At 40.7% G+C, this 143,541-nt stretch overlaps 8 protein-coding genes, 1 long non-coding RNA gene and 2 pseudogenes across 11 annotated transcripts; 8 read left to right on the top strand and 3 right to left on the bottom strand.

Moving 5' to 3' along the window:
* Positions 1-207: 207 nt before the first annotated feature.
* On the top strand, positions 208-1,697 carry LOC148102749 (uncharacterized; annotated as a pseudogene).
* Positions 1,698-6,582: 4,885 nt separating this feature from the next.
* On the top strand, positions 6,583-8,504 carry LOC148102750 (uncharacterized). Its single transcript, XM_087841298.1, has 4 exons — positions 6,583-6,820; positions 6,959-7,210; positions 7,787-7,876; positions 8,047-8,504. The coding sequence occupies exons 1-4, from the start codon at positions 6,691-6,693 to the stop codon at positions 8,304-8,306; spliced, it is 732 nt and encodes a 243-aa protein (XP_087697424.1). The 5' UTR covers positions 6,583-6,690; the 3' UTR covers positions 8,307-8,504.
* Positions 8,505-17,373: 8,869 nt separating this feature from the next.
* On the top strand, positions 17,374-19,382 carry LOC148102751 (uncharacterized). Its single transcript, XR_015719075.1, has 4 exons — positions 17,374-17,583; positions 18,264-18,472; positions 18,636-18,816; positions 19,177-19,382. It is a non-coding gene; the product is annotated as an uncharacterized LOC148102751 (long non-coding RNA).
* Positions 19,383-34,712: 15,330 nt separating this feature from the next.
* On the top strand, positions 34,713-37,723 carry endou (endonuclease, polyU-specific). The gene is made up of 7 exons (XM_006807563.2): positions 34,713-34,819; positions 36,216-36,375; positions 36,461-36,666; positions 36,776-36,889; positions 36,981-37,087; positions 37,171-37,313; positions 37,393-37,723. The coding sequence occupies exons 1-7, from the start codon at positions 34,771-34,773 to the stop codon at positions 37,505-37,507; spliced, it is 894 nt and encodes a 297-aa protein (XP_006807626.1). The 5' UTR covers positions 34,713-34,770; the 3' UTR covers positions 37,508-37,723.
* Positions 37,724-41,568: 3,845 nt separating this feature from the next.
* LOC102787726 (neurogenic differentiation factor 4-like) lies at positions 41,569-45,357 on the top strand. The gene is made up of 2 exons (XM_006807564.3): positions 41,569-41,707; positions 43,598-45,357. The coding sequence occupies exon 2, from the start codon at positions 43,604-43,606 to the stop codon at positions 44,591-44,593; it is 990 nt and encodes a 329-aa protein (XP_006807627.1). The 5' UTR covers positions 41,569-41,707; positions 43,598-43,603; the 3' UTR covers positions 44,594-45,357.
* Positions 45,358-52,560: 7,203 nt separating this feature from the next.
* LOC102788025 (zinc finger protein 385A-like) lies at positions 52,561-80,421 on the top strand. 2 transcript variants are annotated; one of them, XM_035915203.2, is made up of 8 exons: positions 52,561-53,036; positions 68,026-68,171; positions 72,011-72,121; positions 77,036-77,216; positions 77,397-77,726; positions 78,200-78,387; positions 78,478-78,564; positions 78,679-80,421. In XM_035915203.2, the coding sequence occupies exons 1-8, from the start codon at positions 53,024-53,026 to the stop codon at positions 78,910-78,912; spliced, it is 1,290 nt and encodes a 429-aa protein (XP_035771096.1). In that variant the 5' UTR covers positions 52,561-53,023; the 3' UTR covers positions 78,913-80,421. The 2 variants fall into 2 exon arrangements, with proteins under 2 accessions (XP_035771096.1, XP_006807628.1); XM_006807565.3 differs by lacking the exon at positions 52,561-53,036 and adding an exon at positions 56,649-57,058.
* Positions 80,422-80,838: 417 nt separating this feature from the next.
* LOC102797027 (G protein-coupled receptor 84-like) lies at positions 80,839-82,034 on the top strand (annotated as a pseudogene).
* An 11,197-nt stretch (positions 82,035-93,231) lies between these two features.
* LOC102788305 (G protein-coupled receptor 84-like) lies at positions 93,232-94,495 on the top strand. The gene has a single exon (XM_006807566.3). It carries the CDS (start codon positions 93,232-93,234, stop codon positions 94,453-94,455), a length of 1,224 nt encoding a protein of 407 aa, XP_006807629.2. The 3' UTR covers positions 94,456-94,495.
* Positions 94,496-97,798: 3,303 nt separating this feature from the next.
* On the bottom strand, positions 97,799-107,500 carry stat2 (signal transducer and activator of transcription 2). Of its 2 annotated transcripts, none has more exons than XM_006807568.2 (24): positions 107,321-107,500; positions 106,998-107,129; positions 106,766-106,910; positions 106,296-106,391; positions 105,611-105,703; positions 105,445-105,523; positions 105,206-105,285; positions 104,960-105,111; positions 104,691-104,849; positions 104,502-104,591; positions 103,690-103,749; positions 103,532-103,552; positions 103,342-103,435; positions 103,043-103,090; positions 102,863-102,946; positions 102,610-102,708; positions 102,351-102,486; positions 102,105-102,157; positions 101,822-101,907; positions 101,077-101,213; positions 100,776-100,964; positions 100,639-100,693; positions 100,361-100,452; positions 97,799-98,607 (listed from the first exon to the last, which is right to left on the bottom strand). In XM_006807568.2, the coding sequence occupies exons 2-24, from the start codon at positions 107,126-107,128 to the stop codon at positions 98,378-98,380; spliced, it is 2,409 nt and encodes an 802-aa protein (XP_006807631.1). In that variant the 5' UTR covers position 107,129; positions 107,321-107,500; the 3' UTR covers positions 97,799-98,377. The 2 variants fall into 2 exon arrangements, with proteins under 2 accessions (XP_006807631.1, XP_006807630.1); XM_006807567.2 differs by having other exon boundaries at positions 105,206-105,288.
* A 2,343-nt stretch (positions 107,501-109,843) lies between these two features.
* Positions 109,844-112,537, bottom strand: apof (apolipoprotein F). Its single transcript, XM_006807569.3, has 2 exons — positions 112,389-112,537; positions 109,844-111,821 (listed from the first exon to the last, which is right to left on the bottom strand). The coding sequence occupies exon 2, from the start codon at positions 111,783-111,785 to the stop codon at positions 110,505-110,507; it is 1,281 nt and encodes a 426-aa protein (XP_006807632.1). The 5' UTR covers positions 111,786-111,821; positions 112,389-112,537; the 3' UTR covers positions 109,844-110,504.
* An 11,058-nt stretch (positions 112,538-123,595) lies between these two features.
* c1galt1lb (core 1 synthase, glycoprotein-N-acetylgalactosamine 3-beta-galactosyltransferase 1, like b) lies at positions 123,596-131,326 on the bottom strand. Its single transcript, XM_006807570.3, has 4 exons — positions 130,828-131,326; positions 130,434-130,704; positions 127,239-127,903; positions 123,596-126,357 (listed from the first exon to the last, which is right to left on the bottom strand). Exons 2-4 carry the CDS (start codon positions 130,657-130,659, stop codon positions 126,058-126,060), a joined length of 1,191 nt encoding a protein of 396 aa, XP_006807633.1. The 5' UTR covers positions 130,660-130,704; positions 130,828-131,326; the 3' UTR covers positions 123,596-126,057.
* Positions 131,327-143,541: the final 12,215 nt, after the last annotated feature.

Raw genomic sequence — 143,541 nt, forward strand, 5'->3', positions numbered from 1 at the left:
GGTCCTAAATAGTTACCACACGGCTTGCAGACCGTGACAGTACAAACCAGCCAACATGGACCCTGCGGCACTCGATCCGTCCGAGGAGCTCCAGGATGACATCAGCTACAACGTGGAAATTCTCCTCGGGCTGTGGCTGGAGAACCCTCCGTACGAGCTTCGCCGCACCGTTGAAAAGCGGCTACAACGGCTCTTTTCCGGCCTCCCATGGCTTTTGAAATCACTTCCTCCGACCATGCAGGCTTTTCTCCAGCACACACCTCACCTTCTCTCAGCCGCTCCTGCCTCGCTGCCCGACTCGTCGGATGTGATCCTGCCCGGCCCGTTGGAGCCGTCTGCGGGGAGGAAACGCCAATCGCGCCGCCGGCGCGCCACCCCACAGCCGGACGTTCACACTTCTAATTCGCCGGCTGTGGTGAGTGGGGACTCTTTTCCGTTTTTGGACTGTGTGACTGTTCATTCAGGGGCTGTGTTCTGTGCGGCAGATGATGGTGTGAACAGCTTGTCGCCTGCCCAGCAGCCACTGTCAGCTCAGTTAGCCGCCCAGCAGCCACTGTCAGCTCAGTTAGCCGCCCAGCAGCCACTGTCAGCTCAGTCTCCGGTGCCTCCAGTGTCACCTGTAGTTCACGCTCCAGCGCCTCCGGTGTCACCTGTGGTTCAGGCCCCAGCGCCTCCGGTGTCACCTGTGGTTCAGGCCCCTGCGCCTCCGGTGTCACCGGTAGTTCAGGCCCCAGTAGTACCAGTTTCACTCATTCACTCCATGCAGGGAGAAAGTCTTATTTCGACTCAGGGTGTTTTTCATGGTTTAGCTGCCATTGGCACAGTTTGCCGCTCCAGGGCTTCCCCAGAGGCTAGGTCTCAGTCCCCAGCTGATTCTGGACCCCTGAAGTTTAAGCAGCCACCTGAGAACTGCACCATGTCAGCGTTGCCTGGGCAGAGCCAGTGCTCAGTGCATTGCCAGTCGCCTTTGTGTCAGCTAGTAGCCTCCATGACTGCTGGCTTAGTGATGGCTTCAGCTGGAGGGTCCGAAGGACCGCTCCGGCCTTTGTCTCCTGTCTCCGCTGGAGGGTCCGAGGGACCGCCCCGGCCTTTGTCTCCTGTCTCCGCTGGGGGGTCCGAGGGACCGCCCCAGCCTTTGTCTCCTGTCTCCGCTGGAGGGTCCGAGGGACCGCCCCGGCCTTTGTCTCCCGTCTCCGCTGGAGGGTCCGAGGGACCGCCCCGGCCTTTGTCTCCTGTCTCCGCTGGAGGGTCCGAGGGACCCGTCCAGCCTGCAGCGCCTCCGGCTTCCACGCCGCCTCCGGCTTCCACGCCGCCGCCTGCAGCGCTTCCGCCTCCGGCTTCCACGCCGCCGCCTGCAGCGCTTCCGCCTCCGGCTCCCACGCCGCCTGCAGCCTCATCTTCCACGCCGCCTGCAGCCTCATCATCCACGCCGCCTGCAGCCTCATTGCCCTCGTCTGGTCCAGCTGCAGCCTCATCGCCCTCGTCTGGTCCAGCCTCATCTGGGGCTGCAGCTAACCGGCCACTTTCCTGGCCACTGGCCGGGCCCTTTCGCCGTCTTGAGCGGCCCCCAGACTCCCTTTGCCTGAGTCGCCACTGTTGCCTTCCACAAGGTCGGCCCCCTGAACCGCGTCCACGTCGGCGCCGCTGCCTTCCGCGCGGCCGGCCTCCGGACCCCCGTCGCCTGGGTCGTCGCCTGAACTGCTTCCACGTCGCCGCCGTGGCCTTCCTCGCGGCCGGCCCCCGGACCCCCTTCGTCTGAGTCGCCGCCGTTGCCTTCCGCACGGTCGGCCTCCGGACCCCCGTCACCTGGGTCGCCGCCGTTGCCGTCTGCACGGTCGGCCCCCTGTACTGTTTGGACTCCTGTGCTGTCAGCCCCCTGGCCGGCCCCCTGAACTCTTTTGTTTTGGACTGTTTTCTTGGGCTCCGGTGTATTCTTTTTTTGGTGCTGGCTCGTGTTTTGTTTTTTTTTTTTGTTTTTTTTGTTGTCCCTCTTGTGCGCCTGTTTTGTTTTGCTCCGGGCCCTCCGTCCTGGGCCCCCGCCGCCCGCCCTGGTCGGGTTGTTTTCTGTTTTTTGGTGGTTTTGTTTTCGTGTTGGGCTGTCTGGTGCCAGCCTTTGAGGGGGGGGGGGGTTACTGTCATGATCCTGGGTCCTTTTGACCCAGTGTTTTGTGTTTTCTATTAGTGATTTTGGTTCTGTTGTTCCTCCTGTTTAGTGTATTCTGTTCTGCCCATCTATTCAATTCAATTTTATTTATATAGCGCCAAATCACAACAAATATCGCCTCAAGGCGCTTCATAGATACAGAGAAAAGCCCAACAATCATATGACCCCCTATGAGCAAGCACTTTGGCGACAGTGGGAAGGAAAAACTCCCTTTTAACAGGAAGAAACCTCCGGCAGAACCAGGCTCAGGGAGGGGCGGCCATCTGCTGCGACCGGTTGGGGTGAGAGAAGGAAGACAGGATAAAAGACATGCTGTGGAAGAGAGACAGTGATTAATAACAGATATGATTCAATACAGAGAGGTCTGTTAATACATAGTGAGTGAAAAATGTGACTGGAAAGGAAAAACTCAATGCATCATGGGAATCCCCCGGCAGCATACATCTATTGCAGCATAACTAAGGGAGGATTCAGGGTCACCTGGTCCAGCCCTAACTATATGCTTTAGCAAAAAGGAAAGTTTTAAGCCTAATCTTAAAAGTAGAGATAGTGTCTGTCTCCCGAATCCAAACTGGAAGCTGGTTCCACAGAAGAGGGGCCTGAAAACTGAAGGCTCTCCCTCCCATTCTACTTTTAAATACTCTAGGAACAACAAGTAGGCCTGCAGAGCGAGAGCGAAGTGCTCTAATAGGGTAATATGGTACTACAAGGTCATTAAGATAAGATGGGGCCTGATTATTTAAGACCTTGTATGTGAGGGGCAGGATTTTGAATTCAATTCTGGATTTAACAGGAATATTCCTGTGTTAAGTCCGCGTTTCCTAGTCTGTGTCTTTGTGTGTTTGTGTTTCCTGTTTTATTGTGAAGGTCTGCGTCTTATGTGAGTGTTTTTAAGTTTGCCTCCCTAGTCTCGTCACGTTAATCGCTCCCAGCTGTGTCCCCCACCTGTGTGTAATCTCCCTGTGTTCTCTGAGTGTTTTTAAGTCGTGTCTTCTGTCTTAGTCGTTGCTGGTTCGTCTGTATTGTTTCCCCTCGGTCTCCCTGCGTTTCTCCATCCATCTCTCTGTGTATATTTTCCCCGGACCTCCCTGCATCTTTGTTCTGGTTTGTTTTGTTAGTTTGCCCAGTTTAGGTTTTCTGTTACAGCTTCACCCGCGCCATTTCTGTTGTATTTTCTTTTGTAAATAAATACTCACCTGCACCAGAGCTGCCGCTTCCGGGTCCTAAATAGTTACCACACGGCTTGCCCCGGGAGACCGTGACAGGCGTTGTTATGTTCATGTTGTGTCTACTGTGCCTTTCTGTTCCATGTTTCAGGTCCCTATGTTCTGTCTCCCCAGTCTGTTAAGTTTACATGTCTTGAGTTCCGTCAGTGTGTTTCCTGTTTTACTTTCACAGTCTGTCCTATGTTAATGTTTCTAGTTTTGCTTCCCTTGTCTCGTCCTGCCTAATTACTCCCAGCTGTGCTCTCCTCCTGTGGCTCATTCCCCCTCGTTATCCCTCAGTGTATTTAAGCCCCATGTTTCTCTTTGTAAGTGTTGCGTCCTCCCTCATAGCTGTGTGATTTTTCCCTCTGGCGCCTTGTGCTTTAGTATTCCTGGTTTAGTTTTGTATTGTTTTTCGTGTCCCACTCCACGCCAGCAATAAAGCTGAGTTTACTTTTTGTCTCTGCGAGTTTGCGTTTGGGTCCTACTCTTGCCTGCACACAGCCGTATTGTGACACTATGGTACAATGTACACAATGTATGAAAATATCTTTACTGCAGATACTACTATGGCTCTGCAGATTTTTTTCTTTTATTTTAACCTATGTTGCCTCACCTTGAGGTTGGCAAATCAGTTTTGGTGAACTATCTCAAGCAGTTTAACAGTTTCTGTTGTGCCTGTCACTATTCCCTGTCTGTTTTCTTGCCTGGTTCTTCCTGACCTTGTACTTTCTACTCACGTTCCCCTCTTTCCTCCTCTCTCCCTCTTTGGACTGACAATCATACACAAATAGATTGTATTCAATTAGATGAAAAAATTACATTAATATGAAAAAAATATATTATTAAGATCGCTAATAAAAAAAAGTCCTCTTACAGTTTACTTTCAACCAAAAGGCAAATAACCAAACCACATGAACATCTAATAAAAGATATAAATATTGAAACACTGATCCAACATTATCCTTTATTGACGGATCATTTGTTCTTACACTTTTACCTGAATGTTGTTCCTGGGTTTAATATCGGCACATGCACATATGACAAAATAACCAACTTCTCTCATTCCATTTCAAACAGGACAGTGGCAACAACAGTAGGCTACGGACAAGTTTTAGATTTTAAATAGGCTGCATAAATTTCAGTGGGAGCAACAGGACGGTCAAATGTTGCTGATTTTACTACAGAGCAGGACTGATTGTAGGGTAGCAAACATCGTCGGAAAACACGTTTTCAACACTGCAGGTTACCTGGGTGTAATGTTTCTCAGCTAAAAGGAAACATGGTCTGACTCCTACCTAAATATATAAAGAGCAACTGAAGGTTAAATGCAGTTAACATGTCCTGTTTTAAGCCAGGCACTTACACCTCCGCTCCGCTGCATCTAAGCTACCTTCGCTCTGGCAGCAAGGGGCTAGAGCCAGAGTAGGGGAGAGGCGTGTGACAGCAAAGAAATGATTGCTCAAATATAAGTTACCTTACTTTTTCTATGAAGTTTATATGTTTGTAAAAAATAAAGTAAATCATCTGCTCTAAACAGGTTTAAATAGATTCAAGTTTCCTTATATAATTGTCTTGAAAACATGTTTTTGGGGTGTTTTGCAAAACTGTGAGTTTCCTCAGTTACCCACTTTTTCACTTCACTTAAAAAAACTTGCAGATCTGGCATATTGATCTCAGGTTTGATAGCGTATCTGTGGACAGTCAGCTTAAAGAAGAATTTGCAAAGTTCATTGTATTTATTTAAGATAATTTTTGACAGTCACAGCTGTGGCACATAAATTATTTTTATAAGACATTTATCACAGACTATAGACTGACAGGACTACAAGAAACACCTTTTAGTTATTGTTCCTTTTTAGTCGTCTAAAAAAATGTTAATATAAAAGCATAGGTTTATCTGTTTTAAAGACACAGATAATTTAAGACACAATTACACAAGTATATTTCAAGAAGACATTGTAAGCAAACATTTAGGGGCTGTCGTTTCACATGTTGCTCCTCCTATCAAGCGTTAGAGTCACCTTCCAGGTTTCCAGGTCACTTACTCAGTATATGTACTTGGACTGTACAATACATTACATTACAATACATTAAAAATCTTTATTTCTAGACATATAGCACTGACTGGAGTTCATAATTTGAAGCATTAAAAGTCGGATTCTGTAACAAAAAAATAAATGATTGTGATTGTTGATTTCTTGCTAGTTATTAACTTTTACCATTGCATTTACCATCATTGCAGCTTCTGATGATTTCTTTGATTTTAATATTTGTCCAGAGCTTCATCTATAATAACTGTAAGGTTAACAGTACTCTTGTCTGAATTATCTCTGTGTTTATGTGTGTGTGAGGGAAGACTCTCTAACAGAGTCCCAAAAGTCCAACACATGTTATCCTGTTTTTAGAGACATAATTTGTGCAGCATATACAGAATCTAACCAAACATTAAAGGATTATTCAGGCTTCTAATCTCTCTAATTTATTGTGTTTTACAATGATGGACATGGTCGTCCATACAGAAGATAATCAGTATTAAGACATCAGTCACAGCTGAATTTCTTTTTAATCTTGCATTAGTCCCACTTGTCCAGCAGATGTCCTTGTTATGTCTTCTGCACATCTTGCTTGTTTGTACGTCTCAACCATGCTTTGACCAGATCTCTACAGCCTTAAACAACAAATAATAGTAATAAAATAATATCTAAACCACAGAGAGGAGTATACACTAGAGCAGGAGTGTCGAACTCCAGACCTTGAGGGCCGGTGTCCTGCAAGTTTTAAATATCACCCTGGGTCAACACACCTGAAACAAATGATTAGTTCATTATCAGGCTTCTGGAGAACTTCAAGACATGTTGGCTGTATCCCAATTCAGGGTCTGCAGCCTTAAAGTACGCAGCCTTAGCGGTCCACAAGTGCCGCGTACTCAAAGACCACTAACGGTGTGTTCACACCGAACGCGATGGACGCGAATAGAGCGTCAGGTTTACATGTAAAGTCAATGGAAAAGCGCGATGACGCGCGATTGCGGGTCCCGCGAAAATTCGGAAGCAGATTTGCGTCGCGAAAACGCCAAAACGCGTGAAACGCGCGTCAGTGTAGCGCGTCTGGCGCGTTTGACTCGCGAATAAAACCACGCGCGTCAGTTTTTGTGTTGCATTTTGTGCATACGCGCGTTCCGCGTCTACCGCTCAAGTTGGAAAAATCTGAACTCCAGCGTCAAATCGCGCCGCGACAACCAATCAGGAGCCTGGTGACGTGGCTCTGACCTAGGTCAAAGGGGCAGATCCAGCCAAAGCCCTTCATTCTTCATTCAGTATGGAGGAAAAGCTTATCAGTGCCGTGGCTAATCACCCGGAGCTATACGATGCTAGCTACTACTTTTACCGAGACAGGAATAAAAAGGACCTAGCTTGGAGACACATAAGTGAGGAGATCGGGCAACCTGGTAAGTTCATTCCTTCTTTTTAATTTTCAGACTGACCCGATGAACCCGCGCAAAAGCTAGCAAGCCCGCCTACTGTCCCGCTATTTTCCCACTGATGTACAAATACCTTTCCGCTAACAAGATAATGCGTTTATTCAGAGGACATCTGCAGGAGAAAGTGGAAGAGCCTCAGGGACACGTATAATAAGGAGAAGAAGGCAGAGAAGGAGAAGAGGAGTGGGTCTGCAGCAGGATCGGGGAGAAAATGGAAGTTCTTCGCGGTCATGGGGTTTCTGGACCCCTTCCTCACCCCGCGGGAGACTAGCGGAAATATGGTGCGGACCGTGGAGAACTTCTCCCCCGAGGACCAGGGACAGCCCGAAGAGGCAGCAGGGGAGTGTCAGTCAGAAGGTATGTTTACATTGAGTTAATGTAGGCAGTTAATTTATGCGTGTTGTCATACAGGAACATATTTTGTTTATTAATAAACAGTATACAGTAGTCCCGCTGTTCATCCGTCACTGCCTCGCCTTTTCGTTGATTTTTTTTATTGCACCGTACAGCTTTCAACAATGCGCATTGCATTCTGCAGCCCAAATGACAAATCTCCTCCGTGTTGTGTCTCCTGCGCTTGCCAAACTTATCATGTTTGGTTTTGATAACCATCATGTCCAATAGAAAAAAACAGCACAAAAACACTCATAACTATGACCCTCATTCGGAAATACACACCTGCACCGGGAGCAAAAAAGGCGCACAAAAGTGGCGCCGCAGACGGAGAAAAAGCGCGGCATAATACTTTTACGTTTTAAAATCGACAAAGGTTTTCACTTTGAGAATCAACTTGTGAGAACTGTGACTACTGTTCATGTGCTGCAATAAATGAGAGACCACTGTATATAATAATAAGTATATAAGTATATAATAATATAATATTCTCTATGACTATTGTCTTCAACCTGTTAACATTTAATATTGTCTTCATAGAGTCAAGTAATCATGCAGCAGAGTCCTCCCCTGTCTCTTCTCCTGGCTCTCCAGTCCCTGGTCCCTCAGCTCCTGCTGCTGCACCCACAGGTATGAACATCAAGCACTGACAGCTTTTTACTCGCTTGAATTCCCTTGTGATCACCTTTACTAAATATCTACAACCAATCTGTTTATATCCTGTTTTTTTCAATTTTGAAAATGAAAATCTAGTAGCAGCCTTCTCATTACTTTGTGTTGTTTTGTGCTGTGTTTTACAGGCCCACAGAGGAGGACAGCTCGAAGGCGGGCGAGGGACGGGTCCCAGGACGGTCCATCGGCGGTGGAGCTGGCCATCCTGGAGTCCCTAAAGAGGCCACGCCCGTCTCCAACTGAACATTTCCTCCTCGGCCTTGTTCCTGCTCTGGAGAGCATGCCGCCTCAGACACGAGAATTCGTGAAATTTCAAATTTATAAATTAGTTTTTGAAAACAGCACAGCTGTGTTAAATTTGGAAACATTGGACCCTAATGATCAGTAGTTTTCTGATGAGGCAGCAGCTCTCCAGGGCAGAAACAATGTTCTTATTTTTCTCCTCCTCCTCCCTGAGGCTCTTCCACTCCAAGCTGGGTCCTTTTTATTCCTGTCTCTCTGTAAATAGTTAAATTTCATATATTTATGATAAATGTTTTTGTTAATGAATTTATATTTTTTCAAATAAACATTTATAATGACAAAATGTCTCTGTTCTACTACACAGCAAATATTGGCACCCGACTTGACACAAGTAGAATTTATTTCATATTATACTAATGACAAAACATACTAATACAGTGGGATGCAAAAGTTTGGGCAACATTGTGAAAAGTAATTATTTTCTTGTACAAATCATTGGTTGTCACAATAAAAATAGTCAGTTAAATATATCATATAGGAGACACACAGTGATATTTGAGAAGTGAAATGCAGTTTACAGAAAGTGTGCAATAAGTGTTTAAATCAAGCAGGTGCATAAATTGGCGACACAAAAAAAGAGAAATGAAATAAATATTTAGTGTATATCAATGTGTGTGTCTCCTATATGATATATTTAACTGACATTTTTCATTGTAACAGCGATTCATACAGGAAAATAATGACTATTAATAAGGTTGCCCAAACTGTTGCACCACACTGTATATAGGAACATAGTGAAGACAAGTTACTTAAGAGAGTAAAAAGAGGTTAGTTTATTTTGGAGTAGAGCTCCATTTATTAAGAAAAATTTAAAAAGACAGGAACACTCTTTAGAGGTTTGTGGGTGGCTCTTAAAAGAGCCGTTGTGGGGAAGTCACTCGGACTTCAAACAGGCTACTCCTTTGGTTGCCAAGACACAGCTCCCTCCACCGAGAAGTGAGCCATGAATTTCTCCCTCACCAGGACAGCCTCTCTGGAGGAGTTGTTTGCTGGCAAGGAACCTGGACAAAATTGTTTAAAATGAGTATTATGTGTACTGCAGTTACAAAATACATTATTGAAATTACAAAATTACAAATTACAAAACATAAATCTTACATAAAACATTTTGTAATTATAAGGATAATTACATGATATATATTAGATATAATCTAAAACAGTCTGCGGGGATTATATACAAATATTCAACTATCCCAGAATTAAACCAGGTCTAAATAAAAAGGAGTGAGTATCACTACAAAGGTTAACTCAGTGGTCCTAATGCTACAGTTTGATATCAGCAAACACCGAGCGCATACATTGATATGACACCACAGCCATGCTATCATTGCAAACACTGATAACAGCATAAATCGAATTAAATCGGGACTTGATGAGACCTTCTGAGTATCACTAGAAATATTATAAACAGTCGTCTCTGTACCACAGTTTGCTATCAGTAAAAACCGAGAGCATTCACTGTTAGCATAGCACATCCACGTTAGCAGTGTATAAATGGATAGTTTAGCATATATTAGCACAGGTATCAATAAAGGACTACCATATTAAATACTTTTACTAACCTCAGGCAGATGGACAGGCGCTCTGCAGGTGGGATTGAGCGCCTGTAGTTGGTGTCTAGGCGGGCGATTCTGGGACCGACGCGGGAAAGCAGGTCCTCAAACTGGCCGAGTGAAAGACGGTGATATCGCTGAAATCGGCCGTCATCCAGGCGCAGCTCCTGGAGCAAATGGTGAAACTCACCAAACTGCTCACGCCTCTGGAGGACCTGATGGACCCAGGTACGGCGAGGACGTCTTGTACGCCGCTGCTCTGCTCTCCACAGTATATAGAGAAGGGAGACTCTCTCTTCAAGCGCTAACTCGACAGCTGCCATCTTGCAAAGATACCGGTCTGGCACAACTTCCTCCCACATCCCTCCCACATTTCCGGTTCACGCGCGTCAAAATATAATATTTTGACGCGCGATGGATTTTTCTTGGACACGCGTTGAGGCGCGAATGTGCACGCGTCAAATTAGGGGCGTTTGGGGCGTTTTTGTTCGCGTCCATCGCGTTCGGTGTGAACACACCGTAAGGCCGGAAGTGAGAGGCTTGTGAAATGGGACGTCTAGCCTCCGTTACTAGGCAACCCGATTGCTAGGCAACCCGGTTGCTAGGCGGTTGCTAGGCTAGGCGGTTGCCAGGCAACCCGGTCGCTAGGCAACGTTTCATACAGCTTTGTTTGACAGAAATGAAGGACAAAATCTTTTGTTCATTTGTGACTGTGAAATCATGATTATTGGGCTTCACTTCTGTACTGAACAGTCATTTAATGAATAACTGGCTTGGTTCAGAATTAATTGTGCGTGCGTACACTGTAAACCCGAATGTTCAAAGTAATTAAATAGATTAAGTAGTGTATACTCAAAGTCTTTAAAAAGTTCTGTTAACTTAAATATGTCAAGTTCGTGTAACATGTTCTTCTTTTTGAGTAAACGAAACTAATAATTTTTGATTGAATTGAACTATTTCTATATTAAGTAAGCATCACTTAAAATCATAACTTAAGCACAACGTAACACAGTTAAGTTAGGACATATAAGAATGGTAAAGTTCTGTTATTTTTGTTGTTTCAAGTAGGTAGGATTTAATAATAAACTTAATTTATGTAGCACATGCTAAAATACAATGATGCTTTTTAATTGTTCATCAGTTTATGCCTTTGGATCTCTCTGTTCCAGCTTCAAGAATTAAGACCGAGTCAAGGAAGAGAACTGGGGATGTGATAAAGATACCAGGTAATTCATTTTGTTTGTGAATTCTTCTACCAATCACCGCTCTCGCTCTCTCTCGAGTTGTCTTAAAAACCCCTAAAAAACCAAACTTTCCCCAAGGAAAGGATCCTTCAAGCCTTGACCAGTTGAGGCAAGCAATTGTTGAAGAAGTCAAGAAGGCTGAGAAGAACCTGCCCCTCATTAGAAAGTTGATGGAGACCACATTTCCCCTGCGCAGACAAACCATAGTGATGTCCTGCCCGCCACTGAAGGAGCTCTTGGACCTCTGGCCTGCTCTAAAAATGGAGTCTGAGGTAATATGGATCAGCTCTCTTTAAAATGAAAATTGTAATTCTTACTCATGTGGCAGCTTTTTGCTGCTTTATAAAGGTGTGCGAGATTCTTCAAATTGAACTGTATTGTCCTTCTGCTGTAGTTGTATGCAGAGTTTCAGCGGATTACAAATCAGAACCTGCCCAATACATTCTACGCTGGACTTGACCGCCATCTTCCTCGACTGATGACCTATTAGTCCACTTTGTGTTTGCTATTTGTCTGACTGTATTAAAGGTGTGAACAGGTTATTTGTGGACATATGTTCTGATTTGACTGTTGTTGTTGTTGTTGTTGAGTAAACTCACCAGTATATACAATTCTGTTTTTATCTGGCAATAGGAAATACATGATATCCACACCAAGCACACTACCGTTCTCCACGCCCTTCCTGTCTATCTGCGTGAGGTTGTCTCTGGATTTTTCAGAACCTGCACTGTGAGTGTCCTTAAGTATCTAACAGATACTACTGTGTATATAAACAGTGCATCAAAGTACAAACATGTATTTGGATGCACTGTTTGGACTTACCTTTGTTTAGTCTACCCATACGGTTTCCATGTGTGGTCTTTTCTGTCTCCTCACTACGAATGAACTGAATTGGTGTTTTGTTGAAAGTGATAAGATGTTTAGTAAAACATTTTCCTATGTATTTCCTTTAGCTTAGTTTAAGTCTATCTCACACCACTTGATTCTCTGGTGAATTAGCTGATTTATGTGTGCAGAACATGGATCTTCTGTTTTTCACCTCTTACAGTGAGACCCAGGTCTCCCTTGTAAAAGAGGTATTGGATCTCAACGGGAGTTGGTAAAATGAGAAATTATATGTCGTTTGTTGTATTTCTTGGGTTAGATTGTGATTAGTATCTCTTTTTCATTCATTCAGGACGAATCTGATGAGTTGGAGCTTGATGGTGTTGAAGTGGCCCTCTTCACTGTCATCAGTGACCATGACACGACAAGTCCAGTTCACTACCAACCTGTGAAAATCTCTGTCGTCACTGAAAGTGATGCCATGGTCAGTCTCCCCAGATTTGGTGAAGCCTTCCTGGTAATGTTTGGACTGATCTATGCACTTCACCTCAGCTACCTCAAAGCCCTGACCAACACTTTAGAATTTACTCAAAAGATTTTACTTGGTCTAGAAAGTGGTAAACTGTCACCCAGGTTACAGACCCTCAAGAATGACTTGGTTATGTAGGAACTCATCTGAAAGAAGGATGCAGGGTGAAGCATTATAAAAGGCTAGTTCAAAGTTCTCTCCTTTTATCTAAATAATGCCTCAAAACGTTATTGCATTACTCTACAGGTGTTCAGCCAATAGGTCCAAACTATACAACGTGCCTTTGTTCTCATTAACATAATGCAAAGCAACACTAATGTTTTGTATTTGTATGTTTTAATGTTTTTCGTAATACTATTTCTAAAACATTGTGGGCTGCGCAAGATGACCCAAATTTCACTGTTTGATACTGGTTAATGTAAAACAAATAGCATTGTAATTCACTCAAATTGCTGCCCTGTTGCCTTATTCAGATATTAGCCAGAGAGCCAAAAGCACATTTTGATATTATTTATTATTATTTGGCATTATTTTTTATTACTGACAGTCTGACTAAACAATTTTTGGTCTACTTATTTTAATTTATAAATGCTTTTGTTAATTATTTTTAATTTATTTAATATTTTTTTAAAAAATGTATTTAATTTCAACATAATGTGCTAAAAGGGAGCAGGCAAGATACTGTTCAATGGCAGATGTTTATGACTTTTGCATATTAAGTTACCGATACTCAGTGTAATTGAGGCAATCAATTGCCTCAAAAATTTTAAGTTTTGGGTCACATGTTTTTAAGTATCAAGTAATCAACATATTTGACTAACGTGTACTTAAAATAATGACAACACAAACTAATAAACATTTGAGTGTTGTTAACATAAAAAATGTTGTGGTTGTGTATTTATTTTTTATAAGTTCTGTGAACTTATTCCTTTGAATTTGTAAACTTGAAACTTTCAGTCATATTAACTGCAAATATTTGAGTTGACCATTCTCAAAAGATACAAGTACCATGTAATCCAAACTTTTGTGTTCTGGAAAAATTTGACTTTTGAGTTGATCAACTTTAAAAAAAAATTTTGAGTTCTGGTAACTTATTCGGGTTTACAGTGTACTCAAAGACTACTAAGGCCGGAAGTGAGAGGCTTGTGAAATGGGACGTCTAGGCTCCGTTGCTAGGCAACCCGATTGCTAGGCAACCCGATTGCTAGGCAACCCGGTTGCTATGCGGTTGCTAGGCAACCTGGTTGCTAGCGGTTGCTAGGCAACCTGGTTGCTAGGCGGTTGCTAGGCTAGGCGGTTGCCAGGCAACCCGGTCGCTAGGCAACCCGGTTGCTAGGCAACGTTTCATACAGCTTTGTTTGACAGAAATGAAGGACAAAATCTTTTGTTCATTTGTGACTGTGAAATCATGATTATTGGGCTTCACTTCTGTACTGAACAGTCATTTAATGAATAACTGGCTTGGTTCAGAATTAATTGTGCGTGTGTCAAAAAAAATCAACACACTGCTTCAGAAGCACTGTGTCGAAGCTTGATTCGTTTGGCCAGAGTCACGTGATCAGTGACGTCCGAAGCTTCATTTAGAACCTAACTGCTTCGGTGTCTGATTCACTGGTTTATAAGGAAGTGAATCATTTGCGGGATTTGTGGAGTGTTTTGATGGTGACAGATAGCAAACCACTGATATTTATACTGAGAGATTTGGAGCGAGCGAGGAATAGAAGAGTTTCTGTCATGTGGGAGTATTTTGAGTTGATTTTGGTCAATCGGGTAGGTTTTCCAGCTTTGTGTTCTTGTTGTTTGCCTTTGTATTTTGCGTGTTTAATTTATCTGAAAATGGGAAAAACTTAAAATGTCAAAAATCTGCTTTTTAAAATATAAATATAATTAAATAACTTTAGAAAGACTCCCATTTGACTCTTTACATTTAATGTTATAAAAAATATTTTTTATTTTTTAAATAATCTTAAACTGTTAGTCTGCAAAATGTGCAGCAATTTAATTTATTTATCCTCTTTAGCTGATAGTTTGTGAGGCCCAGGTAGACTGTATAACTGCATCTCTACCAGTTTTTCTGCACTCCAGGCTCTTCTGTTCCATGTGAGGGGATTTTCCTTAAGGCAGGAGAAATTATCTCCATGAAAAGAAACAGGTTCGGCCATCGCACAGTGGAACAAATTTTCTTCTTAAATAAAGGTTTAAAAGGGTTACCTTAAATGCATCATGTTGTAATTTGCAAGTTCATAAGCATTTTCAAGCATAGGCCTGACCTGTCTCCCCATTGGGATGTTTGTGTATTGTATGTACAGTCGGCAAGGTCTGTCATCTCGGTTGTGGGCAAAAGACCTGCAACTGACAAATAAAGGCTATCTCATCATCTCATTTTCCCTTTCCAGTTCACAATCAATTCTACCCCCAGGTCAAAAATATGTATAGGAAAATTTCCCTAATATAATATTATTTATAAATATACCCCTCCGGCAATTAACTGAAGTACATGGAGGCGGGACCTCACAGCAGAAGCATACTCCATAATGTGTTGTACCAGGGGCGATTCTAGGATCAGAGCTTTGGGGGGGCTGAGCACCCAGAGAGCTGCCCAGCCAGGCAAGATGGCTTTACTCGTCACGATGAGACTTCTTCCCTGTCTCTGTCAGTCCCTGCATCCTTAAATGTCTCCAGTTGTCCCTAGTTCCCTCTGACTGTCTCCTTGGTGCATTTATGATGAATGATGATCATAGTGAGTAAGAAGTAAACTGAGCGCATTTCTTGGACAGAGATTCACTTTTAATGTGTATGTATAATACAATACAGATATATAAAAATACACTCCAAAAATAGAGTCCTTGAAATGTACAAATCTAGAAAATATTGATAAAAAATTATAAAAATGGAGGCAACTTTGCCTATGTGTCATGATTCTGGGTCTTTTGACCCAGCGTTTTAAGTTTGAGTTTATTTTGTTCATTAGGTTATCTAAGTTCATTTGTTTATTAGATTGCCCTTGTGTGTCCAACCCCTGTTAAGTCTCCCTTGTCCTTCATGTGCTTCATGTCTGTGTTTCTTATGTTGTTATGTTTGCGTTTCATTATGTTTCCCATTTTATTTTGAAAGAGGTCCTGTGTTCCTGCTTTTTTTTTTACTCTTCCCCCGTGGCGTTGTTATGTTCATGTTGTGTCTACTGTGCCTTTCTGTTCCATGTTTCAGGTCCCTACGTTTTGTCTCCCCAGTCTGTTAAGTTTACATGTCTTGAGTTCCGTCAGTGTGTTTCCTGTTTTACTTTCACACCACTCCACGCCAGCAATAAAGCTGAGTTTACTTTTTGTCTCTGCGAGTTTGCGTTTGGGTCCTACTCTTGCCTGCACACAGCCGTATTGTGACACTATGGTACAATGTACACAATGTATGAAAAGATCTTTACTGCAGATACTACTATGGCTCTGCAGATTTTTTTCTTTTATTTTAACCTATTTTTGTTTGACAGCTACGTTCTGTTGTTCCAGGTGGCAGCATTACGGTTGCCATGGTTACATGGTGACGCTTTCTCTCTGCGTGTTTCCTGGGTGAGAGAGGACTTTTTGTTGTTGTTGTGCTAAGCTAATAGGCAGAATGCTACAGGTATAGCTCTAAAGAATGTAGCATCATAGGCAGTGTAGTCCGTGCTGCAGGGAGAATGGACTGCCCTACACGTTATGTGTCTGTGAGCGAGGGAGGGAGAAAAAGGAAAAGTACAAGCTGTCATCGAGCAAAAACGGGAGCTGGAAGCATGTAAATATAATAACCACTGCAGCCAAGAAGAGTGCCTGACGAGCCCAGTTGTAAGTAAGCTATTAAGACTTGACTGTACACCGTGTTCGTGTTTTCCTCCAAAAACAATAAGTTCCGTTGGAGCAGCCTTTAAACGCCTCTCTCTGTCTCTCGCTAGCAAAGTTGACCCAGACAACAAAGTAAAGCTAGTTTTCGGCTACGAGCCCGACACAGAACCCACCATATTAGCCAGAGGTCCCTTTACTACGGTTTGGAGCCGCGGACCTTCAGTAACAGTAATAAATCACAGCAATAGTACATTCATGTAGTTGTAAACAGCATGATAATATATTAAGTAGAGATGGACCGATCCGATATTAGGTATCAGTCCGATACTGACCCAAATTCCTGGATCGGATATCGGCGAGAAATAAAAAATGTAATCCGATCCATTAAATATCAAAAAAGCACCTCACAAAACTTGCTACAAGGCGTAACCCGGCTCATAACCGTAGCACTTGCAGCAGTGTGCATCACGTGATAGAGCGGTTGCGTGCTACCAAACCAGCATTTCATCTCCGAGGAAGTTTTCCCAGAGAGAAGTAAAGCAAGTGTGTAAGTTCATCTCTGAATGTTTGTAAAGCATTCCCGCGTTAAGATTAACAACCAATATATAGAGGGACTGCCTCTCTCTCTCTCTCTCTTTCTCTCCTGCTCCTACTTCAAACGTGAAACTGATCAATGATCAGCTGATCGGCTTTTCTGTCGCGAGTCCGTCTCTCTTGTTTGTTTTTGGCCCACTTTGTACCAGAAAGAGGAAACCAGCAGCTAAACAACAGCAGCACGTTTAAGCTTGATAATCTGCTGTTAGAATTTATTTAATATTACTTTCTACACCAGGATCGTTTTCTACGCAGCTGACGGCTGGTAACTGTGCAGGGGCGGATCTAGCAAAGTTTAGCCAGGGGGGCCGATAGGGCATGAACAGGGAAAAGGGGGCACAAAGACATACTTTTCTTTCTTATTCTCATTTAAAATGTCTAGCTTTTAATAAATAATTATCTGACTCTTACACCCAAAGTTTTAATCTGATGTAAAAAATATATATAAGTCCATTACTATATATAGTAACTGTTAATTCTAATATACCCTAGTAAGCTATAGTACCCCAGATAGCAAGGAAACATTGAACAGATGTTGATTTTCCATCTGAACCATCAGAATCGTCAGGGTTGAAATGTCAACACAAATCCAATGTTGAAACAACACTGAAATACTGATGAAACCGCTTACAGCTGCTACCACTTGGACTATTCCATAGCCCCCCCTCTCACAGTGGTACATCCCTTCAGGTAACCATTGTCTTGTACAGTAGAGCGGGACATTAGATTTACTCTCAGCGGAATTGACCGGAGAAGGCATCAGTTCATGCACTGCACTGGCCTGCACCACGATTAATATAAGGTAAGAATGAATGACTTTTGTTCTATTCGTTATTTCCACGGTTGCATTTGAATAACAGTAAAAAAACAAACAAACTTGTTAATGTAAAGTTTCGGACAAAATGTGGGAGCCCGAAATTGTGTCTACTTTCATCTTACAATCCGGCAACAAATAAACTGCACTGCGAACAAAGTCAACAAAGAAAACATTTTCGTTTCATACTTTTCCGTTATATTCTCTTACAAAGCTAGCTAGCTAGCTGTAACGCTTCGAGGGTTCCTTTGTTCTTGCCGTCGCCTCGGCGCTTGACCCAGACTTTCGCTCTGTAGTTGCTTTTTAGCATAGTACTACAAAAAATTGTAAATCTGTGATATATGATTGATAAACGTAAAGGTAACTGTATAAATGTGTTCAATGACTTTGTTACTTTTAATGATTGGAGAGCACCCGCTTCGATTCGGACTCAATTCAAACTTTACGTTGCACGCTCACCTAACTTTACGTTGCACGCTCACCTAACTTTACGTTGCACGCTCACCTAACTTTACGATGCACGCTCACCTAACTTTACGATGCACGCTCACCTACCTTGCGTTTGCACCTTTTGTCCACACGTAAACTGCGTTTTATTATTTATATATTCGTTTTTCGCCTCTCACTGCTTAAGCCATTAATCTTTCTGGAATTGTTTTTTTAAACAGATGCGACCTCACAAAAGATATTAGCTATGCTGTCAGACCTGACGACAGCTGTTAACGAACTCCGTGAGGAGGTCAGAGCCATCCGCCGTCCCTGCTGCAATGAATCGGTAGATGCTGGGGTTCTGCCTCTGGATTTGCCCTTGCACAACATTGAGGAGCTAAACAATGCAGAGGCAGCTTTTCAATCATAAGAGGCAAATAAGGCAATGGTAAGTATATAAAGGTTATGTACACTTTGTAACTATAAAGTGTAATAGCTGTCAGATGTGATTTAAATACATAACAACGGCCTGTTGATTAAACACACAAGCACTTGCATACACATTTAAGACATGAGACACGCTAATTCCATCTCTTAAAATGTGTCTATAGGTGAGACGCTTTGCCTTGATTGGAGGGACCACACTGGAGGTGCGAGTCCGCCGTGTAATGGCTTATGCCATTACAAACGAGCTGGCCTCGGTACTCAACTGGGCAGGGAAAAAAACCAAGGACCAGACAAAGCAAAAAATGGCATTTAAAGATACAGCGCTCTGCAAATGCATATATGGTGGTAAGTTTTACAGTTTTTTTGCTATATTACTTTGTCTTTCTTAATAACAAGACTTTCATGTCCGGTTAATCTGGAGATGGAGTCTTTGGTCTTTGGCTTGTTTAGTCCTCGAGTTGTAGTTGTACAGCCCGAGGACCCCATGTTTATTTTGTTTTAAAGGATACACGGCACACCATGCTAAGACTTATCACTTATCACAGCTCATAGCTCTTTGGGAATCAAATGCGGCAGTTTGCAGATTTACGCCTGGTGACTTTCATGTTTATCAGCCTAGGAGTTTACATACTGAAGACAATTAACAAGAGCTTATTCATGTGCTCTAATTCACTTTTTTTGTTTGTGTGTGTATTTTTTTCCTAGATGGCCTGACGCAGCAGTTAGGGGCAAACTCTATGTCCAAGTTTGTCTTTGCACAAGCAGTGCAGAAATGGCTCCGATACGCCCCAGATCGTATGGGTATGGGTGGTGCAGGACGCACATCATGTATCCCCATCCCAGAGTAAAAAATTACAAACTTCTGTGAAACATATAAATGTAAATAGGAAACTGTCTTTTAATAAAGTATTTAGCAAACGAAACACGCCTATTGACCTTTTTTTGTTTATTTTTTTTCTCTGTTACATCACATGCAATGCTTTCTTATTTTAGGATATTAATATTGACATGATACATTGTGAGACATTTGTTGTTGTTTTTTTTTTATAAAGGGTGTCCAATTTGAGGAATAAGTACAATTATGTGTTTAGGTGGTTTAAGTATTGATGGAAACATGCAGTAGTTTAGTATTGGTTAAAATACCTATAAAGAAAGATAGATTTCCAGTCATGATTTAACTGTTGTTTTAATAAAAAGCAACTGTGCGAAAGAGGTGGAAAATCAACACCATAGCTCAACAGTGTTTCAATATCAGAATCTGACATTGTTTCAATGTCAGGTTTCAACATTGATTCAACATCAAAACCTGACGTTGTTTCAACATTAAAAAAGGGTGCAAGAGTGACGTTAGGTCAACGTCACACTTCAACGTTGATTCAATGACGTCGCCTGATATTGACTCAACGTTGTTTCAATGTTTCCTTGCTATCTGGGACTTTTTCCTTTGGGAAGGTACCATCTGTGCAGTCTGCAATTTTGTTGAAGAAAGATGTTGAATCTATTTAATTATTCTTGAAAAATAATTTATTTCTGTGCATTTTCCTCCCTGCATCAAATTAAATTTAATTACATCGATTAAGCAACATGAGGTGGGGGGTGTGGGTGGTTCCCTATTTTTTTTTGCTGGGAGTTTGCAACCCTATTAGTTAGGTTGCTTAATATTTCTGCTAAGTACTCTTTAAAATATCAGAATAGGAAGGATGGAGCAGGTTTAATTTTATTAGATTGATATGTGTTGCTGAAATATGAAATATTTTAGGCGCAGTGTATTTTTTACATACAGGTATAACAGAATAGCTTTTTATTGATTAAAAAACACACTATATCGGATTCATATCGGTATCGGCAGATATCCAAATTTATGATGTCGGTATCAATATCGGACATAAAAAAGTGGTATCGTGCCATCTCTAATATTAAGTAATCCAAAGTATTCAGAATACGTTACTCTCATTGAGTAACATAACAGAATACGTTACAGAATACATTTTGGGGCATGTATTCTGTATTCTGTAATGGAATACATTTTAAAAGTAACCTTCCCAACACTGTTGCTAGGCAACCTGGTTGCTAGGCGGTTGCTAGGCAACCTGGTTGCTAGGCAGTTGCTAGGCTAGGCGGTTGCCAGGCAACCCGGTCGCTAGGCAACCCGGTCGCTAGGCAACCCGGTTGCTAGGCAACGTTTCATACAGCTTTGTTTGACAGAAGTGAAGGACAAAATCTTTTGTTCATTTGTGACTGTGAAATCATGATTATTGGGCTTCACTTCTGTACTGAACAGTCATTTAATGAATAACTGGCTTGGTTCAGAATTAATTGTGCGTGTGTCAAAAAAAATCAACACACTGCTTCAGAAGCACTGTGTCGAAGCTTGATTCGTTTGGCCAGAGTCACGTGATCAGTGACGTCCGAAGCTTCATTTAGAACCTAACTGCTTCGGTGTCTGATTCACTGGTTTATAAGGAAGTGAATCATTTGCGGGATTTGTGGAGTGTTTTGATGGTGACAGATAGCAAACCACTGATATTTATACTGAGAGATTTGGAGCGAGCGAGGAATAGAAGAGTTTCTGTCATGTGGGAGTATTTTGAGTTGATTTTGGTCAATCGGGTAGGTTTTCCAGCTTTGTGTTCTTGTTGTTTGCCTTTGTATTTTGCGTGTTTAATTTATCTGAAAATGGGAAAAACTTAAAATGTCAAAAATCTGCTTTTTAAAATATAAATATAATTAAATAACTTTAGAAAGACTCCCATTTGACTCTTTACATTTAATGTTATAAAAAAATATTTTTTATTTTTTAAATAATCTTAAACTGTTAGTCTGCAAAATGTGCAGCAATTTAATTTATTTATCCTCTTTAGCTGATAGTTTGTGAGGCCCAGGTAGACTGTATAACTGCATCTCTACCAGTTTTTCTGCACTCCAGGCTCTTCTGTTCCATGTGAGGGGATTTTCCTTAAGGCAGGAGAAATTATCTCCATGAAAAGAAACAGGTTCGGCCATCGCACAGTGGAACAAATTTTCTTCTTAAATAAAGGTTTAAAAGGGTTACCTTAAATGCATCATGTTGTAATTTGCAAGTTCATAAGCATTTTCAAGCATAGGCCTGACCTGTCTCCCCAATGGGATGTTTGTGTATTGTATGTACAGTCGGCAAGGTCTGTCATCTCGGTTGTGGGCAAAAGACCTGCAACTGACAAATAAAGGCTATCTCATCATCTCATTTTCCCTTTCCAGTTCACAATCAATTCTACCCCCAGGTCAAAAATATGTATAGGAAAATTTCCCTAATATAATATTATTTATAAATATACCCCTCCGGCGATTAACTGAAGTACATGGAGGCGGGACCTCACAGCAGAAGCATACTCCATAATGTGTTGTACCAGGGGCGATTCTAGGATCAGAGCTTTGGGGGGGCTGAGCACCCAGAGAGCTGCTCAGCCAGGCAAGATGGCTTTACTCGTCACGATGAGACTTCTTCCCTGTCTCTGTCAGTCCCTGCATCCTTAAATGTCTCCAGTTGTCCCTAGTTCCCTCTGACTGTCTCCTTGGTGCATTTATGATGAATGATGATCATAGTGAGTAAGATGTAAACTGAGCTCATTTCTTGGACAGAGATTCACTTTTAATGTGTATGTATAATACAATACAGATATATAAAAATACACTCCAAAAATAGAGTCCTTGAAATGTACAAATCTAGAAAATATTGATAAAAAATTATAAAAATGGAGGCAACTTTGCCTATGTGTCATGATTCTGGGTCTTTTGACCCAGCGTTTTAAGTTTGAGTTTATTTTGTTCATTAGGTTATCTAAGTTCATTTGTTTATTAGATTGCCCTTGTGTGTCCAATCCCTGTTAAGTCTCCCTTGTCCTTCATGTGCTTCATGTCTGTGTTTCTTATGTTGTCATGTTTGCGTTTCATTATGTTTCCCATTTTATTTTGAAAGAGGTCCTGTGTTCCTGCATTTTTTTTTACTCTTCCCCTGTGGCGTTGTTATGTTCATGTTGTGTCTACTGTGCCTTTCTGTTCCATGTTTCAGGTCCCTATGTTCTGTCTCCCCAGTCTGTTAAGTTTACATGTCTTGAGTTCCGTCAGTGTGTTTCCTGTTTTACTTTCACACCACTCCACGCCAGCAATAAAGCTGAGTTTACTTTTTGTCTCTGCGAGTTTGGGTCCTACTCTTGCCTGCACACAGCCGTATTGTGACACTATGGTACAATGTACACAATGTATGAAAAGATCTTTACTGCAGATACTACTATGGCTCTGCAGATTTTTTTCTTTTATTTTAACCTATGTTGCCTCACCTTGAGGTTGGCAAATCAGTTTTGGTGAACTATCTCAAACAGTTTAACAGTTTCTGTTGTGCCTGTCACTATTCCCTGTGTGTTTTCTTACCTGGTTCTTCCTGACCTTGTACTTTCTCCTCATGTTCCCCTCTTTCCTCCTCTCTCCCTCTTTGGACTGACAATCATACACAAATAGATTGTATTCAATTAGATGAAAAAATTACATTAATATGAAAAAAATATATTATTAAGATCACTAATAAAAAAAAGTCCTCTTACAGTTTACTTTCAACCAAAAGGCAAATAACCAAACCACATGAACATCTAATAAAAGATATAAATATTGAAACACTGATCCAACATTATCCTTTATTGACGGATCATTTGTTCTTACACTTTTACCTGAATGTTGTTCCTGGGTTTAATATCGGCACATGCACATATGACAAAATAACCAACTTCTCTCATTCCATTTCAAACAGGACAGTGGCAACAACAGTAGGCTACGGACAAGTTTTAGATTTTAAATAGGCTGCATAAATTTCAGTGGGAGCAACAGGACGGTCAAATGTTGCTGATTTTACTACAGAGCAGGACTGATTGTAGGGCAGCAAACATCGTCGGAAAACACGTTTTCAACACTGCAGGTTACCTGGGTGTAATGTTTCTCAGCTAAAAGGAAACATGGTCTGACTCCTACCTAAATATATAAAGAGCAACTGAAGGTTAAATGCAGTTAACATGTCCTGTTTTAAGCCAGGCACTTACACCTCCGCTCCGCTGCGTCTAAGCTACCTTCGCTCTGGCAGCAAGGGGCTAGAGCCAGAGTAGGGGAGAGGCGTGTGACAGCAAAGAAATGATTGCTCAAATATAAGTTACCTTACTTTTTCTATGAAGTTTATATGTTTGTAAAAAATAAAGTAAATCATCTGCTCTAAACAGGTTTAAATAGACTCAAGTTTCCTTTTATAATTTTCTTGAAAACATGTTTTTGGGGTGTTTTGCAAAACTTTGAGTTTCCTCAGTTACCCACTTTTTCACTTCACTTTAAAAAACTTGCAGATCTGGCATATTGATCTCAGGTTTGATAGTGTATCTGTGGACAGTCAGCTTAAAGAAGAATTTGCAAAGTTCATTGTATTTATTTAAGATAATTTTTGACAGTCACAGCTGTGGCACATAAATTATTTTTATAAGACATTTATCACAGACTATAGACTGACAGGACTACGAGAAACACCTTTTAGTTATTGTTCCTTTTTAGTCGTCTAAAAAAATGTTAATATAAAAGCATAGGTTTATCTGTTTTAAAGACACAGATAATTTAAGACACAATTACACAAGTATATTTCAAGAAGACATTGTAAGCAAACATTTAGGGGCTGTCGTTTCACATGTTGCTCCTCCTATCAAGCGTTAGAGTCACCTTCCAGGTTTCCAGGTCACTTACTCAGTATATGTACTTGGACTTAACAATACATTACATTACAATACATTAAAAATGTTTATTTCTAGACATATAGCACTGACTGGAGTTCATAATTTGAAGCATTAAAAGTCGGATTCTGTAACAAAAAAATAAATGATTGTGATTGTTGATTTCTTGCTAGTTATTAACTTTTACCATTGCATTTACCATCATTGCAGCTTCTGATGATTTCTTTGATTTTAATATTTGTCCAGAGCTTCATCTATAATAACTGTAAGGTTAACAGTACTCTTGTCTGAATTATCTCTGTGTTTATGTGTGTGTGAGGGAAGACTCTCTAACAGAGTCCCAAAAGTCCAACACATGTTATCCTGTTTTTAGAGACATAATTTGTGCAGCATATACAGAATCTAACCAAACATTAAAGGATTATTCAGGCTTCTAATCTCTCTAATTTATTGTGTTTTACAATGATGGACATGGTCGTCCATACAGAAGATAATCAGTATTAAGACATCAGTCACAGCTGAATTTCTTTTTAATCTTGCATTAGTCCCACTTGTCCAGCAGATGTCCTTGTTATGTCTTCTGCACATCTTGCTTGTTTGTACGTCTCAACCATGCTTTGACCAGATCATTCAGCCTTCCTTCTTTTATTTAAAACTATGAACCATTTAATCCAGTAGACCATCTTGTAGTGGCGTTATTGCAGCCTTCAACGTGTCATTTTCAGATGGTTGTTTGTTCTGCTTTTTTTCCCCCTTTAGCTTGTGTCACTTTGTGGCTGTATCTTCATCTCCCTGTTTTAATTTTGATGCTGTTTGCAGTCATTAAAATCTCCTTTTTGTTTTTTTGTTTTTTTAATTTTTTTTTGCATCTAACATTTCCAGCTCTAAATGTTAACTAGAAAAGAGTAATAATTAGGCAGAACCCCTTGAAACTCACTTAAAAGTATGTGAAGACAAGATTCCCACTGGTGAAAAAAAACAAAATGAAAAAACAAACAAAAAAAACAACAACAATTAGGGAACAGTAAAATCCAATCTCTACAGCCTTAAACAACAAATAATAGTAATAAAATAATATCTAAACCACAGAGAGGAGTATACACTAGAGCAGGAGTGTGGAACTCCAGACCTTGAGGGCCGGTGTCCTGCAAGTTTTAAATATCACCCTGGGTCAACACACCTGAAACAAATGATTAGTTCATTATCAGGCTTCTGGAGAACTTCAAGACATGTTGGCTGTATCCCAATTCAGGGTCTGCAGCCTTAAAGTACGCAGCCTTAACGGTCCACAAGTGCCGCGTACTCAAAGACCACTAAGGCCGGAAGTGAGAGGCTTGTGAAATGGGACGTCTAGCCAACGTTGCTAGGCAACCCGATTGCTAGGCAACCCGGTTGCTATGCAGTTGCTAGGCAGTGTTGGGGAGTAACGGAATACATGTACCGCCGTTACGTATTTAAAATACAAAATATGAGTAACTGCATTCCGTTACAGTTACCGTTTAAAAAGGTGTTATTTAGAATACAGTTACTTTGTTGAAATAAATGGATTACACAGCTGTACTTCCCTGTTTCATATTGTGGCGGGTCAGGACTGTTTGGGTTTTGTTTGACAGCTACGTTCTGTTGTTCCAGGTGGCAGCATTACGGTTGCCATGGTTACATGGTGACACTCTCTCTTTGCGTGTTTCCTGGGTGAGAGAGGACTTTTTGTTGTTGTTGTGCTAAGCTAATAGGCAGAATGCTACAGGTATAGCTCTAAAGAATGTAGCATCATAGGCAGTGTAGTCCGTGCTGCAGGGAGAATGGACTGCCCTTCATGTTATGTGTCTGTGAGTGAGGGAGGGAGAAAAAGGACCAGTTGTAAGTAAGCTATTAAGACTCGACTGTACACCGTGTTCGTGTTTTCCTCCAAAAACAATAAGTTCCGTTGGAGCAGCCTTTCAACGCCTCTCTCTGTCTCTCGCTAGCAAAGTTGACCCAGACAACAAAGTAAAGCTAGTTTTCGGCTACGAGCCCGACACAGAACCCACCATATTAGCCAGAGGTCCCTTTACTACGGTTTGGAGCCGCGGACCTTCAGTAACAGTAATAAATCACAGCAATAGTACATTCATGTAGTTGTAAACAGCATGATAATATATTAAGTAATCCAAAGTATTCAGAATACGTTATTCTCATTGAGTAACGTAACGGAATACGTTACAGAATACATTTTGGGGCATGTATTCTGTATTCTGTAATGGAATACATTTTAAAAGTAACCTTCCCAACACTGTTGCTAGGCAACCTGGTTGCTAGGCGGTTGCTAGGCAACCTGGTTGCTAGGCGGTTGCTAGGCTAGGCGGTTGCCAGGCAACCCGGTCGCTAGGCAACCCGGTTGCTAGGCAACGTTTCATACAGCTTTGTTTGACAGAAGTGAAGGACAAAATCTTTTGTTCATTTGTGACTGTGAAATCATGATTATTTATTATTATAAATCTGCTTTTTAAAATATAAATATAATTAAATAACTTTAGAAAGACTCCCATTTGACTCTTTACATTTAATGTTATAAAAAATATTTTTTATTTTTTAAATAATCTTAAACTGTTAGTCTGCAAAATGTGCAGCAATTTAATTTATTTATCCTCTTTAGCTGATAGTTTGTGAGGCCCAGGTAGACTGTATAACTGCATCTCTACCAGTTTTTCTGCACTCCAGGCTCTTCTGTTCCATGTGAGGGGATTTTCCTTAAGGCAGGAGAAATTATCTCCATGAAAAGAAACAGGTTCGGCCATCGCACAGTGGAACAAATTTTCTTCTTAAATAAAGGTTTAAAAGGGTTATCTTAAATGCATCATGTTGTAATTTGCAAGTTCATAAGCATTTTCAAGCATAGGCCTGACCTGTCTCCCCAATGGGATGTTTGTGTATTGTATGTACAGTCGGCAAGGTCTGTCATCTCGGTTGTGGGCAAAAGACCTGCAACTGACAAATAAAGGCTATCTCATCATCTCATTTTCCCTTTCCAGTTCACAATCAATTCTACCCCCAGGTCAAAAATATGTATAGGAAAATTTCCCTAATATAATATTATTTATAAATATACCCCTCCGGCGATTAACTGAAGTACATGGAGGCGGGACCTCACAGCAGAAGCATACTTCATAATGTGTTGTACCAGGGGCGATTCCAGGATCAGAGCTTTGGGGGGGCTGAGCACCCAGAGAGCTGCCCAGCCAGGCAAGATGGCTTTACTCGTCACGATGAGACTTCTTCCCTGTCTCTGTCAGTCCCTGCATCCTTAAATGTCTCCAGTTGTCCCTAGTTCCCTCTGACTGTCTCCTTGGTGCATTTATGATGAATGATGATCATAGTGAGTAAGAAGTAAACTGAGCGCATTTCTTGGACAGAGATTCACTTTTAATGTGTATGTATAATACAATACAGATATATAAAAATACACTCCAAAAATAGAGTCCTTGAAATGTACAAATCTAGAAAATATTGATAAAAAATTGTCACAGTCTGTCCTATGTTAATGTTTCTAGTTTTGCTTCCCTTGTCTCGTCCTGCCTAATTACTCCCAGCTGTGCTCTCCTCCTGTGGCTCATTCCCCCTCGTTATCCCTCAGTGTATTTAAGCCCCATGTTTCTCTTTGTAAGTGTTGCGTCCTCCCTCATAGCTGTGTGATTTTTCCCTCTGGTGCCTTGTGCTTTAGTTTTCCTGGTTTAGTTTTGTATTGTTTTTCGTGTCCCACTCCACGCCAGCAATAAAGCTGAGTTTACTTTTTGTCTCTGCGAGTTTGCGTTTGGGTCCTACTCTTGCCTGCAAACAGCCGTATTGTGACACTATGGTACAATGTACACAATGTATGAAAATATCTTTACTGCAGATACTACTATGGCTCTGCAGATTTTTTTCTTTTATTTTAACCTATGTTGCCTCACCTTGAGGTTGGCAAATCAGTTTTGGTGAACTATCTCAAGCATTTTAACAGTTTCTGTTGTGCCTGTCACTATTCCCTGTCTGTTTTCTTACCTGGTTCTTCCTGACCTTGTACTTTCTCCTCACGTTCCCCTCTTTCCTCCTCTCTCCCTCTTTGGACTGACAATCATACACAAATAGATTGTATTCAATTAGATGAAAAAATTACATTAATATGAAAAAAATATATTATTAAGATCACTAATAAAAAAAAGTCCTCTTACAGTTTACTTTCAACCAAAAGGCAAATAACCAAACCACATGAACATCTAATAAAAGATATAAATATTGAAACACTGACCCAACATTATCCTTTATTGATGGATCATTTGTTCTTACACTTTTACCTGAATGTTGTTCCTGGGTTTAATATCGGCACATGCACATATGACAAAATAACCAACTTCTCTCATTCCATTTCAAACAGGACAGTGGCAACAACAGTAGGCTACGGACAATTTTAAGTTTTAGATTTTAAATAGGCTGCATAAATTTCAATGGGAGCAACAGGACGGTCAAATGTTGCTGATTTTACTACAGAGCAAGACGGATTGTAGGGTAGCAAACATCATCGGAAAACACGTTTTCAACACTGCAGGTTACCTGGGTGTAATGTTTCTCAGCTAAAAGGAAACATGGTCTGACTCCTACCTAAATATATAAAGAGCAACTGAAGGTTAAATGCAGTTAACATGTCCTGTTTTAAGCCAGGCACTTACACCTCCGCTCCGCTGCGTCTAAGCTACCTTCGCTCTGGCAGCAAGGGGCTAAAGCCAGAGTAGGGGAGAGGCGAGCTGGAACAAACCAAAAATGGGCTAAAATCGCCCCTGGGCAGTATCATCAGAAGACATAGCATACATTTTCACTGCTATGCAGATGACACCCAGCTCTATCTATCTATGAAGCCAGATAACACACACCAATTAGTTAAACTGCAGGAATGTCTTAAAGACATAAAGACCTGGATGGCCGCTAACTTTCTGCTTCTTAATTCAGATAAAACTGAGGTTATTGTACTTGGCCCTGAAAATCTCAGAAATATGGTATCTAACCAGCTCTAAAATTAGAAATGTCTCAGAGTGACGCTGAAAAAACTAGTTTTGCATTGATTACTTCCAGGCTGGACTACTGTAGCTGATTATTATCAGGAAGTCTTAAAACTCCCTGAAAAGCCTTTAATTAATCCAAAATGCTGCAGCAAGATTACTGACAGGGACTAGAAAGAGAGAGCATATTTCTCCTGTGTTGGCTTCCCTTCATTGGCTCTCTGTTAAATCCAGAATTGGATTTAAAATCCTGCTCCTCACATACAAGATGAAGTGCGCTCATGCACACAGGTACACACACTATCTTGGGCTGCCTCTAAAAATATCTTGTATTATCAGTACTGTGTGCTGTTCAGTAACATTGCCACTGTTATTTATGCATATGTTGGTTTTTGCTATGGTTTCTCTGCTGTTTTCTTTTTCTTTTTTTTCTCAATAGGTGCAGAAGCATTTCTCCTCTTTCAGCCTTTCAGTCATATTCTCTAATGAAATATGACTATCAAGTGGACCATAATAGTACCTTATATACACTTGTTACAATCAAGGTATACAAGGTATAACCAAGACCACAGAGGGTGCCACTTGTGTCTGCTAAAAACAGACAGCTGAGTCTACACTTCCCAAGGGATCAGCAAAATTAGACAGTAGAAGACTGGAAAGTGTTGCCTGGTCTGACATGTCTTCCTGCTGTAAAATTTGGGTAGTAGGGTCAGAATTTGGCATCCTGCCAAGTATAATGCTGTTGTTCACACTAGACAGCAGACAGGTCAGTAGTCACTGTAAAATCTAATTAGTTCGCAGAACTAAAAAAAACCTATGCAAACTCGTTGCCTCGAAAAATTGAGTAAAGCTTACTTAAGACGGCTAATTTATGGCAACTTATTGATTTTGAATATGCATTGTGTACTCGGTGACCTTTAGCTTGCCAAATCAAAATATGCTAGCTTCATAAGGAATTTAAATCTAATTGTCCACTATAAAATATTATTGTATTAAAGCAACTCGAAACTGCCTACTTTTTTGTTCCTTGTTTCATCATTTTGAAAATTTTCAATATAAATGTTCAAAATCGTGTTGAAAATTTGTCGATCAAATATAACACTGCAGGGCAGGCTATAACACAGGCTACAACAATAACACTACAATATTTTATGTGTTTCTCAAAGGTTAAAAGCCCAAAGGCTAAACAGCAATTTTGTAGTCCTTTCCAGATTTTAAATTTAAAAAATCTGGTTGAGAAAATATGCAAATAATATGGGCACAAAATATGCACTTATGCAATATAAGTTCTATTTTTTTTGGGGGGGGGGCATGAACCCTCATGTGTACTTTTGGGGTAGGAAAATCAAACATTTATATGTCATCAGGCATCCCAAGAAAAATCCAAACCAGTGTTTGTTGCAGAAGTAGTTTTATTTGTAAGTGAACTTCATTTCAAGGCATCAATTTTTCCAGGCTTTAAATCAAGGTTGCACTCTCAGTCAGTGTTGCATTTGAGCATGTGATCTCCACATGATGAGAGATACCATGTGTGAGCTATTCTGGGTTATCTCACATAAACCCTGTGAAATACAGCATCTGGTCATTCAGGTGGAAAAATCAGAGAGGGTCCCATAATAATGCATAAATGTACTTCAGATTACTTTGATGGAAATTACATTATTTCTCAAGGCAAATTCCATATACAAAAACAGCTTATAACATATATGTTATGAGCTTTGATGCTTTTTATGTGTTAAAGCTCTGTGTGATAACCAAATGTAGTTTCCATTGAAGAGAAAAAAACTGGAGATGTTTATCCTTAAATAGATTGATGCATATTTTTTTTAAAAAAGGGATTCAAATATAACTTCAATCATATAAATACATAATTAATTAAGATAACACCTCAAAAAGAACACTGGTGTGTTTTGCATAAAAGGTGCAATTGTGATGAAGTGACATGACTTATGGGTCTGGGTAATGTGAGTGCTGCTTTCGGATTGTTTGAGTGAATTTGTAATTTATTATTTTCTTTTAACTGCACACACACTTAAACAACATAAAGGCCATGTGCTCCTTTGTGGTATGCCTGGCATTCCTAATAGCACACAACTCACAACAATAACACAAAAGACTGCTTTCAAACAAGGTCTCACGGCTGGTGTGTCGGTGTATGCCGGCATAGACTGGTCCCAGCACCACACTCAGCCACATAGGCCACTCAGCCTCAAGGGAAGAAAACTTTAATAATCAATGAACAGCAGCTGTACCTACCAGCTCCACCTGGCACTGCTCTCTGAACTCCCTCAGCCACCTCTCTTTATGCAGCTGAGGAAAACTACAGCCCACTACCACACAGGCTCACTGGCTGACTTAGGTTGGGGAACCAGCCTGTTTTGTTGTTGCAGTTGTAAGCTTCAAATAACAGCAAAACTCACAAGGTGTGTAATGTGTAATGCACCAGTGTGACTTGAGATAGTGAGCTCCAACTCATCACATGCTGACACTTCTATACACGTCATTTTTCAACGTGCGGGACAAATGTTTCAAAGAAATGTTGGCTTAAGCCAAGGCAATTTTTAAAAAATTTTAACCAAGCAGTTTTCTTGCCTTTCTTCAGATACAAAAGTAATCACTGAGTGACAATAAAGTGGAAAGCATCAGCTCTTAATTTGTCATTTAAAACACCATCTCTCACTCTTATTTTTATTGAGTGTCATTTGCTAACACGATAATTTGTTCCAATGTTGCAATAGTTGGTGCTTCAATCCAAAGGACACTTTTTTTGGACTGACATGAATCTACAAAGCCATGAAGCTAAATCCAAGATGAAGCCAGTGGCTGGACTCCTTCATGCAGTGGAGTCACTGCAGTTTGACATGGTCTCAACAGAGGGTGGTACTAGTTTTCATCCTGCACTAGTACTGCAGAACATTGGTCATCAACCAGATTGGCAGGCATACATTTATGTTATCCATCCATCCATCCATCAGAAACAATAGGTCAGGAGGAGTCTGCGAGTGGTTAACCCCAGGAGAGCCTGAAGGCCTCCACTATCATTCCCATCCCCCCAAAAACTAGTATAGACAGCCTCGATGACTACAGACCTATAGACCTCACATCTGAAGTCATGTAGTGCTTTGAGCAGATAGTGTCAGTGTCAGCACATCAGAGACGATCTACCCTACCCCCTCGACCCCCACCAGTTTGCTTACAGAACAAATCAGTCCACAGAGGATCACCATCACCCTTCACACAGTGCTGAGCCTTCTCGAGAACAGGGAGAGCTATGTGCAGATACTCTTTGTGGACTATAGCTCAGTGTTCAACACCATAATCCCAGACATCATCACCAAAAAACTGGACCATCTTCATATTCCCCCTGTCACCTGCTCCTGGATCAAAGACTTCTTCACCAACCAGCCTCAATCAGGCCTACTCAGTCCCCACCTTTCCCCTCCCCTGATACTCAGTACCAGATCTACTGCACACTTATGAGTGCACACCAACCCACACAACAAATGCTCTTTACATCACTGGGGTTTGGCTCATCTCTGATGGAGATGAGACAGTGACAGGGCGGAGGTAGAACTTGTCCCGCTGGTGCTCAGAAAATAACCTGAAACTGAACGTCCTTAAAACAAAAGAGTTTAGGAGGCACAGGTAGGTCCACTCCCCAATTATTATAAATTGAAAACAGGTGGAATCTGTCTCCAACTTCAGATTTCTGGGCACCCACATGTCCACCAATCTCACCTAGACCCACAACCCCAAGGCACAGCAGTGGCTACACTTCCTCTGTGTCCTGAGAAAGAACAATCTGGACCAGAAGCTGGTGCTGGCCTTCTACACTTCCTCAGTGGAGAGTGTGCTCTCCTACTGCCTGGGTGTTTGATACGCAGGGCCCACAACTGAGAACAGGTTGCACAGAGAGTAATTAACACCAAGTTGTTCACAAGCCAGTCAAGATACAATTGCTCCAGCGACTTATGGGTGTGCCAGAGAAAGGCATCCTAATCAGGTGCCCAAACCACCTCAACCACCACCATGCTGCAGCCCATTAGAATCAACATGAAGTGTGTGGAAAACGTGTCCAGCTTCAAGTTCCTGGGTGTGCACATAGACACAGACCTCCAATGAAGCTCAAACACCTCGGCAGTAGTAAAGAAGCCCCGACAGCGTCTCCATTTTCTGAAAATCCTCAGAAAAATGGACCTGAAGAGGGAGCTGCTGATCGTCTCGATTGAAAGTGTGATGGCATATGGCATCTCTGTATGGTTCTCTAGCTGCACCGCGGCACACAAAAAGGCACTTCAGCGGGTCATTAATATGGCCAAAAAAATCATTGGTCATCCTCTTCCCTCCCTGAAGGACCTGTACAGCACTCGCTGTCTCAAGAAGGCACACAGCATCCTACGGGACTGTACACACCCAGGACACCGGATGTTTAAGCTGCTGCCGTCTGGCAGGAGATTCAGGCTGCTGAGGTCCCGAACAAACAGACTCAAGGACAGCTTTTACAACAGGGCAATAGCCCTAATCAATGCTAACAGTTGACCTATTTTTTTTTTTTTGATATAATAATATTAATGTGCAATAAACATTCACTCATTCTTTCATTCATTAAGCCATTCCTATTTTTTGCTCATACCTTTCTTGCACTTTTTTTTTTTTAAATTAAAAGTTACTGTGTTTTCTTGCTTTTAGTTGCGCTTAGTGCCAACGTTGGACAGTTTCCAATTTTGTTGTACTATTGTGCTAGGTATGAATGGGCAATGGCAATAAAGAGTTATCTTAACTGCCTACTTTCGATGTGGAGAAGCAATGGCTCTACTCTGCACCAGCATTTAATCTCCCGGTTTAAATTTTTATAAGTCCCACTTTTTTAATGGCGTAGTTAGCATTCATGTGAATTGAATGCAGTTTCTCTCTCAAGTTCAGGACATGGTGCTGAAGTTTCCTTCAAGCACCTTGAGAACTTCTCTATAAGAACAAAAATCCAGTGGAGGCCTGGAGCTCCAGCTGTGGGGAGGTGAGGGTACTTTAGTTTAGGGGGTGCCACAGTCCCCCCTGCCATATCCCCTTAGAGCTCAACCACCTCTAAAGGTGCTGTCAGTTTATTACCGACTGTGTCATCAGCTGCTGACATACATATGGGTGCTGCTACTAGTGAGTTACCATCATCAAGTTAACAACACAATTTTTTTTCTCATTTTAAAAGCTGTGCCCTTCACTGTGGTTGGGTGTATTTAGCACTTGGGATTGCCCAAACAACAATAACCACAGACTCTTCTTTGAAAACGTGATGCAATTGCTGCCATGTTGATGCCTGCTGGTGTGGTCAAAATGTATGTGTGGCCATCATGTTCCAAAAAGTGACTACTTGAGAGAATTAAAGCTGAGTAACCTGTGCATAGGTGCTCTGTCACTTAACTCCACCTCCAATGGTCCCTGAACCAGTATGCCCTACCTCTCTGATGGTAGTTGGGCAAAAACCACACCCCACTTTGACATAAAGGAAAGGCCACAACAGTTAGTTCACCTAGATATCAGGCTGCTGCTAAGCAAAGATGAAGCTCCTTGTTGTCCTTGTACTCTGTGTGACCCTGGTTTTCAGCAGTAAGTCATTTCTTTCTTTTCTTTTTTTTAAACTTTTTTGCTGCTACACTGCATTAAAAGGTAAAGGTACGTGACAGAACCAGACTCTTGATAATAGTTGATACCAAAAACATGTGCATTTGCCATTATTAGAGTTTGTGGAAAGCTATTAGTATCAGTATTTATTTTCTTGTAAGGGCAGGTGTGGTGAGAGTTACAACTCTCAGAACGAGTGTCCCTGTAACTCCCTGTGCCCCCAGTACAACAACTGCTGCAACGACTACAACGAACTCTGTTACAGTAAGACCAAAATATGTGTTGTGAGTAGCTGACCCCACCTCACGTGCCGGATGGTGTCTCTACACTACTAGCTGTTCAGTTTGCGTTCTACAAAATCTTCCACTACCAGCCCCTCTGTTGCAGACATCTGGTTGCTTTCACACGGCTAACGAGTTCCAACAAGCAGCAAGACAGCGAGCTGTGGGGGTCTGTGTCCCAAAATCTGAATTTCTCAAACTATTCTTTGTGTCAGTAACATCATAGCTAGATCACTAATTACATTTTTGTAATTGTGGGGCTCTTTGAATGCATAAGAGTTCTATCAAAAGTGGGTACTCTGCTATTTTTATTAATTTATTTAATTTATTATCTGTCATAGATAAATAAATAAATAAATAGCAAATTGTATCTCTGAAACTCTCTCATAATTCATCTCAGCACCCTTTTATTTATCTTGGAGGGCTGACCTTTAGGTTCAGGACCTCTGGACTAAACAACAAACTTTATGTAAATTATTTAAGTGTAACTGTGCTTTGACCACTTATATTTTAGAGTAAATTTTCTTTTATAAATTGACACAGAGTCATGAAGCTTTTCATCGTGATCCAGATGCAGAATGAGAACTAATTTTCTTTATAATTTCTTAATTTCTTTCTTTTGACATATTATAGTTGTAATGTAGTATTTTTATATTGTGCCACACTTCCATATTTTGCTACTTTTTTTTTTGCCTAAAATAATCGAAACACTTTTTATTGGTTTGTGGTGCCAGCAACTCATGGGCAAAGCTTTTTTTTGTTTTAGTATATGTCCAGCAGGTGTCATTGTTGGGCTAGTCCCTATAATGAACGGAGATTAAAAAGGCTCATTTTGTTCTTTCCCTAACTGCATTTGTTGCCTCTATGTTGAGTATAATCCAGTGGTGGAAGATGTATTTTGATACATAAAAGTAATACTAGAGTACAAATATACTCCAGTTCTCATTGTGGAAAGTTGATGTCTGATGTGATGTCTGACTCAAGCAGAGTTAAGTTGGACTATTTCACACACTGTTTTAACTTAACTTAGACTTATTTACTTTCCTGTTATCTGTACTCTGACGTCTCCAATAACACACATATGTGCATGTATTTTGTAGGTGTGGATGGTGTGGTAACTGATGCAGAGATCAAGTCTATCTCTGAGAGACTTTATTCTCTGGACTCAAACAAGGCTTCAGCCTCAGACTTGGTCATTGACCCTCAGGCTCTGGTGCCCGACTCTCAGACCAGCTCTGAGACAGATCGCTCCTCGAAGCCGTGAGAAAAGCCGTTTTATCAGCACAGCAATCTCTCGCTACATAGCAGTTTTTCTATGTCCTAAATCTTTTTTTCCTGCTTTCAGCTTGTTCAGCTACCTGAATGAGAATGCTCTCTTTTCCAAGCCCACCTACGCTGCTCTGCTGTCTGTGCTGGACAACTACAACAGGATGACTGGACAGGCAGAGAACTTCAGCTCACAGCAGCTGGCTGAGCAGGACAAGTTTGTCAGGGAAACTATGTCCAACACTCAGCTGGGACAGGAGCTGTTTGCTTTTCTCTACAACAAGGGTAAAACATTTCTATGCATGATATTTCACCTTCACGCATCCTCAGCAATACTTGAAGGTTGGGTACGGTTATCCTCATGTGTTTTCAATGTCTGTGTTTATATCTTAAGGCATTTACAAATCAGAGGAAGACTTCATTCAGGACCTGAAGATGATGTGGTTTGGTCTGTACTCTCGCAACAACAACCAGCTGGACTCCAGCGGGTTTGAGCACATCTTTGCAGGTTCGGAGAGAGCAGATTTCTTTTGAACATCTCATTTATTTGAAAACATATTCTCTTTTTTTTACTATTTTAAAACCACATTCTCTAACAGGAGAGATCAAGAAAGGAAAGGTCTCCGGTTTCCACAACTGGATCCAGTTTTATCTTCTTGAAAAAAGTGGAAAGCTAAACTACTACAGCCACAGCTTCAATGGGCCTGTAAGCACCGGTGATAAAAATCCTAAAATACTCTTTTAATTTACAAAGGGCACTGCATTCATTTTTTTTCTTTCTTGCTTCAGTGGACTACATTTCCTGATGTCTTGGGGATGCAGTTCATGTGGGACGGCTACTACAAGCAGGTTGGCTCTGCGGTCATTGGCTGCAGCCCGGAATTTGACTTTGCCATTTACAGCCTCTGCTACATCACTCGTCCTGGAAAACAGTGAGTAAATGTTCACATCCTGTGACGCCTTATCGAACGTGGATCTGTTCTAATTTCTGCTGTCTATCATCATCCTTAGGTGTCATCTGAGCGTGGGAGGGAACACGCTCATTATTCAGACTTACACCTGGGATAATTCCTCCTATGGAGATGGGAAGAAGTTTATTGGCTCGGCCTATCCCGCATCCCCTTAAGGACTGACATTTCCCCCTAAACAATAAACAAATTGCAGCAGAGCTGCCTGCAAGTGTTTCATTGCACTCATTATATAATTGTTTTGAAATCATTTTCCCAATAGTAGCATTTAAGTTCAAGTTCCCAAATTGAAAGATGTAATGTGATGTAAATTTGTCACAACATTCCCTACATCCTGTATTAAAACAATACAGAGCAATAAAGAAAAAAAAAAACTTTATCTCCTAATGATGGTTTCTTTCTGATTATCTAGTTGCGTAAACAAAACTGTAAACCAGCAATTAATCTGCAGTGAAACCTTTCAGAGAAGTCTCTCGGAGCATGAGAATGTGGCGATCTCCCAGGGGCACGATCAAGCTGTGCCTAATGGGGCAAAAAATGGGCGTTTACACACCGTGAGCGGGCACAACGCTGACACTAACCGTTCAGTCATAAGAGCGTGTGCACACTTGACACAATTGCTTATTGTCTTATGTAAGAGCAAAACAAAAAAACAGAAAACAAAATGCAGTCTTTTGCAGTATGAACTATAGAAACAAAGAGACATTAACAGATCTTGTTCTGCTTGACCTGCTCTGAACAGTAACCACCAGCTAAACCTGTTCTTATCAGCTGTCCATAAAGCTGCCAGTGTGTATAACTCCCCAGTGTGTGGGGTTAAGAATGTGTGTGTGTGTGCGAGTGTGTGTGCATTTCTGCCTTTATAAATGGATGTGTATGTGTGTGTCCAGCTGGTATGGGGGTTGATTTTACTCTTTCACTCATCTAGGGTGACTAACAGGATAAATTCTGGTCTGCCGACAGAACAGGGGGGACACACTTGCTGCCCTGTTTAAAGAAAGTATTACAGGAGGTGGATCTGCCACTGATCCCATTGTCCACCAGTCTGTGTGCATTCATGCAAAACAAGAGCACAAGACCAGTCAGTCCGCAGAAAAACTCAGCCTTCAGCAATTCATCTGATTTAGGCCTCACATGTAGTCAAAGTGCTGCAGCAACATGACAATAAAGTTCGCCCAGGGAAGAATTTCTCTTGCTATTTTGTCAGACCATATTACATTTTCTTTGCTGGTGGCTCTGGAAATTAGAAGAGTAAATCTCCTCTCTTTTCACTCTGCCCTCTTTTTTAAGCCCCAGTGGAATCAAATTAAATCACAGTGGGGCAAATAAAAGGGGGAGAAAAAAAAGATTCAATTGTTTCTTTTGTCACTCACACAACTTCATAATCAAATTATAGCTGGCCACCCGCCAGCGTGTCCTCGTATCTCCCTCAAATGGGCTTCTCCTGGCAGATCTCGTGAGCCACCTGACTTTTGTTTTGTAATTATATTATCCCGCTCTCTCTTTCGCATGTTGCGGCTAATGGCTGAGCGGGCTAGCCCAGCTGCACACGCAGAAACAAAGCTGCTTATGGGGGCCAGACAATGGGCCTGTGGAAAAGGGACGCCTGAAGGCGGTCAGCCAATGAGCACGCTCAACAGGGGGCCAGCAGGGGGTTTAGGAAAGGGTTAAGGGGGTTTAGGGTTCAGCCACAGGGAGAGGAGGAGGAGGGGAGGGGTGTGTATTTTACCCAGTGGTGGGGTCCATCAGTGAGATGGTTAGTAGAAAGACACATGGTCACCATCACCCCTGTCTCCCCAGGGTCGATCCTGGGCTGGAGGGAGGTTCAAGTTTGGCTTAGAAGACTGGCCATTTCTAAAGTTGATGGGGGACCATGAAATACAGAACAACATTCATTCTCTGGTGTTGTTTTGTACGTTTTCCAAACAATTTGAAGACCGTATTGTTATTGCGTTACCACTGGTATAGATGTTGAAATGGATACTGACATGTGCAAAGTGAGAGATACAATCTCAGTGCACCGATACAACCTACGGCCATATCAAATTACATGCGAGGCTACTGCTCATATGGAGAAAAAAACTTTTTAAAGGCTACACATGGGCTCTATCCTCATCCCCAAACACGAGAACACACACAAACACACTGTCTTCATGCTGTAGCGCTGGCATCTCTCTAAGGAATTCCAGTATGACAGATGGACAAAACCCACTTTCCCCACTGTCACACACAGAAACTCTGGGGATTCAAAGGAAGGTCATGTTTGTGTGTGTACTGAAGTGAAGTTTTATCTGTCCTTCTTTTTTTTTATTATAACAAATTCCCGTCTCATACCTAGAGAAGGTGAGGAGTCCTCTGAGCATGCAAACATGCTGAGTGGGCTGAGCAGCCAGTTGAGAATAGATGAGCATCTGAGCCACAGACTGTTAAAATATGATATATGTTCAAGGAAAGACCATCTGCAGCAGGACTTCATCATGTGTGGCCAGCACACAGGGATCAGGGGACATCATGGCATACATACGAGCACCACTTGTCGAACATAAAGATCGGAAAAACTGCAAGTAGGTTGCATTTAAATAGAATTATTAACAGGCTAGAAAAGAGAGAAGTTTTTAAAGTTTGGATCAAAGCTCTTAGAAGAATAATGAATAAAATTTATTCTGCTAGGTTGTTACAAAATGTTTTACAAGCATATGCAACGGGGACACGAGGCCTCAGCTATCATATTCCCCTGCCGGTTCCACTCTGGGGATGTAAGAGACCCAGCTCTGCTATTCCCATCTCAGGCTGCAGGTGTGGAATAGGACAGGAAAAGACGCAGGGGGAGGAGCATGGGGCAAGGTGGTCGACTTGGGAATGAATATAAAGTGAAAGCACATAGTTTGGAATTGCAGATTACCCTGTAAACTATGTTAAGCCCCTCTGTTAGAGCATGTGGTGCTCTTTTCCTAAATCGCATATACAGCATTCCCAATCTCACGCTCTCTCTTTTCTCCAGTTTAAAAAAATGACAATAATCAGCAAGACAATTTGTCATCCTCACTTTTTGGAGAACTTTGGATGGTTATGAGCATGCGCCTATTTACATCTGGATTGCTAACATTTTCTTTCCTTGAAATAATCTGACTTTAAATCATTGTGTGAAATTTGCCACCTACTTGACGTTACCTGTATATTAGTCGAATAAAATGTAAAATGCACAGCCACAAGTGTTTTAGTTGTGATTCTTAGTCAGCTGAAAAGTTAATGTAATCTGTATAATCATTATTAATCTAATCATTAGTGTACCTTTTATACAAGTAGATAATTTATAACAGCTGGTTATTCAAACAAATCTCATCATCATATTCCCTTGTCTTTAAGACTTTCAGCCATGTTTCATGGTCCTCATCACTGAATAGAGTGATGTGGCTGAAGTGCTCCTACAGCAGGTTCTCCTGTCAACACTGAATAGAGCTAGCATCCATATCATTTTTTTGTTTTTTGAGCAAATCAGAGTGAAAACTGTGTTGCAATTTGCTCAAACTACTGACATAAAAGTTCAATGCAATAAAAAATTTTACTGGACTTTTCAAATTCAAGGTTAACTTACAGCTATTGAATAATTCTGATAAGCGAAGACATTCATTCATTGTCAGTGAATGTGGGTTATGGTGTTAAGCCTCAATATTCAGACACCCATGTCCCGCAGAGAGGACGAGGGGGGCTGGAGCGAGTCTCGAAGTCACATTGCTCATTTAAGCGCACACCTCAGGAGACCAAACTTACCCCTTCTGGTCAGAGCGGCCTCTCAGTTGAGGTGAACTTGTTTAACAGCCTCATCTCCACAGCGCAAAGGGCCTATGCCGGACGAGGGGAATGGCTCAAACACCTGCTCACACGCAACTCCGAGCTGTCACATACAGTTAGGCTCACGCGACCGAGCGCGTCTCCCCTCCGTTCACTGACACCGTGCTGCGGATTTGGCGGCCGCCCTCGCGCCTCAACAAAGGCCCGGGCCTCCCCTGTTTGTCTCGACTATTTCAGTGAGCTTATGCACATCTCTCACACGCGCGCTCGCGTGCGCGCAAGTCTTTGAGCTCCAGGGGCTACAGCCACGGGCCGGCCACGCGCGAGCCGAAGCGCGTCAACAAGAATGGATGGGAGTGGGAGGAGGAGGAGCTTTAACGTGAAGGTTAAAACCCGGAGCCCCCTCAGAGTGACCCGCACTGAGAGGCTGAACAGCTCCGCACAAGGAGACGCCACTGAACTTCAGCGCTGCTTGATGGACGGTGTGACCGAGCTGTGATCCGCGGAGAAAGGACAAATATCATCTGACAGACTTCCTGAGGCGGTCCCGGGACACATCAGCACTGGTATGTTTCATAGCGCAGCCGAGAGAGACTCTGCGGGTCTCACATGTGAGTGAGTCAGTGTGGACACACTGTTTACACGTAATTTACATTTTAATGTATCTTACAGGCAACTTGCTTTCAGTTTAGAGAACCAGATTTTTTGGCATAGGGATTTTATTTTGAACTAAAGCAAGTGCACGTAAAGTCAACAAGAAATTAATATATCTAATGAAAAAAGTACAAAAGGCTTATCTTAATATACTTCAGCAATAGCTGCTTAGGCACGCAATTTGTGGGGAGACATTAATATTTCTGCCTTTGAAAATGTCTATTTGAATTCAGACTGAGCCCTCTGTCAGGCTACTGATCTGCGGGATGTCGATCTTTCATTTAATCCCATGGTCGTTGCTTCATCCACGGAGTAAATCCTGTGATGGCCCAGATTAAAGTCCTGTCGGTGACTTGCTGGGGCATTACCAGTTCACAAGTTGACCGGGATTACCCAAAGAACAAGGGAAGGGGAGAAGACGGGTAAAGCAGATAATACATATGGGGGAAAATTCATGTAGCTATAAAGGCATTAAAAGCCATCACCTCTCTCTGCAGCTGTAATGTTTGGCCAATCAGAAGTACATGAGGCTGAGAAGCGCGCATCAGGAACTGTCCGGTGCTGAAACCGTCGGCCCGTTTGAGGACTTATTTGCGCAAAAATAATGGTTTTAATGGTTATTGATGTACTTGTATTCACTAACCCCAGGTTACCACGGGCATCAGACCCCTTAATTCACCCTTAACCTTCCCCAACCTTAACATTGTATAATCTTTCTGGGAAGTAAGTTTAGTTAACAGAGAAAATGGCTGTAATGGGAAAAAGAACAGGAAAAGTATTTTTTCGCTAATCGAAAGATCTTACAGCAAAGAGAAGCAAACAGGGACAGAAAGACACTAGATTTTTATACTTGCTTAATTTCTTTCATTTAATTTGCAAACTTTTGATTTTTTTATTTCCACTTCCGCTGGTGAAGTTTAGGAACCAAATAGTTTTGGTTAGGTTTAGGAGATGATGCTAAAATATCCTTGAACAGTATTAACCACCTACTACATTTTGTAGTCATACATGATTAAAACAACAGTCAGAAAATAGTAACATTAGTGGCAATGTCATTACAAAATTATTTTATGATGCATTAAAAACATGATCCAGAAGAGATTATATGTTCCTTGAAAAACAAACGATAATACTGATGAGCATTTGTAGGAGGTGGGGCTGTTAATTATGACTAACACACCTTTATTATGAAGCCAGGAAAGATCACCTGCTGATTTATGAAGAGCTGTTTAATCCACTGGAACACTTATAATCTGAGACAGGTCCAGAATCACCAAGTTCAGTCCAAACAAAAGCTGCTAAGTATTCCTCTTTAGTGGTGCTAAAAAAATAAAATAAATAAAATAAAAGTTAAAAGGAGCAAATTCACGTGTGAAAAGGCTTTGATCAAAATATTACAGAAATAAATATATTTCAGTGCATTATAAATTATTCAGAATTAAGGTAATACTTATGTAGGATGACCTCACTGACCAATAACCTAAAATATACATTCCAGTTTAATGCAATACTTTCAACAGCACATGACTTTAGGAAAAGAAAAACAATATTTTGTATTATCATATGTTTAGGATAAACAGATAACATTCATAGAATTACAAATCCTAGTGTAAGTACAGTCACTGTATGTATTACAGTACTCATGTCGAATGCACTGCTTTATATAAAAGAAGAAGCTGGAAACCAACAACAAAGAATTTGACAGTGATGAATCTGAGACCAAGGTCTAATAAACAATACTGTCTGTTATTATTACAGCATGTGTGTCACAAAGATGTCCTTTATTCTCCATTTTTTGGCAGATTGCTATGATGATAAAGCCATATGTTAGACAAGGGGAGGGTGAGGAGGTCGTCAGCCCTCTGCAGTGGATGGACGGAGACATGAGCTCACCTGATGGGGATCCATCGGCCCCATCGCACAGCTACAGAACAGGTGACATGATCCAACAGGCCAGAGAGATGGGGAGTGAGGATGCAGAGGAAGATGAGGAGGACAGAGAGGAAGGACCAGAGGATGAATCAAAACGACGAGGGCCTAAGAGAAAGAGGATGACCAAGGCCCGGCAGGAGCGTTTCCGTGCGAGGCGAATAAAAGCGAATGCCAGGGAGCGCTCGCGTATGCACGGCCTAAATGATGCACTTGAAAACCTGCGCAGCATCATGCCCTGTCACTCCAAAACACAGAAGCTGTCCAAGATCGAGACGTTACGGCTGGCCCGCAACTACATCTGTGCTCTGTCTGAGGCTCTGGAGGGGGGCCTGTCCACAGAAAGCAGGGCTTTCATGGAAACGCTGTGTAAGGGACTGTCACAGCCCACGACCAACCTGGTTGCCGGCTGCTTACAGATGGGACCAGCTCCAGGTCCTGGGATGAGGCCTGAAGACAGACATGGAGGTCGGCCACCACCTACTCTTGGTGGCATGGTGAGCTACTCCTCTCCAGGACTGCCAAGTCCCCCATATGGCACATTTGACTCAGCTCACCTGCTTCACTTGAGGGCGATGAAGGGAAGACCCTATGAGAATCACTCACCAAACGAGTACAACGCTGGTGGCGTGGGAACCCCTCCATATGACGGCCCGCCTACACCACCTCTCAGCATCAGTAGCAACCTGGTGCCCAAACAGGAGCCTTCACCTCACTACCCACCTTCCCACCGCTACTCTCCCACCCCTGTGGAGCAGGTGCTGTATCATACACAGACCGGATATGATGTACACTTAGAGGGGCCATATGACTCCTATCATCCACCGCACATGCCCCCCCGACAGATTACATCTGTCTACAGAGACTGAGAAGGATCGGGAGCGTCGGTTCCACATCAGCCTTTAGTACGACTTGAAGGATGGAGTCCCATCCTTCACAAACACTCAGGCTGATTTAAAGAAGCTGGCTCTCTCTCTCAGTAGACAGACTGGTAGTCAAGCACTGTAGAATAGTTTGTTTTTTAACACTTGTGGAACATTTGCACAGTAGATTAGCACCACTCAGCATTGCTAGTATTAGAAAATACTTGACTTAAACCAATAAATTGTTTTCCAAAACTCATTTACCAAATGATATAAGGACATAGCAGGCTGCTGCTGTCCAGCTGCCCGGGTACTGTAAAATAAGCACTTCTAATTAAGCTTTGGTAACACCAGATATTATTCCACATAAAGTATTTTTAATTTATTCGTTAATTTAAGATGGTGTAAATTAATTTTTTTCTGATGTGTGTGTTTTTGTTTTTTTTGTTTTTATTTGTACATATTTGTAGTCCAAGCTCTTCTTTGTCACTTAGACTCATCCATCTAATCTCTTATCCTTGTTTTGTGTCCAGTTTTATTGTTCCATTATAAGTTTCACACTTGAAACCATTCATTTGTGGGGATCAAGCTGATCTTCTGTGGGTAATGACAGAAGAGAGAGATATTTGTTTGTTTGTCTTTATTTTCAAATTTTCTGTAATGTGAAGGTTTGCAAAGGGGATCCCGGAGAAGCAAAAATTGTAATTCTCAGGTTAAAATTGTAAAGAAACTGCAACATATGACTGTTTTTCTTTTCAGTCTTGTTTCCTTTGGGACAATTGATGTTATTAAAAAACTGAAAGTTCAATTAAGTCTGTTTTTTTTCTTTTGTTTAATTTACTATTTGATGAAATGTTTTATTTTTAAGCATATATATTCATCAGAATCCATCGTTTAAACACTACCAACATCAACACGCCTTGTTTACTTGCTACTTTGTTTCTCATTTTTCTCTCCAGATCTCTGTGGTTTAGCGGCACTAATCCCCGGTGCCGTCTTTTAATGAAGGCCGAATGTGCGAGGCAGGATTGCAAGATAAAGATTTATGATTAACATGGCTGCCCGCCTGCTTAGGGTTTCTACTTCTCTGACATTGCGTTGGCATAATCCTGCCCTGACATCCACCCAGGCCGCAACTTAACACTTGTATTATACACATATAATAAATGCATTTCCTTACAGTTCTTATATTATTGATGTTTCATGTTCACACACAAACATTCAAAAAACATTTGAAATGCCGGAATCAAATTTTAAAAGCCTGGAAATAAACAGCCAGAGTGAGAAAATGATGAAGATAAAAGCAAAAACAAGAGACATCTGATCTGAGAGCAGCCAGTCTTGCTTTATAGTCCTTGCTGGTCACTTTAAGGGCCACCCACTGAGAGGTCAGGGAGCGGGGTCAAGAGGTCATGGGTCAGTGGTGGGAATGGTCACTGAAGGAACACTGGTGACCAGTTGCTTCATCACGTTGGCGGTCATCTTTCTGCGTGTTTCTGCCCTGCCTTCATCTTTTCATTCAGAGCAGCGAGCGTTAAGTATGACGTTAGAGGTTATATTATGGCTGAAATGCTCCTAATCCCGATAAACACGCTGATGAACATCCCACGCATGACCTGCACTGGGAAAAAATATATCGCTTTGTTTTCACGAGGATTAGCATAAGCCTGTGCGTGTATTTGTAATGCATTTGCACTACTAACCAGGAAAACCAGGGACTAACTTTGAGGGGGCAGGATGAATAACAAATAGCAGGACATCTCTCTGCTTGTTGGAGACACAGACGATCCCCAGACAATTAACATGCGGAGTGTTCCTACATGATAAATGATGGACGGCTGATCGATCAGCGTCTTGAAAAAGAAAAACACAAAAAAAGTTTTGTGATTTAAAAAGGACACTTCTGCACACAGGAGAAAGAAAGGACTGCATTCACCCTTAACCTTTTGACCTTTGACCCCTCTGACATTTAATATCAACGATGCCTTTTATTGAATAAATGCAGAAACTGTTCACAGTGCCTCATTTACATGTAATGTTTTGAATAATTTCCCAATTATGTCAATTTTCCCAAAGGAAACTTGCGGCTTGGCAACATTTATATGAAAAAATTAGACAAATGCAACGATTCAAGCACAGTTTAAATCAAGTCTTAGTAGTTAAGGGAATAGAAAAGGGTTTCAGTCATATTTATGAAACCAATAAAGTTTTAAGAACAATAAATGTATATATTTGTGTCACTCTAACATCATATGGAACAGTAGTTTCCTGCTGCCTGAATATAAGTACCAAATTATCTAAAGAATACGTGCTCACTTATGTGAATCGACAGTTTGTGCGTCTGTGAGAGAGCTCACCTCACGTGTGGATGGTGGTTGTGTTATTTGGGATGAAACAGTATTAAGCAGCTGATCAGAGCTCAGTGTCTGAATGGTGTCATTTACTCGTTAATCCAGAGGAGAGAGGGGCAGTCAGTGCAGCAGCTCCTCTTCTCCATTTGATGCGCAACAGTATGCAGCTGCAGCGCTTACTCAGCATCTAATGCACGGTTAAAGAGATCCTGTTTTGGAAGAAGTTGGAGAAAAATGAGTCTTCTGTTGTGAATATGCTCATTTTTATTTGTATTTTATTAATTATTATTATGTTAGATGACAATTATAGAACAAAATCTATAATAAAGGAGGGAGGAATCGCACTGCCACCTAGTGGTAGAAGTTTATTCCTGCAATATATGTATCAGCTGCATGAGATATAAGCATTTGGCCACTAGGTGTCAACATTACACAACTTCTACAGTCTTGATCTTGACTGAAGTCTGTAAAGCATACTGTATTAATAAAAATACAACAACCGTTTGACAAAGACACATTTGGCATCGAGTGACTGGCATTCGTTTACAATGAAAACCCCTCAGACTAAATACGATGGAGATGAGATAATTTCTCAAATACTTCCTTTGCAATGACTGTGAAGGTAGACACATAACAAAAGAGACATTTGGTGAGAACTCCTCTGTTAAACACAGTGAGCCAGCAGAGTGAACAGGGAGTGGGAATAGAATTAACCTATTTACAAGTAAACTGGTTGATGGAGTGTGTTTGGATGAGAATAATCAGGCTAATGAAGATACCTGGGGACTCTGCTCTATCAGAGAACTGCATGCTGTCCTCTCTATCCAGCAAGTGATCATATCAGAGTCTAATTATTTACCGTGAAAGGACATGAAAAAGGATTAATCAAGGAAATCTGACTGATTAAATCTTCAAAGCCAGCACTGAAGTGCATTTGCTATTAGGGAAGAAGGTTGTGGTCGGGGCTTTTATCCTTGAGGGGGGAAAATGAAGGATCAAAAAAAGAAAAAGAAAGAAAGACGGTGCTCTCCAGGACTGTTGGCACACTGAGTAAAGGAGAGGAAAGAAACGCAAAAAAAAAAATGGCTAGATAAACAACACAGTTGGCACGATTTGAAGTAAAAGTGTTTTTTGATGCTTTTTAAAAATGCTTTTTGGTAAACTTACCTTTGATTTTATGTGATAAGATTTTCAGAGTTAATGAGGCAAACAATGTGTTTTGTTTCTGATGAAAGTGGAAGCTAAATATAGAAACAAACACACTATTTGATTAGTTAGATAATTAAAACACTCCCAGATGGCAGTAGTCTCTCCTAGCAGGACAATGCACACGTCAAAGAAAAATCTCAGGAACACCAGAAGGAACATCATCGGGAGCCTTACAGAGCTGGTCTCCAAATTCCTGGGAATGTGATATGATTAAGCATATTTAGGACTCAGTGGAATAAGCATGACAGACTGGAGCCCTACAACCCACAACCCACAGCCCACTGGACCTGTATAATGTACTACCAGCATCCTGGTGTCAGACCTGATAGGACGACGCCATGAGGGCTCACAGGTCAGAGCAGATTTAAGAAGATAATGTTAACTTGTACAGCTGACTGGTGTACAAACACATTATAAAGTGTTTTCAACCAGTTTTTAAAGATTTACATTTGCACGTCATACATAAAAATTTCAAGAAATACTTCATATTTGTTTAACAATAAATATGTACAGATACAAATACAGTACTTAACAAATTTGTCAGACCATCTGCCATAAAAACAAGAAAACAAACATTTTTGAAATCTGAAACTCATTTAAAACTAAACATTGTGTTGTTAGTTATATGGTTATGTTGTTATGTTATTCAAAAATATAATTTTAATTAAAACACTTAATTGCATTACTGTAATTATTACAGAAACATAAAAACTGATTTTGATATTTACCAAATCTGTTCATTTAGGGCAGCTGTGGCATTAATTTGTGTGTACATATAAAACTATAATTGAGGTATATATTTATACTAGTATAGTTTACTAATTATAATGTTGCGTTTTTACCTAAGAAAGAATCTTTTTTTTAAATTAATCTTAAATGGATAACTTCTACTTGTAATTGAGTATTTTTTACTGTTTCCTGTATTTATTTAAGTTTATAAATATTTTTTAAGCCAAATTAAAATTAATTTGTTTCAGTATAGTTTCAGTGGTCAGTGGTGTGGGAGAGAGGTTAGCCAAACCACATCTTTCTGCTCAAGCAAAGGTTTGTGGGTTGAAGAAGAAGTTGCGTCAAACTAACCTGCTGCACACATGAAAGGAGAACAAAGACATGAGCAAACACTGAAAATCCATATATAGATCACTGAGAGAGGAATGCAATGCACTGCATTACTCTGCAGGATGTTATGGTGAGCCATCTTATAAAGGTTTTATGACAGAGAGAGATTAGTTAAAGAGCAAAGGACAGGGCAGTCAGAAAATGTGTGCTTGTTTTACTCACGTTGTGAGGACATACATTTGTTTACATCGTCATATTGGAGGGAACTTGAGTACCTTTATTGATAGCATATTATAAGTTGTTAAACTGTAGAAAGGGGACGTGGTTTAAAGGTTAGCATTAAGTAAGTGGTGGTTATGGTTAGGGTAAGTAACCAGGAAATGAACATAATGTCCTCTGAAGTGATGTAAACTCAACTGTGTGTGTGTGTGTGTGTGTGTGTGTGTGTGTGTGTGTGTGTGTGTGTGTGTGTGTGTGTAACTGTATCCACTGATGAAATGTGCTTACTGCTCCAGTTTGTCGTCCTTCCTCACTGTCCCTCAGCCTAACCCCTTATCTGGCATGGTGCCAGAAGCTGTTGGTGTGTTGCTTTGTCCATAATAAACATGCAAATGAAATACAAGTGAATATGTCTGCCTTAAATTAAACTGGGATATAAGTTTACATGAGCACATCCTTAGAAGAGTCATAAAGTGACCCTGCCAAGACTGACTGGACACTACCATTAAGGCTTTTACAGCTTGCATTAAACACTTGGTGTTTTTAAACGGCCTGTCTCATTTACACAAGAACACTTCACACACTCAGTGTCTTTAAACTGTTCACATCATTTTAATAGACTGTAGTTAGCCACGCATTTATTCCCCATATTCCTCAGGTGACTACTTGGAGCGCACAAGGCAGACTAGAGCTCAGGCCGTTTAGCGTATCAGAATTAGACTGACATTTACTCGACATTGGGCCATGCGTCAATCTCACCTCAGCCCTTGCCTCCTTCTGCTCCACCTAATACTCCCCTACCTCTCCAAAATGACACTCGCAAGCACATTTAGGACATCCGATCTGAATCTACACCTTAACTGGCAGAAAGCAGGAAGCAACATGGTAGCGCACAGGAGTCCCACAGTATCATGTTTGTAAATTTTGTGTGACTATCTTCATCTTGCAGCCATCCACATTTAATTTCACCATCTCAGCTATACCAGTGCTTCGCGTTAGATGTTTCAGTAGGTGAGAAATGGAACTGGGTGACAGAGAGGCTGAGAGTGTTTTGGATTTGCAGTGGATCAGCATTTTAAAGAAGGCCACCTAGTGTAAAATTTACCTCCTGATGTTCGGTGCGTGATGTGAGTGAAAAAACAGAGTGTGGCACCAGGAGGCTGATGTCCTCAGGAAATTGCACAAGTGGAGACAATCAGTGCTTTGTCATCCCCACTATACTTCAGTGATAACTGACAAATCCGAACTTTTAATATCCTGATTAAAAGTTTGAAATGATGGAGATGGGAGAAAAAAAGAAACATTAAAACTGAAGTGCACCAGTTAAACTGGTCATTATGCAGTATTTAAAGCTGCACCAGTTAATGTTTTGATAAAAATGTTGATATAACCTGATTTTGCAGCTGTTTCTGTTCACTTCTTGCCGCTCTGACTGGATTATTTCCAGTCAGATACTGATGGGTGTTTTCAGCTCTGATGAATTCAGAGTTGATACTCTGGCAGCTACAATTAATTCCTGCACAATCAAAGGACACAAGCAGAGCTAAAACAGAGCTTTTTCACAGTGTGTCTTCTGTGCTGTCTCCCTCCCCTCACCCCCAACGGCAGATGGCTGCCCCTCCCTGAGCCTGGTTTCTTCCTGTTAAAAGGGCGTTTTTCCTTCCCACTGCCGCCAAGTGCTTGTTCATAGTGAGTTGGCTGGTTGTTTGGGTTTTTCTCTCTACTATAGTAGGATCTTGAACTGAGCTGAATTGAATTAAACTGAATTAAAAGAGAAACCAAATGAATGAATGTATGAATGCCTATGGTGGTATCGCAGTCATACACTATATATAAAAGATGGAAGTTGCTATAGTTTTTTATTATGTTTTTGAAAACTTAACTTGTTTGTTAACTTTTTTTCCCCAAACTACATGTTGTAAGTAAAGTTGTTGCACTTTTGTGTCTGTATCATTCTGTTCTGTCTGTTGTTGCACTGCCTCTGTTTTGTTTTGTTTTGGGGGGGGGGGGGGGGGGGGGGGTTGCGATTTTTGCGATTTTTCCTTGCACTTTATGTAGTGCTGTGTTGATTGTCTGTTACATGTTAAATGTAGCATCATGGTCTTGGAGGAACGTTGTACTGTACCACTTCGCATGGTTGAAATGACAATAAAGCCACTTGACGTCACTTAAATTGACAATCACAACACTTTTTGCAGCTAGAAGTGTCGCCCCCTGCTGGCTGTCAGTAAGAATCCAGAATTAAGACAGTACCACACACTTTGGTTTCAGTTTCAGCAGTCTGTCTTTAGAACAGCTTTTTAATGGCCCTTTTAAGTGAACTGACTGTTACTTAATGCAGATTTAAGATAATTTGCACAAAATCATTTATGGATAAAATGGCAACTTAAATTCCTGCTTACTGGCTGAAATAAATATAAAACGAGATTATTTAAAATACTGATCTAAAGCATTTATTTAGGGGTCTCACTTTTGCAAATGTGCCCAAATTGAGGGCTGTTCAAAGATAATGATGTGAAGCTAAAATGTTGTAAATCTTCATAAAGTTTCTAGCAACTTAAATTCTTACATATTGTCCATCTGTAATATATATAAGCCCTTCTGACACATTTGCCAAACTGAAATTCTTCAGCTTGTGCATAACAGGGATTGAACCGATAAGCAGAATCATCAAGCACATGTGGACAGAGCAGGATTTGAGCAAAGGGTTTTGACGATTGTGTAAATAACTCAGGCTTTGCTCATAACTCATTATAACAACCCGGTCATTCAACAAATGAGCAAACAAACCCTGTGGGGCAGGGCCATTTGTGTGGGAACCTGTTTCGATCTCAAACAAGCAAAAAGAATACACAGTTTATCTGTCCATAAGCCATCTGTTTCATCCACCAATTACACTTCCTTTGCTTCACCTTGTCAACAACTTCTTTCAAGTTTCAGTGACTTTCCACCATCTTCAAAACACACACACAACCACACACACACACGCAGACTTCAGTCCTTATTTCCTCTGATCTGCCATCCGTTGCTGGGTCTCCCCTCCTCTCTCCTGCCCCTCCTTTTCCATACACACACTCCCTCTCTGCCTGTATCTCCCTCCTTCCACAGTTGTCCTCACATATTAGGTTCCCCAGTCCTAAGAAGCAGAATTAGCCACTGGAATCTTGTGCACTTGTTTCCTTCACTCCCGGCAAAGAGGTGACAGCATGAAAGGAAAACACAGAGAAAATACAGACAGACACAGAGTATTACAAGCTTTTTGAAACGAAGAGGATAAAGAGAGCGAGAGAACCGAAGATGAAGAAGCTGAACATCAAGATGCTTGTAGTTTGATGCAGCCACACTGTGGGCATGTGGCTGCCTGCACCGAGCATTTCCGTCTTCACTCCCCAGCTGACTGGTGCCAGTTCTGCGCTCACGACGCTGAGTGTTTATTTATTTATATTTCTACAATAATGTGAGCATACTTTTTTTTATTCCACTCAAAGAGGACGGTATCTCTGTGGTACTTTACGCTGGCTGACACACTGACCTCCGGACTCTCTACTGGTCAAAGGAGCTGGATCGCATTGAGCATCGCGAAGCGCAGAAGCAACCAATGTGGGGCTCAGGTAAGATCATAACAGACTACTGAGCAATGCAAAAACACCCACCAGCCTGAGTTTGCTTCCTTTGATCAGCTTAAGAAGAACTGAGAGGCTGGGTAAGCCGGGATCCCCTCATTACTGCAATATTCTGAGCAGAAATAAAGAGCGAGTGACAGTGGCTACACGAGGCTTTGAAGGTCTCTCTCTTTGATGAAAGTTAGGCCAGTCTCCTGCAAACATCAGCATGCAGGGTCAGATAAGACTTTGCACTCACACTTGGTGTGACCCTCAGCCTTTTACACACTTCACTGATATGATGCAGGAAATGGATGATGGAAGGTGGGAAGTTGTATAGAAGGAGGAGAAAGAAAGAGAGCAACCTTTGGCATGAATAGATAGAACAGAACACTTTTTTGTTTTCCCTGACATCCTTAAACAAATTGATAAGCAGAACGGAAAAGCTTGTGGACACGCAAAAGATATCAGTAATGTTTGTTATTAAAGTGAAGACATTTTGCCCGAGGAAAGGCTAGTCACAGCTAGAGCTGTGTGGGGGTAATTCTTGTGTGCCCAATGTCAGCATATTCTGATTCTGATTCTTTAAATATACAGCAGTAGTAGTAAACAGAATCTAAAGCACTCTGGTATCTCGGTTAATAGCATGTGAAGTATAAGACACCAGTTTTTGGGTGCTTACATAGAGGGAACTGATTGCACATCTGGCCTCTGCTCACATTATCCTTAGTTGAATCCCCATTACCTTCCATCATAGTTATTCCAAGTCTTTGTCTTCACAGATGTGGTTAAAAAATCTGGTTAAAAATTTAGTAAGTCCAAATGAAATTATTTGTTTATGATCAGATAAAAAATGCTTTAATAACACTAAATTATTAACATATATATATTGCCCCTTCCCCATCAGAGGGCACTGTAATGTACAACACACGTGCTGATAAAGTGCCCTCTACCCCTTTACTTTACACAGACCTGTGTTTAGTCCAGTGTGCGTCCTTGTGTGTACCTGTTTGTGTGTATTTATATACAGTGCATGTTGGTCATTTAGTTAATTCAAGCGACGCCCATTTTAACCTTCACGGTGCAGTAAATTCAGTAGATCTTCTCTCATCACGTCAGAGCAGAAATACACTTTACATTATATAGCTTTATAACTAAGCGTAGCTCAAGTTAGTATGTAGTTCATATGTAGAACAAAAAAACAAACAAACAAAGAGACACTTATGCTGAGTGTGACATAATTTGCATTTACTTCATCTGCATTGTCTGTTTGGCACAATAGCCTGTATTGGGTTACCAAGTATATGCTTATGGCTACTCTAATGTTATCAGAGGAGGACTGGCACAACACTTCAGGCCTCACCGCTAAAGATTAAACCTAAATGGGACTTTTTTTGTTAGTTTTTTTTGTTAGTTATGGCCTCCCGGGACAGTATGCAGTACAAAGGACTACTGAATGTACAGTATGCAACTAAACACTGATCAAAACTTTAATACTTTATTCTAAACATAATGGGAGCCGTGCGAGTCGTGTAAAAGACTAAGTACACTCTTCCTGCTACCATAGAAATTCCCAGGGTAAGTAGAAGCTGATCAAACTTCATTAACTGATCATCAGCAAGTGTGAGCACCTCTATACAAGTTGGTAATAAGGCAGTTTGCTGGTTTGCCACAATGCTACAATCCCACAATCTTCCCAGGATTGTACATCCCAGGAAACTCACCCCATGGTCAGACTGTGCTATGCTCAGAGAAACAGCACAAAACCCAAGAGCCACACCTCAGACTCTACAGGTTAAAGCTAAAGCTTCACTGAAACTGGTTCATGCAACAGAAGAATGATGTCAAGCACAACAACAAATGTTACAACACAAAGGCTGAAAAAGAGAAAAATCAAGGAGCTGCAACAGTCCAGTCACATGCCAGACTTTGAGTCCAACAGGTGCATAAATGATGCAGCACTGTAAAGAAAAGTGGGCCAAAATTCCTCCAAAACGACGCGACAGACTGATAAAACAAAGTTATTGCTGCTAAAAGTGGTTCTACAAGCTACTGAATCATGGAGTGACTACATAGTCCTGTGAAAACTTCATAAATTCTTCATAAATGTACAAGAAATCTTTGAATAATGATTAAAAATTACTTTAAATAATCCGTTTGAGTTGTCATTAAATCCACTGTATAATTGATCAATTCAGCAAAGATATTCTTTCACACTGACAGAACTTTTTGTTCTCCGAAAACCAGAAAGGCTTTTTATTAAGTAAACAAGGCAAAGACTTAGCATAAATCCCCTAGGACACACACACGCACAGACACACACATACACAGATGGGATGGTTCGTCACATGAGCTCTGAGGTCCGATTTCATTTTCCCATGGTGACATCCATTAAAGTCATGCTGTGTCTGACCCTCCACCCTCAGACAGCCATATTAGCACCTGGCCCATTGGCCACAACAATACACCTGCCTGCATTATTCAGGCTGACTCTACTAATGAGGAAACCTTATCACACACACACACACACACACACACACACACACACACACACACACACACACACACACACAAACTCTACCCTGGGTTCAAGCAAACTTAAACACAAACAGACTGACACGCAGCATTATTTGACTTACTTTAGGATGACTGTTTAATTATGTAAAAATGGACCAGATCGTGTTGCCTAAAGCCCAAACAAGAGAGTTCATGTGACAGCCTGATCTTGTGAGAAAGTGTTTGACGAAGGCTCGCACATCCATTAGCACAACATACACTTTAAATTCATTGTTCTGGTAAATGTTGGTATAGGAGTGCGTGCAGTGAGCTTAGTATTTAAGCTCATTCAGCACTCTCTGCCACTGCCTGTCAAACAGCTGTCAGCTCCCTCCTTCATCCTGCTGTTTCACCATATCTTCCACATTTCCTCACCTTACACTTTCATCCCCGAGTCAGTCTGCATTAACCTCAATTTCTCCTCCCCTCCCCACAATGTTTCATCGAGTCTCTCAAGCTGTCAGTCTCTACTGCGCCTCTTCGCCCGCTCTTCTTTTTGTCTCTTCGCACACTTGTCTGCAACAACACCGTGAACTCGGTCAGCATTTTCCAAAATGTACTGCTGATTTTTGCCTGCTGCCTATTTTTGCCTGTTGTCTGTACTGCCTAACAGACAACAGACAGGTAGAGGTAGAGAGCAGAGGAAAATCTCAGGAGGAAATTGTCAGAGCACAAAGACATATTTCAAATTTCAGATGTTGTCGACGAGAGTGAAAGTGAGACGAGGGGAGGTGTGTGTGTGTGTGTGTGTGTGTGTGTGCTGGGGGGTCGTCAATAGTAAACAGGAGACAAAGGGAGACGGAGAGAAGGAGAGAGCAGAACCGACAGCAGTATTATCAGTCTGCGTCCTGATTCAAACACCCCAAGAAAATGTTCAGTTCCAGCTGCTCTCATTGGCTAAACCTCCAACCAATCACAGCTTAGAAATGCAAGGTGCCTTTATGTTATACCCAACCCCAAAAATATGGTCGAGAGAGAGAGCGCAAAAGCGGGAGAGAGAGAGAGAGAGAGAGAGAGACAGAGAGAGAGAGAGAGAGAGAGGCATGCTGTAGTGCAGAGGTTCCTCCTGTGAGGCAAGCCTCCATCTCTCTGGTGTTCCTCCTGCTGGAGTGAATATATAACAGTGAATAAATTACAGGCTTCATTGCAGTAGATTGAGTGCATGCTGTGTTGCAGTCAAGGCTGCTGTGTTTCTCCTCTGGCAACAGCTGCCTGAGACGTGTACCGAGACCTGAAGGAGAAGAAGAAGGAGAACTATCTAATGTGGATGAGGGACACTGAGCGGGAGGGAAGACACAGTGTAGAGAACCAAAGTGAAGGTTGTGATGTTGGATGTCTTTTCCACATTGAGTTTTGAGAACCAGAGAGGGGGGCGCTTAAGATTTGAGTCGTCCTTGTAGCTGATCAAAGAGGAGAGGAGTCAAGCAGGAAGATAACGTGGGAAAGAGAAGTGGGAGAATACAGCATGATCTTGGGTAAGACAGCATTAGAGGGCTTTTTCCTCCTCCGTGCTCTCATTGATCTGATTGATTTTGTTTTTCTTCTACACAGTTAGATTTCTGTTCTGATGAGATGATCTCTTGTGTATGGTGCAAACTTTTTATATGCATTTATGTGATGTTTTCTTTGACATGCGTGATCAATGTGTCACCCTGTGTGAAAGAAATCTGTAGGGTCTTGTGAGCAGGCTCGCTTTGCTCCAGTTCATTTGACTTTGTGTGAGAACTTGACTCTCACGCTCACCAAGCTTGTGTACATTAGATGATTTTAGTCAGTTCCAGAGGAAATAAGGACATGCTGTCTTAAAAAAATTTATGTATCCCACAAAAAACATGAATATTGCAAAATGAATGAGAGAAGAGACCTTTAACCACATTAAGGCGATTAAGGAAATATTCCAAATTCCTATGAAAATGTGTTCATTTTAAGTAGTCTAACATGACCCTAAGCTGAGGTAGTCCTTCATTATAAAATAACTTAGTGCATTATGTGATCAATTATCTCAGTTTCTCTTGGCCTAAGGCATAAAAGCACTCACCACTGACAGGGTGCAAGACTGCATGTCATTCATCAGTCTAATCCTCCGCCTCGCCAGCAAGCTTCATTACGGAACAGATTCTGGAAACTGGAGATCTGGCTTTTAGATTCAGTTATTAAAGGAGAATTTTTAAGATTAACAACAATGCTGGCTCACTTCCCTGTGGTCAGTACATACATTACTCCAACATAATGCTCAAAGGTGTCAGGAGACAAATCAGCATTAAGAAGAAGTATAAAAAGGTCAAGAAAGCAGTGTGCCATAAAGCCACAGAGTGCTATTTTTTGTGGTGCAACAGAATAATGAACTCCAACTTCAGTCTATATAAAGGCTGTTTTGTATGCTTGTACACAAATTGAGTTTGGATTATGTTTGTGAAACGCATTTACTGCAGTCAGTTGAGTTATGCTGATGTTTTGCAATCTGCAGAATATTACAGTAGCTCTTCAATGCCCCATCCAATAATTTCATGCACTGCACTTTTATTTAAAGGCTAAAACAACCATCCTTTAGACACAATCATGTGAGGCAGAGGCGTATAATTTAGAAACATATAATTTAGATGATGTTTTCCAGTTCCAGCTTTTTATCTTGTTCCGTTTATCAACACTAATCCATCTTTCCTCACAGTAGATTTGATTAACCACTGTGACCTTGTCCCGTGTACGTGTGCGCTGACTAAATATTTGACTACTTTATTTTTGTTTGCTTGCTCTTACCCCTGCTCGAGTCTTCCTGTGATCTGAGTGTGAGCTTGAGCTTGTGGTAATCCTTTTCCCAGTGCAGAAGCTTTAACTCCGCACGCATTAGACACTAAACGCGCTGACACATGATCACAACAACATGGGCTGATAGGATTTTATAAACTGTATTAGTTTCCTTTTCGAGAGACAGAAGTAGCTCCAGATACTGAAATAGCAACCATGAAAGGCAAAGGCAGGAACAGCAAAGATGGAGGGGATGAACAGGGAAAGCCTCCACCGATCTACAGTCCCATGTCTCCCTTCGCTCTGTCTCTACGTCCATCATTTACACCTAGTTTTCATGTCTTTTGATGAAAGGAGGAAAACCAAACATGTTGACACAGTGAGCCTCGCGGACTAGAAGAACTGTGCCGAACCTGGCTCATCTCCCTCGATGCAGAGCAGTGGAGAACACAGTTTAGTAACTCTTGTGTAATTTTTGTGATGAATATTTCAGACCCAAAGGTTTTTATTTATTTAAAAGTGAGCCAAGGCTTCCTCTAGTCTGATGCAAATACCTCAGTCAGCACTATATAAAAGTTCACGTCTTGCATCACATCTAGACACACATAGACGAATTTTCCCCGCTCATCCGTGGCCTCCAAAAGAATCAGAGGTGCACGTTGACCCCGATAAACAACATGACCTTTAAATCCAGGCAATGCAATGAAGGGTGGAAAGTATTGGCATTTTAAATGGAGACAGAGGGCTGCCACTCTGTGTTCAACAACCTGACACACATTTCATATGCTTAAGAAGCCTGAAACTCTTGCAGAGGAGAGCGGATTGAGAACTGCAGGACTATACGGGGCTATATGCTGACAGTAAATGCAGCAGAGCTCAGACAGGACATCAACAACTACCTTTTATCACACAAGGAGCTCATGCAGTCCAGAAATTACATTTTGTTTATCTAAATTACAGTGTGATAACAGTAAAACCGCTGCAGTAAGTGGCATATTGTTTCTGAATGTATCGCTGTTATTTGTTTATATAAACTGCTCAAGGAGGATTGCGCACAAATGACCCATAACTCTTCCTAACCTTACGCTAGTCCAAACTGGCATAAATGGGTCACTGGACAGTGAAATCAGAGTGTGTCATTTCGGGGGACACCAGCATCTGCGGTATCGTATGATGTCACAGCAAAAATGCTCATCACCACTGCTTTTTGCACGCTGAATCTGACAGCGTGTCATGTGAGGCCACAATAGCCTTGTTTACCCACCTGTAAGTACTGCAAAATGAAAGAGGAGTGATGGTGGAACTGTGAGAGGGGACCAGAAGTGTGGACCCAGGAAACGAGGTAGAAAACCGTCATCACAGTTTGGTATATAAACTGTAATTAATGTTACTGAAAATCCCCAAATTGACCAATTTTCATTTTTGCAAAGACGCTTCTCATGCCTAAAGTCTGTAAACCTGCAGCAAAAGTAATGATAGGTGATGTTGCTGTTAGATCAGGAAATCTCATATGTCATTTTGGAAGGCAATAACACATTTGTCATTAAGTTTGGAGCCCTTGTTGACCATAATTATACAGTTAAAAGCTCTGAAATCTACAGCACAAAACAGTAATGTCTATCATTTACTTATTTAAGGACTCCAAAAGTAGCATGAGAACATAGACTGATCATACAGTTGTTTATTGTTTATTGTTCTGAAGTTATGCACACTATGTGCGCCACCCGCCTCACTCTTACCCTTGCGTGTTGCATTATGGCCATGCTATAGCATAAAACCACACTCTCCCTTTTAGACTGCAATCAAATCCCAAAATACAACTGGTCATTTTTGCTTCTGTGGAATAAAACCTGTGCTGTGTATACCACACAATCCTACTTTGTTCTCTGTGACTTTTCTATGCATTGAAGATCAAGTATTCCTTTCTTTTGTCTGTTTTCTTTTTTTATAAAATGATGATGCATCTGGCTGCTGTTTGTCTGATGCCATTGTTTTGTATGTGTATTTTTACTGAACGTGTTTGCTTTGGATGCTCTTGTGTGTTCTGTGTACTTTTGGTTCTCGGGTTTCTGTATGTTTGTATCTACAGTAGTGTATTATTCCACCACCCAGCAGGTGTTTAAATGATTTGAGGGAAAAAAGGGATAATAATGTGGGGCAGGGCTGCTGTTCATGTTGTCCTGGTGGATCTCTTAATGGCCTTCACTTTGCTCTGTGTAGCTTTGTGCTGCAGAGCCCTGGTAGAGCCTCAATGGTGCCTGCGACACAATGAAAGACAAAGTTGGCAGTTGGATTCGGGCTGTTCCAGCAACTCCCCAAAGAGCTGAAGCCTGACACGAGCTGAAGAACAGGCGGATGTTTAACAGTCTTTTTAGGAAACAAATCTCTTCAGGATGCAGCATGTTGACATCCACACAACCATGCAAAAGACTGAATACACTGATGCAGTTTTAACATTAAAAAGCTTGTAGTTTAAAAGGAAATATCTGTATCAGTCAACTTTGTAGGTGGTAAAAGGGAAACTTGTGAAAAGGTCAAGGTGCTGTTAATTGGAGAAGTGGACCTTCTAACTGACATACGGATGCTTTTTTATGTCATCACATAAATAGTAATGCCTCTTCTGTTTCCAGTTTGTTAAGTAGACTTTGGTTTTACTATTACTATTATTATAGCTGTCAGCCAAGGAGTTTCTTGGCTGACAGCTAGCAAACTCAAACACTTCTGGTGAAAAGACTGCAAAAGAAAAGCTTGTCATAATCAGTAGCAAGTGAGACAATGAACATATATTACTAATATTCTTAAGGTTCATTTATTAGTATTTGGTGAGTTGGTTTCTGTGGAAGTTTGTTTCCACCACCACAAAAATCGTATTGATCCTGTCGCACTAGTTTCTATCAGATGCCCATGCCAGCATTTGTTTCTATCAATAATCAATATTTGGACTGATCCACCCTCCTCTAATGGTAAATGGCCTGTATTTGTATAGCGCTTTACTAGTCCCAAAGGACCCCAAAGCGCTTCACACAACCAGTCATCCACCCATTCACACACTGGTGATGGAAAGCTACATTGTAGCCACAGCCACCCTGGGGCGCACTGACAGAGGCAAGGCTGCCGTACACTGGCGCCACCGGGCCCTCTGACCACCACCAGTAGGCAACAGGTGAAGTGTCTTGCCCAAGGACACAACAACCGAGACTATCCAAGCCGGGGCTCGAACCAGCAACCTTCTGATTACAAGGCGAACGCCCAACTCTTGAGCCACGATCGCCCCTAATTTTAATGGTCACATGACAAACAATTGGGTCGCTGTGTGGTTAATTTTACCATCAAAGAGTTCTGAGCTCCAGTTTAAGTGAATAAAATTATAGTATTAAGCAGATATCTTTGCTATTAGCTGATCTTGCAGCATTAGCTGATAAATTAGCATCTCACCTTTTTCTCCATATATTGTCACTTCTGGCTCTAAGATAAACATCCGAAAAACAATATGGATGCAATATGGATGCAGTCCTTGTTGAGGCTTTAAAAACTGTTGTCAACAAAGAATTGAGTGATGTCACAGACCCTGGGCGATCGTGGCTCAAGAGTTGGGAGTTCGCCTTGTAATCGGAAGGTTGCCAGTTTGAGCCCCGGCTTGGACAGTCTCGGTCATTGTGTCCTTGGGCAAGACACTTCACCTGCCGCCTACTGGTGTTGGCCAGAAGGGCCGATGGCGCGATATGGCAGCCTCGCTTCTGTCAGTCTGCCCCAGGGTAGCTGTGGCTACAATGTAGCTTGCCTCCACCAGTGTGTGAATGTGAGAGTGAATGGGTGGATGACTGGGTGTGTAAAGCGCTTTGGGGTCTCTAGGGGGGACTAGTAAAAGCGCTATACAAATACAGGCCATTTACCATTTACATCATATTTACTGTATACTCTTTGGGGTAAGCTTTAAGCAGATTGCACAGACACCTCACAGGAGTGAGGTACTTTGTACTCTGATACACAGTTAAACTGACTTCTACCAAAAGCAAGTGATGGCATGTAGCTGACCCACTAGAAGAGACATAGCATGAAATTGCTCATCCATGTACGCTTTGCATGTGACTTGCAGAGGTTAACCCTTTGCAACAGCTGTAGCCTACTTGACTTGACTCCTTTCAGTATTTTAAAAGCAATGTTTTTAACCAGCATGTTCCACGCTGTGGTTCAGCTGCATGGACTACGACTGCTTCCTTTAGGTAGCAGATGGCCTTTGTTCTGTACATTAACCTGCAGGTCGACATGGCTCTTTACCTCCTCTGGTCACCTTGGACTCACCTCAAAACATGCGGCTCTTTCCCCCCACAACCCCCACCCCCTCCTCTGATGCCTTCCTTTCGCCTCCTTGTCCAGACCTCCTTTTCTCGCTCAATCGACTTGAACCACTCAGCCCAGTGCCATTAGTTCTCAGCTTATCATCTCCAGTTCCTTGATAGTCACTTTTTTTTCTTAACCTCTTCATGGGGAAAGACTGTGAAAAGACTTGAGAAATAATTTATAGGATAATATCCAGACAAAGCAATGTCCTGCATCATTACATAATAATTTTTAATTTTAATGAGAGCAGTGAAAAATCTGCAGAGGAAGAAAAAAAAAGTCTTCGGTAATTACAAACACTGCATCAAATCAGAGACTGGAGCTGCAGAAGGACTAAGGAATCTCAAGAGCACTGCATAACAGGCACACACACACACACGTTTCCACTGAAAGACGACTTCAGAGAGTTCTCTAGGAGGCGGCATTTAAGCTTGGCCACTGGGGCGCAAAGCATCTATCATTAAAACAAAGTGCAGAGTGAAATCAAATGTGTTCTCCTTCTCAACCACTTGACTCTCCTCTTCGCTCTGTCCTTTCCAGATCTCACACAGACCAACACAACATTAATCAGAACCCAGCCCATAAATTACCCTTTTTTTAGAGCATCATCTATTCAGACTACAAAGGTTTGTGTGCGAATGCGAATGTGTGCACCGTCGTCTGTCCCCCCGCTTAGGTTGAAATAGCTGCCTTTGACTTGAGGGTAAGCTGAGCCGCAGTAAATTGGATTTCATGCTCAGTCCTTCACAGCAGCAGTATGCGACACTAAGACAGACCCATCTTCCCTCTGCATTCACGACAAAGTTAGCACTGTGGTTCTTTAAAGGTTGGAGCTTTAAACACAGTTGTATGACTTTGTTTTTTTTTTCTAGGATTGGTTTTAATGTCAGCTCTGCCAAAGTGTGGCAATTACCAACTCAGCATTTCAGCTACAAAACTGAAAATGTTAGTCGTGAATCACAGACACACCAATGGTGTCATCTGCGACCAAATGTTGGATCAGCTCTGTCTCGCATTCCTTTGTACTTCAACCTGAGGGTGAAAGCCAAACCCAAATGCAGTGAGCCCAGTGGTTTTCTGGTTATTAGACACCCTTCCACCACACGGTTGCCTCTGTCTCTGCTGCAGTGACATCAAGAGGGTTTTTGTCAGGAGGCAGGCTGGTTAATCCACCACAGACGCTCATTTCAGAATTATCTGTGCACAGCAGGCCATTTAGATGCAGATGTGACGCGGCTGGCATCGTGTGCCGGTCCTCTTGAGCGTGGAGCTAACAGGCCTGGATAAAGGTTTCTTTCTTTGGTGGGAGCCTGCAGTGTCTTTGCCTCTCATCAGACTTCATTCTGGCAGACAGCATGTCACACAGTCTCCTGTCCCCTTCCCTCCCGGTCCCATCATGGAGCGCGAAGATGGAAGCAAGCAGGGAATACAGAGAGACTCCTGCGACGCCACTGACATTGACATTACCTCTATGATCATTAAAACTAAATTGGCTAAATGAATTGCCAATTTGAGAAGCCTTAGTCACAGCATACTGGTGTGTGCACCGCACGGCTGTGTGTGCACCTAACGGGGGAGATAAGATTCCATCTCTGGTTGTCTGTTTTCCTTTTTCTTTTCTTTTTTGTCCCTCCTCTGCTTCTCTTCATTTCTGTCCAACTACCTCTCTCGCACAATCTACACAAAAATTCAATAAGCTATTACACAGACATTGATCTCTTTCTCACACAAACATTTGCATGGGGGGGGGGGTAAAGCAGTGAGATGACGGTGCTGCCTGTTCATTTCAGTGGAGAAAAGGAGCTGTAGATGGTGAGAACTGGATTTATGGAGTTTGGCAGCATCTTAACACTTTAATGCTCCTCAGAATGTGTCCAATCAATGCTCTCTCTCCCTGCGTGGTCGTGGCATTCTCTTATCTGATGTCACTGTATATCACTCAGGAGCTGGGTAGGTCAGGGGACGATGCTGCTACGCTAACGCCGAATTGGTTGGTGCAGAACGTGACACTAAAAGCAATGAGCAGCATTGTTTTAATCTAGCACTCTACTGTGTCTGCACTGTAAATACAGATTTATTATAGAAGACGTTCTTTGACCTTTAAATTGTAATATAGCGTAAAATGAGCTGTGGATTTACCAGAAATGTGCCGGGAATACATTTCACCAGCCAAAGAGGAAACACAGTGATGATGTCTCTCCATCGCTCCACACAGCTGAGACACTATTGTCCTATTATTTGCTTGGCAGGGAATTAAACTGTGCTTAATTGCATTCAATTTAGTTTCTACTTTTTTTAATTTACCCTTTTGATCAAATAAAGAACAAACAGAATTTTAAGTGTAATAGGAAGAAGGAGAGTGTAGAACTGATGCTTGAAATAAGTATTATTTACAGTATGCCGCATGTAACCCTAAGCCTAGCACCCGCCCACTAAAATAGCTTGGTGGTATGTACATGAACATTTTTCTCATTTACACAAACACAGTCCTGTGGCTGTGAATACATCCTGCTGCCTCGTGTTAATCCATGTCTGAAAATAGTTCTCAAAAAGCTACTAATGCTACTGCTTCGGGTGCAGCCGCTTGGACACCTCCCACTGGTTTATGAGCTCTTGCTTCAACTCGATGATTTTTTCATTTATCATTTTGTTTTTTTTCTCTTTTTATTAAACCAGATACTACAAGTGGAAGGGGATTCTCACTGAGAAACCAAAGACACCACATGGTCATACAGCAGCAGCTGGTCAATCACCAAGTAGACTTGGCTCAAGGCATTCCCTGATTAATTTTCCATGTGACTAATAAATTGGACCATATTTCACAAACGGAACATCATGCTGTAAACTAGTGAATGAGAACCGAGAGGGTCACACACTCATGGCCACAGACAGTCTCTTTCCTGTGCAGCCACACAACTAGTAATGACCTCGTAATACAGTGACAGGTCTGTCCCATCTACACTCACCAGCCACTTCATTAGGTACACATAACTTTCATGAAAGCATATCTAATCAGATATTCGCATGGTCGAGACATGGTCGAGACAACCTGCTGAAGTGTGAATCGAATGACAATGTGGAAGAAAGGTGATATAAGTCATTTTAAACATGGCATGGTTGTTGGTGTCAGATCCAGTGAGCAGCCTAGGAAGGAAACAGTAACTGATATAACCGCTCTTTGCACATATGCTATGCAGAAGAGCACCACATGTTAAATCTTGAAGAAGATGGGATATAGCAGCAGAAGACCACACCGAATCCTGCTTCCTGTCACCTAAGAACAGGAAACTGAGGCTCACCAAAATTGTAAAATTGAAGACTGGAAAATCATTGTCTGGTCTGATGAGTCTAAAGCTCTGCTGCAATATTCAAATGGCAGCGTCACAATTTAACATAATCGGCTTCAAACCATCAATCCATCGCTGCCCTGGTAAACGTCTAATTGTGCAACCTTTTTGCATATTTGGGCCTCCCAGTACCAGTTGAGCATCATTTAAACAGCCTACTGAGAATTGTTGCTAAGAAAGAAGCAGGAAAGGAAGGAATATAGCTAGCAAGCTAGACATATAGAGAGATAGATGTTTATATTTCTTCTCTCAGTATCTGTTGTTGGGCAGTCACTCAGGCCTTCCTGATGGTATGTAGTCTGACATGAGATGTGTCACTCCAGTTTTTTTTATCCTTCACAAATCTTGCTGCGTTTGTTTTAAAGAGGTGATAATGGCCACCATTTGAACTGTGGGCTTTATGTCTGAAGGACCTTTAAACTGCAACCTGTAGCCTTACACCTATTTTTTTCCCCATAATATCAAACACTCTCCTTCTCATGCAGCACATGTAAAAGTATTCACACATGATTAACAACAGCTACAGCTGAGCTTTACCTGTCACAGCCTCCCAAGGACGCTGAAACACCCTGAAGAGGAATGCCAAAAAGAAAGACTTTCCCCTCCATCTATTTCTGATCCTGGCAGTAAATTATTTATGTCTCCCCTGTTGTCAGAGACGGGAGCCTCCTCTGATACCAAAATAGTTTTTTCTTCCCCTCGTTTTGACAAGTGACCAATTTTCTTTTCAAAACTAACAAAACTGTTAAGGAGCCTAGTCATCACAAAGAGGCAGCAATAAAGGGAGATGACTGCATATAATCTCAAGAGAAAAGATTATACAAATTCTCTCTGGGTAGCTAGATTGGGCCTGAAGTGTCCTGCTGGTTTTACACTGGAGAAGAATAAGTAGTGGAAGAATAAGTGGAAAACAGAAAGAGGATGATGGTGAGAAGGAGGAATGGAAGAACTGGTGCTGGAGTGAGAAGAAGTACAGATGAGGGATAGAGAGCCAGGCAAACAGAATAAGAGACCATGAAATAAGGATAGAAAACTGTGCTTGGTGAGAAAGACAGAGACACTGGGAGAAATGGAGAAAAGACAGATATCTGCAGCACCCGAGCTGCGAGGCTTAAGGAGCTTAGCTCTCCTGCCCATCACAGAAAAGTCTTCAAGTGCAGGCATTCAGTGCTGCTGAGCTACTACTGAGAGAAAAGTGAGCAGCAAAAGCAAAGAGAGGAGAGGTTTGGGTGATGAGTGAGGTTCAAATGTGAAAAAAGGCACAGAGGATGACACTGTTTTGATACAGTGAAAGAAAAGATGTGTTAGAACTTGTTGTAGGATTGTTGGATATGTTTTGACATTTCTGGAAAAAAACAGCTCAGAGTTCAGAGTTATATACAGAGTTCATTCCCTGCTTTGATTTTAATGGCGGCACCCGTCCAACATGATATCATCATCAAAAACTCATTAATGAAGTGTCATAATATTAATTCTTGGCCCAGATCTGGTATTGATGATGACGTCAGACCACTGAAGAGTCCCTTTTTGTTTTGTTTTTTTTTTCCTGCCTTGACGTTTGAGCAAGCATCAAGAAATTTTAAAGAGCTTTTTCTGTGAATTAACAAAAACTTTCTTTTATAATAAGAGGACAGTGTAGACAATGAGCTACACATTTATTTCTTACACTTTAAGAGTACTACTTACAGTTTTATTTTATACGAGAGCATTTATTTAAAAAATGAGACATACTATTGAGTCTTATCTTAAGACATTACAGGGATTAACTGTGTAGTTAAACTTCCTCACAGTGACAGAAAGGGGGGATTTCACAAGTCCAGCCCACTTAGGATCAAAGTGGGCTGTATGTGGCCCACCATGTGAAATTAGTTTGACATCCCTGGTGTAAGCTCGTTTTCCAAACGGTCAAACTGCTCCTTTAAGAAGAACGCTTTATGGTTGCCGTCTTTTACTAGAATATGTAATTATTTATAGGTTTTTTAATATCATTGTTTGCATATCTACCGCAGGAGGTGTAAACCGCCCAGGGCCTGTCCCTGCCTTCCTCAGGAGCCCACCTGTCATCCCAACTCCACTGGATATGAAGCCGTTCCTCCAGTTCCCCCTGGAATCGCCTCACCCAGCCAGCATCGGCCTCTTCCACAACTTTAACACAGTGAGTGCTCACAGACATTCCTGCGCATATGCACACAGACGGCGCCTGGGATTTGTTATCAGTTTGTTTCACTTAACAGGAGACAGAGTTGGTATTCAGTTGTGGCTCCAGAGCCTCACAAGTGAAGACAAGTGATAAACTGATAAGGGATTTATAGTGTCTAATACAAAATAATAAGGTGACAGCTGTTTGCTTTTTATTCAGCACAGTGAGTTTCAGTATAATTGAGAAAACGCCCAAGCGAGTGGTTTACAGCAATAAAATGAGTTACAGCTAATCAATCGTAAAAGAGGCACGGGCTGTTCTCCACAGTCAGCATTTTCTCCACCTCCCTCACATTTCTAGATTGGGTTTCATGTGAAGGTCATTGTGGTGACAAAAGGGGACGGGCGAGCGCCACCAACAGACACACACACACAATCAGTCAACTCGGGCAGAATGACCCTTGTGCAGGTTTATGATTCATCCTTTATCATCAAGGGCATTGAGTGTGGCCACTAATTCCACAGCACTTTCATGCAAATCATTCTCTGTCTGCACAGTAAAAATTTATACAAGTCTACAATACTAAAACACTCTGTGTGAGTCACGTCAACATCTACTGTCATCATATAAGATAAGAGGCTGCGGGAGCTTAAAGGACACAGTGAAAGGCAAACTGACAAAAACAGTTGATTACAGTGATTATTGCTTCAAACTGAGTTATGGTCCTGTTTGGAGTCAGGTCAACCTCACCAGGTTTACAGGCAATTTCCAAATACTTAACATTCTGCAGAGCCTACAGTAGGTCCAGCCTTCTTACACTGAGACTGCACAGTACTGCACTGTGTGGTAAGAGCTCTTTAAACTGCTCTTTAGAGCCACGCAGTCCTAGGTCATTAGTCCAAAACAATTCAGGCAGTTTTACAAAAATGAAGACAGCCTTATTTTACACACTTCAGCGGGGGAAAAAATACACATTTCCATGGTAACAATCTGCCATTCCCATTCAATTCACATAATTATGGTAATAATAGGGTCCAAACAATGACAAAAAAGAGTTAATTTAGGCATAAAAATGCTACTGTTCATCTGGGTGCCTGCCTTTGAATTTCTCAAACTAGCTGCTGGGACATTTTCAAAAGGAGTGAATAGAGCAGAGTTGCTGAGGCTCTGAAGAGGTGGCACAGCTGGCTTTTTTTTAGTTTTTTGGGGAAAATGAATTCTCAGTAAATTTGTACTACAGTACATATGAGAGTCAAGAGCTACACTGCTCTGCACAAGAAATAAAAACAGATGTTGACATACACTAACTATCAAGCTGTTTTTACACATGCGCTGCACCCTCACACTTCTCTAGACATTACTCTGCACAGGTGCGTGTGAGAACACAAATGTCTAACAGAGCCTTTGTAATGTTCACGTGTGAAAGTGGCTTTAGTTAGATCCAACTCCTTAGTCCTCCTGTTGTTATGGGAGGAAAAGTGCTGCATTCAGAAACATTTTATAACTTGTTAACAGCAAAGCCAGTTTTGTGTTATGCAACGTAGAGGACAAGAGCCACATCCAGGCAATGTATTTATATTTTATAAAAGCTTGTTTAATACTGTAGAAAACAACCTTCAGCCAGGAGTTCAGTATTCCCATGTCAGACAGCCTTGTTGACTGCCGGGAGCTCAATAATTAGATTTCAAGTGCAAATTTGGTTTCACTTCATAATTCAGTCTGACATCGTGTTCTTGTTTAACTGCGTTCGGTTTGGAAAGGGACGTTTACACTAAGAAGTCAACAGCAGGTGACATATCTGTTCCTCAATTTCCATCAACATTAAGCTGATGATTTCGGTGTTATCTTCTCTCAATGATGACTTGCAAAAGCCCCTGTAGCAGAAATTAAATTTTTTGCTGCACTGATGAGCAAAGCAGAAATGCAGGACACAATCTGGAGGACAAGAATGTACCTAGCTGTCTTCTTTAGTTTTCTTGATTAATGCAACAAAACACCAGGGATCCACAGACAAAATCTAAAACCTTTGCATGGCTACTTAACCAGTTTTGGTGAAGTTGCTTCCTAAAGTGTTTTTGATGCTCCCATTAGATACTGGAGATATATTTTTGAATAGAACTCTGTGTCCTATAATGTAAAACATCACCTCTTTCAACAAAGATGCTTTGCAATCCTATCATGAAACGCTTCCAGCCTTTTATTATGAAATATTATCTAAATCAACTTTAATGGCCATGTTTCTACCAATCTACTTGCTGTTGATTGCAATTAAAGATTCTTTGAGCTCTCTGTCAGCTAAGCTATATGGTTATGTGGTGCATCCAAAGCAAAGGTTTATATGCAGCCAGATATGTGGGAACCATCTATAAAGTGTGAATTACTGGTGCAGAAAAAGCTCGACTACACGAGGAGAGTCAGAGTGAAAGAGAAGATGAAAAGTGGAGCAATAGGTTAATGAGGTCATAAGAGCTGGGACAGAGAAAAGGATCCTGATGAGAACAGGTGGTCAAAGAAAGGCAGCGAATGACACGCAGTGATGAGAGACTACAGAGAAAGACACAACACACACGCACACATTAAAAGGCCCCAGATACATACCCACATGCACAACAGACAGGTTGAGCGCTGAGCTCACCCAGATGCAGCGCTGGCACACGGACAACTGAGCAGATGAAAACCAAACAAATTTGGAGGTGCTGCAGGTCTCCACATGAAAAGCACAAAACAGTCAAAAGATAGACCGAAGAGCTGACGTCACAGGCAAGAGGGGGAAAGATGTTTAAGTCTGTAAATATTTCTAACAATAGATTTACACCCAGTTTAAGTCCTCAGACCAATTACACCATTTCCCCTGGTGCCTGCAGCTTCACAGTGTAAACAGTCTCTCATTTGGCAGCATGCATCCAGTCTGAGAAGGAGATGAGAGGTGGAGTAAAACCACAGTGGAGTTTTGGCTGCTTAATGAGGGCAACACCCAGCACTGCGGTTTCCAAACCCTGCCAAAGGGTCAGAGAGCTCACACGAGTCCAATGCAGTTGTCTAAAAATGAGGCAGTAAAGAGTATGACATGGCATATTTTTCCTTGATCTGGAAATGACAAACAGACATGCATATATATATATGCATGTCTTGATGCATGCTCAATCATCCAGGTAAGTAAATCTCCAAAAGTTGGAGACTTGATGACTTGGATAAGTGACGAAACGTTTCTCCCACTGAAAACACTACGTCCAGATGAACAGAATAAACTTTTGGATATATATATATTCATTGTAGCTATGATATTAATGTCTCATCTTGTGGTAACCCCTTAACCCTTTTACTCCGCTGTTATTTGCTTAAAAAACAATCAACTAAAATGCAGCAAAATCTTTTCAGAGTACTGCATGGAGAAATTACTGCTTCTTGTAATACACTGGTATGTAGGTTTAAAAAAAGGAGCTTTTTTTCTGCAAACATAGCAGTGTAAAATTCTTAGAGATTGCGAGTCTGTAATTAGGCCCCTCTAACCCTAACATGAATTAAAGCGTTTGAACGGCACCCAAGAACTCAGGCACAGACAGCAGCACCAGCTGCTGCAGAGAAAACACACACCTTCCTGTCCGCATCAATCACTGCTCCCTCTTCACTTCCCTCTTCCCCAACTCTATTTTATCTCCCAGCCTTTCTTCCCCTTCAGAGGCTGTCATTCACCTGCACTTTTTCTTCAGCGCCTCTCTCTCTCTCTCTCTCTCTCTCATCCACATTCACTTGGCTGAACCTTTGAGTGCACTGCAGTTAGGAGAAGCACTGGCCTCTGAATTTCTCCTGTGGTGCTGAATTTTTGATGTGACCTCTGGGCTGTCTCTCCTCAGATGGACCCTGTCCAAAAGGCTGTGATGACGCACACCTTTGGGCCACCTATGATGAAGACAAAGCGGCCAATCATCTCCTGCAACGTCTGTCAAATACGCTTCAACTCAGAGGTATGGCAGCTTAAGCAGTTCCAGAACAGGGTTTGCTTTCAAACCATAAAAATCCCATAAAAATCCTACTTACTGACCACTTGCAAAATTCACAACACAAACAGCAGCTATTTTTTTTCTAATAGCTTAGCTTAGGTGAGCAGGATGCTGGGGAAAGGTGACACTCAAACGCAAAAGCATCCTAGTTTTACCTGGATTATTAATCAAGCACACATGTGATTGTTCCTCAACCTGCTACATCAGCACCTGTGTGTCCTTTTATGCAGAGACCTTTAGATTAAATAGCTAAAAGCTTAAGTCTGTGGTGGCTGTTCAAGATTTGCACATCCACTGTAGAGTGCTTTACCACACTGTGGAAACCAGTGCTGAATGCTTCTATAATAAAATGTAGTCTTATGTTAACACCTCTGCTTCTAGTTTTTATTGGATTTGGGAAAGTTTTGAGTGCCAGGCTTGTTAGCCCATTGTTTCAGAAAGTTTGCTTCAAGAATTTTGAGTAGTGTTGCTGCAGGATTTTAAAGTTTGGCGGGTGTAGCAGTTAATAAAAGGATGGGGTTAATAGAAACTTAGTTGGTTTAAGACATCATGTTAAAATAATGAATATTGGAATTACTTCAATCCAGAATTGAACTTGTACTCACTGCACATGACCTAAAAAGTCTGCAGTCTGGACTTGAAGTTGGTTGGTGATTGACTGCACAGCTGGAGAAGGTGAAAACTTAGTTCACACTTTAGCAGCTCCATTTTTAGCTTGTCCACCAAAAAGTGTGGGGGGAGGAAGAGAGAGAAATACCTGCTTGCTTCACTTCTGCTGGAATTCTCACACACATAGTAGTATTAAAGTTTCAAAGGAATGTTGTCTCAGATAAGTTCCCGATTATCCAAAAACTTATCTTTTTAACTTGTGCAAACAGAAGTCTGAAAAACATTTCTTAGTTGTTGACAGCAAGCTTGTGACTATAACTGTTCTTTACCCCACTCTGACGAGGCTGTAACTGACATTTGTACGACGTGTTTGCTGGTTACAGTAAAGCAGGAGGATGGAGTCCTAGAAGTTTCTGTATTGCTGATGGGGCACATTTGTGGCACGTTATGACTAACAGTCGGTTAGTCATAACGGAAAGGGGGGCTGAAATAAAAGAGGCCTGAAGTGATGAAACTTTAGAGGAAAGATTGGAGTGTCCCCCATTAAGGAGGCAGTAGTGTTAACTGAAGTTGAAAAGCAAATCATTCATAATGTGGGCAGCTACTGGATGACATGACCGACGAGTCTGCGCCTGTCTACTGCTGGGTCTGTTACAGTGAGTGCGTACAGGGAATACATTTTAATGATATAGGACTTTCTTTGCATGGAAAAATATGTATTTGGACAGACCATTTCTTGGTGAGCACACTTCTCCTCAAGCTGTATCTCTACATTTTTGTATTTATTTAACACCAATATATGTGCTTTCAAGGATGGAAAAATCCTGGTGTTTATGACTTGCCGCTGTAAACTCTAACCTAAAACATGAGCAGAAATCAAACAAAAGCCTGATATACAAGCCTGGCTAAAAATATGATTGGATTGCAGGGACCAAGTGCTAAATACTTTCACTCTAAATGCAGTGATGTGTAAAGGACACAGGCAGGGAGGGAGTCATGTGAAACTTGTGTAACACTGCCCCGTTCTCTCTGCGAGGGGCCGCTTAATTATATCTCCCCTGCTCAAACCTTGCGTGTTCTCACATGGTCGACATTATCATTATTATTATGGGGGTGGGGTACGTGTAATAGGGAAGTGTTTTAATTCTCTTCACCATGTTCTCATTTGCATACCTGTGTGTTCACTGAAATGTGCATGTATGAAAATGCTCGTGCAGGTGTGTGTGCGTGGCTCATCGTGTGCCCGGGACTTCCAATTCTGAGCCACCTGTTTGTCCAGCCTGCTGCTTTACTCATGAGCTGGCAGCGTGCATCTGCTCTGCTGCAGCTCTACAACACTTTCCAGAGTAACCTGAGAGTCTGGGAGCTTAAAGCATAGTGGACATTCTTTAATAATGAAGGAATACTCTACTTACAGTGCCGTACTTGGCTTACTCATGCTGTCTGGTCTGCACCATGGCTCTTAAGGGAATACAAAGCGAAAGCAAATTGTTGATGGTGGTCACTGGGAGTCAGGTGCCTATCACTGCTGCTCCACTGTAGTCCCACATGCTGTAATTATAACACCGCAATTCATTTGAGGCCACAGAGGACAGATTAGCCTGCCAGTGTGTTCAGCTCTGCTCTGCTGCAAGGTTGACGTCACACCATGCTGCATTAGCCATCGTCACCACTGCTGTAACATGCTGGACACCTCTCTCCCTTTCCCCATCTCTCCTTGTCCTCCTCGGGCAAATACAAAATCATGTTTCATTACTGTCTCCCATCCGTCTGGCAACTTTTGTCTTTTCTTTTTCCTCATCGGTTTTCATGTTTCCACTTCTCCCTCTGTGGGGGTATACTCTATACCGTGTCTTTCTCTTCACCTCTCAAGCCTCTTTCCACCCCCTCTTCCTGTCACTGCTGTCTGTCCTCAGTAGATTTGGCTGCTAGACCAGCTCTATCTGCTTTCAGTGCCTTTTGTCGGTTTATAGATAAAACATCAAAGCACATCCTGCTTAGAGAGAAAAAGGATTTTAGGGACATTCACTTGCTCTCATTTTCTCCTTAAATCCCATTCCCACTTCTTCATTCATCTAAATTCTCCTTTCCGTTGGCTCTCACTCAGCTTCTCTCCATCCATTTCACCTGCTAAAACATAGTTTCTGTTTTATCATATGCTGTATTATTTACCTTTCTTCTTACATAAAAAACCCTCATTGACATTAATTGCTTTGGATCCTGTAATGTACTGTGCCCCCACTTCTGATGCTGTCAGGATTTTTTTATGCATGAATGGATGGCAGCCCTTCATTGATTTCTTGAAATTGAAGGTCATTAGGACAGTGAAAGTATCAAAGCACAAGCAGCAAGAAAACTGTTGGGTTGCATAAAAAGATAAAAAAACAAAACAAAACAAAACATGAAGGCCAGCAGCACAGAGCCTGGGTTACAACAAGAGAGTCCACTGGCTATTTCAGCTCTCTACTGTCCTTTGTTTGTCGAGTTGTAGGCCCCTCATCTCCTGCCTAATTGCAGGGAAGCACCAGCTGGGGGAGTAGAGTTACACAAGCAGAGCTATATCTGCCTTTCTGTCATCACCAATCAGGATGAGGGCTATATGGGTAACTATCATTGGCAGTTAATACCACAGGCTTACAGAGGCACGCTGGACAAGTCCCAGTCGACCCTTTGCCTCAGAGCCCCAACATGTACCTGGCACATGCCTCATGTAGGTTTCTCAGCCTTTCTATTGACATAATGAAACAGATCTAATTCCAGAACGTGTTTGCATGAGCATACACATGCACATAGAGTCACACACACAGTGTCATATTACTGTATTAATAAGGAGCTTACAGGAACTATATTTGTACCCTAACACCTCACCCTTTCCTTTGATTTCACTTGATGGTGACATGGACATTAATATCTGAACTTGGAGTCTTACACTGATTTCCGTATCAGCGGGGAATATTTTCGGATGTAAATCATGCACCACATGATTTACATCAAATGCCAAAGTTAAATACCAGCACAGCAAACCTTTAGTGTAATGAGGCAGAAAGTAAGGGCATTGAGGTTAGTGCCCAGCGGACATATTTGTAATAATTGTAACCGCAAACCTTAACCTCTACCAAAAAAAAAAGATAGTGTTTATGAATATGCAGAATCTGTAGAGGTTTCTAGTACAGGAACTTGTACAGTTGGAAGACAGAACAGGAAGTTATGGTCTGAATAGCTGCCGGTTACACTGAAAGCTCAAAAGAATAAGCTGTGACTTCAATGCTCTAAAAAATAAACAGTTACAACTAAAATAAGTACGGCTAATGTAGAAAGTGTTAAGCTCATGAAATATTGTCTTTTCTGTGACCTTTTAGCAATAAAAGCCTCAGTGATGAAGCCATATAACTGACATATAAAATGTCTGTAAAAGGAAACTTAATGCAGCTGTGATATGGCTGTGAAAGTGCACACATTACACGTTAAATCCGTGTGTTTTCCAGGGAATCCTTCAGGAAGTGAGGAAGTGAGGAAATGGCAGACTTATAATAGATAACTTGTCTCCTGTTGCATCCTGAAAACTGAAATGTAAAATCCAACATCCCCACAGTAGATCTTTAAATGCCCATACCTCTTTATGCTCCCTTGGAGGATTAGCTTGGAACTGATCCTCTTAAGTGCACACTCGTGGATGCAAACTTTTCCCCCAGCAACTGACTGTCAACTGTCACACCTCACCCACATCCCCCCAGCCCATTTCAGATTATCCCACCGCTCAATAATCATCATCAGCTCAGCAGGCCAGTGCTGTGATTACAGCAGTGCTGAAGGAAGACAAGAATATTCTGGAGACTAATCTTTGCTGACTGCCTCATCAGTGGTGCACCATCACCCGTCACAAAAAACAGCTCAACAGACGTTGCATTACTCCTTCGGCCTCAAACTATGCATGTTTCTGCACTTATACAGAAACTTGAAAGAAGATCGAGACAGACATGTTTCTAGTCTCCATACCAAAGATTTAAATGGGGTACAAGATTGCAAGATGGTAAATAACATTTAATAAGCCTATGTGAAGATGTCAAATACATGCAACACATTCTTATTTTGTTTGATTAGGGTTTATTATGTGTGTGTGTGTTACTATTTGTAGACACCTCATTTGATGATCTAGTAGAGTCTGCTTGGTTCAATATGGAGAAAAGACAACCAAGGTGGTGGGCATTTGGAAATAAGGACTTGAACATGCCATGTTAAAGTGCCATGTGCTTTACTCTTGTTTTTCAGAGCCAGGCAGAAGCCCACTATAAAGGGAACCGTCATGCTCGAAGGGTGAAGGGTATCGAGACTTCCAAAACAACCCGTCTCCAAGATGGTGACAAGCAACACCATCCCCCTCCTGCTTCACCCTCCCCTCCAGGCCCTTTACCATCCAGCCCTGAGCCTGATCCTAACAACAATAAACAGGGTGAGCATCGCCTCTCAAATACAGGAACCTGTCATGAAATGTAAAGTGAAAGTATTGGCAAACTGGTTTATCTAAAAAAATATATATTTTCACATCAGAAGAGTCAGAAGGTTCATTTTATTGCTGATTTTGTTTTTTCCTAAATTATTCACTAACAAGAGATCTTTGTGCTGTTTTCAGATGACAATCAGTCCTGTCCCAACTCTAAAGAGTCACCGTCAACCCCCAGCTGCCTTCCTACTTCCACACCAAGCTCAGCAGATACAGAGTGCCCCCTCTTGCCTTCTGTCAACACGCCTTTGCCACCGTCTCCTTCCCCTTCTGCAGCCCTCAGTACACCCTCTGCGGATTCAGCAGCACCAGCAGCAGCTGGTCTTCTTGACACCCCGTCCCCAGCACCCAGCCCATCTTCAGGAGAGTCGGAGGAAGAGAAAGCCAAAAAGCTTCTCTACTGCTCCCTTTGCAAAGTGGCTGTTAATTCCCTCTCACAACTGGAGGCACACAACAAAGGTTAGTCCCAGGGGAAGTGGACAAATTGTGCAGCTTTCAGAAGCGTCTTCAGAAACACTGAAGCGTGCCTCTTTAGACGTTATTCTTCACTTGTTCTGAGTGTCATGTTTGAAGACGTGAAGCAGCTGCGTTACTGCCACTTAGTGGTGAGAATGTCAGGTTAAAACATGGTAAATGGCAATTGATAAAAACCTTAACACACAGCACCTACACTTAATATTTTCTCACTCAATTCTCTATCATGAAGTCCATTTACTGGCTGTTCTGGAGCTTTTAGTCTTGTTACATAATCCTCTGGAAGTTTAAAAAGCTTATTTACTTATTTCAACCACTTGAACAACTTCTTATCCATATGGGAGACTCTTGCTCTTGGAAACATCAGACAAACAACAACAAAGATGCAACAGAGAAAAACATTGGAGGGGAAAAATCCTGGAAGATGTTCACTCTAGTATTCTTTTTGTTGTTCCCAGGTACCAAACACAAAACTATTCTGGAGGCTCGAAGTGGACTGGGACCGATTAAAGCTTACCCACGCTTGGGTCCTAAACCCAGCCCTGAGCAGGGAGGGGAGCTCTCCTCTGACCCTAACACTCAGGAACGCACCTTCCACTGTGAGATCTGCAACGTCAGAGTCAACTCTGAGCTGCAGCTTAAACAGGTGAGGAAGAAAACCTCAAACTAGACCCTGAGTGAATTATATGACGAGAAATCCCATATCTGATTTTTCTTTTTTAATTTAATGTTCCAGCATATATCTAGCCGGAGGCACCGCGATGGAGTCGCAGGGAAACCTAATCCTCTTCTCAGTCGGCACAAGAAGCGCACAGACTTTATGGTACGTGCTCATTTTTATTTACATGCAGCACTTCTCCCTCGTAAATTCATCCTCATTTAGGTTTAATCTTAAAAGGATCAACAAGTCGTTTCTCTATTTGTTTGTTTTTTAAAGGAACTTCCAAAAACCCTAGGGGCTGGACTTTTACCAAATCCTCTGGCTGTTGCTGCAGCAATGGCAGCAGCAGCGTCCTCAAATCAGCTGGCACTACGTCCTCCCGGCCCAGCCTCCCATCCTCATCCTCACCCTCATCACCACCTCCTACAGGGAACACCCCTCAGCCTGCTGAGGCCAGCCCCAGGACCCATCCGCACCACACACGGGCCAATCCTCTTCACTCCTTATTAATGCTGAAAGAGCGAGGACAAATCAGGAAGAAGCACACTGTGAATCGGAGGCTGGCAACCGCGTGCCATCAAGAGCCAAACCAGCTGGTGTTTCTCCAGCTAGTTTTTCAGGATGATAAAAACATGAACATGGCTCTTAATGGCACATCGTGTAGCAAAATATATGTTTCCTTCCTCTCCAGTTTCCATCAAGCATGGACTTCTTTCAGCATCCTCCAGTCTGCAGCTGACTAAATACCTGCATCTGTCATAAGATCCACTACATTGGACTGAAAACCCTACCTCTCTTAAGTTTATGGTTCATCTGCAAGGATTCATTACATATCCAAACGTTAACAAACATGCCTGCTGCAGTTAGGTGTAGTAGTTGCCTCTGATGTTAGCTGGTATCCATACTGTAGCTGTAAAAGTATAGTGGATTGTACCACTGTAATATTTTCTATTTTTATTTTTTGCTTTTGTAGCCTATGAAAAGAAAAAGGTGCCCACAGTGTTGATACAATGTCTGCAGTTTCTGGCAAACATTTTCACAGCTGGCTTTTGTCTGTATTGTGTCAGGTTTACAGAAATAAGGAGTGATAAGAAGAAAAGGAAATACATAGTTCTTACAGGAAGTCTTAAAGCAGAAGTGATTATGAAGTAATGGTAATCATAGATCATTGGCTACCGATGCACTATGCAGCTCTTGGTGTTTATTCTTAGTGTTTTAAGAGGAAACACAAGCTTAGACTTTATAAGAAACAGAGAACAAGAGGAAATACCCATGCTAAGTCTCTTAAATCCCCTAAACTGTTTTTCTGATGATCCTCTGATTATCCCCAAGTCATCACAGATCGTGTATATAAAAGTCTCACAAAGCACACAAGCGGTGAGAAATATAAGTGAAAATGTCTTCATTATTTTATCATCTACACAACACTGTGCAAAACAGAAAATTTTCAGTGTCTTAATGGACTGACTTTCACATGCCGAGCACAGCAGGACAGTCGTTGACTCATGGCTTCTATTGCAGTTTGTGCACATTAAAAAGACTGCATTTCACCACTATCTGAATGAAGTGGAAACAGTGTGATGAAAGACACCAGCATTGAAGCAAAAAGGACCACATGCACAGATGAGAAGTTGTATGCAAAAAAAAATAATTTTGACAGTGTTGCAGGTTTGTGTTGGGATAAAAAATGTTTTGTTTGTCTGCTCTGCCTCGTGTGCTCCAATCTGCATCACCCAAAGTATCCCAGTGAAAACTGTTGGCTTGCGAAACTTTAGAGGGAAGCTTTAGGAAATGGAAACTGTAGCAATACTTTAAGCACTCCTGCTAACTTTTCTTGTCAACTGCAATAAAAAATGTCTTCAAATGTGATAAATGTTATTTAGGATTAGGATACTGAAACGTTGCTGTAAACGTAGATTAATTTAAAAAAATGGTTCAAGTCTGGGATTCCTAAATGTTGAGTCTAAGTAAAATTATATATATTAAAAAAAAATCATTAAACTGAATTCATGGTTGTAACGAGTGGTGACTGGTGTTTTGTTTTCCAGTTATTTTAAGTCTGCTGCAACACATAAACAGGAAATCTCACTATCAGAAGGCAAGAAAACTAAAGAGAATAACACCCCCCCAATCACCATATGAAAAGAAAGGTGGAAGTCATCAACTTTACGGTGAGAAAATTTAACTGCTTTTCATTAGAAATGTTTAATTGTTTATTGTTGGTTTTGTCTATTTTGTTACTGCATTTTGTTGAGGGAGATATTTTATTTTTCTTTCTAACCATCAAAAACCAAATGATTACATTTGTTCACTTCACTGCACTGCCTGAAACCTCGAGGATTAGCTGACATTGAAAATTTTTGAGGTGAGGGCAGGCAACAGGATTTTGTTTACTTATATTCTGATTCCTATCCTCTGTTTATATTAGTTGACAGAATGCTGATGAATCAAACAAACCACACCAAGGACGTTCTCTCCTGCTACAGTCCTTCTGTTGAAATCTACCGGTACTTTGCTGTGCTGTGGGGATGTGCTGTAACCATCACAGGTACGGTGGGGAACCTGATGACTATTCTGGCTTTTGCCTTTGTCTCACGTCTGAGGACTCGCTTCAACGTGCTCATTGTCAACTTGGCTGCATCTGATCTCTTGTACTGCACCATCCTGCAGCCCTTCTCCATCGACTCCTATCTACACCTCAGGTGGCGCAGCAGTGAGCTGTGGTGCAGAGTCTTCGGCCTGCTCCTCTGCCTCTCCAACTCTGTTTCCATTTTCACTCTCTGCCTGATTGCGTTGAGCAGATATCTCCTAGTTGCAAAGAGAGTTCTGTTTGACCGTGTTTTTTCTAAACGTGGTCTTGTTTTACTCCTCGTCTCTGCGTGGACATTCAGCCTGGTCAGCTTTGGTCCACTCTGGTCTGCCTATGTGTTTGTGCCACAGGTGTGCACATGCAGCTTCCATCGTACCCGGGTCGTCCTTACACCACCGTCCTGCTAGTTTTCAGCTTTCTTGTTGGCTTGAGCTGTGTTGGTGCATTCTACCTGCTCATTTACAAACATGTCCTGGTTGCATCACAAGCTCTGCTCCGTTACAGGTTCAGCCAACAATCATCCAGGAGGAAACCAACACCAGCTCAAGAGACTGACGATAGTAGTGTAAATTCTGTCATAACAAACACGTGCGGCCAGGCAAAACTTGTTCAGGGTATAAAGGCAGCTGGCGAAAAGTCCTGCCAGTCTGCTCAAAGTTCACTTAAGACCTTAAAAGCTGAGCCCCCATCTGAAGCTGACCTTGCACCACCTACTCCCAGAAATGCAATGCTGGCATCACACTCGACAGTTGCAGTGGATGAAAAGGAAATGAAGCACATAACACGGATGTGCTTAACTGTTTTTCTGTGCTTTGTGTTCTGCTATGTCCCCTTTGTGCTGCTGAACACAGCCGACAAACCGAACCACGCCCCTCAGGTACTATACATGTTCTTCACCAACCTCACCTGGCTAAACAGCTGCATCAACCCCGTGCTCTATGCTGTCATGAATCGCAGGTTTCGACAGGCCTATCACATGCTGCTCACCAAGGCTGCTGAACCTTTCACCCACCTGTGTATCCGTCACACAGATCAGCATTGATAAAACTTAAAGCAGACATTATAAGATGGGACACGTGCTAATAATGTTGAGCTGAAATAAATGGAAGAATTTCAAAACAGCAAAAATATCAACATTAATTTCTCTTCAGGGTGGGAAAAAACTTTTTAAAACTTTATTTTGGGGAGGTGACAGCATTTTTTTTTTTTGAAATCTTGTTTCTATTCTGGACATAAGGTTTTTGACAGGGCATTTTCACTGTCTTGCAGGACAAAAATATGTGTAGTTCAAATTTTCCTCATTTTAAATGCCACAAAATGTTGAAAATTTAAATAAACAATTTGCTCTAAATGGACTTGACTTCATTTTGAAATGTTAAAAACTTTGTACCAAATCTCACAATCGCCCCGTTGTGTGATTGTCTCAGCCATAGTTTAATAGCTATGTCTGTTATAATAACAGGCAGAGAATTATTCCAGTAAAAGATAATAATTTCCTTCTATACATATAATTCTAAAAATTTGGAAATGAAATATTATTTGTAAAAATAAAAGTCTGTCAATGGTGTGACAATTTTAAATTGGGTAATTCCAATTGGACAGCTATATTTAGCTAAAGGGCCCCATTCAAGGTCATGTAGCTGAGGGGCCACGTGAATCCCATGACACTCATACAGATGAAGTTTTGTTGACCTTATGTTTAAAATGTATATTTCTCAACATAATTACAAAGCGTTGTGTAAATGACATTTAAGTTATTAGTGCCATGGTTATAAACAGTGCACAAGTGTGATGAGTGCGTAACTTATTTGGAGAAGAAAGAACTTAAGGAGAAATGAGTAGAAGAGACTATAAAGAAGTGATAGAGAGCAAATTAGGATCCAAGCAGAATATAAGAGAAGGTAAATCAACTGAAAATGCTGTGTTAAAATAGAAATTAAAAATATCACTCAGGTATCTTGATGACTTTAGTTTGAGTACCAGCTCTACTGAATGTCTACCCACTACTAAGTATTAGAATAGGCTGATGCTGGGCTTACCTATTAAAACTATTATTATTATTACTTGTTTAAAAGAATAATAACTCAGTAATTAAAAAAAACCAATAATAATCCTTAATCATCTTTACTTTGGTAATTTATTACATTGACATTAACCTATTGTCTACCCTCCAAAGAAGTATCATGAAAAGAAGGCTGAAGGAAACTGGAAAGTGTGTTAACTGTTTAATTAATAACAGCTCTAAAAGTGCATTTTTAACTAAAATTATATTCATTAATGTTTTGCATATTTCTTAAAGTAAAATTAAAATGCATTTTTCAAAGACGTGAATGTAATCAAGAGACTGAGTGCATGAGCTACGAAGAATCAAAGTTCTTTCCGAAAATTAGGCATCCTTTAATAAGTAAAAGTTTATTTGTTGCGATCAGTACATTTGATTGATGTATTGTTGATGCAAAGAATGACTTTCTCTATCAACGTTTAATAAATACTTCACATATTTGGGCCATCAGCACCATTTCTGTCCCTTAATATGACATAATGTCCTCTGGTGTGACTTTCATAAAATTACCAAAAAAAAAAAAAAAAATGCTTGTATTTTTACTTCTTTTTTTTTTCTATCATTATCTCATCTGTTAAGGAGAAGGTACATACAGACTTATACATTATAGATGTACATACATACGCTCCAGTCATTATAGTAAGATGCTTGAACTGCTCAAATAACGCCTGGAGTTAAATCTGAAATATTGGTTTTTAGCTGTAAAGTTTCCTCACTTTGATGGCAAGCTTTATAAAGCCCATATATCAATATTTTTTAATGTTTTTTATGTGTTTTATTGGCACAAAAGGAGGGCATATGTGAAATGGAAACTAGTATTAGATTTTCAGTGCTACAGGCCAAATCTGCTCTTCGGCATCGTGACGTGGTGGGTCACGTCCAACAGGGCAGAGGAGGATTCAGTCTTGGAGCAGTAACACCTCGGTGGCAACAGGCATCTGTAACCGAACGTCAAAAAGTGGTAGTGGAGGAGGTGTGACGACAGGAGGAAACAGCCAGACATGCTAGAGCCCCTCAATCCCAGACCTGGGCACGCTGAAGGCCGCCAAGGTTTGGCAGATGCAAGTGGACTTGGATCAGAGGCTAATTTTCCCACAGAGATCATAACAACTACTGTGCGACCAGACCTCGTCCTCTGGTCTAACTCGCCAAAACTTGCGTACGCCATTGAGCTGATGGTACCATGGGAGGGAAACAATTGAGGAAGCATTTGAGCGTAAGAAGCTGCGGTATGCCAGAGGCTGGAAGATCAAGGTGTGGAAAGTGGGGTCCAGGGGCATTGTTGCCAGTACAACAACAAAACTGCTTAAAGAGATTGGGATCAGAGAACAGGCACAATGGCAGGCTATAAGAGAATTAGCTAACACTGCTGAGAGGACCAGTCACTGGCTATGGCGAGTGGAGGTAAAGTGTACAGCCCGATCCGGCGAGGAGGTGTGGGAAGCCAGATCAGGCGACCCCTTCCAGCTCTCCTCTCTGCTTTCTCCTATCTTATCTTACTTACTTCTCTCTATCACCTTTTTGGTCCCTTTGAAGAAATGAGGCTCCATAAATGTTAAAGAGGTAAGTATTTCTCAGTTGCAGTGAATAGATAGAATAAACTGTAGAAAACTAAACAGCAGAAAGAAGAAGAAAAATAACAATTTTAACATAAACTATTGACACACTCTGGGGCCTGATCAACCCTGGCAGGGCCTCCTTGGATGAGGGTGTCTAGTGATAATGGCCAAAATACCCTATGAATCCAAGGTCCACTACTGACGATGTCTCCCAAATTTTAATATAATCATTTAGATCAGATCTCTAATCCCTAAACCTAACCAAGGAAAAAGGGCAGATTAGCCTGGGTAAAAGAACAAAAGTTGAGGCACACAACGATGTGTGCCGCTGGTAATGTTTCTGGGCTGCTTTTCCTCATAACAGCCATCCCCCAAGATTTTCTCCATTTAAAGCTATGCATTGTCAGGGAATGTAACATCTAGTCCTTTTACTGAATTCTAACTTTCGTTTTAATGATTTGGGACAGAATTTCAAAATCATCTTGTAGGTTACAAAACTAGATAAATGTTATTAAACGTTCATCAATCAGAATATCATCTCTGTCTCATCCTTTATTTCATTTCACTAGCTGGGCCCAGGTCGTCATTTATGTTTGACAGCGTTTTAGTAGGAAGACGTGAATGCTCTGACATGAATTGAGCTGCGGTTTGGGGAAGGCCTCGAAGGGGACTGGTGATGGCTCCCGGGCCAGGCAGATCCCCATGTACTAAATAGAAGTGAAGAAGCTGAAGAATGGAGAAGAAGGAGGGAGGGAGGGAGGGAGGGGCATGTAAACGAGAATGATCAGCTTGCAGAACTAGGGGAACCTATATAGATGGCAACCAGAAGGAGTGTGTTTGGAGGCGTGGTCCTGCTCCTGAAATTCTGATACATAATCTCCAATAAATAAAAGATGGCAATATTTCCAAGGTGGAAAAAAAGTTATATTTCGTTTTAGTGTCCCCTAATTCATTTTAACAACTTTGGTATTAGCTTACTTTTATTCACACTGAAGTAATGAGAGACCTAACAATTCTTGCCCTTGTTAAATTTGAACATTCAAAGCCAGTAAACAATGTCTCCCATTTCATGGGTTGGCATTTGGATTTGCTTGTCTTCTTGTCACAGGTTTAGGACATGCTCAGAGAGCAGTTCTGCTGTTCCCACCTGTTAGTGAAGCCTCCACCTCCCCCTGGTGGTCATCTTCAAGAAGAGTTAACCTGTCAACTGTGCTGATGAGCTTTGCGACAAGTCATGTTACTTAGCAGACTGTTTGTAAAAGCTTTTCACATCTACAGCAGAAAATGCAGAGTAGTGGACTTTTGTGACACCGAAAAAAATCATAAAGTCTTTATACAACTTAGTTTTACTTCATATATTTTCCTTTGTAGTCCACACCCCACATGTAGTACTTTCCTACCCACCAGTGGGGCCTGCCCTAAGTCTGAGAACGACCGTTGTAGTGGTTTCTGCTCCTAATTTTACCCACTTTCACCTTGCTTAGTCTTCTGGGAGAGGTGGTGGGCACACTGGGTTTCATTTGATTCTGGTTTTTAACTTAGGGAGGTTTTTTTCTACACTTCTCCAAAAACTGAAATGAACAACATTCGGTTGCTTCCGTCTCTTCCATCTTGTTTAAATGTATGACTCAAAGTAGGTTTAGGTCAACAGAACCTGCAACCCTTAAAAATATTTTCACAGAGCAGAAAATGTCAGAAAACAGCAACAGAACCAAGTGCTCACTGTCAAAATGCACATCCGTGACTTTGATCAAATAATGAATAGAATTTTATTTGAAACTAAAGGTTTTATTAATCAGTCATGTGTCTTTGGTCATGTTTCAAACAATCAATACAACAGACCAAACGTGATTTCACGTGTGCTTTACACATTGTTTTCACTCAAGAATTTTTTTTATTTATTTTTTGGGGGGATCCTGCTGCAGTAGCATGAGACAGACACAAGCTCAGATACAAACTCAAGTCAGTGAATCAGAGGCTTCTGGAGCATGCAGTGCTTCTAAAGTGTTAACTTCTACATGTGCTGCCACACTGAGCCAGAAATTCACACACTTTGCACACTCCATCACACGTCTATTTTCTCGTGTACGCTAAACTGTCGGACAAATTAACTAATAACAAAGTTACAGGAACATCAGGGGGGCAACAAGAAATGATCACAAATGTGTAAATCGTGCAGCTGCTCAGAGTGACATCAGGCTGCTTTTCTCCTGTGTGACAGTGAGTAACTATGGTTACAGGGGACGCTCTGAAACTCATGATCCCCAGTAAAAGATGTCAGGTTATTATATCCCTCTAAAATCAAGGCTGTGCTCAAATACTGAAACTTAGTTAAAAAAAATATATACTGCATGTGTATGTGTGTATTACTGCTGTAAACTCAGTGTTGGGAAGGTTACTTTTAAAATGTATTTCATTACAGAATACAGAATACATGCCCCAAAATGTATTCTGTAACGTATTCCGTTACGTTACTCAATGAGAGTAACGTATTCTGAATACTTTGGATTACTTAATATATTACCATGCTGTTTACAACTACATGAATGTACTATTGCTGTGATTTATTACTGTTACTGAAGGTTCGCGGCTCCGAACCGTAGTAAAGGGACCTCTGGCTAATACGGTGGGTTCTGTGTCGGGCTCGTAGCCGAAAACTAGCTTTACTTTGTTGTCTGGGTCAACTTTGCTTGCGAGAGACAGAGAGAGGCGTTGAAAGGCTGCTCCAATGGAACTTATTGTTTTTGGAGGAACACAGCGTACAGTCCAGTCTTAATAGCTTACTTACAACTGGGCTCGTCAGGCACTCTTCTTGGCTACAGTGGTTATTATTATATTTACATGCTTCCAGCTCCCGTTTTTTGCTCAATGACAGCTCATACTTTTCCTTTTTCTCCCTCCCTCGCTCACAGACACATAACGGGTACAGCAGTCCATTCTCCCTGCAGCACGGACTACACTGCCTATGATGCTACATTCTTTAGAGCTATGCCTGTAGCATTCTGCCTATTAGCTTAGCACAACAATAACAAAAAAGCGCTCTCTCACCCAGGAAACACGCAGAGAGAGAGAGAGAGAGCGTCACCCTGTAACCATGGCAACCGTAACGCTGCCACCTGGAACAACAGAACGTAGCTGTCAAACAAAACCCAAACAGGCCTGACCCGCCACAATATGAAACAGGGAAGTACCGCCGTGTAATCCATTTATTTCAACAAAGTAACTGTATTCTAAATACCACCTTTTTAAACGGTAACTGTAACGGAATACAGTTACTCATATTTTGTGTTTTAAATACGTAACGGTACATGCATTCCGTTACTCCCCAACACTGTGTAAATTTAAAAACACTGACATCATTCCATAGGAAATAATATGTGCACTGTGTCACTGATGTTGTTTCAGAAGTGAAAAATGAACCCTTCTCCTGACTGCATTTGGTGTAACTTCCCTGTTCATGTTTTGTTGTGCTTTTCAAAGATATGCATGTCTGGCATTCGGTGCATGCCATGAAGAAGACAATAGAAGTTAATGTATTCTGTTATGCTCCATTTGATACTACTATTCTAAAACCACTCTGTAAAGTGTAAAATAAATACAATGTAGATAAATACAATGCAATGACAAAAACACTGTAAAAGGAGAGTGATCATTAAAAAATAAAATACTGCGAGGAGAGGTGGAGAATGAACTTAATCTGGGTGTCTATTGTCTTGTGTAGTCTGGGAGATGATTGGATGATGGGATGGTTGCAGTTTTCTCTGCGGTGGGGTCGAGTGGGCCGCCCCGGGATCTGTGGGGCTGGGCGGTGCTGCTGCACCGATCCAGATGGGCCGATCCAGATCCAGATCCCTGCAGCAGCAGGGAGGCCCAGGGTGCGGTCTGCTTGTCTGCACCCCAGGGAAAAAGGTAACATCTCCTGGGTCTAGGTGCAGTTTTCCCCACTGGGGGCAAGGGTACCTGAACCAGGGTATAGAGCATGTTTGGGGAGTGTGATTGTGTGTACAGGGCATGATGCTTGACATTTTATATTCATTTAAAAAGTGTTGTTATTAAAAGACAAAAGTCAAAATACAAAAGGATTTCAGGGCTGCACAAAGCCCCCAGTCAAAGGAGCTTGCAAAGAAAAGCGTCTGGACTTCTTTAAGTTGCTTGAAGACATTTCACCTCTCATCCAAGAAGCTTCTTCAGTTCTAAGGTCAAATGGTGGGGAGTCCCAGATTTAAACCTAGTGGGAGTGTCCCCCCACAGAGGGACAAAACGATCCCCTGATGATCCTCTAATCGCCTGAGCCAAGGTGTGAAACTGGGTGTGGGTCCCAATCAGCCAGGGTTTCGGGTGAGCTCATTGTGAAACCTGGCCCCACCTTATCATGCGAATTCCTGAGGTCAGATGGCCCAGGATGTGAGTGGGCGTTAAGGCGTCTGGGGAGGGAACTCAAAACTGGATTATAGATGGCAGAGAGTTGGTGTCGTAAACCACCGCCTCTGTTCAAAGATGGTCGCTCACAGTGGACATAGATGGCTTCTTTCACTCCTCTTTCAAACCATCTGTCCTCTCTGTCCAAAATGTGAACATTGGCATCCTCGAAAGAGTGTCCTTTATCCTTAAGATGCAGATGGACTGCTGAGTCTTGTCCTGTGGAGGTGGCTCTTCTGTGTTGTGCCATGCGCTTGTGAAGTGGCTGTTTGGTCTCTCCAATGTAGAGGTCTGGGCATTCCTCGCTGCACTGTACAGCATACACCACATTGTTAAGTCTGTGTTTTGGAGTTTTGTCTTTCGGGTGAACCAGTTTTTGTCTGAGTGTGTTGCTGGGTCTGAAATGCACCAGGATGTCATGCTTGGAGAAAACTCTCCTGAGTTTTTCTGATACACCGGCTACATAGGGGATGACAATGGTGTTGCGTCTGTCCTTCTTATCCTCCCTCGCTGGTGTCTGATCTTCTTTTCTGTGCCTCTTTGCTGACTTTAAGAACGCCCATTTAGGATAACCGCACGTTTTGAGTGCTTCCTTTACATGTGTGTGTTCCTTCTTTTTTTCCTTCAGGCTTAGAGGGAACATGTTCTGCCCGGTGGTGTAGGGTCCTAATTACTCCAAGTTTGTGTTCCAGAGGGTGGTGGGAGTCAAACAGGAGGTTGGCTTCCGGTAAACTTCGATGTTGAGTTTGCCATTCTCTTCAATGTGCACAGCGCAGTCCAGGAAAGGTAAACAGTCGTCCTTTGTGTCTTCTCTGGTGAACCTGATGTTTTTATCCACAGCGTTAATGTGCGCAGTGAAGGATTCCACTTCTTGTGTCTTGATTTTGACCCAGGTCTCGTCTACATATCTGTACCAGTGGCTGGGTATTCTCCCTTTAAAAGAGCCAAGAGCCTTCCTTTCCACTTCCTCCATGTAAAGGTTTTCTACAATAGGTGACACGGGGGAGCCCATGGCACAGCCATGTTTTTGTCTGTAGAAGCCTTCGTTGTATTTGAAGTATGTTGTGGTAAGGCAGAGGTCTAACAGTGTGTAAATCTGATCGGGTGTGAAGTTGGTCCTGTCCTCCAAGGAGCTGTCTTCTTGTAGTCGTTTTCTGACAGTCTCCACTGCCTCCGTGGTGGGTATGCAAGTGAAGAGAGAGACTACATCAAAGGACACCATGGTTTCATCTGGATCCAGGGTAGGTTTCTGGACCTTGTCAGTGAAGTCGGTGGAGTTCTTCATGTGGTGTGGGGTGTTCCCCACGAGAGGAGCAAGGATGGTAGCAAGGTGTTTTGCAATGTTATATGTGGCTGAGTTTATGCTACTGACTATGGGTCTGAGTGGGACAGCTTCCTTGTGGATTTTAGGAAGTCCGTAAATGCAGGGTATGGCATCCCCTGGGTAAAGGCGGTGATATGTAAGGCGGGCAATGATTTTGTCCTTTTCAAAGTCTTGAAATAAGATCACCCGAAACTCTGGCTGATTGGGACCCACACCCGGTTTCACACCTTGGCTCAGGCGATTAGAGGATCATCAGGGGGTCCTTTTGTCCCTTTGCGGGGAGATACTCCCACTAGGTTTAAATCTGGGACTCCCCACCATTTGACCAACTGAAGAAGCTTCTCGGATGAGAGGTGAAACGTCTTCAAGCAACTTAAAGAAGACCAGACGCTTTTCTTTGCAAGCTCCTTTGACTACGATGACCTGGATGATTGAGAACCTTCACAGACAAAGTCCCCAGTGTTTCATTATGCACTTTGTAACATTGCTGTTAAGGACTTTAGACAATTAATGTTTGTTAGTATTATAATAAGTAAGTAAAGTTAATTTATTAAGCATTTTCACAGACAAACAGTCACAAAGTGCTGCACACAAAAAGCATAAAATAAACAAGAGCATTATCTGGCATAACAGCCAGTTTAAAAAAAGATACAATTAGAGCCGAAAAATAATCGAATAAAATCTTTCAATAGAAATCCTGTTTTAAAAAAAGTCATAGAAATAGCATAGTTACAGCTGTTCCACCGCTTCTGTCAGAGATCTGAGGTGAATAGAAAAACTATTGAAAGGTGTCAGACTTAATTTTCACACTGCCAGGTCAAAACCATGTTTCATGTGAAATAAACACAAGCTTTTGGGAACCCTCTGTGGTGCGCAATGGAAACAATATTCAGAAACTCTCTTTTTTGTCCTTTTGTCCTTTTACTGGCACACAGTGGAAAAGTCTAACTTAAGAACAGGATTTGCTTAATAATACATGTCATATATGTTAAAAAAAACATCCTCTTTATTAACTGCCACAGCTTTTCCCCCCACAACTTTGTTGCAATTCTGTACTCAAAGAGACAAGAAAAGACGTCACGGACAATTTCAGTAGTTGTTCTGCATTTTCTTGTGACTCACTACTTACTGCTCTGTGTGTATGTTGCATTTGAGACCTCATAAAATGGCCTCTATTTACAGAAACAGGAAACTATAAAGGGACAAATTTGTGGTTTGGCGGTAACACTTTTATCTGCCTGTTACTAACCTGCAGGTGCAAAGGATATGCATTTGTCAGTATGCAGCTTTTGATATTTATGTTTCCTGTCCAAAGCAAAGTAGAAAATTAATTTAAATACTCCAGATTGAACTGGACTATTTAGGACTTAGATTGTTATACATTTTTCACAGGATTCCATTTTCATTACTTGGATCAAATGCTGTTTCGTCCCTTGAGTTCCTCTGTCATGCCTTTACTGAAGTCATCATCAGTTGCTGCCTTTTTTGGTTCTTAGCATCTTTTGTCTGTTTCAGTTGTCATGAAATGACAAGGGAGCGACTCACCTGATCATTAAACTCCACATCAGTCAACTGTCCGATTAATCTTCTAAAAGCAGACAGCTGTGTATAAAAATGTAATCCATAAAATAATGCAGTACCTTTTGATTGAAGTACTGTGCAAATACTGTGATAATGATCAAAATATTTCAGGCCATGCACACATAACTCATAGATAGATGAGAAATGTTTTTGGACATCTAATTATTACATCAGAAATTAGGAAAAGGGAAAAATACACTCAATCTTGCTTCCCAAATTTAGACAGTGGAAATTCCCTGCTTCAAATCACTTCACAGTGTAACGGGTACTTAAGCAACACAGAAGAGACACATGCTCACAGTAGCATCAGCAGGAAGAGAAACATTCAGTGTGGCGGTGCACTGCAAAGAATTACTCAGCTACATGTTAACAGTCAGAACAGGGACCACAAGTATTTTAAGGTGAGAACTTTTTTCTTTTAATTGGTCATGATTTTCCTTGATTATTGGTAATGACTGTTTATGATCATCTTTAACTACTGAAGTGTTTTTTCATGTTAAGTCTTATTTTTGGTTCAGTTACATTTTAGCTTAATTAAATGCAGTTTTTCCGCCATAACATCTAAGTAGAAGTTTTAAATTTGAGTTCAGCTGAAAGGCAATTTAAGGGTTGCATTAAGTGAGCTGAATTTGACTAACAGAAAACAAAACCAGTTTCTACTTCATTGTGGTTAACACTGTGGACATTTTCAGGTGACAGCGTTAGATTAAATCAGCCACAGCAGTAAATTATGTTTACTAAATTGATTGATGATTCATTAAATGCAAGATTTTCCTAAAACTCCAAAGATCAAAGCACAACACATATAATCACACAGTGACACAAATGAATGACTATAACAGAAACTCAAAGTTTTCATGTTGTAAACGACTTGGTGTTTTGCCCTGTAACAGGGTGGACCCTGAGCTATACATAACCACTTTTGAAAGTACAGGAAGTTGTAAGGTAGCACCATTTCACGCTGTTATGTAAAGAACAAAGGGACTGACACTATAACAGCACACTGCAAGTACCTGAAAAGCGCACACCTGCACTGGCTCATACACTTGATCAAAATATCTTTGATCAAGTGTTCCTGCATTTTGTTGCCTTGTACTTGTGACATGCACAATGTCAATAAAGTTGAATTCTATTCTATTCTATTCCTGCTCTTCACAACAAAGTAAATGAGCGGTGTTTCTAAAAAAGGAAGTGGTTAACTGTGTAATCCACCAGTAGCTTCCCTTTTAACTTCCAGTAAGCACAGTGCAAAGACATTAACCAGTGTTTTGATTCCTGTTTAGTTGACAGAATAATGATGAATGAAACAAACCACACCGAGGATGTCTTCTCCTGCTACAGTCCGTCTGTTGAAATCTACCGGTACTTCGCTGTGCTGTGGGGATGTGCTGTAACCATCACGGGTACAGTGGGGAACCTGATGACCGTTCTGGTTTTCGCTTTAGACCCACGTCTGAGGACTCGCTTCAATGTGCTCATTGTCAACCTGGCTGTTGCTGATCTCTTGTACTGCACCATCCTGCAGCCCATCTCCGTCGACTCCTATCTACACCTCAGGTGGCGCAGTGGTCATCTGTGGTGCAGAATCTTCGGCCTGCTCCTCTTCCTCTCCAACTCTGTCTCCATCATTACCCTCTGCCTGGTAGCAGTGGGCAGATATCTCCTGGTTGCAAAGAGAGCTGTGTTTGACCGTGTTTTTTCTAACCACGGTCTTACTTTACTCATCATCTTTGCGTGGGCGCTCGGCCTGGTCAGCTTTGGTCCACTCTGGTCTGTCTATGTGTTTGTGCCACAGGTGTGCACATGCAGCTTCCATCGTACCCGGGGTCGTCCTTACACCACCATCCTGCTATTTTTTTATTTTTTTATTGGTCTGGGCTTTGTTGGTGCATTCTACCTGCTAATTTACAAAAAAGTTCAGGCTGCATCACAGGCTCTGCTCCGCTACAGACTCAGCCGCCGGTCATCCAAGACAAAACCAGCATCTTCAGTTCAAGGGACCGACGACAGCGGTGTGGAGAGTGGCATAAAGACATGCACATCTGATCTGAGCAGCCATGAAATATCCCAAAACATGGATGTGAAAAATCAAAATGTGAGCTGTGAAAAGTCTTCCTTTTTCACCACAAGCAATGACACAGCATTAAATTCATCAGCAGCACAGAAGCCTTCCACTGATATCATCGAAAAACCACCTGCAACCACACCTGCTAAAACAGCTCACTCATCGCATTCTGCAACCTCAGGGGACGACAGTGAATTCAAGCGTGTGACACGGATGTGCTTCACTGTTTTCCTCTGTTTTGTGTTCTGCTTTGTCCCATTTCTGTTGCTGAACATAGCCGACAAACAGAACCGCGCCCCACAAGTATTGCACATGTTCTGTGCCAATCTCACCTGGCTCAACAGTTGCATTAACCCTGTGCTGTATGCCATCATGAATCGCCAGTTTCTACAGGCCTATCATGTGGTGCTGAGTAAGATGGCGGCTCCCTTTACCCGCCTCTACAGCAGGTAAAACATACTGCTACTGGATCCTGATCCCTTGGAACTGAAACTTGTCCGACATACAACACTGCTTTTGTCACTCTTGTTATTCATGTTACATTAAAGCTCTTTAATACGCACAAAAATCGTAACAATTATATTTTTATATGTTGTCATCTTTAGAGGGATGCTTCACAGCTTCTGTACTTTGTATAAACCCAAACCAGAACATGTGTTTTTGTTATGTAATAAATTATATATTGTAATACATATTACATTGTTGTATTTGTATTTGTTACACATCATTATCTTGTGTTCCTTACATCATATTTAAAAAACCCTCCAGGATTACAAAATCAGTACTGGATATTGCTTTTCAATGCAACACGCCTTATTTCAGCAACTCAGGAACTTAGGACTCTACGCTGTGTCTCAATTCTGTACTGCCTTTGCTGATAGTGACTAATGGTAAGAATAGGGCAGGTCATGCAGCCTTTAGGGTAATATGCGGGTGAAGCGTGCATGTACAAACATGTATCTGTATTTTACTCACTTTGGCACAAAGGAAGCTGATGGAAAAAGCGTAAAAGCAGTGTACGTTGTGCTTTCCTTGGAAATTATAAGTATAGTATAAAGTATAAACTGCTTAACATGTTTAAGTTTAACAGTAACTAAAGTAACTTAACCTTGTAAATCTTATCTTGAGTCAGCCTTGTCATCCAGCTGCTGAAAGTAAGTAAAGCCTGGTTGTAATCTGTGGTGAAAAAGTTTGCTGTTTCCACCTTTAGTGGGAGCAGTTTTCTTGCATATTGTGCTACTTTTGATATTGAAGTGTTTTTTCTGTGACAAGGAAACCATTAACATGGCTCTTGCTCTTGGACATGCTTAACCTTGCCTCCTTGTTAGAGGTGGGTGAATCAATCTAAAATACCAATGCTGCTATTGGTATTGGATACTAGATAGACAGATAGATTTTTTGCAGATCTATTTATTACATCAGAAATTAGGAAAATGGAAAAATACACTCAGTCTTGTTTCCCCAAAATTTAGACAGCAGAAATCCCCTGCTTCAAATCACTTCACAGTGTAACGGGTACTTAAGCAACACAGAGGAGACATGTACACACAGTAGCGTCAGCAGAAAGAGAAACATTCAGTGTTGCTGTGCACGCCAAAGAATTACTCAGCTACATGTTAACAGTCAGAACAGGGACCACAAGTATTTTAAGGTGAGAATTATTTTTTTGTGGTAGTGATTTTCCTTGATTACTTGTTCACAGTCATCTTTAACTCCTGAAGTGTTTTTTTAAAGTAAGTCTTTCTTTGGCTCACTTACATTGCAGCTTCATCAAATGCAGTGTTTCACTAACAGACAGCCAGTGGACGTTTTAAATTTCAGTTCAGTTGAAAGGCAGTTAAAGGGTTGCATTAAAAAACACACTGATTCTGAATTTTTAGTAAATTGAACAGTAAAACAAAACCAAAAAATCATTTTTAATGAATTGATTGATGATTAAGTGGAAGATTATTCTAAAATTACAAAAATCTAAGCACAAAAAATATAGTGTCACACTATATTCATTAACCACAACGAATGACTAGACAGAAACCCAAAGCTTTCATGTTGTAATTAACTTGCCCCTTTCCCCTGTAACAGGGTGGACACTGAGCTATACAGAACTACTATTGAAAGTACAGGAAGTAGCAGGGTGACACTAATTTATGCCATTTCTTTTTTTGTTAAACAAAAATATTTAATCTATTATTACTAGACATAGCTTGTAAATGTTAAAAATTCTGTTTCTGAATGTTAGTTTTTATTGTTTCTTTTTTGTTTGTTTGTTTTTAACATTTGTAAAATGGGAATTTTTTATTTTTATAGTCAGCCTTTTGAACCAACCTTTGTTTCTAACCTCTAAGTTCAGTATGTAACCCACTGAACTGTGTTAAATAAATTTCCCTTAGTTATTTTTGGAAAATTCACAACACAAAAACATTCACAATGAAAAATGTTGCAACTATTTTATTTATTGCTTTAAAGTTCTTTAGAGACAAGCACATTTACACTCCAGGTCTCCAAAAGAAAACTAGTTTCAATTTTCTGACCAGTTATGGATTTATTAAGAAAATTACTCACATATAATTAAATTATCAGCTCCATCACTGATTTTATCTTTCAGCTTTATTAGTGAAATTTTCTCTCTCTCTCCCTTACTCTATGTGCAGTCGATGGATCACAGCTGTGATCTGTGAAATAACCCAAATACAACCAAAAACAACCCAAAACACCTTGAAATTATCACGAGGGGAACAAAAACATGGTAAACAGTTTCACTTATTGGTTGCAGGCACGTGCTGCTAGTGGTGACCTATATTGAGCCTCTTCGCTGAAATTTGCACCAGTTTTGCCCTTAAACAAGTTATGCACTGTTATGCAACAATCTGTGGCACCTCGGACTAACCAAGCAACCTGGGGGAGGGTTTCAGCCACTGATTTTGAGTCTCAAGATGATAATCAGAAAGGTAAATTTGGTATTAGCATCCTTAAAATCTCTCCAGCAAAATAATGAAAAATGACATCTCAACAAGGACATGTTTCTTTAAGCATTAAGCGATCAACTCAGTCACATTTGAGGTTTACTAATGGGAAAGTAGAAAAGAAAATAATATTTCAATGTGACACTTGCAATTCTCAAGTAAATATTCATCCTCTTTTTTGGGATATTTCATGGTTGATTGGCCATGTAACTAATTTTGAACTTTGCAACCTAAAATTAGGAAAAACAAGTATTCACTGACCTTTCTCCTTTGTTTCGGGGCTTTCTGTCATTGAAATATCTGTTTCTTAAGTCAACTAGCTTCCTACTTACTACAAAAGGCAGCCTCATAGGTGAAAGATGAAGCCAACCCTGTGCCACATACTGCAGCTCCTCTAGATTGTAAGCTATACCAGAGAAAGTGACTTTTTCATATTCCTCCTCATATTCATGAGTCTCTCTTAATTGTGTCTATATATTGTTTACAGAGAATTGGTGAATTGCATAAACAGACAGCCAAACAATTCTGTGCTCTAGTGATTAAAATGTAAGTACCAATTAGCAGGCATGTGTGATGCAACTAAAAGTCAGCTAATGACTGAGGGCTCCACCCGTTGTTCAAATATGGCTGCAACAAACTAACATGACAGCATAACTTTCATGTCCAGCCTGTTTCTGTGCAAAAAAAAAAAGTTCTATCAACAGAAAATCATCATAATAGTCAAAATATTAGTTCTAGTCCACAATTTTTACAGGTAATGAGGTGCAGGCTAAAAATATAAAACCAGTTTCCTACATTTGTCAATGTACAATTTGTGTTAATAATCAAACCGCACATTTCTTCTTTACTGGTGCTTTTATTGTGACTTAAATGACAGTGTTACTATAAAAGGACAAACTAAAACAGGAAGTGTGATGTTTACGTGAATTTTATCACGTTGTAGGTGCCAATATTAAAACAATAACAAAGGGTTCAAAATAAACAAAGATATAATAAATTATGTGCAGTCTATGCAGTAATAGTTCATACAAACCTTTCCCGCCTCCTTACCTGGTCAGTTTTTAAGCATGATTTAGACTTTATGCCTAATCTTAAAATAATAAAGTACGGACTGATATGAGTCCGGCTCATTCAATGTTCTTACGTGTATCTTCTCATAGAGCAGTACAAATAGTTTAGGATTCACAGGGATGCTCTATAAATTTATACAGTGCACAAAAACATCAGTTATGTGTGATTTTCAGGGTCATCAGATGGGCTGTTGAGCATCTCACATGAAAACGGAATTAAAAGCAAACTATTTCATTTATGCTGGATTTGCCACGTGTGCCACATTTTTCTGATAGGAATGCTGTACTGTGTGTAAAGCTAACAAGTGCATTATGTACAGTGATATGGTTGAATACAAACAGAAGCTAAGGGAAGCTGCCACAGGACTGTGGGAGCAGACAGTTAAATCCTTGAAGGCTGAAATCAGGCAGAGATTGGTCATCTTGCAGGAGGTCGTTGTCAAAAAGGTTTGGATTGTTGAGATACATCAGCAGATCCTGCGGCGGCTCTGGGTCTTCAACAGAGCCATTCATCATGGGATCAGGGTCATAAGATTCCAGTGGTGGCGTCAGAGGATAAGGATCCCCGTCTTGTTCTAAGAGTGAAGAAGGAAAAAAAAAAGTTGAATCCGTTGTCATCGCTGTGTAGTTTATTTATGCTCTCGCTAGGGAAATGAAACTGAAAAAACATGTGATTTGCTGTTCAAGCCCAAAGCAGGAAATAGAAAATCACAGGAACTGATTTTGTACAGAACATTTAAATGATGTCTAACTTAGATTTTTTTTTTTTTTTTTTAACCTCAGAATAGCTCAGTTGAATCGATACTAAATACAAATATCACATATCCTTTGTAAAGGAATAGTTTATTTTATGGCATATTAGAAAAAACAAAAATGAGCAGTTTAACCATCCGTAAAATACTTAAATCTGACTGAAAGTGTCTTTTACGCTCAATAATTTACATGTTACTGAATAAATAATTAACCCTGTACATAAAAATCCTACATGTGACTAAATCTGACTACTACTGCACCCTCAACCCCATATTTTTCCGTCATAAAACTCAGACGTGCATAGAAAATACTGTTAATATTATTTTCCCTGTGAACCCAGAATCACGGAAATATTAAAATCCGAGAACATCAAGTCACTTAATGAGTGCAAAACCTCAGAAACTGTGAAAGCTTGACTGCAGCCATGAACAAAGCACTGACGCTATATGAATAAAACTAAATTGAACTGAATTGTTCTATATTACAGCACACACACATTTTCATATCTTAGTCCAGACATCTCATTTACATTACTCTTTCCCTAGCCGCTTAGCCTAAACCTAACTATAACCTAAATGTAACCCTGACATTAAAAAACACATTTTGAACCTCAAAAATGCCTTCAAACTCGTGGGGACGGGCATTTTATTAAAGTTAAAGTATCTATGTACATTGTCTAGAACTTTTTTTTTTCAATTTCCAATTCAAATTATGATTCAACCTCATAGCTGTTTGCCTTCGCTCAAGGCTTAACTCTTTCTCTAAGGATTTTCTGACGTGTCAATAGAGAAAACAAATGGAAAATTTGCTTCTGAAAGCAGAGCCATTAAAAAAGCGGGCAGTCCCTGTTGCACTCTACAGTTCTCTATGACTTTAACCTTTAAAGCTTGAAGAGATCCAGCATGCATTACAGATGAACAATTGCAAGTGATGAGAACAGGACTTGTAGGGATCAATGCAAACAGGGCAAAAGCACTTTGAGCAGTGCGGAGGACAGCAGAGAAGATGACCTCAAAGGGGAGATCGCAAAGATTTAAATCAGGTATGATTTTTGCTTGTTATGAATGGGATCAAGCAAGGTTTTGATTTGACCAAAAAGTCAGTAAACATTTTTGTAGTAATTAAATGAAGAAAATATAATTTAATTGTGAGTTTTAGAGGTGCAAGTATGTATATTACTTCAGTAGTCGTTTTAATAGCGACTCCAAGAATGTAATTTAATGTAAAAGGACCAAAAAGCAGCATAAAAAGGCAGGATAATAAAACGTGTTAGTGATTCTATTGCTTGGCTAGAACAAGGCTTTATGTTCACTGCACCATGCTACGGCACATGTGCATGCAGTAAAAGCAGCCAACATTCCCACAAAAGTTCAATTCAAGGATAAAAAATTAATAAATAAATCTTTTAAAAAGCTGTCACCTGACATCTACTGTATTCAGACAGCATGCTACGCATTGCTTTCATGCACTGCAAGACCATCACAGGGATGGTGACAGAGATTTTTGATGGAAGGTGAGTAATTTGTTTGACAAGGTCTTAAGCTGGATTGGACAGCAAGGAGAGGCATGACTCACCAGCTGCCTCTCCACACAGGCCATTCATTGGCTCCAGGCCTTCACCCTGTGCCATGTCAGAGGGCATGGGTGACCTGGCCTCCAGTGTGTTCCTACATGACCAATGATAAACAGTCATTACAACCATTAGCTCATGACAAAGAAAAAAGGTGTGGGTACACCACTTTTGAAGTGAAGTGTATTTAAGTTTGTTGTATTAATGGGATGGTTTTTTTTTTTTAATTCCAACAAGCAAGACACTATAAATTAGCCTGAATGTATATGGACCGCATACTTACTCCTTGGAAACAAACACCAGCTTGGTTTTGATGTACTTTATGTATGGACTGTCCTCTGAAACAAAAAGAAAGAGAAATTTAATTTAATGGGTCATCTGCAGGACTAACTTTAATAATATTTTAAATGGTGGCCTTACCTCCACTCTTCTCAGTGTAATACTTTCCAAAAGCCTTATCTTTCGGGGTGTCCGGATACAGGTAGAGTAGAGGATTTTCTGGGACATTTTCAGCTTCTAAGATCTGGAAATTTCGAATGATTTCATGGAAGGGAATCTGGGAAAGGTCAACTTTGGTGAAGGGCTGGACTGTCTTTACATCAGGCTCACCTAAACAGACAGTGGATGATGTATTAAACAGGTTACCCTGGCCACTGTGAAATGCAGCTTAGTTGTATTTCTTTCAGACACACAAGCAAAAAAAAAACCAAAACACTCTCACCAGTCACAGTGATTTCCACCCAGGAGAAGGTAATTCCCCCAATGACGCTTTCACTGAAACGCAACAAGAACGTGCCTCTCTTTTTCTTCTTCAAGAGAGACTTCTCTTTGCCTTTGGTCACAAAACCCATGATGAGCCTGAAGCACAAAAGGAATTTTATTTTAAAAGGCAAACATTTCAGGTTTCACAGACACTGAAGTTATGAGCTAAACTGGACCATGCATATTAGTAACAGAGTTATCCAGATTACAATACTGACAGTGTGGCAAGTGGCTGGATTCTTTTAATCTGCTTAAACATTAACCTGACACTGCTGTCAAGTTTTCAAATACAGATGGCTACTTTTCTTTACTTAAAACAGGCATTTGTTGATAACTTTTGGAGGACAACCTGCAGATTTTTCCAAAAAATGATTATCCAATATAGTTGTCACGAGTTAAGAGATACCTATTTGTTCTGTGTGACGTACAAATAATATGCAAGGTACAGTACTGTGCAGAAGTCTTGAGCCACATCTAGAAAGTCAAAATCCCTTGTTATTTTGTAATTGTGTAGGCTGTCTTGAGCAATAGTTCTCCAGGCTTTCTGAAGGTCTTTCAAAAATTTTATTTGGACACTGGTTTGTTTTTCAGTCATTCTCAGAGCTAACCATGTTTAGAGGAATGTTTGTTTTGTTTTAACCCATTAAAACTGATCTATGAATCATTAAAGCAAAAAAGCTTCTAAGAATGTATAACAATCATACCCATCCCTCCACAGATCCTCAAGGTATGTTTTCACCATCATCAAAATGCCATCAAACCACACCCAGAAAGTGTCAGGAGTATTCTCCTATAACACAGACAGCAGAAAATGTCATTTGGACACACCTACAGACCTATGTTCTCTGCAACGAAATGCTCAGATATATTTAGATGAGATGTAATAATTGTTCTTAGTGGTAAGGCTTAAGGTTAAATCCCTCAAGACTTGCAAAGTATGGCTTGAGGGATTACAAAAAAAAAACCAGTAGCTTTTAGGGCTCTTACCTTGGTAAATTTTGACCATGGTACTGTGCAGCTGTCATAGTTTGGCTTTTTGCCTGGAGATTAAAAAAAAAACGATGGACAATCACAAGCATGCTTACAAGCCACAAAGGACAACGAATTATGTCAGTCTTGTGCTACTATCTACAAATGTAAAGTTTGCAAAATCAAAATACATTTTAACAGTACATGAAAGTAGGTGTTGTCAACAATGAGCAGAATGAAGCAGAACACGGTGGAAGAATTTACCAAAGAGCTTGTTTGCGATCATTTCCAGCTGAGTGTCATCCAGGCCACGTTTTGTGGCCGAGAGAAACTGCCAGCTCAACATCTCTCCAAACTGAGGCCAAGTAGCTGCAGGAGTGTTGACGAAGAACATAACATCCTGGGAAAAGCAGACATATGTACATGATATGTACACAATTAATTTAGTCTGGCCCGTAATTGTATTACAAGGGAACTTGACTGCAAAAGCACAGCATGTCTGCCAGTAACAATGACTTATCACCTTGGCATCCTGACTGAGCATGTTGAACCAGAGGACAGATGCCCAGGCACTTTGCTGCTGGCTGGAGTTTGAGATGATGACCACAGGGAGGGTGGAGGCCTACAAGTGTGTGTGCCATAAAAACATATAGCTTCTACTTAGGTCATAGTTCTGTCACCAAAGCTGCAAATTAATGATTAATTTTTAAACTGAACTAATGTTTTTTATCTGTGATGGCAGCCATATAACATGAAAAACTCAGAAGAAACTCCACCTGCAGCTCAACAGAGAAGCCTTTCAGCTCAAATACAGTGTTGAAGTAGATGATATGCAGCTCCTCTGTAACACTCAGAGAAATCTATAAACAAGAAAGTAACACACAGATCATTATTCCTTTATTATGATGTAACATTAAGAAGAGATGGTATCAGCAGGGTTACCGATATTAACTCACATCACTGACTCCTTTGCCACCACCTCCTGATTTCTGCTCCTTCAGAGTCTACAGACAAATAGTATTTATGAATTAACTAGTGAGAACGCACACACAGTCACTCCCAAATAACATAAAAATTCTCACCTGCCAGTAAAGGCTGTATATTGATATAAATGTTACTTTTTGAATTACTTGAGTGTAGCTGATGTGTTATATGTTAAATACGTTGTTAAATATTTGGTTTTAAACCATTTTTGTGTCACAGTTGTATAAAAGTCTTTGTATCTAATTCCTTATGAATTCATTATTGAATATACCAGATGTCTGAAGTCTGCCACCATGCCTCCATTCGTGCTCTCAGCCATGTTCAAGGCCTTAATTTTAGTCCCCAAGACATTGAAACGTCGATACCTACAAAAAACAGGAGGTTTACTAAAAACAAGTTCACAGCAAATGTCAAAGCTCAACGTGGCTTCTGAAACTTAGATGTAAATGAAAAAAACTTGCCCTTTGATCTGAGGAGCCTCCCTATATTCAAGGGTGAGAAAAAAAACACAGCAGCAGTGATCACAGGGAGGAATTACACATCTTTCTCTAATGTTAAATGCTGGAAGTTTGTTTTAAGGGTAATGAAAACAACTAAAGGTCTGAAAGAGAAAACTTACTTGTCCATGGATACATCCACTTTCATGGAGTGGTTCAGTTCCGGAAACTTCACAAGAAGTCTGAAATGGTTAAGTCAGGTGCAAAATGTTAGAGCTTGAAAAATATGAAGATGATGAAGACAAAAATGTAAAAAAAAAACAGGAAACCAGGAACGCTCTCAAGGTCACAGCATGGAAGACAGCCAAAGACATACTTGGGAAGAAGATGAGATGGCTCTGCAGGAATGCAACAAACTTTCACATTTACTCGCATTATTTCACAATTGATTCTTTGTTTACATGGTGGAAATAAAGGCCAACAAAACCACTCTCTATACCAGTCCGTTTCTATAAAGATACAGCAGCTTGATATGCACATTATCATAATAAGTACAGCATAGTACAGTAAGATAAGGGGGGGCAATGTCAAACATATATATTTACTTTGTGTAATATGCTGAGATATTTATAATTTATAATTAATTACTTTTTTGTAACTTTGTAATATACTGTATTATTTAATTTGGTTTAGTTAGTAAATGTTCTTACTGTCTTGGAGCAGAATAAAGTATTCTGATTCTGATATTATTTACTGTAAGCTCATTAGTGGCTCTACAGGTTTAAACATTTTCCTAAAAAGCAAAAGATGCAAGTTCAATCCCAGGAGGAGACACAAATTCCTCTGGGGTTGTGCCAGCCAGGACACCCAGTGTAAACAAAATCTGCCAAATCAAACATGTGGATTAGGGAGCAGCTGGAAGTAGCTCTCTTATTAATGCAGATAAGTCCATCGAAACATTGCGTGCACGCTGATTTCTGTGCTGGGCACTGACCTGGCTTTGACAGAGAACTGGACATTTGTGCGGAGAACCAAAGATCCTTTCCCCTGAGGCATGGATGGCTGAGTTTCAACCACAAAGGAGCTAAATGTAAGAGTAAAAGAAAAAAGGGAAAGTCATTTAATTACCTAAAGAATACATAAAAGTGAAAGAGAACATGATAGAGTGTCCTAAAAGAAATACCTCTTGAGTAGGTCTCTTAGAAGAGTGTCCACTCTCTTCTGCAGTGTGGGGTTTTGGGCCTTCACAGGGTCATTTTCATAGGACACTTTTCCTACTAGCTCCTCCAACTTAGTAAGAAACTCCCACACCTGGAACAGACACACTGCCACACAGCTGAACCTAGAGATTCAGAAAGAGAAGAGTATTTATTTTAATTTCATGCAGATTTTAGAGAATGGGGGGATGGACTTTGGAAAAGCAAATTCAGCTCAAAGAGAGAATAAACATACCACTTTTCCAGCTGATCCAGGCAAACATTGTCCGGAGCACCAATGCACGCTTTCTGCTGCCTCCTCTGCCACTCCACCAGCTCCTTCTTCACAAGCACATCAATGATGTCCTGAATCCTGTCCAGAATATCATTTAGGCCTGACAACGTGCTCTAAAAAGTGATAAAATGAGATAAGAATGTAAACAATTAAACAACTACAATAAAACGTTTAAGAATATATTTAGGAATATTACTGACTCCATACCTTCCTGCAATTATTCAACTTGTTGACAAGCAACTGAAGCGCTTTAATCTGTTCTTTTTTCCTGGCCTCGTCTACCACAGCTGCTTAAAAGTTTCCATGGTGGGATGAAAGTTTCCACATGACAAAGACCAAAACAAAAGAGTACATGTAGCTCTGATTTAAATCTTTTTTAGATTTATTACTCACTCTCACAGACATTAAAGCATGCGAATATAACCAGATTGGTTTCATTTGTTTACCTTCCAACTTTTGGGTTTGGAATTTAAAATCAAACTCATCTTGCTGCTCCTCCAGACATATGATTGTATGTTCCATACACTATAGCACAAAAAAAAGAAATGAAAGAACTGTGACATGCTTTATCCATATAATACAAATAATAACACAAAGGAACATAATCTCCACCTGCACTTCATTCCTCAAGCCAGCCAGTTTACGTTCAAGGTCCTGCTGACTGCTTGTCTCCATTGCCTCTGGCTCAACTTGCAAAAGCTGGACCTAAGAATAAACAAAGGTGGAGCTAAAACCAAGATCTTATTGTCTTTCAGATGTAATACTGGGTGAAGCTGTCACAAGGGAAATAGTAAGTGAGAGTGTAGTGTAAAAACTGCTGGGGGAAAAAATCTTCACGTTTTAGCCCACACAGTGAGTTTCATGGTTCTATTTCGCACACACAGCTCTTTTTAAAAAAACTGAATGGAAAAAACTAAAACAGGATAAAAATTTACACTAGGCTCCTTAAAAGTTTGCATTTAATTTTAACCTTAAAAGCTGAATTGCAATACTACAAACACTACAGCTAACAATGGAGTCGTAACAGAAAAAAGCCAAAACATGGCAATACACCAATAGATCATATGATATAATGTTTTCCTGTAAAAAAAAAATACCACATACAGGTATATCCAAGTGTGCAAGTGTAGTGTTGGGGCACTATTTTTTAGCAGAGCATTACCATTTTACAGTACATGCTAAATACCTATGCTTTTTCTGGGTTTATTTCTTTTCTTAAGGCACTTAGCTACATTGTTATCAAAAGTGTCTAAACATAAAGTTTATTTTAATTACCACAATGAGACGTTACACCAACCTTTTCAGCCAGTTCAGCACTCTCCAGGATTTCCTTCTCTTTTTCCAAAAACCAAAGGATGGTGGTTGCCAAAGCACACGGATCATCCACATACCTCTGTAAGAGAGAAATGGCAGAGGCTGGGAGTCACATGTGTTAAAGTATATTATGTTACACTGATACAGTATATAGGCCAATCAACTGTGCAGACTTACTGGAGGACATTAAAAGACTTTTTTAACTTTTGTCACTTTTTAGAAACCTTTACTGTCATATTATCATTTCTCATCAGCCAATAAAGGATTAATAACAGGTTAATATTTTCCTATGTCTAAATATCTCTCACTTGGCTAAACAGGAAATTCTGAGCATGTAAACACATAAGCAAATCATGGTAAACGGAGTGGTTGCAATTATAATACTATTATTCAAAATCTGCTTTTCTATTTTAAACCAGAGACGTCACTGGGTTGCTACTTTACTGGACACACCTGAAAGTTCTGCTTATAGCGCCTAATGTTGTGCTGCAGTAAAAATGACTCCTCCTGGACAAAGCGGCTGTGTTGGATGTCCAGATTCTCAAGCAGGACCTGGAACAGCACCATAGCAAAGGCATGGTCCCGTGCTGCCCGCTGCCTGCAGAAAATGACATAATAAAAGCTTTTCACAGCCATACTCACTTACAGTAATCATTGAAGCTCGTTGAATCACAGGGTTCCTTACCACTCCTGCTTCTCTATCCAAGGGGCCAGGTAGTGCCGAACATCCATGGGTAAAGCATCTCTGTCATAGAGCTCGTGTAACTGCTGTCGGTACGCAATAGGAAGCTGTCTCAATTTGTCCCACTGTGCCATCCTAAGGCACACAAACAGCCACCAATCACATTAAAGGCTGGATTCAAATCAACAGCAACGAATGTGTATCTATGCCGGGTGTTAACTTGTCATCCTAGAGTCTTTATCTGCAGGTTAGCTAGCTGGCGGAAAAAGTGCTAAGACCACAAATACCGTCGATAATGACCCGTCGATAATAACACATTTACTCACCTCAGTGCAAGATATCAGTGCGAATCCACTTAGTATACTTTATTAGCTTTCCGCTAGATTAAGACAATGTGCATATCTAGCTCTTCCGTCGAGCTACTTTGGAACGCTGGTAAAACAAAACAACTGTCAAGAGCAAGCAAGCGTGTAAAGTGTTTCCCCGTCAAGTCTTTATTTTACTGCTTTTTCATTGGATATCTACTTGTCCCGCCCAAGAAGACCATGACGACTAAACTCCCGACGCCATTTTGGCTCTGAAAGAATTTCCACCAAAGGCAGTTAAAGAGCCGAAATGTCGCAACAAGACTCGCAGATTCCTCGTGAGTTCAGACTTAACGCCTGATTGGTCAGTCCGTGAACAGGACCACGCGTTCTGCTGGTTAACGCATCTGTCAATCTCTCGCGTTGCAAGCCAGTGAGCAAAATAGAAACTTACGGCCGTGTAACCAAGAGATTTCCCGAGAAATGACGTCTCGAAAGTGACAAAGCCAAAGAGGAGCATGTGACTCACAACAAACCTCAAAACAGGTTGTGTGTCTTCGTAGAATCATCTGAGAAGAAAGCGTTTTTTTTATTGTATTCCCACGTCGTTTTTATTGTATTCCTTTATGCAAACACGATGAAAATGAAAAAAAAAAAAGTACCTTTACGTTTATTGGAGTAAAATTTGAAAAGCATGACGTTTTATCCTTCATACCTAGTATTAACAACAACGTTAATACTACTAAGCAGAAGAGTAGTTGGTGTTTTTGTCTACCAGTGAACTAAAACGTTGACACACATGGAAAGTCTCCAGTTCTTTGTGCATATTTTCAGTACAGTAGCTGCTCCCCAGAGCTGGCGTGCAACAAAGTACTTACAAGTACAAGTACTTCGTTACTGTACTTAACGAGAATTTAGAAAAATCAGCATACACAGACTGTCATTTTGTGCGCAGTTTGTACAGCTTGTTACTAACTAAAGGTCCAGTGGAGATGAAGAAGAAAGGGTAATATATTAAAGGCAAGGACTGCTCAGAGGTATTTACTTGCAAGTCCTCATGTTTGCAAATCAGATATTGGGTTTGTGCATGTGACATTATGTTTTTCATACTGTGAAAAGTGCTGAAAAACAAACTCTTTGTGTTTTCAAAGGTTGAAAAAAAATATTCAGCCGTTTACTGCTCCTTAACCCACAGAGGCTATTCACAGTGGGTGGCTCCGCATGTTTTGATTTACAAACCAGGCATATTTTGCTTATTAGACGACAGCACACTGTATTTAATGTGTTTATTCTCTCGGTTTCTACTGTCACCAGTAGATGTCACACTTCACTCAAAGAAATTAGGATGCCAGTTTGGATTTTTTTTTTTTTTTTTTTTAACTTTGACTCAAATGCGCCATGCAGGTGTGAAGAAATTCCTAAGTTTTAAATATAATTTCTCTTATGCAAATCTAATATAGTTATTATTATTAACTTAACCATACATTCTATAGGCCTGTTGGGCCTATCAGATTAAATATTTTGATTCTTATCCTTTTTTCAGTATTTAGAGTGTGGAAAGTTATTTTAAATAAATAATATGTTGTGTAAGAATATCTTGATCAAGTCAGAGGGAATTAGGCAACAGACAGGCAACACTCTGCCCTGGTCACCGGTCAGTCAGAGGGCCAGCACCAAACACACACAAAAAAAGAAACACAGTGGGTTTCTCTCTTTTGCTTCATATATAATCTGCATCAACAGAGAGAACAGACAAATTCACAAACGTCTCAGACAGCTGGAATTAAATAGAAATTTGAGTGTATCCTGTAAGCCAATATAACATAACATCCACTGTTTTTAAGATATCAAAATTTTGTGTGATGGTAGATATCAATAACAGCTTGAGCTGATTTAATTGTGCTGAAAATTAGGCCAAGGTTAAGGTCAGGGTCACCCCAAATGATAAAATCAGTGAAAACTTTAACTTTACCGACAATTCTTTATGGCTTATCTTCAAATTCCACAACTGGCTAAGCATTTGACCTTGAACTTCATTGTTAGCGTTTACGTTGAAAAAAAATTTAAATAAAACATAAAGAGTTTTATTGATTTCAGTCAAGTCTGCTCTAGTTATATGGGTAAAGATAATAAAATACATCACAATCGCACACTAACACATCTGCACTTATGGCCAGTTTGTGTTATCTGTTGGAGTGTGAATGTTAGATAAAAGTCCTTAGGTATTGCAAAAAGCCTTGTACAAATATGTGTGTGTGTGTGCGCGCATGTGTGTGCGCATGTGTGTGTGTGTGATCAGCCGACTCAAATTTACAGTAGGAAGCATTTTGATTGCTTAAATTGAGTATGAAGGCGCCTTATAAGTGCCAAACCCCATGCCACTTATTTTTTTCTTTTTAAAGTATTATGTAAATATTCTTTAAAGCATCACTTAGCGTCAGCTGAAGTACATACACAGTTTAAATTCCCACGATTAAGACTGTGTTAGGTTCAACACGAGCGTGCACATTAAATATTTTCAGCACAAAAAACAATCTGATAACATTATACACTGCCACCAATTTAATGTAAAATTTAATAACATTTACAGGAAAAAATATACAGCAACAACATTTTTATCATGAGGCTAGTGTCCCTGCAATTAAATCCGAGCTGAGAATATGACTGCGACCTGACAACCTGACTGTAGGTTTCAGCTGAAGGAAGGGACAAATTAAAAATAAAAGATGATAAACAGAGACGGGCAAAATCAAAGTGTTGAGGGACTGAAGGTTTTGTTTCCTGAGACCAGTCATCAGTGTTGCTGCCTAATACGATTAACTAGTAAACTACTTTATAAAGTATATACTTAAAATATTATTTCTAAGCAATGGCTTAAAGCTTACTTTCTGAGGTTATAAATTATTGGATCTGTTTTCAGCTCATGTGGACATTTTTCACTCTGTGGAATGACTTTTATTTCATTGTTAGCTTACATTGTCTCTCTTTTATTATTTTATATATGCAGACAAATTGGAATCTGTCTTAATAATATTCTTTTGTTGTGTACACACTTACAAAAAAAGAAAAGAAAAATTGCACTGCAAATTATCACTAATAGTTACTATGCAAACAGGTAAGCTATCAATCATTGATCATCTATCTTTACACATGTAGTTATGTCAGTATTTATTGCCAGAGTTTAAGAGGGTGATTCATTGATTCTTCAGTCTATGGTGATGACACCCTCCTCCACGCTGAACTGGTTCACCAGCATGTCATCTTCCTCCTTCATGGAGTTGAGCAGATACTTGACCCCAGCTTTCACGCCGGTCTTCACCCCTGCACCCAGAGCATAGCCCGCTACCCCAGCAGTCCCACCCGTGGCGACCATGAGGGCATCTGTTCCGAGGTCAACAGCGCTCAGGATGGCTCTCTCCTTGGCTGTTTCAGAACAGTTGACTGAGGCGTAATACACAGCTGTGCCAAGGTTATAGAGTGTGCTGACTCCAGGGATCCACTCCATGACATTGTACACGCGCTGCTCGCTTTTGTTGATGCAGTTCCTCTGAGTGCTGCGCTTCCACCGGTGACCAGTTGCTGCTGTGGCGCTGCACTGATGGATCCAGGTCTCAGATTCTGTGGAATCAGATGGCAATATGCGACTACTTTTTTTCCACACTGCCTGGTACATCCCGGGTGTGTGACGCCCACTGCTGGTCACACCAGCACACAGGAATCCCAGGCTTTCACAGCTGCTCAAAGCATCCTCCAGTCCACCTGTGCCTCCCTCCACAGCGTTTCCTATCAGCATGGTCCCATTTACTCGACTCCAACCCTCGCAGTGCCCCTCCTGAATAGTGTTGCCTTCTCCCGCGAATGCCAGCTGCTCAATGTTAAACATCACAGCTTTTATGTGCCGCTGAGTTTGATCTCTCCCTGAAGGCAATGATGCTGATGTGGGTGTTGGTGCAGCTGCTGATTTACTCATCCTCCGCTCTATCAGGCCTTCTACCTCCATCAGGAGCTCCTCTGTATCAGCCACTCCCAGCAGATCATACAGCTTCAGCAACAGGGTCTGTGCTTCCTTTGGGCACCCTGCCACCACCAACACAGGCACCAAAGAGAGACCCAACAGCTCCTGTGGAAAGATGGAGGACAGCTGGTCATCCACAGCGCTGGCTGACAGCAGCTCCTCACAGCTGATGTTCCCCTGAATGTGTAAATGAGCTTGAATCTGCTCCTGAAGCTTCGCCCCAAGGACCGATATCATTCGTTGGGCAGATTGGATTCTTTCAGATTTTTCCTCAGGTAAGAGACCAGACTGAACTTGAGATCCCAGGAGAGAGTCAAGATTCTGTTTGGACACCTCCTCTACAGCTTCATGGGTGTCACTTCCTGGAAGCAGAGTGCTCTTTTGCACCAAAGGAGGTGGGACCCTGCACAAGGCCTGTTCATTCAGCAGGAGCTGGATCACAATCAGCCACTTCAGCTTGGAGGACATCATCCTGCTTTAAAAGAACACTTTTCCAAAGCCACTACACTAAATCGGAATAGTAAAAACAAGGGGAAAAAAACATTAGGGTTATTATTGTATGTGCTGAGTAAATAGTGCAATCAAAGACCTGGATTATTTGGTTAGTTTGTCATCACAGTAAATGTAAACCACTTTGTCTTATAGATGGGTTTATAATTGCAATGTTATTCTTGTGGTGTTAAATCCTTTGCTGCAGGCACTGAGCAAATATTGACTTACTGGTGTTTATGCATTTGCAAAGGTACGCTGTGCAGGAAAATAACCTTACTAGATCATTTAACCTTTAAATCCGGGACAAAAATGCTGTTTGTAAAAAAAAGAGTTAATCGCACTGTAACTTTAACGGGAAAAAAAAATGCTATTAACAAATCTATTCTACATCTAAAGTGAAATTAAACCAAAAAAAAAAAAGCAAAAGCAGTTAAAAAAAAAAAGATTTTGTTTAGCAAAGCAAGAAAAAGCAACACGTCCTGAAACTGGCCCCTCATTCAGAGCTGAAGCAATTGCTCATGTCCTGTTTTGTTCTCAAAAACAACAAAAACATCCTGTTCCATATGTTTATCGTACACCTACCTTATTAATAATTAGTGTTGCTCATGAAGTCCTGAGCGTCTGACCAAGATGGCTTCACCATGTAGGATGCTTTTTGTTTTCCCCTTTTTCCCTTTTCTCCAAACGTGCATAGTGATCTTTTCTCCCTTTGCCTCCAATGAGAATCTCTTTCTTTACACATGACATCCCACAGCCCTCCCTCTGTATCATCCGTCTTTCAACTCCCTCTTCTCTTTGGCCTCATTGCTCAACAGGGAGATCAGGGCTTGAATATTGATTCACGTGGGGGAAAGTCCATGTGTTCTAAAGCAGTTTTGTTTGTCTGCCCCGCCATCCTCTCATTCTCCCCACCCCCCACCTAGTCCCTCTGCTCCCCCTGTTCCCTCTCACACAGTCGTCAGGTTTTGTTTTTGACCCAAATACTTGAAAGAAATCTCCCCTCATGCCGTTAGCGAATTTATCTCTTACAGAACCAAGTGTGTGTGTGTGTGTGTGTGTGTGTGTGGGGGGGGGGGGGGGGGGGGGGGGGGGGGGTATGCTGTGTGTGCGTTTCTTTTCCTTGTGCCATTATTTTACATCCTAATGCATTACACACTGCTCCATTTACAAACATACTTTTTCTTTTTCTTCTTCTTCATTTTTTTTTTTTTGCCCTGAAGCTCTGTTGACACACAATATAACGCTGGTAAAAGTCCATCTTGCACCCAGAATAGTGCAGTTTTGACCTGGAGCATCAGTGTCTTTTAGAAATGTGACTTTATCAGAGTCATTGTGATTATGCATTTAACCTTTATTACATTTTTAAAATTACAATCTAATGAATTGCAATGCCTGCTTGTTTTTTTTGTTTTTTTTTACTGATTTGAGGCGTGAAACATTTTCAAAAATAAGCACATGTCCTGTTTGTTGTTGCTCTTGGACCAGCATTCTTATCCAAAGAACTTAACTTCTTCTCCTGATCCTATACCACTCACTCATTATGGCTACTCTCTTTCTTTTGCTCTTTACACACCAATTTTACCCTTACACAAAAATAGCTTTACCCTGTTAGAATCCAGCAGAACGCTCAAATAACAGGAATAACCTTTATTTGGTGAGGAACGGTAACTTAAATAGACATCAAAACTGGCCTCCCCGGGACTCACTGTGAGGTTCCACATGGATTTCTCCCACTTAATCAGCAAATTCAGGTTATGTGACAGAGAGTGATATTATTGCATTTAACCAGTCAGTAGTGGACTGAAGCATGTCAGACTTGTCCAGTGTTCTTCCAGAATTTGGAAAACTATGGTTTTCATCCTTATGTACTCCTTATAGTTTCCAGTAGTAATAGGTTCCTTGTAATAGGTTCCGATAACACTCTAGAGTTGAAGTTTTAAATTTCCATGTATGTCAATGAGTGTCCTACAAATAAATAAGATCATTCAGAACCAAATTGTCCAACTACCATAAAAAAAAGTAAAAAAAAAAAAAAAGAAAAAGTTAATCAGTCATTTCATGTGTTCACAAGTCCTGTTGTCATTCTTGCATGTCTGGTAATTCAGTAATATAACGCTCTGCACAGACACATAAAGTTCAGAGCTGCTTCCAATTAGACGATAATCAATCATATCGCATTTCTTAAATATATGCACTCACTGGCCACTTTATTAGGTCAAGAAGACCTGCTGAAGCTCTGCTAAGCATCAGCATAAGGATGAAATATGACTTGTAGTGAATGTAGTGGGTTGATGGTGCCACACTAGCTGGTCTGAGTATTTCAGAAACTGTGCATTTGCTGAGATTTTACTACACATCCATCTCTAGGGTTTAGAAAATGAGCAGAGGTCAGAGAAAAATGGGCAGGCCACTTCAAGCTGATTGGAAGGCAGCAGTAACTCAAACAAATACTCATCATAACCAAGATATGTAGAAAAGCATCTCTGCGCACACAGGACATCACATCTTTATAGAAGATGCGCTACAACTGCAGAAGACACCATAGATGTCAGCTAATGGTGTGAAAATATTTCCATAGCATACCACTTTGGATCCCTTTATGATCACAGTATTGGCTACCCATCTTACAATGGCTGCTTTCAGCAGGATAACACACAAAGCTCAGATCCTCTCACACTGGTTTCTTGAAGATGTTAATGAGTTCCCCCTATTCAAACAGCCTCCACAGCCACCATAGCTCAATCGGACAGAAAACCTTTGAAATGTGGGGGAACGGGAGATTCACATTATGGATGTGCAGCCAACAAATTTGAAGCATGTTTGATGCTGTCATGCAACTATGTAAAAATGGACAAAAATCTCTGAGGAATGTATCCAGCACCATGTTGACTCTATGGCATGAGAATTAAGGCAGTTCTGGGGGTAAAAGTGGGTTCAACTCAATAGTAGCAAAGTGTACCTAATGAAATGCCTGGCATACTGTGTGATAGGAGGATTTCTTGGCACTAGGGGGCGATGTTGGGAAAAAATTTCTTTGTCATGGGAGCAGATGTCAATATAAATAAAACTTCTGCTTCTTTAAGTTTCTTGAAGATGTTTTCACCTCTCCCACTGGGTTTAAATCTGGGACACTCCGCCATTTGACCTTAGAACTGAAGAGGCTTCTCGGATGAGAGGTGAAACATCTTCAAGCAACTTAAAGAAGTCCAGACGCTTCTCTTTGCAAGTTCCTTTGACTACGATGACCTGGATGACTGAGAACCTTCACAGACTTAATGATTCGAGCAAGTCGTGAAAATGTTCTGAAAAGAACGCTGTCTGACCCTTTTTTTTTTTTTTTTTTTTTTTACATCTGACGCAAGAAATATGAACCACCTGAATGTTTCACCTATTTTTTAAATATTAGTATTAGTTGCTGACTATTTACATCCCAACAGAATAGATTAGGGATGTGGTAGAAGGGGAGAGTGTCATCATGAATGTGCAGATGATGAATATGGAGCAACTGTGTGATGCTGTCATGTCAGTATGAATCAAAGTTTTAAAAACTTTGTTGAATCTGTGCCATGAAGAATTAGTGCAGTTCTAAAAGAAAAATGAGCTCAATCAAGATAGCAGCAAGATTTCTTAATGAAGTGACCGATGAGTGTACAACACAAATATATGACGGTCTTGCCCGGACACAGGAAAGCGGTCCTATTTAATGTGGTTGATAAATAATATAAGATGTCTAATTAGAGGACTGATTGCTTACACAGTAATTTCTGCAGGGAATTCAGTGGAAATGACACATATGGATATGATTAAGACGCTAGGGTCCAATAAAAAATCCTCAGAAGCTTTTTCATATAAGTGGAGCACTTTATTTACATCAACAGGTTTTGAACCACAGGTTTTTTAAGTGCCTGCTTCACTCTCATTCCAGAAAAGTTAGGCAGGCTAAGCCAGTCATGTTTCAAAATCATGAGAGGGAGGAGTCATAGAGTAAAGAAGGCATGAACCTTTGCTCAGTATCTGTCACCTGCCCCAGCTCCGTGTGACTGTCTCATTAAAACCTCCACTTGCATATGATAAGTAAAAGCTTTAAAAGCAGTTTCAGCCGCCAGATATAATAGGACCTGATTAAAAAGAATTTGACCACAAAATCAAAGTAACTCAAAAACAAAATCAGAAATCTAATATTTGCTTTTGTTTTTTTAATCAGTCAATGGAAAAAAAATTAAAATGAAAATTACACAATGTAATTCATTACTATTGCAGATGCAGGTGTGTCATTTAGCAGCGCTCTCATCATTCAGCCATCAGAACAAGGTGTACCCACCGGTTTGTGCAATGCATGACTGAGCACGACTGCAGCCAGACATATTTGATGTACTTGTCTTTTAGATAAGTAGGTACAGCATATGGAGTTTCTTCTGATGGTTCTAGTTATTGTGAAGTAATGGCACAAGAAGTCTCTCTGCAAGAGAAACTCAATGGGCTAACAAGCTTCTAAGTCTTTAATTAAGTGTGATTGATTCGGTCTCATGGGGTCAGGAACCATGAGCACACAAATACACAGGCACTGATACGATACCGTGATACTAATGAGTATTTGTTTTTGTGTAGTTAGAAAGACTTTAAACATTTAGATTTATTGTTGCAATAGAATATTTTTGGCTATGGCAAAACTGAATTCAAAGTAACTGAGGTTAAAAAAAAGAAGAAGAAAGAAATAGAAAAGCTCAGAACTTTTATATGTGTCTGAATGTGTCCTTCAGCAAAAGATGAATTGTTCTCCGTGCATTTCATGTTCTGTACAAAATGAAAGCTTTAACATTCTAGATCACGTTTAAGAGATGCTAATACCAGATTTCAGCAACTATGGACAGAGTTAGCTGGGTGATGCCTACTGCTAACTGCTAGAGTCATTTAAAAATAAATAAAGCTATCAATAAAGCATTATCAATTTATCAAATTAACCACCGACAAATTGAATAAAAGTGTTAAAAATATTTTCCATTTAAAATTAAAACAAAAAGAAAACAAAACCAGTTGTTCTGCATGTGATGAGTCTGTAGGGGTGTTTCTTCTGTCTCATCAAGCCACTGATGAGCTGTTGGCACTGTAATTTAATTCAGTTCAGTTTAATTTATAATCTGACCTAATCACAACAACAATCGCCTCAATGTACTCACATTAATGCAGAGAAAACCCCAGCAATCAGACAACGCCTTATGAGTAAGCGCTCAGCAACAGTGGGAAGAAAAAACTTCCTTTTAACAGGAAGAAGCCTCCAGCAGAACCAGGCTCAGGAAGGCCATCTGCTGCGACCAGTTGGGGGTGAGGGGTGGGAGACAGGTGAAAGACAGAGATTAATAATAAGTAATAATTAAAATCTAGAGAGTGAATCCAGAGAGAACACATAGTGAGTAAAAAAAAAGGTGATTGAAGAAGAACCATTGCATCATGGGAAGCCGCCAGCAGCATAGGCCTGTTGCAGTGTAACTAAGAGTGGATTGAGGGTCAACTTATCCAGTCCTAACTACAAGATTTATCAAAAAAAAAAGAAAGTTTTAAGACCAATTTTAAAAGCAGAGGGTGTCTGTCTCCCAAATACAAACTCACAGAGAGAACTGGTTCCACAGAAGGAACTAAATGCTGAAGGCTCTGCTTCCCATTCAACTTTTTAATACCTTACAAACCACAAATAAGCCAGCAGTCTGAGAGCGAAGTGCTCTATTGGATTACTATGAGGTCTTTAGGATGAGACGGGGTTTGATTCTGCACAAATGCAAGAATATATATATATATATATATATATATATATATATATATATGTATGTTTGTCTAATGTGCACACTGAAGAAGATATCCTGGTCAAAAACAAGTCCACCTGGTTAGACACCATGTTTCTAGGATTTTTACAATAACCTCAGTTTTGCCTGAATTTAGTGGTCATCCCAGTCATTATGTCTAATAAGTAATAGCTTAAATTTTGCATGTGTCATCTGGCTTCATGGATAGCTAAAGCTGGGTTTCATTTTCATAGCAATGACAACATACGGTGTGTTTTGTGGCATAGGCTAAACAAAACTGCCCAAGGGAAAATGTCTAATGCAAATAGTTTCCTAGCAACTAGCAACCAATTCTGTGGAACTCTATGGAACGAATAAACTGTAGTGTTTGACAAACAGGAAGGCTGACTGACATGTCTGACAGGAGATAATAGTTAAAACTTTATGGCACTTACTTTGAAATGAACAAGTTTCATAATGTCTTGTGGCAAACACTACATGCTCATATATGTTCACATTTAATGTGGTGATGTCACTCATTACATTAAAGGGAGCAGCGATGCTAAATAATTAAACACACACGCATCTTTAAATTTGCTCTTGTGAATGTCTGTCACTGTAACACAAGTCATCCTAAGAGTAACAGGAAACAAATATCCGCAAGCTACAACACCCTAAAAAGTTAGTTCACACCCTGACCACAAACCTAAACTAAAGCTTCAAACATGTTACTGTAAGCCATCTGACACTCTGTTTCATTTTCTTAAAGAGCATGCATTTCAGTGACAAAGAGATTTCATGTGAGAGATACAGAAGAGTAACTCTAACAAGATAATCGAGCAAAACCTATTCTACATAATGAATAGATAAAAAAGTATGATTCATTTTCTGATGGATGCTTCCAGCTGGATAATGCACCATGTCACAAAGCTATTATATACCACATTAAACATTTTCTTTTAATGTCTCTTGCATTAAATAAGGAATGGACAAAGGTCTGTACACAATTCAGCATACAAATAAGCTCCAGATTACTTTCTCTTTTTTAAGCCAAAGTTTTATCCACATGAGGATGAAACATTTAGCTTTATTGTGAGATTTGTGCAGATTTTTTGCCTGTTTCTTTCTATGTCTTAATGAAAGAAATATCATTTTTTCAATGAGGAACATCTAATGAGGCAGTTACTACAAATTATGTGTATACATGTGCAAGGGTGGGACAGAGTTTTGGGTGGTGGGTGGAGTGCTAATCGGATTAAAAATTAACTCAAGCTATATAAAATTTGAGAAAGAGAAATCCTGCTGTCTTAAAAGACTGGCTTCAACGTGACATGGAGCTGCTCTGATGCGAAGGGAAAAGATCAGCTCAGGGTAAGATTTTTTACACTTTTGGTTTGTTACACGAGTCTTTACATGGCTGACTGCATGAATTAAATTATATTATGGGATTATGTGATAACACAATACTCCATGGCTATTTTATTCCATTTTGACTTAAATCATAAGCAGTTAGGTCAAAATGTATCACTTGATGCACTATAGTTATCTGATTATTTAAAACTTGCTATATTATTTCTTAATTATTCTTATTTCTAGCAGCCAGTTGAGGTGGGATGAGGTGAGAATAGATAAATATAAGTATAGGTAAAAAGCAATGGAGTGATAGCAAATGAAAATAATTGTCATACTATATGCACAAAATATGGCATACCTACACATCACAGCTGCAGGAGCTGGTCAGACATTGAAATCCATGCCATGAAGCTCCTAGCACAGTTTTTGTGTTGATGCCAAAGGAAGTTTGTAGCCTTTCAGCTCACCTTTTTCCACCTCAGGACTCAGCGACTCGTCATCGCAACTTGGTTTCAGCTGGGATAGGCTGCAGACTATCACAAAGAGCTAACACAAAGAGCCAGACAACTATTTGCACTCACATTCACACCTACAAGCATTACCAGTTAACCTAACACCAGTAATTCCATGTCGCTGGACTGCGGGAGGAAGCCGGAGTACCCAGTGCTAACAATGGCACTCACCCATTCCTTCATAAATATTTGTAAAGGTGGACTGCGTGGCTACGTATTTGACTTTTGTCTTTGAATACAACTGAATTCAAAGATTAAGAGGTGTGGCACAATACTTCATCTACATGGTGTTTGCTCAGTCAATAAGCACCTTTCAAGTTTTTATCAACAGTATAATGTTTCAAAGGTTAAGCTCCTCCTCAGACTTCTGAAAAGAGAGAAAAAAAATGTAAACAATAAAATAGGAACTGCTCATGTTGGCTAATAGACATGTATTTGACGTATATTTGACAGAGATTGACAATTATCTGGGTTTGTGTTGCGTGGGCAGCAGTTCGAGCAGAGAGTCTCAAGCCATCTGAGAAATATGATCTCTCCAGCCAGTCATTGGTCTGCCCTGAGCCTAGGCAGACAATAGACAATGTTGTGTATTGTCCATATCCAGCTGACGTGGTTATTAGTTCAAAAGGTGTTAGAGGAAACACTGAAACAGTAGTGTTTACTCTGTATTCTGTTATGAACACACTAGAGAAAGTTTACTGTAAGCTTGTGTTTCAGCTGTAACATACAAAATTCAAGAGGAATGCTCATGAAATTCTGGAAGAATGTCTTGTTTTTCTGGGATATACCTGAATCCCACAAATCACAACACATTTAAAAAAATCAGTCAAAAAATGCATCACAGTCAACAGACAGAGGAAAAAAGAATATGAAATCAACAACCTGCTATGAGGTTTAGTTCACCTTTAGTTTTAAATACTGATGGCAAAGCACTTTGTATGTTGTGTGCTTTAGTAAAAACTAGTACTTTAGGTCTGTGTAATTTTATTGGACAGGGAGCTCATCATTTTGTATTTTGATGAGGGTGTTGTCTGTCATATCTGTCCAAAATATTCCATATTTGTTTAACTGGTTTTAGATCTGTTTTCCTTCAAAGCCATGGCATCATTTTCATAGTCATCAAACTAGTTAGTGATCCCTTTGGCCCTGTTGAAAAGACCACTCCAATCAGGACAGAAATGTTTCATCAAGTGTATCATTAACAGATAAATGTGGCACTGATTTGCTGACCCTCCACCCCAAAAAAGTCACATTCTGTAACTGTCTCTGGTCTTGAACTGTCCATCAGCAGAACAGAGTCACAGATCCCATCATTGAAATTGCCAAGGTTTCAATGTGTACCTTTTGGTTTTCTGCATAGCGCTCTTCATGCCGTTAACAGCACGAGATTTACGGTCCCTCCTTTGAAGCACAATAAAAGGGAACAAGTGAATTATTTTATGAAGAAATGGCTGTGGTCATGGACAGCAGAATAGATTAATAGATTACATAATTCACACGAAAGTTAATGGACTTTATATAATGATGGTGATGCCACAGAAGCAAATTGAAGCTTTACCAAACCAGTATTAGGCCTTTAGAGACTCTGACATAATATTTAAGGCTAATCAGTGGGCAGATATTTGCTATGCATCTAAAACCACGTTTTATCTATCCATGAACCAAGATAACACACACCAGTTAGTTAAACTGCATCAGTGTCTTAAAAGACATAAAGACCTGGATGATATCTGATTTCCTGCTTCTAAATTCAAATCAAACTGAGGTTATTGCACTCAGCCATAAGAATCTGACATCCAGCCAGATGCTTATTCTGGATGGCAACATCCTGTCCCAGAGTGACACTGAAAAAACTAGTTCCTGCATTTGTTACTTCAAGACTGGACTACTGTAATTCATCATTATCAGGATGTCTAAAAACTCCCTGAAAATCCTTCAGTGGATCCAAAATGCTGCAGCAAGAGTACTGATAGGGACTAGAAAGGGAGAGCATATTTCTCCTATACTAGCTTCTCATGCTTGGTTCCCAGTGAAGTCCTGAATTGAATCTTTAATCCTTCTCCTTATATGTAACGTCTTCAATAATCAGGCCTCATTAAGACCTCACAGTACCATGTCACTTTGAATCTAGCTCTTCACTCTCAGACTGCTGGCTTACTTGTGGTTCCTAGAGTGTTCTGAAGTAGAATTGAAGGCAGAGCCTTCCATTTTTAGGCCTCTCTTCTGTGGAACCAGCTCCCAATTTGTATTCAGGATACAGACACCCTCTCTGCTTTTAAGATTAGGCTTAAAACTTTCCTTTTTGATAAATCTTATAGTTAGGGCTGGGTCAGGTGACCCTAAATCCATCCTAAGTTATGTAGCAATAGGCCTAGGCTGCTAGATATTAAATGTTTATATTTGAGCCAAATGCAAAAATAGATATGCTTTAAACCAAATACTCAAAAACTCATATTTTAAGACACTCTGGGGTCAACAGTAATTTGTTATGCATCATTCATACAACTATATGAAAATGAGTGCCACAGTTCTGCACAAGGCAGATGAGTACCACTAAGATAAACTGGTGCCTTAAAGAAGCAGTATTTAACTATACTCAAACAGCTTTGCTGCATCATTGTAAACACATCGCTAAGTGTTGTAGAGGACAGTTCAACAGAGAACAAAGAACACCTTAACCACAGATACATGGAGACGCCTCCCATCTGATTCATGTGTCTTTTGTTTTTCTTTTTACCTTTAATCCAGTGATTCACAGTTCAGTGAAGTGATGGAGGGAACACATTTTTCACTGGTTGCATTGAGTATCTTCATCTTACTGACTGTGAGGTGTTGTTGTGAAGAAGAGGCCTACAATCCACTGACAGAGGTATGACTAAGTCAAATGAGATGCACTCACATTTCCATGCAGAACTTCGCAGCCACTGCAGCAAACATATTAAATAAGAAGTTGAAAAAATAACAACACTGAGCAAAAGGCTAACTCGTTTTCACTGTCCCCCAAGCCTGGATCAGACCGTGATTTGAAGGGATTGGATGACATCGGTTATGACAGCTTTCTGGGTCTGATGGGACGGAGAAACGCTGCTCTGACAAACAGTATGCCAAGAATTTTTGCTCAACTTTTCCTAAGAATGAAACTCATTTAACCTGTAGTTGTTTTAACATAAAAAGCAGCTGAATTCGGTGTTAAATAAGTTTTCATCATCGTGCTTTACTGAATGCAATATTTTTCTTTTGCAGGGGACACTGATCACAGCCTTGCTGATCTGTTGGGGTGGAGAACAAGTGAGTGCCTTTGGAATCAGTAGAACAGTTCTTACTAGAAGGAAGATGTGCTGATAAATGAATTAGATGCATTTTCTTGAATCTCAGGTCACTTTTAAGCACCTTCGGAAGCACTTGTTAGTTAGGTTTAGACTCCAAAAACAACATGTTTAGGCATAGGTGTTAAAACAGTAACAGTAATCCACACTTGTTGATGGATGAGCTGGGAGCAACTGCTCGCTCTCAATCAAGAGGCAGCATTACTCTCTACAGCCTCTCCTGATTTTTTCACGCCTATCACAAGTGCTCAGGCTGAGATTGTGAAAAGGTGGTGGATCTGTCAAGTCTGGTATTCCATGGCAAGTGACAAATCTAGTTCCAGGAAGCAATGAGCGGTGTTTCCTGATCAGTGTAGATAGCTTGAAGGGACTTTACTTTTCTTTGCAACAGGTATGACTAGTCTGGGTGGAAACAGGTATGCAGAAAAGAGGAGGCCGTTTCACTGATGATGGAAGGCTTAGGTAAGAAACCTGCTCACTTGAGAAAAAAGAAATGCAAGAAAGAAAGTTATGTGTAAGTTTTGTGCAAATGTTTTGACTGCATTTTGGATTTTTTTCCCCCTCAGGATGGAACGCTTTGTTTAATGGACACATGACACATACTTGTATCATGAACCCTCATGGTGAAACTTCGGCTTTTCCATCACGCTGTAAACCCTCAGGGCTACTGTACTTGTGGACAATATCCATCGGCCCATCAAATATTATTCACAGTCATAGTAACCCTGCATGAATGTTCCTCTGCTGTGATGAGAAAAATGCTCTGACATTATGCAAGTACATGTAAACAAAATCAAGATATAAAATAAAATATGCTTTTATTTATAGTGATTAAATTACCATTTCACTAAAAACAATCCTGCACACTGATTATAGAATGTGTGCTCACACATTAAAATGAACTCATATCCACACTGAAGTGTATTGACTCAATTAAGATTTCAATTCCAACATAAATACGTTCCAAATATAAATATAGCACTGTACACAATTCCCTTTAAGAAAACTCTGAAATGAGAAGATTGTCAAGGACTGCCCCATTAGAAATGATGCGGCTGATATCAAATGTGAGCATGAGCAGCCAAAAGAAAGATGAGAAGAAAAAAACATTTTTTTAAAACATGCTCTGGTGAACATGCATGTGTTCGTGCACATACTACAGAAACCAAGTGTAAACACAAAGTTATATTTGAAAATATCAACCTCATACATTTTTAACCTTGAAGAAAATGTGGTCATAAAAAGAAAAAGAAAAAAAATGGCCACCGTTCCATGAAAACCTTTAGTCACTCTGCAGATATGTGCCAAATTCCTTCTTCTTCTTTCCGCATTTAATCTCACCTTTGGTGATTACTGCATCTACCACAGGTTTAATGTCTGGTTAGAAACTAGCAAAAGAGCTGTTATTAATTTTATTTTATTTTTTACATGTGCAAAGTGTGCCAACTTCAAATGAGGCCTGACTGGCAAAGAATTTCAAAATAACACCACCTTCTTCTAACTTAAAAAAAACAAAAAAGACATTCACTGACTTGAATGAAGCTCAAACACATTACAACAGATGGATTCAGTAAAATAAAACAGCCATCTGAATCAACACTCTCTTCACGCTCATGTCACAGTGCTAAGTCAAGTGTGCAGCTAATGGCTGGCTCATACAATCTCAATTTACAAGGCACAAGCTAATGACTCCACTGTGGGAAGATGCAGAAAACTGTGTGCAGCACGTTACACAGAAAGGTAACAATGTGCTGTGGGTGGGTTGATTAAGATCGTTTTTCATTCCAGACAAGAAAAAACAAGTTTGACTAACTTGTTCTTCATCCGACTGACTTCCCAGAAAGTCTTTGCTGACTAAACAAAGTCCTCTTTAACAAAAGAAAGAAAGAAAGAAAGAAAAAGACCCACAAGCGTCACACAATTAGCCCGATCACATATAACAGCTGAACAGGTTCATCAGCCTTCACTGTGGTCTTGTGTGAAATCTTTGGCTGCATTGTAGAAATTTAGATAGCTGGAATTTCCTTTTAAAGCATAACAGTCACCTCACTATTGAGGAGTATGCAATCAAAATATTTTCCTAAGATACATTTAGTAACGTATAATATCTGTTATATCAAATATTAATACAATCAGTTGCCAGTTTATTAGGTACACCTAGGAACACATGTAATAAATTCTTCTTTCTACACTAGTTTCAGACACATGTTTTATGTGTAGTTTGAACATTGCACACCTGGATATGTTAATTAAACAGAAAACTTCAGGATGGATTCTGTTTCAGCTCTTGTCTACCTAATAATCTGGCAACTGAGATCATTTTTTAATAGCTGTTACTGTTTAATTAAGGATGAATGTGTGATTAAAAAAATGTATTTTGCCCGATTTTGAGAGTATATATATATAGATAGCTATTTAACCATCCATGGGACAAAATGTTTCATTTGATAGAGAATAAAAGATTGACCTTTTCATCACTTTTTTAAAACCTTTTTTTTTTCCACTGTTACTTTGAAAAATAGGAGATCCACTTTGATTAGCCTATTTACTTTTTAGGAAAACAGCAGTTTTTCACCAATTCTGATGTCTGGTTTACCAAGAGATGCAAACTAATGGGTACATAAATATTATTAGTCAACTCTAACTAATTCACTTAAGTAAACCTTTTAGACTTATGGAACGTCTTGGTTGAAAACATGTCTTCAAAGAAGGAACTTGTCAAAACACAAAACAACCAAAAATAAAAAGTAAAGAGATGCTACCCTTGTATTTTATGTGAAAAGGCTTTTAAGCACAATCCTAAACGCTAGTGTTTGGGAGGCATCAAACTCTCGTAAACAACAATATGATCTGACATAAACCAGGTTTCAGGCACATGTAGCTATAAGTGTGAACTGAAGCCTAACAACTCCAGCAAGCCTTAAAGAGTGTTAGAACAAGTTTTACTGGGACTTTTGTGGTAAGAAATGAAAGAACAGAAAAGTCACTTTTTTAAAAATGCACTGGAAATACTGGTTTACTTTGTTTTCAGAACAACAGAAAGGTGAGTCTTGTTATGGAACAATCTGTAAAAACACCTGACAAAACTGACATACAGAGCCACAGGTCACCTTTTAGCATGGAAAACACCCAGTCTTGCTGTCAAAGTTCACTAGCAGTCTAAGTGGACAAAGTTTTTATACTTCACTTTGACTATCAGAATGGATACCCAAACACTCAAAACCCCAAATCCACCGCATATCCTAATGATCAGTACCCTCAACACTGCTACAAAGTCCTACTGTTATTTACCCTCTGCAGCAGCAGGACCATCTTTACCATCTACAGGAGGGGGATCTTCATTCTGTCTCTTGTCAGTTCTGGATAGGTCTGGATGGACTAGTTTTTGTTCCAGCTTTTTGTCTTTTTTCCCAGCATCCCAGGATTCAAACTTATTTATACTGTAGCCAGGTGGGGTGGGAGGCTGATAGCGATGTCTGTAGCCGAAGGCACGCAGGTGATAAGTGTAATATTCCATTAAATACATCCCTATAGCATCCACGTAATGGAAAGATACTGACATGTCTGAGCAGCAGTTAGGACCCTGAAAAAAAGGAGGAAAAAAAACAAGATATGGTTATTAATACACATGGAAGCATGTTTGTTGTGTAAACAAAAGAAAATGTCAATGTGAATGGGTGGAGTACAAAAGAAGACTAATTGTCTTGCGTCAGACTATTTATTCATGATTGATAAATCCAGAAATAAATGCAAGATTCCATCAGTTTGGTTAAACAGTAGGGCTGTAACAAAACTGCAGTACCCAGCCTACAGTCTTGTTGTGATATCACCATTTTGTGGGTCTAAACACCATGTGTATAAATGCTAGTTGACAGTGACAATGTTGGTAACACGCATCATGTTCAAGATGCTCATGCAGATTATGATTTAACCAGGTGTGGCTGTGGTAGTTAATGACTGATTAAAGAATGCTAGTCTGGTTAAACATATAATGTTAAAACTGGACCTATTATGCACCCTTACGGATTTTATTCTTGGACTCTACTAGAGTAGCTTTGCAAGATACAAAATTTTGAATTAATTCAACCACTCTCTTATATTAGCTGCTCTTCCAGTAAGCTCACTTTATTCAGACTGGCTGCACCTCACAAGCAAGAGAGTGCAGTCCAAAGTTTCAGCATTTGGCTAATAGAGATTAAGCATATAATGCTAACCTCAATATTTAAAAATCCATATTAGCTTCCACCACTTTGCACGCATGCCAGAAAGAAAAAACAACAAGCATAACAGGTCCACTTTAAACATTGTTCTAGTATGGAGTGAAGTGGAAATGCATCCAAATATTGGATTTTATTTTGCAGGTGAGAATTCAGTTAAAATATTAATAGTGTTCAGCTTTCTTTAAACCTCTTTAATAGTGATGTCAAGAGTAAACACAATGTCAACGGTGTTTGCCACACTTGCCTCTGAGATGGGGTAGTAGCAGTAGCTCCAATACCAGAAGCTCTTTGGAAATTTGGCAGTGAGGTGCTGCTCAAGGACAAAGGGGTGAAATGTCTCCCTATGAAAAGAGTCTCTGGAGTCTCCAGCCAGCACCCCAACTTTCTCCATGCACTGCCCCATTGCCAGGTCCTCTACGGAGGTAGTATGAGTACACTGTTTGCTTTTAAAACCTTCAACAAATCTTCGCAAAGCCTCTCTGCTCAGTACGTAGCCTGCACCACCACTCATGTAGCCCTGCTTAGTGTAGGGCTTGAATCGTCTGCCGAAGTAAATAGGCTCCTCAGGAGTGTGGTTTGCAAGAATCCAGCGCAGGTTGTCCACTATGACGTAGGTGTCGTCATCTGCCTTGAGGAACCAATCTGCCTCATCTGCATAATGCTCATAGGCATAATGGTAGGCCCGAATTGTTTTCCAGTACAGCTGATCCCGACCCTCCTTTGTACCTAATCCCACTGTGGGGAAGTCGGGGTCATCCACAGAGCTCATGAAGACAACAATATTGCAATGGCGACTCCAAGTGTACTTCACATGTCGAGTCTTCGTCTCCAGGTTTTTGGGTCCAGTCATCACCCAGCAAAGAATACGTACCTTTTTGTACAATTCATCAGCCATGCGGCTATCCTCACCTGGTAAGGACACAGAGACGTTATTATCATTTCACTGACTGAAACAAAGATAAGTCCAACTGTTTCAGGAACCTCCTACAACTACTGATGGTCCTGGAGGGTAAACTAATGGAAAGATGTTTTGCTCACATGTTATTGTTGGTGACTGTGCTTCCAGGTTTGCAAATACTCAATGCAGAAAAAAAGACAATATTTCACATTTAATTTGCTGATGGCAACTTGGAAATACTGAGACTAGTTATGGTTGGTGTTACGTCCCTCTGCAGCCTCTAATCTGCTCAGTGTGTTCAGCTGGTGCTAATTGGCCACACCTAGTCAGGTGTGGATAAAAGCATACCTGAGGCAAGCTTCCCGGGAGCTCACTTGTCTTTACCTTGGTGGCACCAGCCATTTTAGCCGACCTGATATTCCATTTTAAGACAAAACCTCTGTTCACCTACACTCTGGTATGCGTCTCCTTTTTTATGTTGCGGCTTTGAGCCGGGTCGTAACATCCGACCGTAATAATTCTGTCACAAAAAAGCAGTGCAGATCAGTGCAGTGCAACAGCTATTTAGATAAACAGTTTGGGCAAGTTACTAGTAATTAATTACTTCACCTTAATTTCACATGAAATCTGAGTACTCAAGGTATATTTGCACATACATAAGATACCAGATTACTGGAAAAGTGGGGATCAATCAGGTAATAACATGCTTTCATGCACTACAACACCCCATGAAGTGTACGGACCCCTGCAACATTTTATTATAGCATACATAATCTGTCTGCCTGTGAGATCCTCCAACATAATCAGAAGTTGAGCAACCAAAATTGGCATAGTACACAGGTACTGCACATATTAACCAGATGAAATTCATGAATATTATGAAATGCCTAGCAACCACCTACCAATGGGTAAAAGAATCCATTTCAGCATTTATGCACCTATATTATTTTATAAAAGTGTTATACAGTTGATTGGTCTGATAAGCAGTTTAAGGTGATCAAACCCTCTTGTCTGAAAGATTCAAAAACTTTGTTTAACTATCTTTCCAGTTTTATCTGTGATCTTCTTTAATAGGTGTCATGGATGCTTTGAATATTTCATTTCACTGTTATGAGTGACTCTGTGTGTATCCACTTTTGTTTTTCCAGGGAGAACAAAAACCTCTAGTAACTAATACTCATGACTCAGTACAGTGATAAGCACCTTTATTCACAGCTTAAGTGAAACTGTTACTAAAATGGTTCTACTTATCAGCGGTCTGCTAGAAATCTACTGATTTAAACAAATTACAGAGACATGAGAGGTTTTTGTTCCCCTGTCCTGGATTACAGAAATCAGTTTCCAATTCTCACTAACACAGCTGGACTCTTCCCTTCAATGTATGCTAATACACTCATTTGCATTTCCCTGTGCTACGTGTTCCTGAGCTTTCACATCTTTCTTCTTCCTTGTGGATTCCAGGTCAAGACCTGCCGACTGCTGAGCTTCCTGAGGGTGTAGTCAACCATCTCCACTTTATCCTCATGATTATATGACTATTGATTTCTTGTTTGTTCTTGTCCACAGTTCTCACTTGGTAATGTTCCAAACTTGATTGCTTATAAGGGATTTATACTTCTTTGCTAAATCTACGCCATAAGCACACTGTAACCACAAACCTCTTTGAAATCCTAGATTGTGTCCTGACATGCACGTCCCTAGAAATGTAAACACACAGCTGCCCGTAAAGCCCACTTTTGAGTACATTACTGCATCATGGGTTTTACATAGATTCATATCATACAGAAAGTACTCAGGTATAACAGGAAAGGCTACTTAGCTGTTATAAACAAGGCTTGAGAGAGTTAAGGCTGTAGTAAACAAAAACAGCTGCAATCTAAAACAAATGTAACTTGGCTCTGTTAATCGTCAAACACAGAGCACATTTTTGTTAATCAAAATAAAAAATATTGAAAAATAAAAAACTGATTACTGCAGACATTTCAGTTAAATAAGGCAACACGATGACTCAGAACCCGTGCTCTAAGTGAATGAATATGTACAATCTTCAAGGATATAACTATGTAGCTCGTGGTCACGTGCAAGAGATAAAGTTTTATAAACCGGACTCAACCCTTTTCCTTGTTGAGAACATATGTCCTAAAAGTCTGAAGATAAATAGAATCACGTCCTCACTTGGCCTGAAGATAAAATATTGTTCTGGTTTAAGCCAAAACATTTCACCCCTTTAAAACATTGAAAGGTTTTTACCTATATTTGTAGCTACTGAAGCAGTTCATGGCTTTCTATGCTTCACTACCTATACATATAATGTACAAACTTGCCTAGCAGAAAGTGAGACTACTATGGTATAAAAGGGACTACAATGAAGAAGTGAAATTTAAAAAGGAAGTTTTCATTTATGCTGTAAGTGTAGCGGACCAAAGTCCAAAGCTGAATACCGTAAATTATTAAAATCTGACATTTTATCAGAAGATTCAAAGTCTGAAACACACAGATTGGTGTTTAATTAAGGCATTAAAGAGGCACATGCTGTGATACCTATGTGATGAGGGTGCTCCAGGTTGAAAAGTGCAGACCCTTCTTTCTTCCACATTTTCTTTTCCTCCTCGAGCTGTTGCTGGTAGTCCTGAATTCTAGCCAAGGTGGTGACTTGATGCATTGGCAGAGTCTTCTCAAACCAAAGCTGCCGCAGAAACACGTACAGCGTAAAAGTTCCCACCACAAAGCCCGCATAAAATGAGATTCTGGGTCCGAGGGTCTTCATGGTGGACCGGATGTCCTCACGGGCAGAGACTTAACTTGGCAGCAGCTGCGTACGAGAGCAAAGGAAGCATGGACCTAAGTTTCACTACAGTCTCGAGCTGTAGACGTGTTGACTATGAGCATGATTACAAGTGTTTGTCACTCCCTGTTAAAGGTGTGGTTTACTCACCAGCTTTAGCCTATCAACCATAGCAGCTTTATGACAGCACACAGCTAGTCCATAGGTGTTCAAACACTTCCGCGCATAAAGCAGCGTTTTCCTTCAGGTAGCCCAGCTAGCCACACTTGCTAAGTTAACACGTATGATGGTGGGTGTGGGGGTGGGGTAAAAACCTGTATGTTAACCGAGAAAACAAAATTTCCCCGGAAGAAAAATAGAACTAAGTACAGTCACAGTCATAACCAGTTAATCAGTTTCTCCAGTCATGTGTGTTAGGACAGCTGGTGATAGCTAACTGGCTAGTCCGTTATTTTTCCGAGTGCTAACGTTAACTTTCCATCACGTCGCGGTTACACGGAGCAAGAGGAAACGACGCAGCCCACCGACGGGCTGAAAAAAATCCTGACAGGAATAAAGTCAGAGAGTTTAGTGAAACTGTCACGCAGATTACAATAGTATTACTAATATTATACGAAACACGCCAAGAACTACATCTAACTTGTCTGCCGCTTCCTTCCGTCTAAAAAAAAAAAGTAACTTCCGGTCAATTTATTCAGAAGAAAAACGCAGACATGTTTTCACATAAGTTAATATGGAGAGTGGCGTGTTTTCTTTATAAAATAATACGTAAAAATATGACTTTTGTTTTCTCAGAAAAAGATGTGAGTTGTGGAATATATTTGACTGTGAAAGTTGAGCATAAATACAGTTATATAAACAAAGGAAGCAAAGTCTGGTTACAGTGACAAAGAGAAAATACAAAAAAAAAGGACTGACATTTGTTCCGCCTGTGGTTTCAACACACGACTGGATCATGTGTTGACCCTATCACTTCTTCTTTGTCTGTTCACTTCTATGTTTCTTCCTTTTCTAACTAAATTGATTTCGTTAACAGGGGTTTACATATGTGGTAGGATAAAACTTCCAGTGCATAATTACTGTTCTTTAAAGTGTGTTGATATTAAATTAATGAATTAAATAATTATAAGAGTCATGTATCAACAAAATTAAAGCCGAATGTTAATTTATACCTTATTTCAACTGTTATTTTTGTTACCCAATTTGGGTACAGGACAGGTTTTAAAACTGAATAAAATCTTAAAATTCAGAAAAAGCACTGCAGTCAAAACTGTCCAATACGCACATATAGGTCCTATAGGGATTCATTTAAGAAACACGGGGCACAGACAGAGGTTGTGGCACAGTCTGAAGCACTAATAAAATGACCGCTCACCCTAATTCAGAGATCACACTCTAATACTACTGCACACAATCCCACAAGAAACCCAACTGATCCCAGTGAGCAGACAGGCTGCCACCACGAAGCCCTAAAGATAGCAGGACCCAGAGATAAAAATCACTAACGAAATAGGCTAAAAATACCAAGAAAAGAAGAAGTTGCATGTTAAAAATACAAACAATTAAAAACACTGGTGGATAATAATCAATACTTGACAAAAAGGAGATAATTTTGCTTAGCTTTTCTAAAGCATACCTAGTACAGGAAGTGCAACAGGGTTTTGAATTGACCAAACCTCAACATATCCTTTATATAGAGGACTGTGTTGAATCAATTTCATTCATTAAGCAAGGAAAAGGCCTACCACTGTAATTCTCTGTCTATTGTGCACAGTGTCTGTCCTATATTTGTCAGCTGTTTTATTACAGCGATATGGCAGCCTCGCTTCTGTCAGTCTGCCCCAGGGCAGCTGTGGCTACAACTGTAGCTTACCTCCACCAGTGTGTGAATGTGAGAGTGACTGAATAGTGGCATTGTAAAGCGCTTTGGGTGCCTTGAAAAGTGCTATATAAATCCAATCCATTATTATTATTATTATTATTATTATTATTATTACAGGAATAATCAGGAAGATTACAAAAAATCAAAGAAAAAGTATTGTAGAAGTTGCCAGATGATACATGTTTTTTTGTTTTTTTAAGATTGTATGTTTCACTGTCAGCACCTTTTCAGATTCCACTCTATAATCTTGGTTAACATAGAGAGGTTTCTTATTTCCAGCTAAAGTTACAGTGCAAACATATTCTTTAGAGCAGGAGTCTCAAACTTGCACATATTGATGTGAAGAAATGTAATACAATTCGGCCCTTGACGTTGCTTTTTTTTATTAGGGAGGATTTGTTTGTTGTTGAGAGCAACAAACAAATGAGCAAAGAGTACAAACATGTCAAATGACTGGCTGTGTTAGTTAAGTGAGAGTTATTTGTAAAGAAAACTGTTTTCACTAGCAGTCAAAAACTAATGTGTACACTTATATCTGCATTTTTATTTTGTTAAATACAAACAAAATTATAGCAGAAGTGCTGCCATATGTCTGGCCAGAAAGAGAGTATCAGTTAGTTTATTTGGTAGTTCAATGAAAGGCTTCAGTTAGTTAAGAGTGAGGAAAGAAAATTGCGTTCACGTTTGCGATTTTGTCTTGTTATACAATATTTGAAATTTAGAAAAAAAAACACTACATTTTCGGAAATATTTGTGGGTGTTTTCTTGTTTGTTTCTTTTGCACTACTTGAACACTAAAGTGGCCCTCCAGTGAGATGACAGTGCCAGCAGTGGCCCACAGCTCATTTGAGCTTGAGACCCCTGCTTTAGAGCATATTTGTCTCCCATCTATAACGTACATTCTCTGCACTATCATTAAGTAATTTTTACATGTTTGTCAGACATTCAAACCACAAGAAGTTTGGATTTCTCACCCAAAAAGTGGTTTTATTTATATCTAAACACACTATATATACACACATCTAGAAATAGTCTAGTGTATGTGAATCTCTTATGTCTGTTGCACACTTTTACTCGTGTCATTGTTGTTATCTTTAATTTTGCATATTTGATTTTGGTGTTGTCTGTGAAGGTTCTCAGTCATCCAGGTTATAGTAATCTAAGGAACTTGGAAAGAAAAGCATCTGGACTTTAAGTTTCTTGAAGATGTTTCACCTTTCATTTGAGAAACTTCTTCAGTTCTAAGAGGAACTGGTCGAGTCCCAGATTTTTAAGCCTTTTTGGGAGTGTCCCTAAGAGGGTCATTGACCCACTATTGATCGTCTGTCCAATCACATGAACCAAGGTGTGAAAACAGGTATAGGTCACTATCAGTCAAGGTTTCAGGTGTATACATTGTGAGACCTTGCCCTATCCTATCATGTGACTTACTGAGATAAAATGACCCAAAATGTGAGTGGGCGTTAAGACTTCTGAGAAGGGATCTCAAAACTGGATTATAGATAGCAGACAGTTGGTGTCATAGGCACAATGTGTTCACCCGTGAGAGTGTCACCTTGACTTCTGTGATTAGGCAGAGGATCAATACTGGGTCCTTGACCTTCCAAATAAGATTTTTGAAACAGTCCAGACACTTTTCTTTATAAGTTTAGACATAACACCTGATTCGTCAATCCAGGTTTCTATCAATTTTTCATGCTGTACCACAGCAAGCAAAATAGAACTTTATGGCACTAGGATTTTTTTAAAACTTTATTCAACAAAAGATAAGACAAGATAACACAAACGTTTGCTCTTTTTCATGTGGGACTAATAAAGTACGAGCTAAGAGCTGTAGCTACCTCAGTAGCACAAAGATATAAAATATATACTGTACAAAATCTTTTCAGAACTTGAACATTAAAGGAATGCAGATGTGCCAACGTGAGCAAAAAAGAAAAAAGCGACTACTGAGGAAGTTTTTTTCCCCCCTTTCCTCCTCATTTTGTATCAAGTACCTTTTTGAATATTTAATTGAGAGCAGAACAACAATATCTTAATTGCTTTATGATTAGAGGGAAATTTGATAGTGTCAGTAAAGTTATGGAATTCCATCATGAAAATGGGGGAAATGAGTTTTCTTGTGAATATGAAATTTGGTCCAAAAAAAATGAAAAAAAAAATAGAATAGTAAAATAATGTATTTACCTTTTTTTTGTTTATGACTGAGGCTTACCAGCAAGTGAGGATTGGTAACAGGAGGAGGAGACAAGTTCAACAAATAATATAAATAGATCATGTCAGACACTTGTGAACATGCATTCAAGTGTGAAGAGAACCCGGCACCAACCATACACAGCACGGAGGAACAGTTACCCAGAAGGCCATCCACCACCTTCAGCTCTCAGCCTGGACACACATCTTCCTGATTATTCCTGTAATAATAATAATAATGGATTGGATTTATACAGCGCTTTTCAAGGCACCCAAAGCGCTTTACAATGCCACTATTCATTCACTCTCGCATTCACACACTGGTGGAGGCAAGCTACGGTTGTAGCCACAGCTGCCCTGGGGCAGACTGACAGAAGCGAGGCCAACACCAGTAGGCAGTGTGGTAAAGTGTCTTGCCCAAGGACACAACGACAAGGACAGAGAGCCCAAGGATCGAACCGGCGACCTTCCGGTCACACACACACACACACACACACACACACACACACACACACACACACACACACACACACACACACACACACACACACACAGATCCTGTAATCCTGCACCAGTTGGTCACATAATGTCACGTAATTCTTGATGAGATGTGGAGATCTGATCTACCTTCAGAGAGTTTAATGGTCATCTGCAATGGTTTGACAAAAACTGAACCTGATAGTTTTTGACGCTCACGTATGGTCTCCATTGTGTTTTGCTCCATTAGGTTTTCTGTTCAAAGCCTATTCCATGTTTTCCAAACACCGATTTCCAGTAGTGCCCATCAGCTAGAGTGTGTGAACGAGCTTGCTCAATATGGCACTGCTAATCACTTTCCTGAGCTGTTTTTTCCTGGGACAGCTTTTCCATGTGCTCCTGTTCCTGCGGTTCAGCTTCTCCCTGCAACTGTTCCAGTTCCCCAGGTAAGGGTCGCTAGGGCTCGACCGTTCTCCAGCCTTTCCCTGCACCCGTACCAGTGCCTCGGGTGAGAGTGGCCGGGGCTCAACTGGTCTTTGCTCGTGTTCCTGGGCCAGCTGAGGACCGGTGTCCTGCAGGTTTTAGATGTGTCCTTGATCCAACACAGCTGATTTAAATGGCTAAATGACCTCAACATGTCTTGAAGTTCTCCAGAGGCCTGGTAATGAACTACTCATTTGATTCAGGTGTGTTGACCCAGGTGATATCTAAAACCTACAGGACACCGGCCCTCGAGGCCTGGAGTTCGACACCCCTGGCTTACATCATTGTATTTCTACACCCTATGTCCCTAGCATGTCCCAGACATGTCCCACCCTATGTCCCTAGCATGTCCCAGAGGTCATGTGAAAAGGGCTTACTTGTTATACAGCATACAAGGCTGAGAACTAAGGGAAATGGCGCTTTTGCCACTGTGGCTCCCAGACTGTGGAACTCTTTCCCTCTGAGCCTAAGATCTGTGGGCTCAGTAGTCTCTTTTAAAAAACAACTAAAAACACTTACTTACTTACTTTAGTGTGTGAAGAGGACTCTCCATTTACATGAACAAATTGGAGTCTATTAGATAGATATGATACAAACCACTGCAGCGCAGTACCTGTAATACCTACAGCATGCTCTAATTGCTGTAAAAGAAAAAATTATGGTCAACAGTATCGAATTGCACTGAGGTCTAGCAGGACAAGCACAGAGATGAGTCTACTGTCAGAGGCCATAAGAAGATCATTTGTAACCTTCACTCAAGCTGTTTCTGTGCTGTGATGAGCTCTGAAACCTGATGGAAACTCTCCAAATAAGCCATTCCTCTGCAGATGATCTGTTAGCTGTTTGACAACTACTCTTTCAAGGATTTTTGATATGAAAGGAAGATTAGAGATTGGCCTGTAATTAGCTAAGACAGCCGTTACAGTCTCAGACCGAGGAGAAGGGGACAAAGGAGAGTGGGAATGGGGTCGTGACTGGTTTAGAGGTGGTGGTCGACAAACCTGAGGGTCCAATGAGGTTGCAGGGCTGTGACCCTGAACATTCCAGCTCCTCTTAGCTGCAGATTTTGAAGCTGTGAAGGGAAAAGCTTATACCTGATAATGCAGTCAACTATGGAATTTGGGGCTGTACAGGTATGTCACCAGCAGGCGAGTTGGTGCTACCTTTAGGGACAGGTGAATTGTAAGGCCTGAGACGATTGCAGTAAACAATTTGAGACTTGTCTGATTGATCCAGGAGGTAACGAATCCTGTATGTGACACCAGGGTTTTCTTCATCTGATCCAAGGCACCCCAATATCTCAAAGGGGCCCTTCCCATGTAGAGCAATTTTTTCCTTTACTGTTGTGGGGTCATTTAACCACACCAGGTCACAGGGAACATTAGGAGTGTGTTTGATGCCCCTGTTGTTTCTGCTGGTCATAGGCACAGTCTCTGTTTCATGCAGCATTGCTGAAGACAACTGAGTCTCTGAGTTAACTAGGTGACGTAGTCAGCAGGAGAACCAGACGTAGAAGATGCTGGCATGTTGGTAGACAAGAGCATCTCAGCAGGCAACCGTGCTTCATGTCCATGTGTAAGTAAGACTGGCGTAAACCCCGTGGTAAAGTGAGGGCTGGTGTTATAAGCCAAAGCAACTTGACTGAGGCAGTCATCCCACTCACCAGGCTGCTGAAAAAGTAACTTAGCTAACTGGTCAATAAGTGTTCAGTTGAATCTCTCAACCATCCCATCACATTGAGGGTGATATGGGCTGGTCTGTATCTTCTGGATGCCCAGCAGCTAACACAGGTGTTTCACCTGGTGTCACGGCTGGCGGGGTGAGCCGTGTGGTGTGGAGGAAAAGGAGGACCTAAAATGCAGGCAGCCGACTGATGATATGAGTGAGGGTTTATTTACAGGTGACAGTGGCAGAACAGACAACGAAGCATGAGAAAATAACTGAAGAAACCTAAACTGGGAGAACTAAATGACAAACCTGAGAGCATACAAAAGGGGTGTGGGGCAGAGAGACGCAGAGACAGGAACGGAACACCATAGAACGCAGACGAGCCGACAACGAACACAGACCGACACCCACTATATATACACACACACAAGGTAATCGGGTAATCGCACACAGGAGGGAAGAACAGCTGATCTGAATACACATGATGACTGGAGGACACAAGCTGAACACAATGACAACAGACACAGACCTTCAGAATAGAACAGGAAATCCAGAACACGAGCCTTCAAAGTAAAGCAGGGAACACACAGACTGATTTACAACACAACACGGGGACATGAACAGAGCACCAAGGACAATTCAATTCAATTCAATTCAATTCAATTTTATTTATATAGCGCCAAATCACAACAAATGTCGCCTCAAGGCGCTTCCAGACACAGGTAGGGCTGAATATACACCAAACTTCAGGTTCAACCCTGAACTAGTACAAAATCAGAATAACACAAGGCACAAAAATGAACTTCAAGGAAACACAAAACGCTGGGTCAAAATGACCCAGGACCATGACACCTGGTCAGATTCAAATTGACGTCCTTGGTCTGTGTGCAGCATTTCAGGGACGCCGTGCTGACAGATGAGGTTGTCAAACAGGCATTTTGCAACCGTTGTGGCATGTTGGCCTGGAATAGCATAGTGATTGACATATTTTGAGAAACAATCTTGAACAACGAGAACATACCTGTTGGCATGACTCATGATGGGGAGTTCAAGATGTCAGCTGCCACCTTTTGAAATGGCTCAGTAGCAACAATTGTTTTCAATAGAGCTCTGTGTTGAGGTGTGGGATTCCGTCTGGCATCACATGGAGTGCACTGTGTGCACCATATTCTGATGTCATGTGACATTAATGGCCAGTAACATAGCTGCTGAGCACGTTTCAGGACCTTATCTGCGGATAGGTGACCCGACACTGGGTTGTCGTGCAGCAGCTGTAGGACAGTGTCTTTTAAAGCTTGAGAACAACCAACTCATGCAACACTGACTTTTGGGATGGGTTGAAAGCTTTATGACAGAGTAAGCCATTGTGAAATGTAAGTCTAGAGTACTCATGCCATAGCACTCTTTCCTGAGGTTTGCATTTTTTCATAAGCCAGTATGGTGGGGGTCCTTTTGTCCCTCTGTGGGGGGACACTCCCACTAGGTTTATATCTGGGACTCTCCACCATTTGACCTTAGAACTGAAGAAGCTTCTCGGATGAGAGGTGAAACGTCTTCAAGTAACTTAAAGAAGTCCAGACGCTTTTTCTTTGCAAGCTCCTTTGACTACGATGACCTGGATGACTGAGAACCTTCACAGACATATTGTGGTGTGCAAAGTTTTTAATGAACTTGCGATAATATGAACAAAGTCCAAGGAATGACTTAACTTCTGTCGCTGTTTGTGGAAGAGGCCAGGCATGCACACTAGTCACATTTCTGGGATCAGGCTGAATGCCATTTTTTGATACAATGTGGCCCAGAAATTGTACCTGATCTTTGGTGAAACAGTTTAGCTTCAAGCCACTTGCCTGGAATCTGCCGGAAATTTCTTCCATGTGCTGGAGATGTTCTGTGAAAGAGCAGCTGTAAATGAGGACATCATCCAAATACACTAAGATTTCCAGGGAAGGCCATGAAGTACCATCTTCCTCTGCACCCATCTCATGAATTTTAGATTGCAAGGTGGGATGGGGTCCAACCCAGCAACAAAATGGGGAAAGTGACTTCTTCACTGAGTGACGAAACATTTATCCCACTGAAAACGCTACGTCCAGATGAACAGAATCAATTTTTTGAGATGAACATGTACATTTGCGCTGTTAAGTGATGCGGTTGAAAAATTTGGGTGCACCTAACTTTTGAGCTGGTGCACCTAAGAAAAAAAGTTAGGCGCACCAGTGCAACTGTGTCAAAAAGTTAGTCTAGAGCCCTGGGTTGTGGCTGATGTTGTTGAGTTTTGCCGTACTTGTAAAGCGTGTCAGATTGCAGGGAAGCCAAACCCTATTGTTCCTATAGCCCTTCTTCACCCTATACCAGTACTTGGTTATCCTTTTCAGCATGTCATTGTGGAGTGTTGGTCCATTGTCCAAAATAAAGAATGGTAATCAGTTTTTGCTGACTGCAATTTGTACTTCACTGCTTTTCCATAAGTCCAGACTGACCAAGGAACCAACTTCCCGTCTAAACTTTTCAAGCAAGTCATGCAGACTCTTGGGATTAAACACTGTTATGTATTTAGTAAAATCAGTTTATATTTTTGTGGTTCTACTTTCTGTGTGAAGTAGAGAACACCAAGTGTGGTGTATGTGCGCATTGATATGCCTGTGCCTTTCCACAGCATGGTTAATAAAGTAAGTTACTAACAACCAAAAAGTGTTGTTACTTTACCAGTTAAGTTATAAGAGAGAACATAACAAACACATTGTGTCAAGTTAATACCATCCTGAGTTTCAAGTAGCATTAGAGCGCTGGCACCAGACATTCAAGGCAGTAATGCAGAAATACTGTTTGGATACTGGAAAAGAGTGGGATGAGGAGTACCACTGATGTTGTTTGCTATACATGAAGCTAAGCAAGAATCACTTGGGTTCAGCCCAAATGAACAAGTGTTTGGTCATTCTGTTGAGGGACCTTTGAAGTTGCTAAAGAACAGTTCAATTCAACAAACCATTAAGTGAAAATTAATATTCTGGATTATATTTCACAGTTCAGAGTGTGACTCCATAAGGCTCGGTTGATGGCAGCAGAAGCCCTCTTATCTGCTCAGAAGAAGATAAAGAGTTGGTATGATAAGAAAGCCATTCCTAATTTTTTCAATCTATCTTCCTGATAATGATGAATTACAGTAGTCCAGCCTAGACGTAATAAATGTATGAACTAGTTCATGCATTTATTACAGTCCTACATATTAGTTTAATATGTGCATTGAAGGACATATCCTTGTCAAAACCACTCTAGAAGTGATTCTAGAAGTGATTCTCTCTGTGGTCCTGCAGATAAGTCTGCTGCATCCAAATCAGGACCAATTTCATTGTTTCTTTGGGACTGAAGTTGGGTTTAGATGAAGATGGGCTTAAACTCTGTGATGCCAGCTACCAGAGAGACAGAATGATTAATTTTGAGGTTGTGGCGTGAATGAGACCACAGGTTGTTATTGAGAGCCATCTTTATTGATTCTGTGGCTGCAGCTCTCTGCTGGCAGCTGCACATACATCACACCCCAAAACATTCACCAACACCTGAGTCCCCATGTTTCAACAGCGAGTGTGATTGTGGATGCCGTGCACGTGCGTCCGCACGGCATCGCCGACCACGCCTCACCACAGAGGTACTGTCAAAGTTGTCTACATATCTTTCTCACTTGACATATGAACAGAGATTAGACATTGAAATGTTTATTAACACTCCTCCAAAACTCTTTGGTGACATACCTTCATGTACTACAGTGGTAGAGCACGATAGTAATGTTGGAAATGCAGTGCCTATTAAGCAACACACTTACCGTGTGAATATGACAAAAGGAGAAATGATGAACAAGGAAGTGGACTATCTCCTGCAGCATAGGTTGGCTATACCAAGCTATAGTCAGTGGAGTTCTACATGCCTTGTTACACCAAAATCAGATGGAACACCTTTTTTTTGCAGTAGCGGTACCTGATTGCTTCCCACTCCCCCATTTTGAGGAGTGTACTGACAGCATTGGGTCTGCTGCTTATAGGAGTAAACCTGACCTTCTTAAAGGTTATTGGCAAGTTCCTTTGACAAAAAAAAGCATCATAAATCTTAGCTTTTGTAGCACCTGATCGTTTTTTACAATATGCAGTAATGACATTTGGAATGAGAAACACTCCTGCCACCTTTAGAGGTTAACGTCAGTTGTATTATCTGGTGTGGAAAACGCTAATGTTTATCTTGATGATGTGGACATATATTCTTCCAACTGGTCGGAGCATGTCGTCACTTTAGCCACTGTGTTCAAGCGTCTAGCTGATGCTTCTTGACTCTCAACTTGGCTAAATGTGAGTTTGGTAAGGCAACAGTGACCTTGGAAAGGAAGTTGGACAGGGCAAGGTTCGTAGTTGTATAGTTGTATATGTTACAAAATGTACATTTTATATTTGCATTTCAAGTTATAAACATTTACTCAACATGTCTGTGTTTTACTACTAGGGTTTTAAGTTCTTTGTGTGATTTCAGATCAGTAATATTAATGCTGTCAGTGGGGAAAAAAAACAACTAAATTCAGTTGAGCTGAAAAGAATGATACCAAACAAGGCAAGGGGAAAAAATAAAATGAAACAATTTGGGGGTAAACTACAAACGTAAGGTTGTATTTCAGACCTGAGTGAGTGAATCCAACAAATCATGGAAAATTAGGTTTAAATTTTTGTTTATGACAGTGCAGATTTCCTACATTTTGTGTAATTTAAGCATGTAACAATCTGATTGTTTTCTAACAAAAAACAGTGTGAAAATGAAGTTAGACTTGTGTTTGTAAATGAACCGCCTCAAGTGGTGTAACTTTCTGGATTTTATACTTATTAGGCTACTTATTTTTTTTTATTATGCAGGCATAGCTGGACTGGCCATCAGGCATACCGGCTGATCGGCTTTTCTCTCTTGCTTGTTTATCACCCACTTTGCGGAAGAAAGAGGAAACCAGCGGTTGTCGTGCTAAACAACAGCAGTATCTTTAAGCTTGATCAGCTGTTGTTAGAATTTATTTAATATTAATTTCTAGTATCAGCCAGAGGTGGGTCAAGTATCCAAAAATTGTACTCAAGTAAGAGTAGCATTACTTTAAAATATTATTACTCAAGTAAAAGTGAAAAATAGTCTTCAAAAAAGTTACTCGAGTAAGAGTAAAAAAGTACTTGGTGAAAAGGCTACTCAAGTAGCGAGTAACTGTTTGAAATGTCCGATTTATTTTTATAAATAAATGCTATCAGACAAACAAAAATAAAGAAATATACAAATTTTAGTATTTTCAAAAGGAATATATGTAAAAAGATCAACAAAATAAGGCACAACAATTCTAATTTCAAGATTTCAGATTTTCACAACATTTTTCAAACAAGCTTTTTTCACCAATACCTACAGTAAATAATATAAATATTTAAACAGTGCAAACAATTTCCAGTGACAAGATATGCTGTAAACTTTATACTCATTTTTGCTCCAAATGGCACAGCAGCTTCAGAGAAAACAGAACGAGGCATCTTCAACGTATGTTCATACAAGGCAGCTCAGTTTACCATAAATTGTATAGGTGTGCATCTATTTCTGCGTATTTAGCAAAAATGTGCCATTTCTTCACTCTGTGAGGTGATGGTTAAGCTTCAGCAGCAGTTTGCTCTCAAGGTTCTTTCTGTGAAGCTGTAACTGTTTAGCAGTGAACAGGAGTCCTGCATGACTGAGAAGTCTTTCACAAGCTCCAGATGCAGGAAGAGCTGTTATTGATTTTGATCGAAAGCTTCTTGATGTGAGGAACGCCATGCAATAAATCCACACCTCCAGTGAATGGACATGAAAGGTACCTCTCCAGCCCTGCTTCTGGCTTTCCTGACCCCATGGATCCATCATCTTAGTCGGTTAGGCTGCTGTTTGCACTGGCATCATCCAGCTCTGAGTCTAGGTGATGTTTGATGAAGTTGAGACCTGTGGAAAGATGTAAGGTTTTCAAAAGAATTAGGTCTGGTCATTATAGTGCTGTATACACTGCCAAGCTGCGGATGTTTGGCAAGAAGATTCGATCACACTGGAGATGTTTTTTACTAACTCTTGTAGAAAAACAAAATCTTGTCATTCATATCCCGCACAAACAGTTTGCAATGAATTCC

The sequence above is a fragment of the Neolamprologus brichardi genome, chromosome 5, assembly GCF_056152115.1.
Source record: "Neolamprologus brichardi isolate AB-2024 chromosome 5, ASM5615211v1, whole genome shotgun sequence".
Taxonomy (NCBI): Eukaryota; Metazoa; Chordata; class Actinopteri; order Cichliformes; family Cichlidae; genus Neolamprologus; species Neolamprologus brichardi.

Coding starts and splice junctions, on each gene's coding strand:
- LOC148102750 (XM_087841298.1), top strand. CDS start 6,691: ATGGAGGAAAAGCTTATCAGTGCCGTGGCTAATCACCCGGAGCTATAC. Junction 7,211..7,786: donor AGGGGAGTGTCAGTCAGAAG/GTATGTTTACAT, acceptor TTGTCTTCATAG/AGTCAAGTAATCATGCAGCA. Junction 7,877..8,046: donor TCCTGCTGCTGCACCCACAG/GTATGAACATCA, acceptor TGTGTTTTACAG/GCCCACAGAGGAGGACAGCT.
- endou (XM_006807563.2), top strand. CDS start 34,771: ATGAAGCTCCTTGTTGTCCTTGTACTCTGTGTGACCCTGGTTTTCAGC. Junction 36,376..36,460: donor ACAGATCGCTCCTCGAAGCC/GTGAGAAAAGCC, acceptor TCCTGCTTTCAG/CTTGTTCAGCTACCTGAATG. Junction 37,314..37,392: donor ATCACTCGTCCTGGAAAACA/GTGAGTAAATGT, acceptor CATCATCCTTAG/GTGTCATCTGAGCGTGGGAG.
- LOC102787726 (XM_006807564.3), top strand. CDS start 43,604: ATGATGATAAAGCCATATGTTAGACAAGGGGAGGGTGAGGAGGTCGTC.
- LOC102788025 (XM_035915203.2), top strand. Junction 77,727..78,199: donor ACTGGAGGCACACAACAAAG/GTTAGTCCCAGG, acceptor TGTTGTTCCCAG/GTACCAAACACAAAACTATT. Junction 78,565..78,678: donor AGAAGCGCACAGACTTTATG/GTACGTGCTCAT, acceptor TGTTTTTTAAAG/GAACTTCCAAAAACCCTAGG.
- LOC102788305 (XM_006807566.3), top strand. CDS start 93,232: ATGATGAATGAAACAAACCACACCGAGGATGTCTTCTCCTGCTACAGT.
- stat2 (XM_006807567.2), bottom strand. CDS start 107,128: ATGGCACAGTGGGACAAATTGAGACAGCTTCCTATTGCGTACCGACAG. Junction 104,592..104,690: donor CTAAGAGACCTACTCAAGAG/GTATTTCTTTTA, acceptor TCTTACATTTAG/CTCCTTTGTGGTTGAAACTC. Junction 103,553..103,689: donor GTGGATGTATCCATGGACAA/GTAAGTTTTCTC, acceptor CCTTGAATATAG/GGAGGCTCCTCAGATCAAAG.
- apof (XM_006807569.3), bottom strand. CDS start 111,785: ATGATGTCCTCCAAGCTGAAGTGGCTGATTGTGATCCAGCTCCTGCTG.
- c1galt1lb (XM_006807570.3), bottom strand. CDS start 130,659: ATGAAGACCCTCGGACCCAGAATCTCATTTTATGCGGGCTTTGTGGTG. Junction 127,904..130,433: donor GGAGCACCCTCATCACATAG/GTATCACAGCAT, acceptor TGTCCTTACCAG/GTGAGGATAGCCGCATGGCT. Junction 126,358..127,238: donor GCTACTACCCCATCTCAGAG/GCAAGTGTGGCA, acceptor CCTTTTTTTCAG/GGTCCTAACTGCTGCTCAGA.